At 41.5% G+C, this 144,179-nt stretch overlaps 1 protein-coding gene across 3 annotated transcripts; it reads right to left on the reverse strand.

The window, feature by feature from the left end:
- Positions 1 to 23,537: 23,537 nt before the first annotated feature.
- Positions 23,538 to 82,839, reverse strand: SPIN1 (spindlin 1). Of its 3 annotated transcripts, XM_054986593.1 has the most exons (7): positions 82,627 to 82,839; positions 43,420 to 43,635; positions 42,852 to 42,974; positions 40,513 to 40,561; positions 39,811 to 40,064; positions 34,496 to 34,729; positions 23,538 to 26,954 (listed from the first exon to the last, which is right to left on the reverse strand). In XM_054986593.1, the coding sequence occupies exons 4-7, from the start codon at positions 40,536 to 40,538 to the stop codon at positions 26,755 to 26,757; spliced, it is 714 nt and encodes a 237-aa protein (XP_054842568.1). In that variant the 5' UTR covers positions 40,539 to 40,561; positions 42,852 to 42,974; positions 43,420 to 43,635; positions 82,627 to 82,839; the 3' UTR covers positions 23,538 to 26,754. The 3 variants fall into 3 exon arrangements, with proteins under 3 accessions (XP_054842568.1, XP_054842566.1, XP_054842567.1); XM_054986591.1 differs by lacking the exon at positions 42,852 to 42,974; XM_054986592.1 differs by lacking the exons at positions 42,852 to 42,974; positions 82,627 to 82,839 and adding an exon at positions 44,706 to 45,023.
- Positions 82,840 to 144,179: the final 61,340 nt, after the last annotated feature.

Below are 144,179 nucleotides of genomic sequence, written 5' to 3' on the forward strand. Positions count from 1 at the left end.
CATCAGAGGGGACGTGTGAGGGGCCCAGCCCTGCGGGTCCCTCTCACGCCCCTTCTGAGCAGGCTTCCCCCATGGCAACCACCAGGATGTCCATGGAGATGGAGATGCTCCGGCGGCCCCTCGGCCCCTCTGGGATTGTGAGTCATGTGAGAGAGGATTCGGCGAAGGCAGTGGTCAGTGATTACCTTGCGGAGCCCTGTGAGTTGCTGTCCACCGATCCACTGAGCTACTGGACCAAGAAGGAGGCAGTCTGGCTGGACCGCTCCCTTGAGGCATAGCGACTCCTCTCGTGCCCTCCAACGAGCGTGGAGAGTGAGTGCATCTTTTCCTATGCGGGCGACATTGTCAGCCCACATCGCTCTCGCCTTCTCCCATGGAGAGTTGAGCAGTTGGTCTTCCTGAAGGGCAACTCTTGGCTCTTCGATTTCTCAGGAGTGAACTTCCAGAGTGAATGAGGTGAGCCCTCCTTGTGGCCTGCATCCTCTGAGAGTCTAGGACCTGGGGAATCATGCTCTTCCCTACATTAAACTTTTAGGAGTAGAAAAAAGTCCAGAAGGAGGAGGGTGGAACTCAGTGACCAAGGGAATGCACCCTGCAATTTGCCCCCCCCCCACATGGGAAAAATAACCAAAACTATCACAGACCCTGTGGGCACAAATTTATTCTGATAATTAATAACATGCCCCAGAAATGTCGATTGCCACTGGAGGGAGAGGCAGGTTAGATAGGGACTGGTTAGGTTAGGGACTCAGCAAGAAACTCAGAGTAGCAGCCAAACTAGCTATGCTGCTGTTGTTTAATGTTGTTTCAAGCTGTTAAAATGTTTATGTTGAAGGGGTGGGGGAGGAGTGGGGTTAGTAGGAATGGTGTGGGTGGGCACCAGCTGATGATGAAGGCTACATCCCAACACTGCCTCACAGGTAGTTTCCAGTTCAGCCTTAAGCTGGCGGGGGTGGGTGGGAGGGAACCTCTGCAACCGTGCTCTGGAAATGCCGTTGTGTTGTGCTTGTGGCCAAGTACTGTTCTGCTCTGTGGTGTTTCCCCACTGGCTGAACTGAAAGCCCAGCTACAGGAAATGACAATGGTTCTACTGGACTAAGTTGCAAGGGTGTCCCCCCAGTTCGCTTTGGGTTGGGAGGAATGGATGCTTGCCTTCATGCTGTGCCAAGAAATAAAGTGTTTTTGCAAGAAACTCTGTGTGTTTTTGTGATTCTCTGGTTTGAAGTAAGCTGAGGTACTATTGTGTGGGAGGCTGTTGTGATGTGTCACATTAGTGTGCCTTTAATGATGTAACTAAAAGCTAAAAAATAAAGTTTTTTGAACTTGATTCAATGTGTGTTGTGTGTTATTCTCTGGTGTGAAGGTTAGTTCCCATCATAGGGAACAATGGGGAGGGACTGGCCCGCCCGCTCTGGGGGTGGTGGGGAACTTGGGGGTGCATGCCTGTGGTTCAGGTGTGCTTTCCCAGGGACAAGCTTGCACTCAGAGGAGTGCCCTCCATTATGGCACCCCTGGGCTGTGCACAATTGCCCTGGGAAAGAGAGTTTAAAAGTTCCCATCATAGGAAACAATGGGGGACAGTTGGCCAGCCTGCTCTTGGGGTAGGGGCCAGTATGGGAATGTTGGGGAGGGTGTCTTTGGGTCTGTGTGGGGCTGTGGGGGGTGGATTTAAAAGGGGGACTGTGCCTGTGGCCATAGATGACACATTTCATCTGTTCCTGCTGTGGGAGTGTGGATTTTCCCATAACAGGAACCAATGGAGAGTGGCTGGCCAGTTACTGCAGGGGTGATTAGGTTTTTTTGGGGGGGGGAAGTGTGGTTCTAATGAATTGGTTGGGCTAGCCGAACTGTGGCTGTGGCCATTGGCAGCCCCAATCTATGTGTTTCTGCTGTGTGGAAGTCTTCCCCACAGTAGAAATAAAATTCTGTGGTGGGAGAACCACATTGGGGGGGCATGATATGCCCCCCAAAGTCCAATCTCCTTGGAACTTGGGGGAGGGTGGGAGGAGAGGTAGGAGCAGGTCCCCTGAAAATTGGATGCATTTTGCTTGCAAAATGCCACCCCAAGCCACCTAGAAAGGTCACTTGTTTTTCCTGATAGGGAATAATGGAGAGTGGAGGAGGATGGGGGGACCTTCTAAAGTTCAAATTCTCTGAAATTTGGGGAGTCATTAGAGGAGAGTTAGGAGAAGGTCCCCACCAAGATTGGTTTGCTTTGTAAAGAAAATGCCCCCCCCGGCTCCCGGAAAGCTGGGAGCATGTTCCCCATTGAAAACAATGGCCGAACCTTTATGACGCAAACCCGAATCTTTCTGAATTGGGTATTCCGAAGCGGCTTGCCACTTCAGACTCCCTTTATTCCGGATCTTTTTCCCGATTCGGGTATTCCAAATCAGGAAATCCGAATCGCCCTGGTCCTGTACACCCCTAGTTCCCAGTTCTTTTCACTAGATGGCACTAAAGCACCAGGATTGTTTGGAGGGGCTGCTGCTATTGTGCTGTGTTGGAAGAACAGCCGGATGTGCAAGTGAGCAGAGACAGGTGTGCTGGCAGGCTGGGATGATGAAGCAGCCCAAGAGTTACTGATAGCAATGCCTGCCCTAATTCCTGCAAGGAGAGATAAGTTTGGACCTGCACTGCACCCAGTTTCCTTTTGGCCCTAGGTGCTCTTCATCTGTATCTAAACTCATATGACCTGGAAAAGGCTTATTTAAAGATAAGAAAACTGGGAATCAAGGATGATAGAGCAGTGTGACTGTAAATGAAAGGCAAATAAAAGGGTTTTTTAATTTTTAATTTATTTTTTATTTATATCCCATCACATTCTCCAATAGGGACCCAAGGTGGCTTACATAATTCTCCTCTCCTCCTGTGAGGTAGGTTAGGCCAAGAATGTGTGACTGGCCCAAGGTCACCCAGTGAGCTTTCATGGAAGAGTGGGGATTTGAACCTGGACCTCCCAGATCTTAGTCTAGCACTCTAACCATTACACAAAACTGTCCTTTCAAGAAACGGCAAAACAGCTGACAAGCCTATTGCAAGACCTCTGTTGTAATCTCATGCCCTCTTATTCAGGAGCTAGCCCCACTATACAAGACTTTCTTCTGAGTAAACACATCCAGATTGTGCTGAACAGAAAGGAATGGCAGGAGATGAGCCTAACAAGAAAAGCTGGTGCTCAGAGCTAATATGTTGTGATGGCCCCAAAGGTAGGCCTGACTTCCACAAACTTCCTGAACATTCCTATGCTTTTGTTTCCACAAGGAAAAAGCACTACAAAGCAAACCATCACCATATTGCAAAAAGACACCAGAGTTCGAAGTCACAGACAAAAACAATTTTTAGCATTACAAGAATAACAAAGCTAAATGTGGTCGGGAGTTATTAATCCTTAGAAGTGCAGCTAAAAGTTTCTTGAAAGCAAATATTTCCATTAATGCTGCCTTTATAGGGATAGAGGAGACCCGGAAATACAGTGAGGCAACAGAGCTTTTAAGAGCTAGAATCCACTTTATTTTCTTATCCTCAAAGTTGTCCTCTGGGATTCAGCAAAAGCTTGTGGGTATCTCCTAATATCATCTATTGAAAAGCCACATTTCCTTTATATTTGTAGGTGTATGCCAAAAGCACACTTGATCCAGGTTGACTCAAAAGCATAGGCAATGCTTTTGGTAATCACCCTGATGCTGTGGAACTCCCTTCCCCATGAAGTTCCTCTTATACCTGTCTCCTTTCCTTGATTTTTCCTGGAGGCAGGCTGAAGTTGAGTTATCTCACAAAGCATTTATGATGTGAGGACAATTCACTGCTGATCTTTGGGCTTTTGATGCTTGTAATAGTGTTTTGTATCCCTTCTCCTCTGTTTCTCCCTTTAAGGATTTAAAGGGGTCCTGCTCTGCCTTTGTTATTCCTTGGCTTCATTTCCACTGTGACAAGAAGGCACAAATTAACTCTTGCAGGATAGCAGAGAAGCCCATTTTATTCACTTTGTTTAAAATGGTGGTATCTTTTATTCCTAGTTTTCAGGAATATAAAACTTTACGGTGCTTGCAGCCAACCTTCATACTTTGCTTTGTCTTTTATGGCTCCCTCTACAGATATTTCTTACACATAAATAAGACTACACTTGCCTAAGAAGCCACAGCCACTCGGAGCAGTTTCATTAATGAGTCTTTGCCTATGAATCTTCCTTTCATTCATAACAAGTCCTGAGATTGGACTGGTTCTGCAGCATCCATGAAGCTTCTCAGCAGGAGAGGAGGAGGAGTGGCTCAAGAACTAACAGAGCATAGCGGTGAAGAGAAGGAATTGTGATCCGGATCCATGGTTCACCTCTCTGCCATAAGCTCCCCAGGTGGCCTTGGGCAAGCCCCTTTCTGTCAGCCCCAGGACAACATGGGGCGATTACACATGTGACAGAAATGTCTGTCTGTCTTCCTGATCCAACCATCTCTCAACCCCTCTCTAGCGCTTCTAGTGCTCCTCTCATGTGCATGAGGAACCGGCGGTTCTAAAAGATGAGCAGATTTGCTAAGAATCCTGGGAAGCCCAAATCTTGCCAGGAAACAGACCTCATGAAGAGTTTGGTGACGCCTTAAAGATGAACACATTCATTGTGGCAGAAGCTGCCATGAGCCAGTGCCCACTCACTGGGTTAGTCTTTCAGGCATCGCGCACTGCAGGGCTCCTCCTCTGGAATTGGTCTGGGCCGAGAGAATGCAGCTCCGCAGCCTGCTGCTCTCCCTTGGACTTTGGCAGCCTCCCTCTCACTCCCAAACACAGATGGTCCTTGTAGTACTGAGGAAAAGGCATTCACTATCACAAAGATCTTTATGATATGTCTTCACGGGACTGCGTCCTGGCATCAGGGAAAAGCCTGATTCAGTTCAAGTCCAGCATTAATAGGAGTCAGGGATATATAAGAGTTTAAAATCTTCCTTTATGCAATCATAACCCATGAAGGAGAGAAAGCGCCGCTTATAGAAATATGAAGACTGCCTGGGTTGGATAAGATCAAAACAGTCTTCCCAGAGAAGGCTTCCCCCATGGTTTGTCTTCAGCAGCTTGTGTTCAGAGATACATTGCCTTTGAACATGGAAGCTCCATTCCGGCATCATGGAGAATAGCCAGTGATAGACATGAATTTGACTAATCCTCCTTTAAAGCCAACTAAGGGAGTTTCCAGAAGGAGATATTTGAATGGAGTTTGCTACTTCAAGATGGGGAATATAATTTTGCAATTCTCCTCTGTCTAAAAAAAATAATCTCCAAGTGGAAAATTAGCATAGCCCAGAGAGAGTTAGGCTAGAGTTTCTCCCTGAAACTGAAAACTGAGGGGCCAGTTTTCTGTTTGCAGGGAGTTTTCTCACGGAAGACTACTCAAAAACATAACTGCCTCTTGACGGTCACAGATATGAGCCTAGAAATTTTATCTGACTATTCTGAATCTACCAAGGCCAGCCTCGTCTCCCCTGACTGGCAGCTGCTCTCCACGCAGAGGCCTTTCCCATTACCTGTGACATGATCCTTGTAACTGGAGATGCTGCAAGGGATTGACTCTAAGACCTTCTCAAGATAGGTAGCCATGTTTGTCTGTAGCAGTAGAAAAGAGCAAGCATCCAGTAGTATCTATAAGACTAACAAAATTTGTGGTAGGGTGTGAACTTTTGTGCGTCACAGCTCACCACTTCAGATACCGTATCTGAAGAGGTGAGCTGTGACTCATGAAAGTTTATACCTCAACACAATTTTGTTAGTCTTATAGGTGCTACTGGACTCTTTCTACCACTTTGTCCTGGTTCACATATACAACAGTTAATTCCACAAGCTATGTGAAGATGATGAACAGATGATGCCCCCTTTTCTGTTTTAAATCCACTGTCCATCAACTTTATGGGATGAGTTGGACTCTGAGTTCTAGTGTGATAGGAGGGGGCAAAAAATCTCTCTCCACTTTCTCCACCCCATGCATATTTTTATATACTTTTATCATTTCTCCCCTTAATTATCCTTGATCCAAACTGAAAACCTCACTCTCTCCAGCCTTTCCTTATGGGTATGGCGCTCCAATCCCCTAATCATTTCGGTTGTCAATTTCTGCCCTTCTTCCTGATCTGTGATAACTTTCTGAGTTGGCACTCATCATAACTGTATCCAACAGAACCACTGCAGCCACACTGTGGATTTAAGGTACTGCCGTCGTGGCCGTTTCATTTCCATGCTCTTTCCTCACCATTCCCAGCCCTTTGCCTTAAAAACTGAAACGGCCTCATAGCATCTCTTCCCATTCTCCTTTGGCTCAAATGCCCATCTGTTAGCACTCAGGCCTTGAGCCAAGGGAGCCAATTCCCTCCCTGATGCAGCATCGGCACATTGCTCAGTGCAGAGGGGCTTCTCCAGCCCCAGGAGGAGTTGGAACAAGTTGTACACCTGCCCTTTTTACATAAGGCCTCATGACACAGCCTTGCCGAAGACGTTCCAACATGCTTTTGGCTTTGTTTACCGAGATGCAGTCAGGCTGCTCTCTTGTCAGCATAAGACGTCTGTCCGTCAGAATCTACAGGGCTGCCTGTTTCACCAGATACAGTGAAGAGCTTCAGTGCAGCAGCTGCAGCCAGGAGTCTCAAAAGCTCTGAAGGTGAACAGCATATGTGAGTCTCCTAACTGCCCACTGCAAAAAAGGCCCACCCAAAGGCAACAAGACCATCTTCGGGGTATGATGAACAGGAGAGAGTCTTGCAGCAGCTGCAGCAGATGTCACTAGAGCAATCAGAGCTAGGGTTACCAAACTCAAGGTGGGGTCTGAACTAGTTCTCACAGAATCAATAATAATAATAACCTCGTGCTCAACAAGTCAGTGTAAATATTATCCTCACAACAATCACCTTGTGAGGTGAGTGGGGCTGAGAGATCTCCTAGAAGCTGTGACTGATCCATGGTCCCCCAGCTGGCATCAAGCGGAGGAGTGAAGAATCAAACCCAGTTCTCCAGATTAGAGTCCCGCACTCTTAACCACTACACCAAACTGGCTCTTCGCTGATCTCCAGTCTACAGAGGGCAGTTCCCCTGGAGAAAAGGCAGCTTCAGAGACCAAACTTTTGTTATATCATAAAGTCTAAGAGAAAGGCAAATCCTAGAGTGACATCATATCCTCCTCTCCTCAAATTCCTTCTACATGTAAGCATCCAAGAATTTCTTAAATCAGAGATGGCAATCCTAATCAGCACAGTCTCAGCCGTGTTTAATGCTGGAGCTAAATCATGTCTTGAGGGCCTGACATTGACACCAGTCCACAGAGGATAATGGCATCGATGCTAAGGCAAACTTTGAATCCACTGGGAGGAATGCAAGCCAGGGCTTTTGCCAATGGAAGTGCCACCTGCATCCCTCCCTGGGGACCGTGCTTGGCCTGGCCTCTCTGGGGCAATCTCCCACTTACAGCTGGAACTGGCATCTGCAAGAGATAGTGGGCATGGGCACTTAGGGGAGCGCCCAAGAATGGGATGGAATTTATGCAAGATCTCTGGACCTGATGGATCCCTCACTGCATGCTGAGCTAGAAGGCCCACGGGTCTCATCCAGCAGAGCTTTTCTCGCATCAATGCTGGGAAGAAGCTTTTCCTCAGGCCAACAGCATTAGCAGCCTGGTTCCCTATCTACATAAATTGTGCCCCTCCCCAGGCATGGTGGTCCGTGTTATGTTTCTGACCAGGATGCTGCCACCAGGCCAAATGATCCCGCGCAGATGGTAGAGAGATAAATGATGCCACCTTTTTACTGTAGCTCTTGGGCCATAATTTGTACTAGACGTGTATTAGATGCAGTCTTCCCTTTTTTGTGGGGCTCTGTGGCCAGGGCCAAATGAAGGGGGGCACGGGGGTAGCCGGCCCCTGGCGCCGCCAAAGAGGGGGTGCTGAGCATGGCTGCCAGCCGCCGGGAGCATGCCAGAGCTGGTGCTGAGCACAGGGTTGGGAGACCCTCACCTGCCCCATCTATGGGGCGGCTGGCTTGCTGTGTGTACAGGACCTCCCAGTCCTGTGCTCAGCCACCCGCACAGCAAGCCGGCTGCCTGCGCCACCACCAGCACCGTGGTGCACGTGTGCTGGGGTGGCGGGCTTGCCACATGCGCAGCACAGGGCAGCGGGACAGGCGAACCATGTGGAGGGCCTCCTAGCCCTGCGCTCAGCTGCCTGTGCAGCAGGCTGGCCACCCCAGGGCACACTTGCGCCACTGCTGCCAGCTCCACGGTGCACCGGGCACTTGGGCGGTCGGCTTGCTGTGCACATGGCACGCCTCCTGTCCTTCGTGATGATGTCATGGAAGTGACATCATCATGCAGCACCGGGAGCGTGCACGTGTGGAGGTGGTGCATCATGCAGTGCCATTGGTCCATTGCCATTGCTCCATGCTGCACAAAGGCATAGAGCAGCATGTGCCTGATCCATGGAGGGCTTTTGGAAAACCTCCTTTCCTATCCATTTTGAGGCACACCAAAGTGGATTATGATCTGGATGGAACCAGGTTTCAGAGCTGCTGGACCAGTCGGAAGTTCTGGGTCCATAGCCCCATTGCCAAGGCCTCTTCCCACTTTTCGCCTTGCACAGGAGTGGCCAGTGGGATTAGACCATTTGAAACATTTGCACTGGGCCCTCTCAGAAAATCCTAAACCCAGGGCTTCCATCTCTGTGTGGCCAGAGCCGATTTCCGCCCTTTACTAATGATGTTGGGTATTGCTGCTAAGGCGGAAGGCAGCTGAGATGGGCTAATGCCGGCTGGAATGTCAAAAGAGAAAAGTGCTAAGATAGAGAACCACATCACGTGAATTTAATAGTGTACATAAACACACTCACACTCAGGGGCTGTCTTTCCACTCAGGGGTCTGTCATTCCAGTCCCAGAGCCCTTCTGTCACACTCAGAGGCCGTCATTTCACTCTGGGCCCTCTCATTCCAGTCCCAGAGCCCTTCTAATATACCCAGGGGCCATCATTCCATTCAGAGGCTTCTCATTCCAGAGTGCTTCTGCTATACCCAGGGCCGTCATTCCACTCAGGGGCCTGTCATTCTAGTCCCAGAGCACTTCTGCTACACCCAGGGTCTGTCATTCCCATTAGCGGGCTGTCATTTCGATCCCAGACTCCTTCTGTTACACCCAGGGGCCATCATTCCACTCAGGGGCCTGCCATTCCAGTCCCTGAATAGTCTATCTGGACCCAGGGACATTCCTTCAAAATACACTCCACATTTTCTTTTCAACTTTTTTTGCTGTAATATGTTTCAATGGAGCCCATGCAAGTAAATGGGCATTCCTGGTTCCCATTATTTCCAATGGGCATTCAAGGCTCTCCCATTATTTTCAATGGGCAGTTCTGTCATTCCTTTTAGTACATCCCCTGTACAGACTAGATGTGCACATGTGTATTGAACTGAGCACTCAATAACAAATTGCAGTGAACTACATTGGGTAGCAACAGATGCCAGAAGTGAAATCTACCATTTATTTCACAGGAAAATGAGGGCCAAATTGGACAAAATGATGGGATTTTCCATATAAATAACTAGTGCTAAGGCATCAGTTTATATAAAGGTGGAGACAAGGAGGGTGGTTTAAGTTCCCCTTTCAGTTTTCCTAAAGAACTATGCAGGGCTATTAGCCCTCTTGGGATAAATAGATCCTGAATTTGTATTGCTAGTACTTTTTATCTGGAGAGATCCAATCACATTGAATGGGGGCAATCTGATGCCAGTTGACTGTTGGCATATGGGTGATGCCTATATGGTTCTGCTCAATTAGGAACAGGGTTTCTAATTTCACGGAGAAAATACACACAGGATCTTTAAATAGAGTGGATTTTGCTGCTTTTATCTTGCTCCTCAGCTTATGTTCGTTTCACCATCTTTGAGCAGTTGTAGATAATTATGACAACTGTAATGGAGCAGATTTCCTGAAGATCTTACAGATTTATAACATTTTGAGAATCCAGTAATTGTAACTTCATCACAGAATCCTGTTCTCATCGACTTCCGGTTTGGGATTCATGGAGGTCTAACGCAGCTCCATTTGTGGAGCTGACCGGACTGCCGTTTTAACCGGCCGGAGGGGTGAAAATAGCCCGCGGCCGACTGCTCTCAGGCGGGGAGCAGGCAAAGAACGCTCAAGACCCTAGGGTGAGCTAGATCTCGGACGAGGGGGGGCTCTACTCAACGAGTCTCCCCCCCGATCCTTGAGGTCCCACCTTGCGACGGGTCGGCTATAATCTCTGCGGCAGTTTCGGGGCCAATTCGGCTGGCATAAGACCTACATACCCAAGCTTCGATCGGGGAAGGAAGCTGAGAGGAGAATTTAAGATCGAAACAGCGATTACAACCCGAGAAAGGTGAAGAGAAGGTAAAGATCGCTATCTCTTGAAACGGGACAGATTGACAAAAACAGAGAGGAAAGAAAGTAGATTTTTAAGCTGCAACAGACTAGTGAAAAGGAGGTGAAGACTCGGCAGGAGTTGTATTTTAAAAGAGACTAAGTTTAAAGAAGTTATTACAAAAATCGGACTATTGTTTTGAATACCTGTGGTTTTGGAGCTGTGGGAAAAAGACACCATCGCGAGACCTGCTGTGGGAAGACGGGAGACAGGAAGTGCGTAACAACAATAGAGTGGCTGGAGAGAAGCGGCCCATGCCGAAGGACAGGAAGTAGGGAATTGCCATTTTTGAAAGGGGAAGGGTCGCGGCTTCAGCGGAAGAGGAAGTAGGCCATTTTGGATTACAACAACATAGAGAAACCATAGAGAAAAGACGCCCGACATTTTGGACACTTTAAAATTTAATTTTGGCAAAGATTGGGACATTTGAAAAAAGGAAACCGTTTAATTATACGCCACGGAGCTAAGGAAGAGAGCAGATTCGTGGGAGCGAGCTAAAGCAAGCCCCACGATGTCGAAAAAAGAGTGGCAATCGGCAATAGAAAATCTGGACAAAAAACTTGTAGACATGATGAAAGAACTTAAGGACACGAAATTGGAGCTTATTAAGGAGGTTAAAGAGGTTACACAGACAGTAAAGTCGGAGCTGTCAGAAGTGAAAAAAGGCGTGGAAACGATTAGTAGTGAATTACAAGGAACGCAGCAGAGAGTTAAAACAGTAGAAGACGCAATGGAGAATTTAATAGACACGCAACAAACAGAGATGAGACTGGTGAAGGGGAGGATGTCAGTTGCAGAAACTAAACACATGGAGAAGCAGCTTCGTTTTCGTGGTCTGCCAGAAGTGGAAGGGAAGTCAGCGCAAGAACAGATGACTGAGGTGTTGGCTGAATACCTGGGGAAGGAGGAGGAGGAAGTTGTGGCTATCCTAGATGTGGCGTACCGTGTGAACTCGAGAATTGCTACCCAGAGGAAACTACCAAGGGATGTGATTGTGCAGTTTACAACTAGAAACATGAAAGAGAGGATTGTGACAAAACAATTTCAAGATCCATTGGAGATTGATGGCAAGACGATTATCATAATGAAGGAACTGCCCAGATCAGTGTTATTGGACCGGAAAAAATACAAAGTGCTAATTCAGACTTTGAAGGACATGAATATCAGGTACAGATGGGAGTTACCGGAAGGAGTGTCCTTTGAGTTTGGAGGGGCAAAAAAACGCATCAGATCTGAGCGGGAGATGGAGAGATTTATTAAGGACAATGAAAAAGACTTACCAACAAAACTATGAATATGGAGTGTAAAGTATTATCTTGGAATGTAAATGGACTAAACTCACCGAATAAGAGGAAAAATATTTTTCATTGGCTACTAAAACAAAAATGTGATATTGTTTGTTTGCAGGAGACCCATATTAGAAAACAGGATGTAAAATACTTAAAATCTGGAAAATTGGGCAAAGAATTTGTAGCGGCCTCCAACAAGAAAAAAAGAGGAGTTGTGTTGTACATAAAAGAGGAGCTGCAGCCAAAATTTGTTATGAGAGATGCGGAAGCCAGATTTGTAGCAGTGGAATGTATTTGGAATTTAAAGAGAGTGTTGGTAGTCGGACTTTATGCACCTAACGGTGCAAAAGAAAGCTTCTTTGAGGATTTAAGGAAGCATTTAGATGATCTTGTATACGACCAGATAATTCTTGCTGGAGACTTCAATGGAATGACAGACTTGGAACTAGACAAAAAGACTACAACGGCACAAAAGAAAAGAGGACTATTACCAAAGCTTTTTTTTGAGTTGATTCAACAAGAGACTCTTGAAGATGTATGGAGGAGAGAATATCCTAAAAGCAGACAGTTTACTTTTTATTCTGCAAGGCATTCCACATTATCAAGAATTGATATGATCTGGGCCTCAAAAGACTTAGCATTATGGACTAAGGAGGTAGAAATAATGCCTATGGTAGGCTCAGATCACAACCCAATTATGTGGAAATTTGGAAAAAAGAGAAAAAGGAAAGCATGGAGAATAAATGAGGACTTGTTACAGGAAAGAGAAAATATGGAAATACTGAGAAGAGAGACAAAGTTTTTTATACAATACAACGTGAATAAAGAAGTACCAACCAATAAAGTTTGGGATGCTTACAAGGCGGTTGTAAGGGGCATACTAATGGACTTAAATGGTAGAGCAAGAAAGAAGAAAGAGGAGAAAAGACAAGAGATTGAGGAGAAAATAAAAGCCAAAGAAATACAGCTAAAAAAGAGACCAGGGAAGAAGAAGGTATACCAGGAAATTAAAATACTTCAAGAACAGCTAAAAGCAATGAGCAATAAAGAATTGGAGTGGAACCTTAAAAGACTGAATCAAAAAGCGTTTGAGGGTGCAAATAAACCTGGGAAATATTTGGCATGGCAATTGAAGAAGAAAAAGGAAAAGAAAATAATAAATAAAATTTGCAAAGAAAATAAAACGTACTTGGAGCAGACTACCATTAGTAGAGCCTTTTATAAATTCTATGCTAAGCTGTATAATAAAAAAGAAGTAAACAAAGAGTCAATAGCATCATATTTGGAGAAAACCAAACTTCCAGAAATCTCGGAAGCTTGGAGAAATAAATTGAACAGTGAAGTAACTGATGAGGAAATAAGTAAGGCAATACAATCTGCAAATCTAGGAAAGGCGCCAGGGCCAGATGGACTTACGGCTAAATTTTATAAGACAATGGCCAATGAACTGGCACCACTCCTAAAAGAGGTGATGAATGGAGTTTTTAGGGATCAAAGGATTCCAGATACTTGGAATGAAGCGAATATATCATTGATCCCAAAAGAGGGCCAAGATCTGACTAACGTGAAAAACTACAGACCTATATCACTACTTAACAATGACTATAAAATTTTTGCGAAGATATTGGCAGAGAGATTGATGGGGTGGCTCTCGGAAGTTATAGAGGAGGAACAAGCAGGCTTTTTGCCAGACAGACAAATAAGAGACAACTTAAGGACAGTGATTAATGCTATTGAATATTATGACAAGCGGTGTGACAAAGAGGTTGGCTTCTTCTTTGTAGACGCTGAAAAAGCGTTTGACAATTTAAACTGGGACTTTATGTTTGCCACTATGGAAAAGCTACAACTGGGAGAAAGATTCGTCAAAGCAATTAAGGAAATTTATAGAGACCAGACTGCAGCAATTGTAGTGAATGATGAACTGACCAAGAAATTGAAGATTAGTAAAGGAACAAGACAAGGTTGCCCGTTATCTCCATTGTTGTTCATTTTAGTATTGGAGATTCTGATGATACAAATACGGCAAGATGAGGAAATACGAGGAATAAAAATAAAGGACTATTCATATAAGGTCAGAGCATTTGCAGATGACATAATGTTAATTGTAGAAGACCCACTGGAGAAAATGCCAAAAGTGATAGATAAGATCAAAGAGTTTGGAGATTTGGCAGGTTTCTTCATTAACAAAAAGAAGTCAAAGATATTATGCAAAAACATGACTAAGCAGAAACAACAATCGTTAATGGAAACAACGGATTGTGAAGTAACCAGTAAGGTGAAGTACTTGGGAGTTGAGCTGACTGCAAAAAATATAGATTTGTTCAAGAATAATTATGAAAAATTATGGACAGATAGAGAGAGACTTGATCAAATGGAATAGATTGAATTTGTCATGGTTGGGTAGGATTGCAGCAGTTAAGATGAATGTGTTACCAAGAGTAATGTTCTTGCTACAGACAATACCAATCATCAGAGACTCTAAGCAATTTGAAAAATGGCAGAGGAAAATATCAGATTTTGTTTGGGCAGGCAAGAAGCCTCGAGTGAAAGTAAAAGTTTTACAAGATGCAAAGGAAAGAGGCGGAATGCAACTGCCCAACCTGAGACTTTATCACGATGCAATCTGCCTAGTTTGGTTAAAAGAGTGGATGACATTAAAGAATAAGAAATTATTAGCCCTAGAGGGATATAAAAATTTTTTTCGATGGCACGCATACCTATGGCATGACAAAGTGAAGGTCAACTCGATGTTCCTACATCATTTTGTAAGGAGAAGTTTATATACAATCTGGAAGAAGTATAGAAATTATCTACAAGAAGGAACCCCCTTGTGGGTGGTTCCATATGAGGTGATAGACCCGAGAGCTGTTGATAATGAACAACAATGTTTATCGTACAAAGAAATAACTAAAACTGAAGTATCTAAACTTAGAATAAAGACGCAAGAGGAACTATCACCTAACTATGATTGGTTCCAGTACAGACAGATTAGAGACTTATACAATTCGGATTCTGCAAAAGGGGGCATACGAACAGAGAACTCGGAACTAGAGCAGACCCTTCTTAAAGAAGACAAGAAAAGAATATCTAAGGTATACCAAGTACTGTTGAAATGGTATACTGAGGATGAGATAGTTAAAACACAGATGGTGAAATGGGCTATAAATTTCAATAAAGAAATAACAATGGAGGCATGGGAATACTTGTGGAAAACTACAATGAAGATAATGACATGTACTAACATTAAAGAGAACATTTACAAAATGATTTATCGTTGGTACATGACACCAAAGAAGATTGCGCTAGGGAACTTGAATACTTCTAATAAATGCTGGAAATGTAAGAAACATGAGGGCTCCCTCTACCACATGTGGTGGTCGTGTGAGGTAGCTAGGCAGTACTGGGGGGAAATAATAAGAGAAATGAGTGAAATTTTACAATTTCAAATTAATAAGAACCCAGAACTCCTGCTACTGAACTTGGGAATGGAGGGAATTCCAGCCCAACATAGGACGTTGATATTTTATATGACAGCAGCCGCTAGACTTTTGTATGCGCAAAAATGGAAAGTACAGGAAGTGCCAACTATTGAAGATTGGATCTACAAATTGCTGTACATGGCTGAAATGGATAAGATGACAAGAAAACTGAGAGATCTGGACTCAGGGCAGTTTAACACGGACTGGGAGAAGCTGAAACTATATCTGGAGAAGAAATGGGAGGTGGGAGGAAAACTGTGGCAGTTTGAGAACTACTGAAGTATAATAAAAGTATAAAAGAGAGGGGTGACTTTACCGGGGGAGGAAGAGAAATGTGAATTTATAAGCAGTTAGATTAATTGATTGGTATATACATAGATATGTATAGGTTAACTGATAGAATATTGATAGAGAATAATTAATGATAAGGTTTAAACATGAGGATAGAGTAACTAACAATATTTTCTTTCTTTGATAAGATTTATATGCACCAAACTGAATGCATAGAAGAGTTAAATCGATGGACTATGTGATGAGCTATATAGAATTACCATAAAAAGATGAAATGAGTAATATACAAAGAACAAATCAAATTGTTTGATTTAAATGTGGGAAATCTTTATGGTTTATGATATATAGGTTTATGATATACAGAAATATTCAAAATTGGAAAATGGGATAAATTGTTTATCTAAAGACGTACAGTTTGGGTGTATAATAAGTAAAGGAGTTAAAGATGCACTGCTTAATATAATGGAGAATGTATATCTGTTTTAGACAGAGGAATTTAATAGAAGTAAGGGAAAAGGGACAGAGGGGGGGAAAGCTGTTGGAAGTCAACAAAAGGGGGGGAAAGGGAGGGGGTTAGAAATGAAAAATTTGGGGAAAATTGAATGTAATGTAAAAATAATAATATTCTAACCCAATAAAAAACTTTTCTAAAAAAAAAAAAAAGAATCCTGTTCTCATCAGTCCAGCACAGCCTAAATAATAATGTTGCTAAAAGTTCTGTATCACGAATCAAATATATTGAAGCTACATGTCTGTATACACTTGAAGTCAAACTGCCCCTCCCTGATTAAGGCCACTGGTTGCCCAGAAAACCACTTGAACTCTTTGGGCATTGTTATATTCAACTTTAAAACAGTTTTAATTGCTGAACCCATTTGCAGTTCCCCATTTTAGCATTGTGAGTGCAAGACTCTAAGATGCTACAATGATGCTGTTCTTCAAAAAACTCCAATTCCCAGAATTCTGTGGGAGATGTGATTGCTTAAATTCGATTAAAGTGGGTTTAAATGTGTAGCTATGCCTTTATGAAGAAATTGATCTGCATGTACCAGATCAAGTTCATTCTATCCAATATTCATGTTTTTATAGTGTCTTTCACTCACAAAGGAGGTAATAGAAGGTTTATTGTATTCAGCCATAGGTCATTACAAGTCACAAACAACAAACAAAACAGAAACACAAGCTTGAATAAAATTGATGTGACACGGTCAAAGCATTAAAATTTAAAACTAGATACATAGTCAAAGCATTAAAATTTAAAACTAGATACAGCCATTAAACCATTTCCGGTTGTCAAATTCATATAGGACAATAAAAGTATACACAGTTAAAACAGTAAAAACAATAAAAATCCGCAATGTACAATGTTAATGTTATCCCTTAAGCACAGCATTAGCCTGTATTTTTTTTGCAGCCAGGGCATATAAAGCCATTTTGTGGGATATGTTAGCATCCGAGTCAGCTAATAAAACTGCAATCTTCTCAGGATCTGAGTGGGTACAAAGGTTGGACAACATCTCAGAAAGAAATTTAGTCCTAGGTTGGGCATACAACGGGCAGTTAAGAATATAATGAGGTAAGTCCTCAATTGCGGATGTTCCACAGGGACAGAAGCGCTGGTCCTTAGGTATTTTACTGTAGCGGCCTGCTAAAACTGCAGTTGGCATTGTTTCAAAGCGTAGGCATGTGAAGACTGCTCTAAGATTATAGTTCGCAATACTAACTAGGTAAGATGCTCTAGAATGATTGCACTTGAAGAGTTTAAACCAAGAGGCTGACTGACAGTTCAAGACTGCCTGTCTATCTATCCACTCACAAAGGAAGACAATATGTTGTTTATGCATAAGTAAATTACTAATTAAGGACCCATCTTAACAGGGATTTTAAACTAGAGTTTGAAGTTGGTTTCAAATCCAGTTGGATAGTGTTATCAATGAGGGTGCTGTCTTAACCTTAAGCCTAGATAAGTCTAATTATGGAAATTTACATTTAAGAGGGAACAGATGGGGGAGGGTGGGAAGAAAGCACATGATCCCGTCAGTCATTCTTAATCCCTTAACTATGAGCAAGAGACTGAACTTTTCATGTCCTCCATGATATTCTTTTGTGTTTGAATTTGAAGTTATTCAGGACTGAAACTGAATACTTTTTAATTTAGTTTTTGAACTAACTGTATGCTACCTTTGGAGTCTGTTAGTCTGCACGTTATCTTTGATTACCTGAGTGAAGATGAATCCCTGATACTATGCAGATGTTTAATTAAATATGTGTATGTTTAATAAATGTACTTTTCCACACTGGATGAAGTAAGTGTCATAGAATGCATTGTTGAGAAAATAATCATACAAAATGTCCCCCTGCTCAGATGCAGAAGTCTCTTGCCTGGAAGAACTTTCCTATTCATTCATTGCTAGGTGTAACTCCGTGTGTCTATCCTGTTGTTCCTATGGAGCTGTTCCTTGTGTTGAAATGGGCACACTCCAGACATGCACTGGTGAAAGTTGACTTCTGAATGGTGTTGTCAACCAGACCCCGATTAGTTGTAAGATAACCAACCATATAAGGCAGTTGTTGTATTTATCTTTGAAACATATGGATTTAGGTATTATTGCATTCCATTCAAAATTTGAACATATTTTAAGATATCCATTTAAAACTACTAAGCCTTTTATTAATGATACACAGATAAAAAAATTACTGTATTACAATTACCAAAGCGTTCAAGTAACCATTTGCTAATATGGTCATCTGTGTTGATCTCACAAACATTGAGCTCCATACATTCCCCTGATTTCTGATAGGGCACATACAATTCTCAGCACTTGTCTGGGTGTTGTAGGCCACGGGACTTGCATAACCTTTCATACAAGCCAGTATTTACAACATAATCTGATACATGAAAAATGCAATTGCTTAAACCGATCAAAGAGTAGCTTAAACCTTGATATCTATTGATATTTTAAAAACAGTTTCCTGTGGGACAGGATCCCCAGAGGAGCAGCATTTTGGGGAGCATTGTAGGCTACAGGGCGAAGGGAAGGAAAGGAAGTCACATTCCACGGGAAGAAATCTTTTGATCTGTGGGAACGCTCTGGTGGCTCCAAACCGAGGTTATCAGTCCAAACTCTAATTTCAGTTTAATTTGGGAGATCATCGATATGTTGTATAAGGCAAACGTCTACACAGAGAGGAAGTAATTATCAAATTTAGGTGTAAAATGGCATAATTTTTTTTTATAACAAGCTCCATTTTTATAATATGAAATACAAAGAATTGTTAAAAAGCAAAGACTTTGGAGTCACAAAGAAATCTTTACTATTTTGAATATGCTACGGATCTTGTATTTCATTATCTGAGCACACATGTTATAATCTAGTCATCAGTCCTTAAGGGTGGTGTCTTCTAGTCCTGAAGTATGATCTATAGCCACTAGCGTATGGTTTTCATAGGGATGGTTCTTGTTCTCTGGAATGCGCCTCTGAAAGAAGAGTCAAAAAGCTTTGAGTTTACACAAGGTAAAGGTAAAGGTGTGCAAGCACCAAGTCATTACTGACCCATGGGGGGATGTTGCATCACGACATTTTCTTGGCAGACTTTTTGTTATGGGGTGGTTTGCCATTGCCTTCCCCAGTCATCTACACTTTACCCTCAGAAAACTGGGTACTCATTTTACTGACCTCAGAAAGATGGAAGGCTGAGTCAACCTTGAGCTGGCTATTTGAACCAGGCTTCCACCAGGATCAAACTCAGATCGTGAGCAGAGCTTGGGCTGCAGTACTGCAGCTTACCACTCTGCGCCATGGCTAGTGGAGTTTATACAAAACTGGTCTTATTCAGTTATTGGGTGACAGTTTTTCTGACACCATACTGACCTATTGTTTGTTTTGTGGTTTATTATAGTATTATTATATGGCTGTTATTCATTTGTTTTATAGCTTTGTGACAGTTTTTCAGCGGTTTTGCTATTAGTTTTTGTAAACTGCCTTGAACAAAGAAAAGTGTGGCATATCATTTGACACATTAAAGGGCTTGTTGCTTTGAGTAGCACTATGAAACTTCAGGGTTGCTGTTGCAGGTAATCATATTAACCACATTAGGAAGATTTATGAAGAGATTCACTTTAATTTGGCTTCTAATGAAGACTTCATGGAAAGAGGTTCCATGATTCATTAGTCATTACAGAATTCATTTTTCACTGTTTTTTACAGACTTCCTGATCTTAGTCTTTCCAAGTTACAAAAAAATCCCTTTGGTTATTTTGTTACTTTGTAAAACAGTCTTTCATTTTTATTAATCTTGTGCAGAAGATATTGTAAACATTGTATATTAAGTGATTATTTCAAGTATCTACCTTCCCTTAATGATTATTTCCATTAGTGGTCTGTTTTTCATCTTTTTATGTGTTAGAGTTTACAGGGGACAAACTCCTTTTTTGTGTAGTTTAAATTAAAGCTCAGGTAGGAGTGACACTTCCATAACAGAAAAAAGCCCAGTAGCACCTTTAAGACTAACCAACTCTACTGTAGCATAAGCTTTCGAGAACCACAGTTCTTCATCAGATGCCTCTGACAAAGAGAACTGTGGTTCTCGAAAGCTTATGCTACAGTGAAGTTGGTTAGTCTTAAAGGTGCTACTGGACTCTTTTCTATTTTGCTACTACAGACTAACATGGCTAACCCCTTTGGTTCTACTTCCATAACAGGTAAGCTTGTAGGAAGAACTGTTAAGAAGTTGGAGATAATATTTTGCAGTGTTGCCTTGCTAGACTTAACCAGGAAGCATATAGTTCTCTAGTATTTTTGCATGCTCTTTTACAATGCTAACAGTTTGCAGAGGAAAATATGAAGCAGGTTAATACATTTCAGAGGAGGAGCTGTTTTGTTCATGGCAATCATTACCCTCACCCATTCTGTTTCTTTAAAGGCCTGGGAAGGGCAGGGCAGACTTAGTTCTGTAAGCCTAACTGAGATTTATCATCATTCCACTATTTAAACAGAGTCCCTGATTTTTCTCAAGGGAGCAAATTACCTTTAGATTGAGACTGAGGTAACATTGCTTATTGGAAAGCTGGTAAGCATTGCAGAGCGACCGCCAAATGTTATCTACTAAACACATTAGAAAGGTATTTCCAAGCTCTCAAACATTGCATTTATACTCCTGACTAGAGAAAATTTCTCTTGTGCAGTTTACATTGTTATTTTAAAAGCTGTATGTGGTTTAGGGAGGACAGGAGAGAGTGAGATTGCACTTGTCCAGACACACTAACAGCAAACCATATCGTTCCTACAGATAAGTAATCAAAACTTTCCAAGATTTATTTTTACATATGGCTAAGTGAACCATATATATATAGAACCAAATAGATCTACTAGACCCAAGTCTGCTTCATCAAAATAGTTCATTAAGCCCAGGGCTTGACAAATCTCAGGTTGCCATGGTGCCTAAAGCATTTTGCTGTAGCACCTAGTATTTTTAAACAAAGATTTTAGTGACTGTCAATGAGAAGCATAAAGCTTATTTATCATTTCACATCAGGAGGTTTTTGTTGTATGGCATAGAAATACATGTGTATGACATGACGTTCTTGTCATTGCTTGCATTTATGTTAACTTTGTACCATTCAATGGTGGTGGATGGATTCATTTGTTAACCAGTTGCTTTCTATACCGGCTCCATCTAAATGGAGGAGGGAAAATTAGTAAAGGATGTATGGACTTGCATCCTTGATTTTCTGCTGTTGTGGCAGTCAAAGAAAATTCCACGCCTGTGGCTCTGCATTCCATCATAGTGTTTAATAAGGAACTGGGCAGTTTCTACATGAATTTTGCTCTGTACTAACGAACAAAAGCACAGCATGAAGCATTGCAGATATGCAGTTTTGTTATAATCACGTGAGAAAGTGAATTCAAAATTAAGCCCCTCCTAAATTAAAACCACTTTTGTTGCTATTAAAGATTCTGTATTTAATTGGAAATATTTTTGACCTATTAACTGTTTTTTAAATTATTAACTATGCAAGCTGCTGTGAACCATGCAAAAAGATGGGATGTAAATGTTTTAATAAATAAACATATTTTTAATAATAAGAGCTGTAATCTCAAAGCTTACTTATTCTCTTTGTTGAATATTCTTTTAAGGAAAAACGACTCTTCCAGAGATCTATGCACATTTTTGCAAACATTCACTTAACAGAAAAAAATCCATGAGCATCTTCAAAAGACAAAATATCAGATGGAATAATCTCCATTTTAATTATTTCTTTCTTGTGTGGTTTTGTTCACATCCTTTGTCTGATCATCCCACATTGGCATGTTACAGAAATGTTATCAAAATGTTTTAGGTAAAAAGAAGTCAATGGCAAAAGTGGCTGATAACAAAGTGCATTAAATGATTCTTCTGTGATCCCAGAGTGGGCTTCTTTAAGCAAGAAATCAATGCTAAGCCATAAGAGTAATTTGCTGTTAGCGCCAATGTGCTAAACGTGACACAATTAAGAAGCTATGTACATGCTGTCCTATGCAGGGAAATGTGACGTGAACCATCACATAACCATTGAAGAAATAGAGTAATTTTGGTGCAACAAGAGTTTTAACCAGAGTTCAGTTAATTTCAGGACAACCAAAGCAGCACGCACAGTAAAACTTCACTTTCCATTGAAATGTCACCCTTGGGAGTGCAAAGTGAGAGTCTACGTTGGGAAGGGTAATTGGCAGAAGTGCCTTCTGCAAGCAGAAAACAGCTAGTATCCAAGCCACATACTTGTAATTGTACATTAACCCAGAGCATGCCTATAGTCTGATCCTGAAGCTCTAGTTGTATCACCTTATAAGCCTACATTGACAGTGTCAACTGCAGTCTTAAATTGATCCTTCTGTAATATACCTGTTTGCTCCCAACACTGCCATCATTGAAGAGGCACCCTAGGTAAGCAGTTTAGAATTTTAGTCATGTGACTTTGAAAAAGCTGTAACTGACAACAGGATATTACTGGGTTTTTTTGCACCACGATTTTTATGTATTTGTGGATTGGTTCAAGGTATGGCATGAAGCTGATGGTATGTGGACTGGTTCAAGGTATGGCATGAAGCTACCTTGGCAAATGTAGATCAAATGCCCCCCCCACTCCTTTCTTCCAAACACCATTGCAGAAAGAAATGCCTTCAAGAGGCTAATGTGTAATTAGCCCCAACAGAATTTTCGCCTACTTTACAACTCTTAGTAGCTTAGAAAAGGGTAAGTTTGCCACATTGTCAAAATGTGTCACAGGGAAGCAGTGGCCATAGCCAATCTGAAGGGAAAATTAAGTCCTGGTAGCTTAGTTAAGAGAAAAAGGATCAATGTATTATCTTTGATGACAGGTAAAGAATTAACAGGAAAAGGGTTAATGCTTGTCTCTGTATCTCCAGTCTTTCAGCAAAGGTTGTACAATCTCAATTCCTGCCCCCTCCCTCTTTAGAAAACTAGGATTCAATCACAGTGTCGCTGACATCTATGTTAGGCATTTTCTTGCTAGGAAGTGCCTGATATCAACCATGTTCTCTTAAAAGTAACCTGCCTTGCAAGAAGTCAGTAGCTTTAAAAAGAAAGCAGGGTACCAAAAAAAGTTTTGAACTTCTGATGGATTCACAAAGCGTTATCCAAATTTAATAGTGGCTATACTGGCAAGCTGAACATATAACATCTGGTTTGAATCCAAATGTATACTATTGACAGAGGCTTTGCAAGACTAGTTTTTGAACTACAGGTTAAATGTTTATGCTGGGGATGATGCACTAAAATAACTTTCATGCTGCTTCATTTTACTTTCATTACTTCCTTGGATTGTGCTTTGTGAACAAGTACTATAATTCAATGTTTTTACTACCAGGTTTTAACCAATGTAAGTAGATCTCTTAATCATCATAGTTTGCAAAAATTGCCTAGTAAGCATAGCCACTTATAGAAGCAAAAAATGTAACAATATTAATGGCTCACTGTTAAAAATGAAATTTAAAAATTCCTCTTCAGTTTTTTAAACACATTAACTACGGTTGCCTTAAGAGAATAAGGTTTACAGTCATTAAGTTGCACATAAAGGGTTTATTTTAAATGTTTTAAGGATAGAGTTACATCATAATTATAAAAATTACTTACAGAATTAAGTAACAGATTTAAAGTGTTTATACTTCTAAATGCAGAGAACAGGGAACTGTCTACATTGTTAAAAAATAAAAAAGAAACCAAGCTCTAGAGATGAAGTCATTTACCTAATTTTAAAATGTGAACACGAAGACCTTTGAACTATACACATACCATCCAAATTGCACTAATGATGTAAAATACAAAAAAAGCAGCATTTCCAAGGAACCACAAATGAATGAAGCTGTTTGGGGAGGGAGGGTGTCTCTGAAATGGTAGCAATTAGTGTGTATTTGGAGAAGACTTTATTTTTAAAATGTATCAATTTAAGAAGGCTAAAAGCCAGTGCAAACACTACCCATTACTACAGGGGGAACTCTACTATGAATCTATTTCAACTTATTTTAGAATTTGGCACAAAAAAAGCATAGCATTTAGTTAAACTGATTTTATTTCAATTTTGAACAGAGTACATGGTCCCTTCAAATGCTGCATGACACATACACCTGGAAAGTTACCTCCTGTTGGCACTATGTTTGCCTCACCAGTGCATTTAATCCTACTATCCACCATTAAAAAACAGCACAATAAGCAAATTCACAAAAACACAAAATAAAAAAAAACTAAAAACCTAAACATTTTTAACATGCAACTTTAAATTGTTAGTTACATTGAACATTCTACCTTCTAAGCATGCAAAAAAGGATGGTCTGCATTTAAATTTGTTTTAAAATTTTACAGGGCAGCCTGACATCACGCAAAACACACAATATACAATACTACAGCAGGTAAATTGAAAGGCCAGTAACTTTTATACACAAATCCATAGCTTGTGCCACCACAAGCCCCGTGATAACTTGGAAAATCATGTTGAACCCCTAGAACAAGGAACCAACATTTAGTTACCAGGGTAACAAGCACTGCATGCAGATCTGAAACATGAGCCTAAAACAAAGCCCAAAGCAGATGGGCAAGGAATAGGATTAGTCTCAAGCCTCAAAAAGGGTGGTCTAAGCTATCAAAAAAGCAGACAATATGGACACTTAAAAAACCGTAAAATTTATACAGAATATAGATTACACTCTAAACTGGCAGAATGTGGTGTATCCCAGAGACTTGCAGAAAATCCTCAATTGCAAGCCATTGAATGTAAAATTTTCGGTCTACTTAATCCTCAGCAAATATCTCAAGACATACCTTGGATTCATTGTTTGTGTAGCCCACAATTCATGTGTATGTTTCAATACACTCACTCATTCTTGTGCCACTTGGGCTCATGGAGCCAGGCTCAGTTTTGAGATTTACATGCAGGACTCTAAAGAGTCAATAGAAAACATACAGATCTGCAGGATGAAAAAAAAACCACATACACTGGGTTGCAAATCTGCTCACTTTGTTCAATAACACAAGAAACATTTATGTTTAGGGCTTAAGGACCGCATTGAGAAGCTCTTCATGAAAAAGACAATGTTCTGCCTTTGGTTGCCCATGATGAAATACTGGACAGAATGCAACAGTAGCAATGGATGATAGATTTTAAGATACTGTATTTTGGTGCTGAATATTTGTTACCATTAAAGAGCAAGAGGCACAAGCCTTAAGGCTAAAATATGAAGTCAGGCAAAAAAATGAGGGCTTAAACCACATTGAGTCTTCAATATGTATACCCACACTAGAGGTAATTTGGACCTCCAAAAGCTAATCAGCAACACTCTTCTCACCCTGCCTAAGAAAAATTGTATAGAAACGAGCAGTGGTGTTGGTTTCACAGATGCTTTTGCAAGCAGCTTTTACTACTGCAATGTCATGCCTCGAGGCAATTTGACATCTTTGTTGCTGCTCTGATATCTTTTGACTGATTACATATAAAACTGCCACATCTATCACCTTGCAAAAAGGAAAAAAAATGTGGTTGTGGGTTGCTTATTTACATACACAATCTGGCTGCAGATGACTGAACCATGGAGACTGCCTAGCTAGTGTTGGATAGTACACCATTAGCATGCAGACCTCTAGTGTTTTTTTTTTCAATGAAGTTCACATTAACAGCTTATCTCGAGAAATACAATGTACACCACAAAAGGTAACAACAGGTTTGAGTTGTGGAAGGTGTTGACTGGATTAACCCCAAGAAAAAAAAAGGCCAGATAAAAAGATGCCTTCAACTAAGAGCAGTAGAATGAGAAGGAATGCAGCAGATCAAGTAGAAGGCAACAGGCTGATTTTCCTTCTCTGTAACATAAGATCTCTGTAATGCAAGTGGACTCTACTTTCATAAGATTTGGCTTTACATGTGACAAATTTAAGTCCACATACAGAAATCCAAGTTGCTAGTTTTGATATTGAAACACCCAGTAGCTGCTATATTCTTTAATGTTAACCAGACTGCTATGGCACGAAGCACCTGGGTTCTTCTCAAAGTAACATAAAGCTCTACATTTAGAACTGAAGGCATCCTTGTTGTAAATATTTTGACTGGTTCCTACAATTTGCATTATCTCAAAAACTGCTTTTTTTTTTAAACTATCCATTTTCTCACCAGTTGCTTTAAATGTACGTTATGGTCTACTTTCCTGCAACTAAAATGTATAAAACTCTCAGGTAATAGTAGCTCAACAGTTAAGCTGATCACAGTACACTGATGTTAATTAGGTTAGGCACTCCTTAACACTGCTTAAAAACATATTATAGTCATTGTTGCCCAACCCCCAGAAACAAGGACTGCCAGACAAGAAAATTTAATGTTACATACATGGAAGCAACATAATATCAAGCTACACTTGCATGTGGCAGTTGAACAGTTAAGTGAAAAGCTGAGGGAAAGTTACAGATAAAAAAAATCAAAAATCAGATTAATGATTACATTGCTAGAGCCACTTTTAACACAGCTTGAATCTGCAGCTGCTGTTTTCTCTAACGTCATCCACATACCCCCTTCAGAAGGCTTCCTTCAAGAAAAGGAGTTCCCTTACACAAAACTGCATCATGTTCACATAAGTCTATTAATAAAGTTCACAATGGAATAGTTTTCCTGGCAGAGATTGTGGGCTCGCAAGGACATTTAAGCTTTCAAATAAACTGGAAAGCAGTTAAGTCTTTGTGTCTACAAATATTACACTGAAGTTCCACAAGTTTGGCAAAAGTTTGCATGGTGTTGTCTAGGATGTCTTCACCAAATCATAGACATAAATATGGAAATCATCATCAAATTTGATGAAATAGACAGAAGGTTTGGCTTCAACTTGATGAATGACCATGCCAGTCCTTTTTGAGCCATCTTCTTTGGCATATTCCACTTGTTTCCCCACTAGGCTGTCCACAACTTCACCTGGTTCCCGTTCTGCTGGAGGTGAATCATCTGGAAGAACAAGATTTGGTTAACTTAAAGAAGGATTTCTATAGACAGATTCCCACAGCCTCCTTCAAAAGTTGACCAGTACTCCCTGCTAAATCACAAGTAAGAGTCAATAGTAATACTTCAAAATTCGCAGGATGCAGCTTGTTACAAGTTTATGGAGTTATTCTCCAAAGCTTTGCAATATATATTCACTGAGACACAACAGAACATATTTTGTGTAACATCTTTCTTGGCATGTCGGTCAATGCTGATTACATTTTTGTTCACAACTTTTTTATTACTTGCCTTTTTGGGTTAGAAAAATCCAACTCTGTTAAATTTCCAGCTGATACCACACCTACTTTTCAAGTGCCAGTTCCATTTTGCCATGACACATCCCATAGCACTTCAGGGTGGGAGGATGTCACGGTCTACAGGCGCTGCCACCTCGACCCAGCTGAGGGAAAGAGCCGCACAGCGACCTATAGGCCAGTTTCACACAAGTTACAAAACTGACAATAAGAGAAAGTCTCCCAATTGCCTTAGTGGGCTGCCACCAGTCCCTTTGGCTATCCCTAGGCACAGGCGCAAAGGGACAAAGCTCCAAGCCTGTTAGGTAACTAAACAGAGTAGAAGTCTACCTTGCAAGGTTGGCTTACAAGTAGAGTTCACAAAACAGAGTGTTTTATGGTAGGTGGTTCGTGAGTTCACAAAGTGGGTTCAATGGAATGATTTATAGCTTTGAGACGTCAAAGTCAAGAACCACAACAAAAGTAAAATATAATTATTTATTTTAAGGTGCAAGATTATCTAAATACATGAGACAGAATGTGAGGATAAAAAACAGTGTTGCACTTACCTGTAGCTGTTGTTTGTCTAGGTCTTTGTGTAGGCACACATCGGAACTGTGCACATGCAGGCCAGCTGCCAGGAAAGATTTTAAAGCTCTCAAACAGTAGGGGGCGCTCCCTTGCAGCCACATGCATGTGCGGAAGCTTCCTGTTGAATGCTGTGCTGCTGGGTGGAGCGTCCCTTCTTCCCCCAGTTCCTCCTAGGCCGCAGCAAGCCAGTAGAGAGTCTCACAGCAGGGTAGGAGGGAGGGAATGTGTGCCTGCACGAAAACTGAGACAAACAACAGTTACAGGTAAGTGCAACACTGTTTTCATCGTCGGACTTCAGTGCAGTCCCACATTGGGAGAACAGCAAGCTTCTCACCAATAGGGGAGGGTGTGAGATGATTAGGCGAACAGTGAGTGGAGAACAGCTGTCCCCACTGCTGCATCTCTTCTGGCATTCACATCTACCGAATAATAGCATATAAATGTGTCTGTCAATGACCAGTTTGCTGCTTGGCAGATATCCTGTAGAGGTGTGCCCCATAGGAAGGCTGCTAAAGAGGACTGTGCCCTGATGGAGTGAGCTTTGACCATCACCGGACACGGAACCTTGGCTAAGGAGCAACATCATCTGATGGCTGCAACGATCCAGCTGGAGAAAGATTGTTTGGCCACCTGGAGGCCCTTGCATGAGCCTAAATAACATAAATAGGGACTTGGACCTTCTGAATACTTCGTTCTGTTAATGTAATACAATAAAGCCCTCTTCACATCTAATCTGTGTAATGCGCGTTGTGATTCTGAGGTAGGATTAGGGAAGAGGACTGGTAGAACCACCTTTTGCTGCAAGTGAGATACCACTTTCAGGAGAAATTCTATGCTAGGGTATAGAATCACTTTTTCATCAAAGAACTGAAGGAACGGTGGGTCTATTCATAAGGCCATTAGTTCCCCTACTCGCCTCAGGGATGTTACAGCCACAAGGAGGGCTACTTTCTGTAGACCAAGTTAAGGGGCTCAAATGGAGGTAGCATAAACTGTCCCAGGACTAGTGAGAGGCTCCACTGAGGTAGTGGGGGAGTCCTAGGTGGGAAAGCGTTAAGGACACCCTTCAGAAATTGCTCAGAGGCTTGGTGTGAGAACACTGTTCTGCTGTTCATGGGTTTGTGGAATACCAAAATAGCGGTGAGATGGACCTTGACTACAAGGCCGACAAGTCCTCCTTGAGAAGCAGCACCAGATAATCAAAAATAAGAGGTAGTGGACAGAAGTGGGAATATGCTGTTAGCTATCCAGGTTGAGAAATGGGACCCCTTTTGGCTATATGATGATCTTGTGGGTGCTTTATAAGCGTTCAATAAAATCTGAGTAACCTCCCTGGAAAAGGGAGTAATTAAGGGAGTAGATGAGTTTGAGGATGGTTACGTTGTGGTGAAGGATTGGGACTCTGTGGATAAGATCCGCGGCCTCTTGAAGGGGTATGTGAGAACCCCCTGACATTTGCCATAGGGTTGGGAACCAATCCCTGCACAGCCAGAATGGAGTGATCAGGATACAATGCGTTCTGAACTGTTTGATTCTGCCCCAACACTCTGGGTATTAAAAGGATGGGAGGGAATGTGTAAAAGAGGCCCTTGTCCCAGGGAACCTGGAATGCATCTCCTATGAACTGAGGGTCTGAACCTCCCAGGGAGTAAAAAAAGTCTGGCCTTGGTGTTGTGACACTGCGAATAGATCTATGTCTGGCATCTCCCACTTCTGGAAGATAGGGTGCAGGTAGGTATGGTTGATTGACCACTTGTGGTGAGGCTTGAACACCCTGCTTAGGGTATCTGTTCTGCTGTTTATATCGCCTGCAATGTGGATTGCTTGTAGAAAGACGTTGTATCGTCCAGTGCCACATCTCCGATGCTTCTGAACAGAGAATCAATGAAGCAGTTCCCCCTTGTTTGTTCAAGTAATAGAGGGTGGTTGTGTTTTGTGTTGACCTGAACCTTCTGGCCCTGTAGCAGATCTGCAAAGGAAACAAGGAAGTAATGGATCTCTCTCAGTTCTAGAACATTTATGTGCATGCCCATTTCTGAGTCTGACCATTCATCTTGAGTGGAACGGTCTTCACAATGAGCACCCCAGCCCCTAAGTGAGGCATCAGTGGTGACGGTAATATCTGGTGAGAAGGTATCCAGCTGTGTCCCCCTGAGGATGTTTTCATCATCTATCCACCAATTCAGGGACCTAAGGGTGGACCTAGGGATAATCTTCTCTGTTGGGAGTCCATGAGAGGATCGAAGTGTCTGATGAACCAGTTTTGCAACCGTCTCATGTAGAAACGGGCAAAGGGTGTGACATTAGTGGTAGATGCCATGAGCCCTAGAAGCTTTTGGATTAGTAGGGCCAACTGAAAATGATTCTTTTTAAGCCTGAAAACTATGGCCTGTAGTGGGCAAAAAAGCCCTTCCCACTATGGAGTTTAACCTGGCTCCTATAAATCGATTATTTTGGGTTGGAATTAGACGATTTCTTCCAATTAATAATGAGACCCAAACGAGATATCGTTTGAATGGTCGTGTCAATGTGCTCCTGGAGCTGGGTCTTAGACTGGGCTACCAGAAGCCAATTGTCCAAATCGGGGTAAATTGAGCATCCTTTAGATCTGAGGTAAGCTACTACTGTTGCCATGCACTTTGTGAAAATACCGGGTGCTGAGGACAACCCAAAGGGAAGAACTGCAGATTGGAAGATTTCTCCTTGGAAGGAGAACCTGAAGTATTTCCTGTACAGATGACCATGTGGAAACAAGCATCCTTCAGATCAATTACAGCGAACTAGTTGCCCAGTTCTAGATATCGTAAGACACTAGAGAGAGTTAACATTTTAAACTTCTCAACTTCAATAAACAGATTTTAGTTATGGAAATCCAATATAGGACAGAGTCCATCGTCCTTCTTCTCCACAATCAAGTATTTCATATAGAGTCCCAAAGGGGAATCACGATGTGACACCATTTGGATGGCTCCCCTGGCAAGTAATTCTTGAACAAAAGGGGAGAGTACTTCAACGGAACAGGTTGAAGCATTAGAAGGAAGGGATAACTATGGCAGCTCTGTAAAGTGCAGCCAGTAGCCATACCTGACAATCTTGAGGACCCAGGAGTCTGAAGTAATTGAGGTCCAGACCTCACAGAAAGGGGCTAATCTGTCTCTGAAGATGAGCGGTTGCGCCAGTTGTAAGGTGGTCAGTCAGAAAAGAGGCTTTTGACCCTGATTTGATTTAGGGGATTGGGATTGTTGTTGTCTTGATCAGAGTTTGGGAGATCTTTTTGTCCCCATTTTGGAGTAGCCCTGGTAGCCCCTCTATTGGTAGGACTGGTAAGGATACCTAGATAGCTGTTGGTATTGAGGATGTTGTTGGTAGCAATACTTCTGGGAGTGTTGCTGTTGCTGCTCTTGTTGGGGGGCAATCACCCCCAGAACACAAGTTGTCTGTTGGTTCTTTTTCATTTGCTGCAGGGACTCGTCTGTGCATTCAGAGAATAGAGAGGAGCCCTCAAAAGGGAAATCTTCGATTTTGTTCCATTTCTCCTGTGTCAGGGCAGTGGAATGGAGCCAAGAATGTTGTCTGAGAATGATAGCTGAAGCCATGGATCTGGTGGCACAGTCCGCGGAGTGTTTCCCCGCTGACATCTGCTGCTTTGCTAGCCTGGTAGCCTCGCCTTGGAGCGCTTTGATGAGCACTCTTCTATCCTCAGGCATATCTTGGGCATAGTTGGAGAGGCGATCCCATAAGAACAAATTGTAGAAGCCCATTATGGCTTCATTGTTAGCAATTCTGAACTCCAGCGCTGCAGAGGAGTATATTTTTCTCCCAAATGCATCCACTTTCCCCTGTTCTTTGTCAACTAGGGAAGAGTGGGACCCATAACAGTGCCTAGATTGTATCTCCTCTGTCACTGGAGAGGAGGGGTGTGGATGAGTAAAGAGGAAGGCACAGTCCTTCTGATGCAACTTGTAGCTGTTCTTCCTAGATGTGGCAGGTGAGGAGGCTGGTTTATCTCAAACGCTATGTGCAATGTCCAGAAGATCCTCGACTGCTGGGAAGGCCACAGAAGCAAGGGTATTACTGTATAGTGCTTGGAGAACTTTACTTCTGGGCTTTGGAGTCTTTGACGCAATGTCAAGAACCTTAGCCATCCGTAGCATTTGCTCTGAAAACAAGCGAGAGTCTTCTGTGGGTGAGGGGGACGTAGTATCCTCCATGGCTTCTTCCGGTGACAATCTAAGACTAGTTCCAAGACTGTGTCAGATCAGGAACCCATCTCTTCACCTTCATCGGAACTGGATAGGAAGGACAAGCGGGCTTGGGATCCGTGGGTCAAAGCTAAGGATGTTGTCGGAATGGGGCAGTTGTGGCTCTAGTTAGCTGGTTCAGAGCTGACTGGGTCAGAACTGGCGTCTGAGTAGGAACTGGTATCATATGTGGAGCTGCCTATAGCCAGGACACGAACTCCTGCCAGTTAGGTGCCTGGGTGTAGGAAGAGGCTACTGGCCATGGTGGGGCCATGGACAGAGCACCAGGTATTGCTGGGGTCCAAGTAGCACTGTGCTGACGTATTGGTTTTGAGACAGGAGTGCTTGATAGAACCTGGGGTGCGGTGATCAGAACCAAGCCTGGATCTGGTGAGAAGCTTGGTTGGAATGCTTCAGTTGGGCTAAGGTCCTCCTCTTCAAGTGTTAGCAGCGGAGCATGTGGAAATGAAGGTGTTGGTGGTACTTGGAGAATCTCCTCCACAGTAATGAGACAGGGAGTCGATGAAGCAGAGTGATGGTGGTGCGAAGGTGTTGAGGAGGGGTGTTTTGGATGTTTCATCTTTGTCTTTGCCTTATTTGCTAGTGGCTCCAAGGCTGCGCATTCCATTTGTTCTGGGGAGCGACTCTTTCTCAAATCCAATTTCGATTTTGAGTGCTTCGTTAGGACCAAAGCGCTTGCAGATGGTATCACCTTTGGAGCTGGTGGTCGGTTCCAATGCAGATCCGGGGTGCCCGCTGTCGAGGGGTTCGGTTTGGATTGTGCTTTCAGTTCCTGCTCGGTGGAGGGTGGTGCAGCAAGCCTGCCTTAACCAGTGAGGGACATTTCCCAAAGAGCAGCCTTTAAGTGTGTGGCACAATCATGCCTTGCCTTTGATGTAAAACATTTGCTGTGCTGGCAAGCTCCAACATTATATCCCTCACCTAAGCAGAGATCATGCTTATCTGAATGTGGCATTTTCATGTCACATCAGGAGCATTTCTTGAATAAATCTTTCTGAGACATCGTTCTAAAGGTTGTAAGTCAACAGTAGAATAGTGAGGAAAAACTCAGAGGAAAGAGAGAAAAGAACCTCTCTCAGAGGCAGCAAGAAAGGAACTGAGGGAAGAAGGGACGCTCCACCCAGCAACATGGCATTCAGGAGGACGTTTCTGCACATGCGTGTGGCTGCAAGGGAGCATCCCCTACTGTTTGAGAGCTTTAAAATCTTTCCCAGCAGCTGGCCTGTGCATGCACAGTTCCAATATGGGACTGCACTGAATACCGATGACAAACAATAAATCCTAGAGCATATAAGCACTTACTAATACATACCACAATACTTCAAAAGGAGGCAGAATAAGGTGTTGTCAAAGGTATAGAAACCAGAGTCTCTGTTCAAGAGGCAAACAGCTAGGCAGCACAGTAAATTGAAATGATGGTTGCATGAGCGTCCATCTCGAGCCAGAAGTGAAGCCAGGGGCGAGTTACAGACAAGTCACTAAAACTCACCAAAATCCTGAAAGCTCCATGTTGAGTAGCTACTTTTATGTCATTTGTGACATGTCAAAGTGGCACAGGCCTGTTAGGTGACCAAATGCTGATGTCACCAAAAGGTAGGTTCGTATGTGAGGAAGGAGGAGTGAGCCAAGTCTGTAGTTCTTGGCACACTCACCCAGTCCTGCAGGTGCAAATTGTTTGTTAATTGGTTCAAGGAGAATAGTACATGGAGGCTCACTCGCTAACGAGCTGGATGCGTTATCTTATCTCAAGGCCGCTAGAAGCTGAGACTCTGAAGACAGCTAGTTTCTCAGAAAGGTCTTTAGCAAGAAAAGGGGGGAGTGTGGAGCAAAGGTATTTTCCTAACAAGAGACTTGTTTAACATGAAGCCTCTTGACCAAATTTTAAGAAAGATGGCTTCTGCTTAAGTTAGAAAAAGAGCATTTTCTTCACAGAGGTCATCTGATCCTCGAGAGGTGCACCAAAAAGGGAGAGATGGCAAAAATCTGTTTTCCAATGTTCTATGAATCCAAGTCAATGAATCTGTAGTGCATTAGGTCAGTTGTCCAAATGATTAAACTTGTGCCATAGCAAATTTGTTCAGTTCTACACAACACAAGGCAGCCAGTAACTTAACTACATACTGACTCACACAACATATTTAAATGGCCATTCTAGATTGGAAAACAAACAGGAAAGCTGTTTGTATGCCAAGTTCTGCTTCTGAAACGCAGGAATTTAATATTATGTTCAAATTAGGTTGTTTTAGGGTCCATTCTTTCTGTTCAGTTTCATACACACAAGAAACAAAGTATATGAACACCTAAAGCAGCATTAAAATGGATTCAGATTTGATTATGTTAATGTTAAAATTTCTCTACACGTTCCATTGAAATTCAAGCATTCAAAGAGACTTGATTATATAAACACCAGTCAACTTACTGGAATCAGGCATAATACGGAGGTCACCTTCTTTATAATCATCTAAGAGCTGGTACATGTACAAGACAGGATCTTTCTCGTAGGTAATATAAAACCATGTGTTCATTATAGGTGCTCGGGCCAACACCATTCCCCTCCATTCATCTTTTGAGCCATCTTCTGTCTCAAACATATGTTCCACTGCTTTGCCAATCATTGTGTCTGCCAGGTGGGCATCGCTGATTCGAGACGAAGCTGGGAAAAAGATAATCAATATTTGACCAGAGTTTTGCTAAAAGCTTGTTTTTAGCATCTTAAGAGGATTAAGAACACCATAAAGAATCCAAATTCAAAATTGTAATTCTTTTGGTTTATCGAAATGCACATGTTCACCCATGGTTACATACTCAGTAATTCCCATCATATCCAAGTAAGAAAGTTACTTAAGCAACATGATTTTTAAGGTCAAAGAAACCATTCTAATTAAATATAGAAGAAAATTCTGATGCACTGAAGAAGCCTATATTTTTAACATATTCCTTAACAAGAAGTCACTGATTCCCAAACTTCAATGAATTTCAAAGGATCAGCACTCTTTGAATAATGCTCAACTTATATATTCTTTGTCTTCCTGTGTCAGTCAATATTTTTATTCAATGGTTAGAGAAAACAAATCTTTTTCAGTATAACAGAAACATAGTACTATGGTCTGTTCTTAGGAAAAACCTAAGCAGGTGCATGAAAGCTCTTAGGAGGGCCTAAAGTGATTCTGAAGCTTGACTCCTGTATTTATTAAATTATTCCTGATAACTACTTTAGATTGGATCCTATGACTCCCTTCCACTAAGATGGATTCCACTGCTGCTTTCCACCAAGTCCTCCTCCAAAAGAAAAATATTTCTTTCAAAAAAAGTTTTCTCCATTACAGGAAGCCAGTCTTCTCTCTCATTTTCTCTATCAGAAAAAGTCATTCTCTCTTAGCAGAAATCAGTTACAGAGGATAACTGAATGGAAGGAAGTCAGAGAATCCAAACGTGTAATTTCAGGTTTCTGTAAAACAGCTATGGCTGATGTTTAAGCAAAAAATGGAAGAAGGAAAAATATAGCCACTTAACTGGTTTGTGGGACATGATTATCAAGTTTGTTACTACTTTAACATACCAATCTCCAAATATATAGGCCACAGCTTGGCAAAGTGTTAATCCTGCATCTTACAAAACAATAGTTTGTCAGTGAGAGATTTGGAATTATAAATGTTTCATTAAACTCATTTTGAGACAGCTGCATATCATCAGTTCTTATGTCCATGACTGTGACACTTTTCTCCAAACTTGAATCTTCTTGATATGGCAGCCTACAGGCTAGACTACCTTAAGGCACCACTAAAGACTATTTGGAAACTCCAAATTCAAGATGTAGCAGCTCACTTATTAATGAGAATGAGAAGATAAAACCTGTGGAGGAAAGACTTACGCTAGATCCTAATCTGTTTCAGAGTAACTCAATGTGATAGTTTTAACTTTTAAAGGGAAAAGCTGTTAAAGGGATAAGCTGTTTCTTAGAGAATGTCTTCTCCTGTATATGCAAGCTAAAAATATCAGCTGTGTTAGAAACCAGATTGATGACAAGAAGCAGAGCCTTCTGTTCAGTGGTACCTTCATCATGCAACTCCCTTCCCAAAAGGTCCCGCTAAGCTAACTTGGTAAAAATCCTTTGTTTCTCTGGGCATTTGGAAGGTAGGCCCAATTGCTAGAATATACTAGCATATCTTTCCTGGAACCTGTCCCACAGGGTTTTAAATCTATTTTATTTTTAATTACAACTTAGGTTTTAAATATAGTATATAACTTGCTAGCAGCTGCCTCAAGGGCTCTGTACCATGTTTGCCGAGTATGTTAAAATAAGTTCACAGATTAAACTTGGTATAGTTACATCTCATTCTACTATATAAAAGGCAAGCTGTGTTGGCGATGACTCATCTCTTTTTTTTTTTTGAAAAATTTTTTATTGGGTTAGAATCCATTGTTTTTCCATTACATTCAATTTTCCCCAAATTTTTCATTCCTAACCCCCTCCCTTTCCCCCCCTTTTGTTGACTTCCAACAGCTTTCCCACCCTTTTCCCTTACTTCTGTTAAATTCCTCTATCTAAAACAGATATACATTCTCTATTATATTAAGCAGTACATCCTTAACTACTTTTCTCATTATATACCCAAACTGTAAATCTTTGTTTCCATCTTAGATAAACAATTTATCCCCATTTCCAGTTTCAAATATTTCTATATATCATAAACCATAAAAATCTTATAATTAAATCAAACAATTTGACTTATTCTCCGTATATTCCTCATTCTATCTTTTTATGGTAATTCTATATAACACATCACATAATCAATCAATTTGACTCTTCTATATGTTCAGTTTGGTGCATATAAATCCTATCAAAGAAAGAAAATATTGTTAATTATTCACTCCTTACATTTAAACCTTATCATTAATTATTTTCTATCAATATTCTATCTATTAACCTATATATATCTATTTATATATCAATCTGTTAACTGCTTATTAATTCACATTTATCTTTTCCTCCCTCGGTAAAGTCACCCCCCTCTATTATACTTTTATTTTACTTCAGTAGTTCTCAAACTGCCACAGTTTTCCTCCCACCTCCCATTTCTTCTCCAGATATTGTTTCAGCTTCTCCCAGTCTGTGTTGAACTGCCCTGAGTCCAGATTTCTCAATTTTCTCATCATCTTGTCCATCTCTGCCATATACAGCAATTTGTAGATCCAATCTTCAATAGTTGGCACTTCTTGTACTTTCCATTTTTGCGCATACAAAAGTCTGGCTGCTGCTGTCATATAAAATATCAACGTCCTATGATGAGCTGGAATTCCCTCCATTCCCAAGTTTAGTAGCAGGAGTTCTGGGTTCTTATTTATTTGAAATTGTAAAATTTCACTCATTTCTCTTATTACTTCCCCCCAGTACTGCCTAGCTACCTCACACGACCACCACATATGATAGAGGGAGCCCTCATGCTTCTTACATTTCCAACATTTATTAGAAGTATTCAAATTCCCTAGCGCAATCTTCTTTGGTGTCATGTACCAACGATAAATCATTTTGTAGATGTTCTCTTTAATATTAGTACATGTCGTTATCTTCATTGTAGTTTTCCACAAGTATTCCCATGCCTCCATTGTTATTTCTTTATTAAAGTTTATAGCCCATTTCACCATTTGTGTTTTAACTGTCTCATCCTCGGTATACCATTTCAACAGTACTTGGTATACCTTGGATATTCTTTTCTTATCTTCTTTAAGAAGGGTCTGCTCTAGTTCCGAATTCTCTGTTCGTATACCTCCCTTTACAGAGTCCGAGTTATATAAATCTCTAATCTGTCTGTACTGGAACCAGTCGTAGTTAGGTGATAGTTCCTCTTGTGTCTTTATTCTAAGTTTCGATATTTCAGTTTTAGTTATTTCTTTGTATGTTAAACATTGTTGTTCATTATCAACAGCTCTCGGGTCTATCACCTCATACGGAACCACCCACAAGGGAATTCCTTCTTGTAGATAAATTCTGTACTTCTTCCAGATTGTATATAAACTTCTCCGTACAAAATGATGCAGGAACATCGAGTTGACCTTTACTTTGTCATGCCATAAATATGCGTGCCAACCAAATATTTTTTTATATCCCTCTAGGGCTAGTAATTTCTTGTTCTTTAATGTCATCCATTCTTTCAACCAAACTAGGCAGATTGCATCATGATAAAGTCTCAGATTGGGCAGTTGCATTCCGCCTCTTTCCTTTGCATCTTGTAAAACTTTCACTTTCACTCGAGGCTTCTTGCCTGCCCAAACAAAATCTGATATTTTCCTCTGCCATTTTTCAAATTGTTTAGAGTCTCTGATGATTGGTATTGTCTGTAGCAAAAACATTACTCTTGGTAACACATTCTCACATGACTCATCTCTTATCCTGGTACAGGCGCAGTGAGGGGCCTGTGGGTGTGCCTGCACCAGGCCTCTGAGGAGCTGTGGAGGCGGCAGGATCCTCCCAAGGCCTCGTAGGCTGCCAGCGCAGCCCTCCCAAGGCCCCGCAGCTAGATCCTGCTGTATTGTTTCACACAATGGGCTCTGGTGCTAGTATTTCATACTGCAGATCACTATTCCCAAACAGTTTTCTGATTTCTAGTGAAATAAACCAAACTTGATGCTTGACACAATGCATCCAGCCTTTTTTAAAATTCATTTATATTCCACTTTTCTCCCCAAAGGAGATTCAAAGTGGCTTATAACATTTTCCTCTGTATTTTCTCTTCACAACAACCCTGTGCAGTAGGCTAGGTTGGGAGTATGTGATAAGGTCCAAGGTCACCCAACAAGCTTCCATAGCAGAGTGGGGATTCGAACCTGGGTATTCTAAATCTTTTTTTTTAAAGAATTTTTTATTGGATGGGTTTACAAACATGCATATAGAAATCATTATCATTATTCACCCCATTGCATTTTCCCCATCCTCCCCCCCCTTTTTCTGGTGACTCCCAGCAGTTTTCCATACCCAACTTCATCTAAAAAGTATATCATATAAATTCTTAAAGACTATAATAATAATGTAACATATATCTATATTATACCTATCAAATCTCTTTATAATTATCTTAACAATCTACACTAACTATATTGCTTATCTTAGTTAAAAATATAAAAATTATATAATAATAGGTACATATACTAACTAAAAAAAACCCTACATATATATAACATACTATTCCTTACATACCAATTAACTATATTATCTATATTTCACATATACTCCCTATAACCTTATTACTCATAATTATACTCCCCTGTAAATATACTATACTAACCCAATAAAATACAGTAAAATATACCCCTTTTTAACCTTAAGTAAGTTTCTATCTCCCCTACTTCTCCAAAGACCACAGTTTGCCCTTCATGTCCCACTTTTTCTCCACATATTTCTTAAATTTTTCCCAGCTTAATGTATAGTCCAATTCTTCTTGTTCTTTCAATTTCCTTGTTAATTTGTCCATTTCTGCCATATTCAAGACTTTCAGAATCCAGTCTTCCATAGATGGTATCTCCTGAGTCTTCCACATCTGTGCATAACACATTCTGGCCGCCGTAATCATATAAAACACCGTAACTCTGTCCATTTTATCAAAATCTTCTAGGTTCATACATAATAACAGCAATTCTGGGGTTTTATTTATATTCCTTTGGAAAATATCTGACAGGTATTCTAAATCTTTGTTTGATGCTCTAACACTAAACCACAACCTACATCAAGACACTTACCAACTCTGTCTGGAAGAACTTCGAGTGCCGAAACTCTCTCATCTTTGTGCAGCTCTAGTCCATAGACACAATCAAATCCATCATATTTAATAAGATAGAGGGAAGGATTTACAGGAACCTGATCTAGGACGGTGCCTTTCCACTGTGTCACAGGTCCACTTCCTTCTTTCCAGCCATGCTGTATTCTGCAGCCTACAATATTTCTTCTGGGTTGAGAAATGGGTTTGCTTGGTCCCATGTTGTTTCGATGCTTTCTGTATTTATATATAAAGGCATATACTTAAGCACAGCAATAAACTACTGTAACATATGCTTTACAATGGGACACCTCAAAACTAGAGAGGTTCTCTCATTAAGTTACCTTACACAGTCTATATACATGCTTCTTTCAGGGACATGTCCTCTCCAACAGTTCCAAATATGAAAGATGGGGACCTCCGGGATTCTGCTATGGCCTTCCAGAATGGGCACAGAACCCCTAGGAAGGTAGCAGATCTTGAGTCCTCCCAAAATGTTTCTGTCAACTGGGAACTGTAGCTTGGACCAGGATTTGAGGTGGAATGAAACTCTGCCCTCTGCCTAGAATATATACAAGTCTCTATTAACATGCCCCGATTTAGAATGTGCCTATGTTTATCACTAGTCAGACAGACCTCATATAATAGCTTCAAAGCTGCTTTTAAGAAGTGGGAAGTCACTTACTTGTGGGAGGCTCTCTTCTTCATCATGCTAGCAGATACACCTGCATGCCCTGCAAGAAAGATGTCAATAGTTACTAAGCCACCAAACTTAGATGCATGTAGGTTTGCAATATACATAAATGGCTCAATTTCACTATTCAAAACTAAATTTTGTATTGTTCCTGTGACAAAAATTCTATTTAGGAATACATTTTTGATATACTGGGATCTATAAAGTCAACTGTCCCCAAGATTACCATGGAGCATACCATAGTTATATTCCAGGAACATTTATGTGTTCTAGGCAACTGTGTTACCATCACTGGCCTTTCCGACCCACTACTCTTTCCACCTACCTAATAGCCAGCTATCAGGTAAGTGTCTATCTAAGTGGAGACACCTGTCCTGATAGAGTTCTCTTTCGAATTGCCCAAACAACACCCCGGGAAGGTCAGCTTCAAGGCTAAACTTTCCCTCTGGCAAAACCTATATGCAAAAACCCCTGGTTTCCAGACCAATTGGCCAGAGCTCATAAAACAAAATATCTTCAAAAGCACTCTTTGAAAGATAGATCATAAATCACCACTCTTGGAGAAATGCTCAGTGATCCCCAACCTGGTGCCTGTGGGTACCATGGCATCCACCCCCAACATGCTTCCTGGTACAAACTTTTCTTCTTCAAAACGAAGAACCAAAGCCAGCTTTCCTCCACTCCAATGAAGCAGGAGGTGCTCAAGAAAAGCCCAGGAAGCATTGCCTTTAAACCTGCAGAATTTGGAAACTGTTGTCTCCAGCCCAGGGCAACACTTTGTTTGGAACATATCAATATTTTCAGAGGAGTTAGCCGTGTTAGTCTGTAGTAGCAAAATCAAAAAGAGTCCAGTAGCACCTTTAAGACTAACCAATTTTATTGTAGCATAAGCTTTCGAGAATCAAGTTCTCTTCGTCAGATGCATGATCCGAACTGGTCAAATACAGAAGAGGCGGGGAGAGAGGGGAGAAAGAAGGGGACATATATCCCCTTGTGATATATGTCCCCTTCATTCTCCCCTCTCTCCCCTCCTCTTCTGTATTTGACCAGTTCGGATCATGCATCTGACGAAGAGAACTTGATTCTCGAAAGCTTATGCTACAATAAAATTGGTTAGTCTTAAAGGTGCTACTGGACTTTTTTTGATTTATCAATATTTTGTGATTGACCTCATCCCCATGACAGCTACTGTGGCAGTGACCACTACAATTTTTCAAAATTCCAGAAGTGCTCAGAGGTTCAACAAGATTGGAGACTCTTGGAAATACATTTTAATATCCAGAGAACAGAGCCTACAAGCTTTTATGAATGTAGTAGCAGAAGAGTTAAATAATTCTATCTTTTGGTTTCTTGCCTGGAACTCTCTTATTTGTTGGTATATGTGTCTCCATTTACAATAACAAAAACATCTGTTACATGCTTTTATGAAAACCACTTCTACTTCCCTGGATGCTTAAATAATGTTAGTGATTGAGAAGCAACAGTAAATTTTGGGTAAAGACCCTGTAGCCAGAGGGCTGAATACAATTGACCTGCGCCCAGAGTACATCCTTCAGCATTCCTGTCTTCAGGAATTTGGTGACAATGAAGTACCTCCATGGTAATAACCAGAGGTATAAGATACCCACATGCCAAAAAATAAGACAGCAGAGAACTCCAGTTGTAGAACACTTCAAACTATAGACGGAGGGCTTCATTTTATAATGCCCCTCAAAGTTAAAACTCCCTACAGATAGAAAACTAGCAAAGCAAGCAAAGAGAGGGGATATACCTGCACTGGGTTTTTATATGAAGGAACATTCAGAGCTAGAATCCACCACTTGCGGTCCAAAGTGATAAAGTCTGTTCTGCCATCTCAGAGCATGCAACTTGAAAAATCTTGTGTAAAGGGGAATGGTTAGACTTAGTTCTGTGTTCAGGTCTGTAAGAGGTTCATTAGTTGTCTAATTACTCAACTGGAATAGCCATGTTCTCCTACAATATTTGTAAAAGTTATTAAAGTGAAAATAAGATACTTCCCTGATTTCATTACTTCTGACACCAATTGTTATGCCTAATGCTGTGGGAAGGCCCAACACTCCCACAAAGGTATTGCTGTTAAGATACCTACAATCTATGCAAAGATGCTTTAATAATTGCCACCTAACAATTTTTTTTAAAAGAAATATATATTTTCTCCATACTTTACTGGTGGGAAAGATTCATGTTGAAGGGCCAACCCAAGGTTTCCAAGTAGGAGTCTGTACTGACTCAGAATTCCTGCCTTGACGGATTTAGAACTGAAGACTAGTAACTGAATTAATACACAAGATAGTGAGACATTAACTTACAGAGATAAGGAAAGCCAATTACGTAGAGATGATTTCCAATGTTGCAATACAATTAGTTTGGCAGCAAAAACGACATGATGGATCCACTATGCTTTGAAAGGGCCCATATAATGGGGATACACCCTAACAAATGGAGAGGACTAGGTTAATGCAATGTTCAATCTCACACCAGAGTGTGGTTATATGGAAGGAATTTTAAAATAAGTACAAAAAGTTAACTGGTGATGCAATAAGCCTCAAGTACTTGTCATTTATAAGAGATTTCTTATTAGAAAAAAATTCACACTGGATAACCACATGTCCTGTAATTCACTGTAGTGGCTAATGCAGCAAAGTGGGCTTTATGGACTTAAATGCTATTTCCCATCACTTGGGTTGAAATGGATTTCTCCGTTCTGTGTTTTATGCCTGCTGTAGTTCATCCAGATGTATTTTCATTGGACAGTCAGAAATATGAACATAAAAATTTGAAGTATATATGAAGTAATTTCTAGAATGTCTCTGCCAGCACCATAATGCAGCAAATAGAGATGCAGCCATCGACATTATCCAAGAAGCCATTACCTACCTGCATCAGCTCTGGATCGCTGACCTGGTGCCTTTCCAAATGGGGTCTTCATTCATCTGTATTTAAGTGAGCAGCAAAGCTGCTAAACTAGGGTGAAAATCCAGTTCTAAGGGTATTATGAAGATCCTCAAATCTTGGAATAACGAGGAAACAAACCAAAGACCAAACTGTGATGATCTTTTTCCAAAGATAGGATACTCCTTCAATTATAGTATTCTGCAAGACAAAGAACAATGGTCAACTCTAAAGGGCAACTAATAATCTGGAGAAATATCAGAAAGAAGTTGGAGTCACCATCCCTACCAGCACTACTAAAGAAGTTCATTGCTTCTTCACTTCATTCCAGTTTGACTAAGCAGGAACCATCACCAGCTCTCAAGTAGCTGCCTGAAAGAAGGCAGTATCTTCTGCTTTTCTAGCCAGCCAGGTTAGCAACACTATACTTTCTTCACCTTCCTTAACTGGTTACACCCAACCCTCTTCCAGCCACAGCTTCTTGAAACTGGGTTGGATCATGCAGCGTTATCAGTGACTCTTTGGGCTGATCAAGATAAAGGCATGCCTTAAATAGTCATGGACTTCTAGCTCATTGATCTTTTAACAAAAGTTACACTCAGCCATGTATATGATTTCTTGTGATTGTAGCAGGCAAGTAAATACTATTAGGGAAACTTGGCTTCCATTTTATTAACAATCCCCATTTTATTAATACACAAAATAGTAGACCCTTGTCATCTGTGAATTCATGATTTGAGATTTCAGTTTATCAGTGACTGACCATGTGGTGAGAAAGGCCTCACACGGTGAGACAGTATCTGATTCTGTACCACTGAGAATGAAAAAATGTATTCAGCCAAACTGAGTCCCCAGCTGCTAGGCTCCTCTTCCTCCTCCACTCCCCGCTTCTTGCAGGGTACTCACTGCCACCAGCAGATTCATTCTCAGAGGTCTGACCAGTCTGAACATCTGCATCGGGCCTCCTCTTACACATTTAGCCTCTTTAAAAGATCTTAGTACCAGTTCTGAGGCTCTCGTACTTTCCAAATTACTACAGAGAGAATCTCTCTTATGTAAGCTCTCTAAGAAAGTAGGGCTTAACATTCCTTGTGCTTCATAGTCCTGGTAAGCGTGGACTAAACTGGGCTTGAGAAATCAAATGGGCCATGTTTAAAAGGAAAAGATGTTAAAAGAAAATTAAAAGCACACATTGGAAAACACAATGGACTGAACAAAGGTAAAAGAAATAGGAATACATACATATCCTTTTTCCTTGGTAATATACTTACTTTTTAAAATGTACTAAGAGATAGTTCGGGGTGCCCATTGTCCTCTTTTGGCTAACATCATCTGCATTTCTATGGTACTGAATGGCTTTGCACCAGGGAGGTAACTTATACCAATCTGTTTCACAGCTCTCCTCCTGGTAAACAGCAAAGAGCCTCTTATAGCCTCTGTGCTTTTACAGAGTACAAACTCAGTAATTACCTTGTGGGGCTATAAGCTACTGAACTCCTGAGGAGGAAGCAGGGGTGTACACTGAGAAAATTTCCATTTCAGTTTTGGTTCTGAGTAGAGATGGGCATGAACCGGGAAAGAAACGAACTGCGCAGTTCGTTACATTTCACGAACCACGAACTTTCATGAACCTGCCCCGGTTTGTGAACCAGTTCATTCGGATTGTGAAAACATCACATCCAGGTCAGCAAATTGTCACTTCCAGGCCAGCAAAAGGCCACTTCTGGGTCAGCAGAAGGTCTGAAGCAAGTCCATCCCCTGTTGCCTACAAAACTGATCGATCGGCGCCAGGCTGTCTGTCTGCAGTGACAAATCAAAAAACGAACCAAACGAACAAGCTTAAATTTTGTGGCTGTCAGTCAGAAATGGGCTCTGACGAACCACTGGTTCACAAACAATGAACCACAGTTCATCACAAACTTTGGTTCGTATTTCGGTTTGTGCCCATCTCTAGTTCTGAGGGTTCTGGAATAATTCTGATCTATTACTGGTTTATTCCGGGTAGGCCAGTGTCAGCTGAGAACTGATCCATTTGATTTTTTTTTCATTTTCATGTGTGTCAGCCTGTTGTGTGTGTGTGTTGGCTGTGCATGTGCAAATGCATGCTCTTCTTTTCAAGGTGTGTGTGTGTGTGTGTGTGTGTGGGGAAACAAGGTTATATGGCAGCAGTTTTTTGCATACAACATACTGAGTTTGAGAGTGGGGTTCTATGTTTATAGACCCCAAAAGATGCTTGGAGAAGGTATGCGTTAAGGCGAGTGTCGTGCAGCACAGTGTGTACAACTGCACATAGTTCTTTTCAGGGGAGGGGGAGTTGAGGAAAGAAGCTTGACTTGTGCTCACCCAAAAACTGCATCGTTCAAAACCCTTTGGTCCAATGAGTTTTTCCTCAAGCATGTACAAACTCACACAACAATGGACTCCAAAGGTATTATTCATTATGTTTCTCACTTAAGAGGATTTAGACATTGTATTTAGATTCATATATGATTCAGATGATTGATGATTGAAATAGTGGATGACTGTACAGATATGATTTGGATGATCATATGATGTAGTTATGCTTTATATATGCTTTATATGAAATACATTTTTAAAAAGGAGGCAAGTGTTGGCGGGTGCACACAATGGTGGGAAACCTACTGGCAAAGCACAAGCGTTCTAATGCCAACCAGCACAATGCAGCAAAAAAAAGAAAAGAATGCCTCTTTGTGGTAGTGCCAAAGCCAATAAATTATTACCTTTGAGTCCTGCTGTTTTGTACCATGCATCTGACGAAAAGAACTTGATTCTCGAAAGCTTATGCTACAATAAAATTGGTTAGTCTTAAAGGTGCTACTGGACTCTTTTTGATCATGTTTCCCTGTGCCTTGTAGTTTCATTTCCACAGTGAGAGTGAATCCTCTTTACCCTAGTCTTCTTTGCAGCAATTTAAACCCACCGGTTGCTGGCCTGTTTTTGCACTTTGCATTTGGTGTTGGTTTTACTTCATGGGAAGAGGAGAGAGGATGGCCCTTTTTTCCACCTGTTTTTTTACGAGTAAAAGTGGGAGACTAGACAGGTTGCTGACTACTTTTCTGATTAAAACAGTTAACCCAGAGTTAACTGAAGAAAAAGAGATGAGATGAACTGAACAAGTCCCCTAGATTGGTTCTTCCACATGGAATACTGATCTGGAAGGACTTGGGGGTGCATGCATGTGCAAGTGTGCAACACGTATGCCTGCTACCCCTCGCACATCATTTGACGCTGGGTTAACAGTTTTAATCAGAAAAGCCCCCAAACCCTGAAGGCGTCCTTGGCCAGAAGACATTCCTCCTGTTGCTCCTTGACCCACTATCTTTGCAGGACTTCTTTAGTCACAGTGGTGGCCCTGGCACCATGGCAGCTAAGCAAAGAAAAACAGCAGTAGAAGGCTAGTGAATGGGCATGAACCAGTTCCACGTGGCTGGGACCTCCTTAGCGTAGCTCTCCTTAAGTAATTGCTTTTTCTTTCCAGTTTTTACTCTAATTTGCATAACATCTTTGTGGCAGCTGGGGATCTAGAGGCTGAAGGAGACCCCTCCCTCCCCAATATTCCATGTGAATATTACCAGGCTGGACTTTCCTTGTATTGTGCATATAAGCACACAGAAAGGGATGGTGATGCTAGTGCTGATGGCACCATGCTGTCTGCTGCTCCCCTAGCCTGTACAAAGCAAACTTTGATCTGTACAAGCCACGTGCATCTCCTTCCCCCAAATGAGGTTAATGCTAAAGTCTTAATCTGTCTTTTGCAGCCAACTGGTTGCATGAGAGACTTGCCATTAAGGAAAACAAGATGCTGCCAGATGGACCTCAACTGCCTGACCAGCCTGCCTGGCCTCTGAGCACTAAGTACCAAAACAAAACACACAAACTTTGGAGTGTGTGTGTGTTTGTGTCATTATAGCCTCATTTCCAGGATTTGGTTCAGCGTTCTAGAACTTGTTTTAACAAGCTAAACTACCAAGTTCCATGTTAATTTCAATTTATTTTTTCATTATGCACATCTCTAGGCGGAAGGCCTCCAGCATGTTTTTATTCCCACTGTGCCATCACCACAAGGTTAAATTTGACTGTTTCATCTCCCATGCTATCCTGGGACTGAGTCCCTTATGAATGGTGCTGTACTGAATTTAAACCATCTCTAACTTTGTCTAGCCTAAAATATAAAATATCAGCAATTCATCAGAATTGTTGATCATAAAATACAAGAGAATTTTTACATGAGACCAAAGTATTTCTTTCCATCAGCAGTAAGTACATGAGACAAGAAGCTTCATTAATAAAGAACAAAACATTGGAAAGACCTTACCTGAAGGGTTCTTCTCTTCAGCAGGGTGAAGGCATCCAAATTGGTTAGGTCATGCCTCCTCTTGCTCCAGGCAGGGCTACGTAAATTTTTGCGTATGCCTTCTGGGATTGGGCATGTGCGTCCAGACATAAAACAGCCTAGCTCAGGATGGTTAATTCAACCTTTTATTATAACCATTTCTTTTTTTTAAACCAAGAACAGCAAAAACACAGTGTCATAGTTTTAACCTTATTGTAATATAATATAACTGCAACAATAGCAACACTGAAAAATGGGTGGGAGAATTCCCTCTGATCTGCTTACAGAAGGCTACCAATGCCAGTGTTATTGCTCTGAGCTTCAGCCAATCAACGCTATTCATTCTCTCTGTTTGGGACCATTTCCCTTGAACTACCTTGTCCAGGCAGTGGGCTCTCCAACTTCTCAGGCTGGCATCTGCTGTGACCATGATCTGACTGTTTGGGCAAAGGGAAACTCTCTGTGATAGATTTGACAGAGATGTTCACATATTAGAGAGATCTTTAATGCAGGAATCAGAGTGATGCTTTTGTGTCTCTTCTCCTTTATACCCCTTTGGTAAGGGATCAGAGTCCACTGCAGTGTTCTCCCATGGAATTTGCCCCATGTCACTACTGTAGATATGAGAAGTCCCAAAAGTTGTGTCAGCATCATTACATCTGCTTTCTTTTGACACAGTAAGGTTCTAATTAGTTTTTTATTTTTAATTTTGTTTCCAGTGGCAAGTAGAGTGTTTATATTGGTTCGCTACTAAAGTGTCGATCTTGGTTCCCAGATGTATCAAATTTTGTGATGGAAGCATCTGACTTGAGTGTTCATCAGAAAACCATGGTCTTGGAGAAACTGCAGTACTGTCTGTGTGTGTGAGCTGCACTTCTCCTTTTTTGGTGCCCTTGTAAGAATATCCAGACAGGGATATGTGTGTATTCCTTGCTGTCTTAGGGCTGCCACTAAGGTAACCAGTATTTTTGTAAACACCCTTGGAGATGATGACAGTCCAAAAGGGAGAGTCTTGTACTAATAGTGCTGCTCCATGAAGGCAAAACAAAGGTACTTTCTGGAGCTTGGCTGTATGGGAATGTGTAGGTAGGCTTCCTTGAGGTACAGGGATGTTAGGAAGTCTCCCTGTTGTAATGTCTACAAAATGGACTGCAGGGATTCTGTTCTGAATTTCTGCAGTGACACCCAGAGACTGATGTCCTTTACATTCAAAATAGCTGTCTAGTCTCCCAATTTTTTGAGGACTAAAAAGAGGATAGAATATGCCCCTTGGAAACGACCCATCGATCTGTGGTGTTTTCCCGATAGTTGGTGAAAAGGGTAAGTTGTCCCCTAATTTCAGAGTCATGCTGAAGGTTTTTTGTTTGGAGTACTCAAGTCCTGGTGTTTCGTGTTTGAGAAGTGCCTCCCTTGGAATCTGGACTGGTAAGTAAATTGCCTTCCAGGTCTTGATTCCCTGTTGTCTCTGGGTCTGATCGGTGTCCTGTAGGAACAAAAGGACTGAAAGGATTTTGATTTGTAGTCCTTCTCTTTATTAGAAGAGGTAGATGGCATAGTCTTCTTTTCCTTGGTTTCAACCAGGACCTTGTCAAGTGTTCTTTCCTTGATGAACAGATGCCCAGAATATTTTTCAGAGACTAGGTTAGATTTAGATAGGGTGTCTACCTTCCAGTGTTTCAGCCAGATTCCTTCTTACAACATTTGCTGCTTGGGCTCTGGCACAAAATTGGGTGCTGTCCTGTGATGCATCTGAGGCAAACTAGGCAGCTCTCTTTATTTTCAGCAGAGACCTTTTTAGAGCTAGTGGATCTGGTTCAGGCTGTTGTAGTAAGTCATCTGTCCACATTCCAATTGCATGGGTGAAATTGGACAGGACTGCTGAAGCTCTTACTGCTAACGAAGCCGACTCATGTGATTTTTTTTAGGACAAATTCGTTCTTTTTGTCCACTGGGCCCTTCAATGTATTATCCCCGTCTTTTGACAGCACTGTACTCGAGTGAAGTGCTACTAAAGGAACATCCATTAGGGGGACTTTGAGATTTTCCATGGTCTCATCAGGCAAGGTATAAAACCTCTTTGCAATTGACTGCAGAGTAGCCTCATAGCCAGGAATGGACCATTCTGAACGTATGACTTCATCAAAGTCCTCAGGAAAAGGACAGCTGGACATCTTTTTGGGTAGCTTTTTAAATCCTCTAGTGTCCATGGTGGGCAGGGCAGTTTCTGAAGTCTTTTCTTGGCTGGGAAAATTTAAAGTAGTAACCACATTTTTAAGCAGCCTCTGAAAGTGCTCTGGCTGGAACAGCCTGGCTGAATCGACCTTCATATCTGACTCTGCCCCTGACCACTCTCCCTTCTCTCTACCCAATATCATGATAGCTGAAGGGTTAACTGACACAGAATCCTCCATGTGCCAGAGTCCTGTCTTGGGGAGAGAGAGCTCCCTGTCTGAGCATGTCTGCAATGCTTTGCGGGCTAAGGAGGGGATGGGGTTCTGTCTGTGTCTCATCTGTCCCTCTTAATGTTTTTATTTTACTCCTTAAAATGTATACGTCTGGGCTGCACTCTCTCCGGAATTGATAAGACACAAGAGTCTGAGGACACTGGGGCTGTGTAGAGAGCGGGGCTGCATGCTCAGAGCCTTTTTCTAGTCTCAGTATGTTTTCCTGCTGACAATCTGCCGCCTGCCCCCTGCTCCCTCTTGATCAAGCCCAGTTTTCCTTCCCATTTCAAGGGGAAAGGGATTAATGTTGGGGCCCACAACTTGTGAAGGGTTCATCCAGGCTGACTTCTAAGCCTGCATCATCCACTCCATAGAGGAAGACCAAAAAAGAGTGGGGAAAAATGGCGCGCTCACCATATTCATAGCTCCTGACGTAACCGACATCCCCGGAATAGCAACACAAACAAGGCTCTCCTGACAATAACCACTAAAGATACAAGGGAAAACCAATCAGGAGTACAGAGTATAACCATACAATAAATAATATTTACTCTTAAAGTGACTAACAGTCGAAACACACAAGATGAAATACCTAGGTTCAACTCGTGTTCTCTTGGTTTGTTGGGAAGTGTAGGCGTCCTTGCAGCTTAAAGTTTAGCATTTACATTGCAGCAGGGAGAAGCGCAGGTGTCCTAGCAGCTTAAAGTTTAGGATTTACAGAACAGCAGAGAGGGATGTGCGAGGGTCCTTGCAGCTTAAAAGTCTCCCGGTGCAGCCAGGGGTCGCTCTGCAGGGCCAGGCCGGGTGAGGGGAAGGGAAAATGCCGTGATGCACCTTGAAAGTAGGAGGAAAGGCGCCCCATGCCTGAATTCCCTCCTCGCTGCTCTGTAAATGCTAAACTTTAAGCTGCAAGGACGCCTGCACTGTAAATGCTAAACTTTAAGCTGCAAGGATGCCTACACTTCCTGGCAAACCTTTAGGTAAGAGAACACGAGTTGAATCTAGGTATTTTGTCTCGTGTGTTCTGACTCTAAGTGCTAATACAAAGTGCTCTATAGAAATATGAATACAATAATATAACTTCATAGAAAAAAATACATATATAAATTCATAAATACATACATTCATATACAAATACAGTGTCTACCGGCCGGTTGCCCAACATATGGGTACAGCATGGGGCTATGTAGTGCCCATTCATTTGCTGACCCATGTATGGGTTGCAGTACATTATCTGTCTGCTTCCCTCCCCCTGTATGTTGATGGGCAGGAATCTGGAATTGACCCCATCTTGGGACAGTTATGATCTGTTCCTTGATTTTATGATGAACTGTTGTTTTATGAATTGTTTTAATATTTGTATTGTATTTTTATAAGTGCTGTACCTCACCCTGAGCCCGCTTGTGGGAAGGGCGAGTTAGAAATGTAATAAATAACAACAACAACTACTACTCTAGGATACATGAAAGTCCGTCCCCTGAATGGCCATCTGAGCTTGCCAGAAGGGGAAGAAACTTGCTGGGAAAGTCCCAATTCTGGGGTCTTGGCTCACCAGGAGAGTTTCGAGGGGGGCTACATCTGAGCCATCATCTGAGGCACTGACTCACCACTCACGAGGCTGTTAACAGTTGGTGTGAAGGCATTTCGGCATGGTCCGGTGACCTCGTGTTGCAAAGAAGCTGACTCTCCTTGCCTCAACCATTGCTGAGAGTAAGGTAAATTTAATCAAAGAGAGATCAGAGGCCTCTGAAATGCCTGATCAGTCAGCTTGTATGGCAGTGGAGCCAGCGTTTCTCATTTGCCCATCCCCTTTGCCTGAGGCCTCTGACAGGGAGGTTTTTTCCTTCCCACAGTCTCTCTTTCCCATATACCCAGGGCCCTGGGTCTTTGGGGAGGGATTACTTTCCATCATTGTTGGTCTGTGTAGTTGGGTTTTCCCATGTTTTTCTCAAGATAGTTAGAGCTAAGCTCTAGCATCCTCCTGGAGCACCAGAGCTATTCAAACTGGAGGGAAGCATGTGCACAATCCCAGAAGGCATACACAAAACTTTACATAGCCCTGCCTGGAGCAAGAGGAAGCGTGACCTAACCAGCTTGGATGCCTTCCCCCACTGACGGAGAAGTTAGTTTTCCATGTTTGTAAGCTTTCAAAAGATTACCTCATATCAGAATCCTCTCTAAAAATTCCTGTCCCTCTTTAATTGTGCTCACATTCTTGGACAATTAACTCTCTTATGGACATCAAACACCCTACAAGATTATCTACGTGCATATATTCTCAGATAAATGCACTGAAGTATTATACTTAAACATATTTTTGCTAGTTTTAGCTTATCAAAATTATTACAAATCCTGCATACTTGTAAGCTAGTAAATCATATCTTTGAACTGTATCTTCTGTTCTATTCTTGGCCAGGCCACTCTCACTATTTTTCCAGACACTCCCTGCACCCGGACCTAACACGCAATTACATATCTCTTCCATCTCTTAATATGAATTAAGACTGTTTCTGTTCTACTTCAAGGCTACACTCTGAGACCTCTTTATTCAGCATTTACTAGTTATTCTCCCATGCTTGTCTGCAGAACTGCCCTGTATAATTTTATCAGGCAGGACCAGAGACTGCTTTCCCAATAATCTTTTCTAGATCAATGACAGTAACCAAGATTTGGAAGCTTTACTTTTTTCCTTCAAAAACGCAGGCCTATTAAGTGGGAACTCTACTTAACTTTCAGGTAATGGTGACTGGACAGAAGGAAAAAAAGGATTAGTAACTTTCTATTTGTTACCTGCATAGTAAGAAAATGGGATAGACAAAAGGATGGAGATTTGGCCCACCATTCTCTGACTTCTCAATATAGCTCAAATACAAATGCAGTTGCTAGCACCTACTACAGGAATTTTAGCACTTATTCCATATTAAGTCACAACTAGGGTTACCAGGCAGTGCTTGACAACTGATGAGAAGGTTGTGTGTGAGTGTGTGTGTGTGAGGGAGGGGTGTATGCATGCAGCATCCCAGGAGAAAAATTAAAAAGAAAAATAAGGTCTTGTCTACTTACAGGAAGTTCTTATTATAGAGTTTTGGTGATTCTTAGAGCTATCTAGAAATTATAGTAAGAACTTCTTGCTTTTTCAGAAAGCATTTCCTAGAGCTACTTCCAGGCAGTTTTAGGAACTTCCAGAATTCTACAGTATAAACTTCCTGTCAGGAGCTAAGGCCTTCCACCCCCTCCCCTTCCTGCTGCCACAAGCCACAGTGGTGAGCAATGAGACCTGAGGGCAGGGGATCCCTCAGGTAGCCTTATTCACAGGAAATGCAAGACATTAAATCTGGAACCTGATTAAGACTTTTACATATGCTGTTTAAATGCTAGAATATTGAGAAAAATAAAAATTAATATTGTAACATATGGCAGTTAATATATAACATGCCTACAGTAGCTTGAAGATTCTTCAAAAGAAGTTATACACACACAAACCAGACAGATGCTTGATGTAAACTTTGCCTTTAGAAGCAAGAACTTTAGCACCCTCTTGTGGCAGATTCTATAGCTATCCAGCAGAACCTCCAATAAAACCCTTCCTAACTACTTTTCCTTGCTGGAGCTTTCCTAAACATTGCTCCTCTTGGTTCCTCATCCACCTTCAGACTCTGTTAGTCTCCATATGGCTGTGAAGAAAGGGACAGAGAATGTGGGAAGGCATTTGTACACACTGTATTGTGAACTCATTTTTTAACATACATTTTCTTAAAATTTTTAGGAGGTACACCTAAGTCTTCCAAGAGTTTTAAGTAACTCCACAGCCACAATTGAGTGATACCCCATATGACAGTGTCAGTAAACAATAACATTCAGACTCCTAACGAAGTCAGCCAGTTTTTTTACAAGTTCTTGATACAGATTTGTTAGAGTTTGCAGTGCTGCACCAGGACCATTGGAAGGGAGCCACAATGAATGCTGAAACAGGCAAATGAGTTTGTGAATCATCCATCTGAATTCTTGCCTTTTTTAATTATGAACATTGTCCTGGGGCTACATTTACAATACAAGCAGGAGTGTCTGCTATCTCTGCCAGTCACCACAGTGGAACATCTACCTTTTATGGCAGCTCCTTTAGGAGCTGGAAGTAGGGTGGCCAGGTCCCTGGGGGTCAAAGTCAGGAGATGTGGGGGCATACTAAGGAGTTGTGTGTGGAGTACTATCCTTGCTCACAAGTAAAGCACATGCTCTAGAGCACCCGATGTTGGAAGTACTGGGTCATGCTGGGGGCCGATATTCACTCAACTGGCCCCCAGCCCAACCCATTATGTTTCACATCGCATCAGGAATGATGTCATTTCTGGCACAACGGGGGTCCTCCGGAGCATATGGGAACACACTTTGCCACAGCATGCCCACGTTTCTTCCCCCCACCAGCCAGGTGAGAGGAGGCAGGGGGCAGAGGCTGCGGACAGGGGATCTCCTGCCCTTACTGGGGGACTGGCAAGTCTAGCTGGAAGTCCTAGCCACATGCCTAAGCTTTCTCCCAGGGCTGCCTCACATTAAATAAAACTGAAATCCCAAGCATGTTTAACAATAAACAACAACAAAATAAAGTACTATTTGAACAGAAATGGTTCCATACAGTCACAACAGACTATTTAGACAGAACACGCTACCCAAAAATCTATTCATTAACAACTGGCATAGATCACAACACTGTTTCAGAGGAACATTTTGATGTTCCTGCTAACAGCTCTATTTGCGATTGTATATTCAAGAAACACAGATCTTTTAAATCCTGAAGTCATGAAAGTCGCAAGTGGAATGGGTTGGGCACTGTTTATTCTCTTCCATCTATTGAACACAAAATTCCAGTATACTCTTTGTTTCCAATACTAGTGGTTTTACTGGAATTTTATAAGCTGTTGTAGAATAGGACATAATTTGTTAAATATTCAGATACAGATCTCTGCAACTAACAAAAAAAGTAACTTTACTACAGGCAAAATTGTAGTCAGGTCAATAGAAAAGATACACCAAGCTCAAAAGTTTTGGTTTGTATAAGGTTTGCAGAGCTTGCAGCCCACCTAGTCAAATTCTCTGTCTCAGTACCAAAAAGAACTAAATAGGGTTTTGACAGACCTCCAATAATCAGTATCTCTAAAAAAATCTGGAACTATGGACATCTAACGAACCTGTAGACTATGCTGTGGCAAAACCTCAAGGCTCTTGCAAACGGTAAGAAATGAGCAAATTCCAAAAGACACTTAATAAATATATTCTAATATGAGAGATACAACTGAAAAATAATCTTAGGCCAACTCAAGCCCTGGCCTGCAGAAGAGTCATCTATCCTTCTAGCAGCCAAAGCCACCAACAGCACCTTTATATTCCTCACTAGATCTGTATTCCAATGCTCTAGGAACAGAACCCTAATTTCAATTAAATTGTAGATGAACTCTTCTCTTCTTATGGTCTTTTTTTAAAAAAGAAAATCACATTTCAGATCTTCTTAAACCAATCCGTTAATGATGGTTGATGTCTCAGTCTCCATGAAGCTGCAATATACGTTTTTGCCATCATCGTGAGGCATGTAGCCATGTCATAATTTCTGACTGAATTTAAGAAACCTAGTACTACCACTTTGGGATTATATGACATTTCTTATGTGTGACAGCCTCTAATTAAAACCATTTTTTCCACAAAAGAACATAATTAAGGTGTAGTTCCTGATATATGAATCAGAGATGCGTTTTTAGGTTGACAGTGCCAACAATTTGCTTTATCTGAATTATATGTTTTAGCTTTCAAGGAGTTAAATACCATCTCATTTGATTTTTTTTAAAATGCACATATAGACATTTGAGATTTTATTTTCCTAAAACCAATTACATTTTTATTACAAAACAGAATACCAAACATCTTTTCCATTCTAGTTTTAATTCATCTTGAGTCAACAGATTTCAATAAATCTTGATCCAGACTGTGATTTACCTCTACCCAACACTCAAATTGCTTCTTCCAAACCAATAAACCTTTAATCTTCATTGAATTAAGTTGTTTACTTGAAAATACTAAAGATATTCTTCACTTACCTCAGCCTTTACTACTTTGGACAGTAGCCCCATACAGATAACCCCGCCCCCATGTATTGACAACATGCAAGGAGGAAGAATGGGCATGAGCATGATGGCCCAGCCTTTGCACAATCACCAGCTTGTGAGTTCAGCACCTACTCATGGAGGAAGTGTCTGTACATACAGTCCCACCCTATGATCAGCAATGCTGCTCTCTGAATCTTGCTTATCAAGAGGGGAGCATGTATGAGCAGACATTTCCTCCATGCATTCACACTGTGATCACATGGAGGTGAAGAAGGAAGGACCAGCAAGGCTGTTGCCCATTCTCCCTCCCTGCATGATCAGTCAACACATGGCGGCGGGGGGGGGGGGGGGAATAGTTTGTTAAGGGCTATAGTTACATTATGTCCTAGCCATTCCCTCATGTGACATGAATAGTTACCACTCCTCAAGCAAATCTCCAAGTAGATATGCCACAGAGAATTCCTGACTGTAAATATAAGAAACGGAATTGTTTGAGGGTGGCCAAGGACTGAGAGTCACAGGTCAAATGTGTTGGGTGTGGGATACGATACAAGGGCATAGAGAGTTGTGAAGACCATTTGTTCTGGACCCAGGAGCAGACAGGAAGCTAGTGTACAGATATGAGGTATATCACATGGTCAGAAGCTGTGAGATTGAGTGACAAAAAGTGAAGGCCTTGTGCCTGGCAGTGTGCACTTCAGGTTTCTGATTTGGGTTTTTAACTTGAACTGGGCCCGATTTGGAAAGATTCAGGATTTCTGAATTGAAGCCAGCATGCTTGCCACGATTCGGAAATCCTGAAACAAAGCTTCGGAAACAAAGCTTTCCGAAGCAATTTGGGTCACTTTGGAAAGCTTCATGGGCTCGTGGTTAAGTTTAAAGGGCCCTTTCGCAAGCGGCAGGCCCTTTAAGCTTCAGCTGGCAGGCAAGGGAAAATTTCCCCCACCTCCCAGCTGAAGTTTAAAGGGCCCTGCTGCTTGCAAGCAGCAGGAAAGGGCCCTTTAAACTGTCCCATTCCCTACCTAACCCCCCCCCACTCCCCACTTACCTGGCACCGGGGAGGAGGCAGCCCTCCCGCCTCTCCACTGGCTGCACGGTCCTCTCTGCTGGATAGCCTGTGGGGTGGCCCTCTCTGCCGGACAGCCAGCCTCGCCAGCCGTGGCAAAGGCCTTCTACCCATGTGGCCACTGGCTGCTCGAGCAGGTTGAGATGGCGGGGTGGCCTTCTCTGGCCAGAGCGGCAGCGGCACCAGCGTTCCATCCGTCAGGTAAGTGGAGTGGGGGGATGGGGTTTAAGGGTGGGGGTGGGCCTCTCCCCTCCCCCGTTACTTCAGAATGCTCCGAATCTTTCCGGAGCATACCAAAGCGACTCAGAAACCTAAATCTGAAGCAGCATACCGCTTTGGATTTCAGAGTTTTCCAGATCTTTTTCCTGCTTCCGGTAAACTCGAAGTGGGAAATCCGAATCTTTTTCGTGTGCACACCCCTACTTTGCCGTTTCTAGCGTCCCTTCTCCACTGGCAGACCTCCTGAGGACACCTGGTTTTTGGCCACTGTGTGACACAGAGTGTTGGACTGGATGGGCCATTGGCCTGATCCGATGTGGCTTCTCTTATGTTCTTAATATGCAAAGAGGAAACAAGTAGGGAAGGACGAAACCCTGGGGGATTTGAGAGGAGGAATGCAGAGGAAAAGCTTCTTTCTGCAGAAATGCTGACTGAGCAATTGGACAAGAGAATCAGCCAAGACACAGAAGCAAGGATGTAAATGGAGTCAAGCAAGACTGGTATCAAAGATAGTAGAAATGTCAAGAAGGATGCACAGTAGATCTTTGGATTTGGCAATGATTTTGATGAGGGGAATTTTTAGCATACATAAGATGCAAGCTGGACTGTAGTGTATCAAGAGGAATTAAATGAGACAAAGTCAAGAGAATGGGAGTAAGCAACACGCTAGGAGTCTGGAGGCAAAGGGCAGAAGAGAAACTGGATGGAAGTTAGGGAGGAAGGATGGGTCAAGTAATGACTGGGAATAAGATGAACACTCATGTCTGAATAGAGGAGAGTGATAAATTGGATCAGAGTAGTAGGCTTTTGACATTGCCACCTGATTTTTAAATTAGTTTCTAATAATTTTAAATTGCATATTGTTTTATCATCATGGTAACCCACACTGAGTCTGGTTTTGGAGAAAGTAAACTGAATAGATTTCAACCAGCAGCTAGGATAAGAGTGGGGAAGACAGCAATGAGAATGCAGGAAGGGCAGACTAAAGCAGACATGTAGAAGGGTTAGACATGGACAACAGGTTAGTCAACTCATTAAGCAATACAGCAGACATTGGAAAGGGCTGGAATTATAGGCAGAAGGAAAGCTGGAAGAGAAGGAAAATATTAGAGAGGCAAATCTTGAGTGAAATGCTTTATGGTAACATTTTAAATTACTGCTTAACTGCACTTTATCACAAAATGTTTTCTAGTAACTATGGAAGATAAAATTAGACTTCCTGTATTCAAAATGACTTCTGTCAGAATAATCAATATAAAGGCTTGCATAAGAGAAGTCAGACTTCTATTTAGCTTCCCAACATGATTATTGCCTACTGGCAAAAGGTATGCCTTGACAATGATTCCAAGTGCACCACAGTTGTAATACAAAGAAAATAATACTGGAGAAAAACCCCTTTCTATCTTTTTGTTTTATTCACCTACAGCCTTCAGTAACTGAGAGGATACTTATATAGCTCAAGATGGGTAGCCGTGTTAGTATGTCTGTAGTAGTGGAAAAGAGCAGGAGTCCAGTAACACCTATAAGACTAACAAACTTTGCGGTAGGGTATGAGCTTTTGTGAGCCTCAGCTCACTTCGTCAGATACATATTAATGTATACTTATATAGACAGTTGTAACAGCATTGCATGAGTCCAATTTCTTACCCACCCAGGCAAAGACAAACTTAAATTTCATTGAAGCTATCTTTGATTCCAAAATTATCGTATTTGTATGTTTTCAAAGAAAAGTTACCTAATATTAAAGTCATCTCTAGTATAATCTGACTGCCCCACTATTTTAGGTGCACTCTTAATAAACATATTTTCAACCCTTCATCAGCTTGCAAAATTTCTGATATACTTAAATAACATATACCACTTCAGATGGCATTCACTCACATTACTACTTTTAATTGTAACAGAAACACATCAATTTTATAACAACTAAATGTTCTACAAACATACAATACTGATAAATTGTGTCTCTAATTATTCTTCTCTTTTGACCTTGAGTGATATGCTCATTATTCTTTTGGTATTCCTTCGAGTTTTCAAATTAAAATATAAAGAGATATAGATGTATAGGTGTGTGTGTGTTTGTGAGTGTGTTGTGTGTGTGTATATGTATGTATATGTATATTCCAAAGCACTTATATCTCATTTGCTAAGCATTTGATTGCTGATAATCTTTAGATTTGTGACAGTACAGTGCAGATGTACAACCGTCAAATCTTCTTTCCAGCCTCAGATTCTTCTACCTTTGCAGCATGTAAAACAGCTATGTTTGAAAAAACCCCAAAGCCACCAAGTAGAAGTGACAGAAAACTTGCATCAATTGGTGAAAATCTTCAGTTCTCTGAAGTCCAGAGACATAAAAATGAAAGTTCAGAATTGGATGGTAATGATTTTTTATACACTTCATGGGAAACTTGGTATGACAGTACTTAAAAATAGATTGCTTAAATGCAATGTGCTTGCCTAACTTTGTCCACAATTACTATTACATGAAACAAGAAATCAATGCTGTAACAAAGATGAATTCAATATCCAGATGTAGTCATCATACCTTAAAGTAGAGACAACTTAGTGGCTTTCGTATTGAAAAGGGGAAATGGTTCTTTTTCCTCTAAGGGATATGGAGGCAATAAGCACAGAAATGGTAAAGGAAAATAGATTTTATTAAGTAGCTGAAGTAGTCTATAGAAGAAAATCACATCTACACAAGAATCAATGCAAGAAAGTAATATGCTTACATTCCTTCAGCTGCAGGAAATCTCTGGAAAATGACAATGGATGGATCTCCTGGAACTGGCAAGCTACACAGCACTGTTCCGCAGATTCAGTTTGCGCTGAGATTCCAGTCTCAGGACTACTCCTGAGCCTTTACATACCGTCTTAAGTTCACTAATTCCACAGGTGCTTGTAAAAATAATTACTGACTTAGACAGGAGTGATGATTCTCATACTCTCCGAAGGCCAACTGATTAGAAGTGGTACGTAGCAAGCACCCAATGAAGGTAACAGTGCTATGTTCCCACTACCCCTTTCACCAGGTGTATCTTATCAAACACATACTCCCTAGTTCAGTACATCAACCAGAGATATGAGCAAAGCAAAGATAAAGAGTTTGGGTCTGCAAGGATTCAGGTCTGCAAGGAAACTCAGTTACTCTAGGGGAAAATGTGGCATACTCCCTCACTCCTCAAGTTGACAATGGTCTTCCACAGATGGCACTACATTTTTCTGTTGGAGGACAACTGCTTAGGCTAGAGGAAGCCTACTTGGAGGATGGTTGTGCCCATCACAGTACGAAACAGATCTGAAAGGTGCCTTTCTACCAGTGTAATGGCCCTTTTACTAAACAAAGTGACTGCTGTTGGGTAGGGATGGAAGGAGATTTTCTGCTGATTCCATATAATGAGCTTCGCTGTGCTTGCAGTACTTCGGAATCCTGCAATTGTGCAGACACTATGTTATAAACGCAACTTTTAAGTTGTTAAAATAGAAAAGAATTTAGAAGAGAAAGTAGGACTGCACATATTTCAGTTCCCAGAATTTCTGAGTTGTATCCTATCACCTCACTCAGCTATGAATTCTGCATTCCATCCCTCTTCACAGGGGCAGAAAGACCATTACACTAAAAATGTCAGCATGCCACCAACCATCCTCTTTGCTGCTTGCCTCCCTTATAGTAAAAGCAAAGGAATGGCCTTACTTAATTTACTACTGTCCTGGCCTTGCAAGCTGTCAGCTCTCTCCTTAATTCTACTGTTCTCTCCCTGTTGTCCTTCTAGACTTCAACCAAGGGAAGTTATTGATTGATCTGTGTAGTTACTGTTTCCTGGCTCTTAGGATCAAGCTAGACATGACAGCATCCACGAGTCCAACCTGTGAATGCTTCCACCATTTTAAAGGGATTTGCAGTCTGCAGTCTGAGGCGCTCTTGTTCTGCTCCTCCCCACTCACTTGAAGCACTTGAAAAGGCACGATGGAGGACAACAATGATGACAAGAGTGCTTCAGCCCAATGGATGGCAGGCCTGATCAACATTGAGCCCTTGCAATATTTTAAATCCCCTTAAAATGGTAGTGGCTTCCACAGGTTAGACTTGTGGATGCTGTTATGTATAGTTCCAGAGGAATTAGCCATGTTAGCCTGTAGTTGCAAAATACTACAGTCCAGTAGCACCTTTAAGACTAACCAACTTTATTGCAGCATAAGCTTTCGAGAACCTCAGTTCTCTTTAGCTGATGCAAGACAAGGAGAACTGTGGTTCTCGAAAGCTTATGCTACAATAAAGTTGGTTAGTCTTAAAGGTGCTATTGGACTCTTTACTGTTATGTATACTTTGGACCTTAGACATGGCCTGAAGAGGGATAGAGTGAGTGAAAGAATTGAGCTAGAGGCTGTGATGTTATTTTGATGGTACTGCTGAAGATAAGAGACACTTGAGTTTATCTACAATCTTACGTAGGCTTCTGTAGTGGAGTGCATATTAAGAAAAATGATCCATGACAATCCAGATATATCTATTTTTTACTTTTTTACCTTTTAAAGGAGTACTTTACTTAGAATATTGTAAAGGGAGGATTTTTTTTGCTTTGTTCTTCTGCTGTCAAGAATTTGTATGTGTGTCCTTCCACTATATAGTTTCCCTCCAGATGTAGTACACAAAGGCTGAATCCTAAGCACAGTTACTAGAAGTAAGCCCCACAGATCTCAACTTGACTTACTTCTGAGTCAACAACATATGTAGGATTGTACAACAACAACACCCCCCCCCCCCCCGGTCAATACACACACCACTGGACTGTCTATGACAGGCTTAAAATACCTTCTGGTACCTGGAGCCCGATATCCCCTCTGGGCACAAGCAGCTGGCAGAAGAAAAAAAGCCAGCTCTTGCATGCTTGCTGAGGTACAGTACAGTTGATGAGTCAACTGGCTCTATCAAGAGCTGTCTGATAAATCAGCTCTCAACCTGGAAAGCGCTGGCAGCTCCAGCCCCATCTCTTAACTCAGAACTTTCAGTATTCAAAAAGTGGAAGAGATCCAAAGATCAAAGATCCTTCCCATGCTAATTTCACTCCAGCACCCTTTACAGCAGCATGGTTCAGAAAGTTATGGTGAAGAGGGGGAAGGGGACAAAATCATCCTTTCCTGAGGTCTGGAATCTAGGCAGCAGCAGCTGGTTTAGCCATGTCCCATATGTAGCAAAAGCCCAGTGCTGTAGCCCTGCTTAAAAGGGCAGAATAGAAAATAGAAACTGTCCACGATGGAGGAAAAGAGAGGAGAAAAAATGTATTTGATTCAGACAGGGGAGACTTGGGTTTAAACTTCTTTCCCATGAAGCTTACTGGGTAACTGTGAGCCAGATACACTCAAGTATGAATCCTTTCAGACATGCTATAAGAATAACATGGAGAAAGAAAGAAAACTGTATGCCATCATGAGCTACCTGGAGAAAAGGTGGGCTACAAATGCACTAATAAATAATAAAGACCAATCAAAACAACATCACAGAGGGAATAAAAGTCCTTTTTAAAGGGATCTGTATATTCCTGATGTTAGGAAGACATTTCATCAGTTATCAGATGGAGGATCTAATATTTAGAATTTTTTGTTGTTAGGATGACTCAATAGCACTTTCCATCAGTAGCATGGCAAGGCAGCAACCAGACACCAAAACCACGAAAGTCAGTCAGCATGCATTCTACACAGGATGTTGATAAAGACACTTTAGGATCAAGACCTGAGAGACCCTCTCCCTTTCTATTAGCATTTTAATAGCCAGCTTGATGAAGAATCCTGAAGAGCTTGAAAAGTTGCCTACTATGCTTTGATATTTTGGTTGGTATTAATAATACTAACTAAAAAGTATTCCATGTGGCTTTTTTGAATGATTAAAAAAAAATTCTCTCACGCACACACTGAAATATGAACTCATGTGCTTCTTTTGTTTCTATTCAAGGCCTTGTATGTCTGAGGCCCTTTAATGTAATACAGTAGGTGGCAACAGTTAAGCTACACTAGTGGCCCAAACTGTGGAAACCTTTTGGAAAAAGTGCATTTTTGAGGTTTGATGGTTCATAACACCACTTTTATTTGGAGGAATACCATAAAATTATATATCAATGGAAAGATAATTTAATCAAGAATGTAATGCAACAAAGTTTGTTCAATTATCTGTATTCTATCAAATGTTATAGCCAAATAACCAGGAAAAGGAAGCACAACTTGCTTAAGTTGATATGAAGTAGCTTTCCTTCATTTGAATGTAGCCAATGAGCATGAGTATTTAGAGAGCCAATCAGGTTTCATCTTGTTTTGGCAATGAGCCAATCAGGTCACAGTAGGATCCAGCTATTGATGTCATGTATTGGAGCCGAGAGGAGGTCATTTGTCAGTGTGTTATGTGATTGCTATCAAGTTGGTTGGTTGGTTTTGTGTTCTTTCATTTAGTGAGCTTGTAAAACGTAATAAAATTAAAGAAATGGCACAAAGTTGACTGGTCACCCAGAAAGCGATGTAAAATAGTACTATTAAGTGAACAAGGCTACAGTTATGAAGAAATTAGAAGAAAAATTGTTGGAAACTTAACCAAAGGTGGCATTTCTAAATTTTTGAAGAGGTATAAGGCAACTCAGCCACTACAAAACCAGACTGGTAAAGGTAGGAAAAGGCACACTCAAGCAAGGGATGATAGCAAGAATTGAGAGACTAAGCCTAAGTGACAGAAGAAAATCATCGGGGTGTATACAGAACGAAATGGCGCAATTTAATGTGAAGTTGAGCGCAAGGACTGTTCGGCGCAGACTGGAGGAATTTGGTCTTAATGCTAGAATTCCACAACCCCCCCCCCCGTTGTTATCTCTCAAACAAAGGTTGAAAAGATTAAACTGGGCTAAAACCCATGTTAACTGGACAGTGGAACAATGGGACAGTGTTATTTGGAGTGATGAGGCCAAAATCTCCCTGTTTGGTAGTGATGGCATAAAATACATGAGAAGAAGAATCGGAGAAGATTTGCATCCTAATTGCATTACACCTACCATGAAACACCCAGTTAGTGTTATGATATAGGGTTGTATGACATCAAAAGGTGTGGGCAGAATTTGCATGATAAATGGCAATATAAATGCCCCAAAATACATAAATGAAATTCTTGAGCCCAAACTGAAGCCTTCCACATGTGATCTTTTCCAAGATAAAGAAGCATTTATATTTCGACAAGATTCAGCTCCATGTCATGTTACTGCTGTGTGCAAAAAGTGGTTTCAAGATAATCATATTCCACTGTTCGAATGGCCTGGGAATAGCCCAGACCTTAACCCCATTGAAAATCTATGGAGCCGACTAAAGAAACTGGTTAGTGAGAAGAAACCCAGCAATAAACCACAATTAATAGAAGCAATAACTCAATCGTGGTTTCACATTATAACAGCTGCAGAACTAAAAAACTTGGTTCACTCCATGGGAAGGCATTGTAAAGCCGTAATTAAAGCAAAAGGTTACCCAACTAAGTACTAACTGACACGATGAGAATTGTTGTATAACTCATTTTTTCTACGTTTCAATTTTCTTCTTTATAACTACTGTTCTAAAAATTTTTCCTTCATAACAGTTATTGCATTACACTCTTGATTGAGTTACCTTTCCATTGATATATAATTTTATGGTATTACTCCAAAAAAAAGTGGTGTTATGAGCTATCAAACCTCAAAAATACACTTTTTCCAAAAGGTTTCCACAATTTTGGCCACTAGTGTATGGTCCAACCCCCCCCCCCACACACACAAAAATGAGCTTAATTTTTAAAACCAGATCTCCTGATCTATACTGTAAATATTCACAGGCTCATAATGTTGCTCAGATTTTAAGAGATGATTAAGGCATGAATGTCGATTCATTCCAGCTTTTATCAATTTCTCTGCTCTCTCTCCTCCACTGACTTAAGTTTAGATTGCAAGCTTACTGGAGCAGAAGTCTAAGCTTTTCTGCTGCCCATTACTCTGCAAAGCACCATGTACATTTATCGTGCTGTAATCAAAAGCTCATCTGCCTGTGACACGGCAGTCTTTTAAAAACAAATATAAAAGCAGGGCAAGTACTTAATGGGTATTATTTTAATAAAAATAAAAAATAGTTATAGAAGACAATTTAGAGCCATCAATCTTTTTGCGCTCACATACAAGAAGGATGGAGTATGTGAGATTTAGGCAAGTGCCAACAAACCTAGTCTATCCCTAAGTCTGCTTACTTTCATCCTGGAATGAGTCTTAATGGACAGGTGGATGGAGAATCATGTATGACAACACAAAAGCCTACTGAATCAAGGTAAAAGATTCTTAAATCCATTTAGATGTTATCTGTTAGTGATTGCTGAGCTGATCTTAATGATGCAAAGGACAAGGATAGGGGCAAAAATCAGTTTGCTCTGGCTTTCCAACATCTGTTGCCTTCCCCTTTGCCCTACCAGACCCGCACAAGGTTTATTTATTTATAATCCACCTTTCTTGGTGAGACTAAAAACAGATTACACACTGTAGGTCAATATAATCAATGGCTGGGACACTCAAACAATAAAGAATTCAGTAACGGAAAGATTGCACTAATTTGAAAAAAAGCAAAAATCTGATAGGTTGAAAATAATGAAAACAAAAACATAAGTTGACATGATATATTATATTATATGACACAGAACTATCCAGTAGGTGCATATTTACAACAGACAGTACATAGTTCTATAGACTACAGTTCCTATCCTGTTCCAGCAGATCTGAGATTCAAAAAAAATTTACTGATGCGCCTCAGTCCAACTTTATCTCAATTTGCTATGCCCAGCAAGGGGGTGGGGGTGAGGAATCGTTAGCTTTGTTTAAGCTAAGATCACCATGGCACTAGCCACTAACATGAAATACATGTATTTTAAAAAGCTTTAGATGAGAGACCTCCCTTGAGGCCCACTGGAGCTCAAGAATTGTTTTGAGGTGCTTGAGATGGTGACGGAGACGAGAGTGGAAAGAGAACCACAAAGAACTGGAGAAGGGAGTGAAGAGGGCATGGGGCCACATGGAAGTGGAAGAAAAAGGGAAGTGGTGGTTGTCAGGGACTCTTTGCTCAGGGGTATGGAACGTCATGTGTGCAGGCCAGATCCCCTACTCCGAGAGATATGTTGCTTGCTGGGGGCCAGAATTCAGTATATTACAGATTGACTGCCGAAACTGATCAGACCGAGATTGACTGCTGAAACTGATCAGACCGACTGATCAGTACCCGTTTGTGCTGGTTCATGTGGGAACGAATGACATGGCCGCAAATAACTTCGCAAGAATTAAAGAGGACCATGAAGCTCTTGGAAGGCAGTTGAAGACATTGGGGGCACAGGTGGTATTCTCTTCTATCCTTCCTGTCAGAGGAAGAGGAATGCAAATGGAGCAGACCATACTCGAGGTCAAACGTTGGCTGAGGTGGTGGTGCTGGCAGGAGCACTTTGAGTTCTGGGACCATGGGATAAGTTTGCTCAGAGAAGGCCTTCTGGCACATGATGGGCTTCACCTCTCAAGGTCAGGGAAGAAAACATCTGGAAAGAACCTGGAGAGCTTCATCAGGAGAACTTTAAACTGATGCCGCAAGGGGAAGGGGATGATAAACATGGGCATTTCAATGAAGAAGTAATAACAGTGTGGGCCCATCTGCGTAGGATAGATTAAACAAATGTATAAGGCTACAAGTGCCTGTATACCAATGCCCGAAGTATGGATAAGAAGGAAGAACTTGAGCTTCTCTTGCAAACAGAGGGCTACGATATAGTAGGAATTACTGAGACGTGGTGGAATGATTCCCATGACTAGAATGTGGTAATGGATGGGTATGAGTTGTTCAAGAAAAACTAGAAGGGTAGAAGAGGAAGCAGAGTGACATTGTATGTGAGGAGAGGGCTTATTGTCAGGAAGTTCTGGAGAATGTGGTTGACAGCCCAGTGGAAAGTAAACAGGTTGAAATAAGGGGAGGAAGGACAAAGGGTATTGTTGTTGGAGTCTGCCACAGACCGCCTGACCAGGGGGAGGAAATGGATGCTGCCCTTCTTGAACAGATTGGTAGAGTATCCAGACATCAGAAACGTATAATTATGGGTGACTTCAACTTCCTCAATGTGTGCTGAAAGATACATTCAACAAAATGACAAGAATCACGCAACTTCCTGACCTGGCTAGCCGATAACTTCCTTTTCCAAATGGTGGAGGAAGCTACAAGGGGCTCGGCCGTACTAGACTTAATATTAACCAACAGGGAAGAATTGGTAGATGGGGTGAAGGTGGTGGGGACCTTGGGGGGGGGAGTGACCATGTCCTCCTTCAATTCCAGTTGCTGTGTGGGGACAAGGAAGTTCGTAGCCAGACTCATAGGTTAAATTTTTGTAGGGCCGACTTCATTGAACTCAGAATCATTTTGCAGGAGAGTGTGCTGGAAGGGAAAGGAGCGAGTGAAGGGTGGGGTCTTCTCAAACATGAGCTTTTGCAAGCTCAAGCCCTCACTATCCCAGCAAGACGGAAACATGGTAATGGCTCCAAGAAACCGATGTGGATGCACAGAGAGCTCCAGAATAAGCTAAGGGAGAAAAAGGAAATGTTCAGGAAATGCAGAGAAGGACAGACCTCTAAAGAGGAGTATATGAGGGTTATTAGGTACTGCAGATCAGCCATCAGAGAGGCCAAAGCTCAGTACGAGCTGGGTCTGGCCAGGAGGGCTCGCTACAACAAGAAAAACTTCTACAGATATGTGAGAAGCAAACGCAAGGTAAAAGAGGCAATTGGACCACTGTTGGGAGTAGATGGAGAAACTCTGATGCAGGACAGAGAAAAAGCAGACAGGCTTAATGACTTTTTTGCCTCTGTTTTCTCCCCCAAGAACCTAAGCCTATCCAGAGTTGGTAGAAGACATGACAGGACACCTGGGTGGCTAGTTGACATTGATAGAGAGGTTGTGGAGAGGCACCTGGCTGCACTGGACGAATACAAATCCCCTGGGTTGGATGGTGTGCACCCAAGTGTGCTCAAAGAACTTTCTAGAGAACTTGCAGAGCCTCTGTTCATTATCTTTAAGGCCTCCTGGAGGGCTGAGGATGTGCCACAAGATTGGAGAAGAGTGAAATCCCAATCCTTAAGAAAGGGAAGAAGGATGACCCGGGAAACTACAGGCCTGTCAGTCTGACTTCTGTTGCTGGAAAGATATTAGAGTGGTTTTAAAATGATCGATCTGTAAGCATCTGAAGGACCACTTAGTGATCTGGGGAAGTCAACATGGTTTTGTCCCCAACAGATCTTGTCAGACTGACCTGGTTTCCTTCTTTGATCGAGTGATGAGCTTACTGGATCGTGGGAACTCTGTCAATGTGATTTACCTGGATTTCAGCAAAGCTTCTGATAAGGTTCCCCATGACATTCTAATGGGTAAACTGGAAGACTGTGGACTGGACTATAGGACAGTTTGGTGAATAGGGAACTGGTTAGAGGACCGCACCCAAAGAGCGGTGGTCAATGGTGTTTCATCAGATTGGAAAGAGGTGTCCAGTGGGGTGCTACAGGGCTCGGTTTTGGGCCTGGTACTTTTCAATTTTTTATCAGTGATCTGGATGAAGGGGTAAATGGGCTACTCATTAAATCTGCTGATGATACCAAATTGGGAGGAGTGGGAAACACCCAAGAAGAGTTAAAATTCAACAAGACCTGAATACTCTGGAGAAGTGGGCTGTTGTGAACAGGATGCAATTCAACATAGGTAAGTGTGCAGTATTACATCTGGGTCACAAAAATAGGAAGCACAAATACTGGATGAGGAATACACTTCTGAGTAGTAGTATATGCGAAAGAGATGTTGGGGTAAGAGTGGACTGTAAACTAAATATGAGCAGTCAGTGTGATGTGGTGGCAAAAAAGGCAAACTCAGTCTTGGGTTGTATCAAAAGGGCCACTGCATCGAAATCGCAGGAGGTCATACTCCTGGTCAGGCTGCACCTGGAGTACTGTGTGCAGTTCTGGAGGCTTCACTTCATAAAGGATGTGGACAAAATCAAGAGGGTACAGAAGACAGCAACAAGGATGATCAGGGGTCTGGAGACTGAGCCCTACGAGGAAAGGCTGAAGGTCTTGGGAATGTTCCGTTTGGAGAGGAGGAGATTAAGAGGGGACATGATTGTTCTCTTTAAATATTTGAAAGGCTGTCATTTGGAGAGGGGAAGGAGCTGTTCCAGCTGGCAGCAGAGGATAGGACCCGAAGCAACGCGCTTTAATTACATGCAGAAAAAAGAGCACTTTTAATAATTATCTAGAGAAGGTGTAAATCTGACATGATACAAATATTTGTTTTGGAGAAAATTGGAACAATCTAAACAAATATAGTTTGTTTTTCCTTTATTGTTTTTTTTCTGCATTATGTATATTTTATTTATTTGATTTTTGGCCCACCCTCCCCGCAAGCGGGCTCAGGATGGGTTACAGCAATATAAATAGTACAAAACTGAAACAAATACATTAAAACCAGAAACAATTATACAAATACATTCAGGATCTCAGGTGGCAGCCCCCTCCACTTTTCCCAACCATGATATAAGCAAAGGGGAGGAGGAGGTGCAAGTTGATATAATCACTGTGACTTGGCATGTAAGAGGGCAGATGGCTGTGTAGCCCCCTTTGCAGGGGACCAGTAGGGAGGCATTTCTAAAGAACCTAAGACTGGCCTCAACCATATGCCTGGCGGAACATCTGTCTTACAGGCCCACTGAAGGGATTTGTTACTCGTTTGTTGATTAGTGGGTTTTGTTTGTTTTATTAGTATGAGTGTAATTGTAATGATTTAGGTTTGTTTTCAAATGATTTCATAATCCTGACTAGAATGTAAAAATCTGTAGTGCCCTGCCTTATGTTGTCTCACAAGATGTTCACCAGGGATAGTCATTTGTTCCGGAACAGCAAGGAACATTATTTTCATAACGTTACCCCCACTTTACATCCTAGGTCTCAAAGCAGCTTTACAATTCTTTAAATTCAATAAAGTAAAATACAATATATAACAGATAATTATATAGTAACAATGGCAATAAATACAGCAACTCTATCCTACAGCTGCACACTAAAACCCACTGCCAGGCAATGATCAAGACCTTTCCCCAGTCAAGCAAATGTTCTTCTAAAAACTATCCATATAAAGGTCAGAAGAGTGTCCAATATATTTCCCCAATCAAGGAAAATACATAAGGAAGACTACCTAGTAGTCTGTCAACCTTGTATTCAACTGCCAAATCTTGGAGCAGGGTCCACTTCGAAGGTTACATCAGGGACAATAGTTCCTTCAGATACTCACAGTTTAGTGCAAAACAGTTTTAAAGGCCAAAACCAGCACTTTGAGTAGGAAAGCAATAGACAACTAGTACAGGTTCTTGATCTTTTATAACTAGCTCCATTTAAAAGCTGAACCTCTGAACTGTGGAACAGTTGTTTCCCAACATTTTAATAAAGGCATCAACTGTAAATGCAGTACTAATCTGACATTTATGTTATTTGGACATGTGATGGACTGCATTTGAAAGCAGGTTTTTTAAATGCAGCAATCAGACAACTGGGTGGGAAAGAGTTAACTCTTGCTTGGAATAGAGAGCTTGAGTGACAGGCTGCTCCCTCCTCTGATTGGTCAGTTAGAACCCTGCTGAAGTTAAGGCAAAGATCAGACCTACCACCTATGTTCTTGACCCATGTCCTTTCTGTTTGATAAAGCTACCAGAGGTGGACTGGCTGAGTAAGTAGGGGAGTGCTAAAAGCTTCCTTAGGAGCCTTATATTGGTCCTTATATTGGACAACTTCCAGCTCATCTCCAACTTTCCATTCTTGGGCAAGGTGCTAGAGTAAGTGGTTGCTTCTCAATCTGGCCTCAGGTCTGGATTTGAAACAGAGAGCTTTGGTTACCTTAACTGATGACCTCTACCGAGAACTAGACAGGTGAAATGTGGTCCTGCTAGTTTTTCTGCCTCTCTCAGTGGCCTTTGGTACAGTCAACCACATTATCCCACTGAGCAGCCTCTTAGCACTATTAACTAAGGGCCACTGTGTTAAAGTGGTATACTGGGGGATTCCTGCTGTGCCCCTTGGACACTGGCCTGTGGGATTCCACAGAGTTCAATCTTACCCCCATGCTATTTAATGTTTACTTAATGCTGCTGGGAGAGATCATCAGGCGGTTTGAGCTATGGTGTCACCAGTATGTAGGTGATACCCAGCTTTTCAACCTAATTCCAAGAATGTTACTGATGTTCTGACTTGATGCTTAGAGTCAGTAATGGATTGAATAAGGGTGAACAAGTTGGAACAATCCTGACAAGAAAGAGGTTCTTTGGGTTACTAGAAAGATTGACCAGCAATGTGAGATCTCTCCTGTCTCGGATGGAATGACATTCACCTTGAAAAGTCAGGTTTGCAGCTTAGGAGTCCTGCTTGACACAGTCACTTTAGAAAAATCACTTTAGTACTACTTTAGAAAGTTGTGGTGGCTTGAAGTGTGTTTGCTGTCATGACCCACTCTGACTCAGAGAAAGAGCTCAAGGGGCCAAGGCCAAAGGATCAGTGAGGACCTTACACTGAAGGCACCCACTGACCATGTTTACAGCAGCACCAGAGGGCACCCCACCAGAGCCTGCAAGCGAAACTTTGTCACCAGCCCCTGAGAAAACCAGCAGGCTTCTGCTGGACAGGACATGAACCTGGGTCCACAGCCCCTCAGGACCTGCTCCCACTCGATGAACAGCAGCCATGAAAGGAATGGGCTGAGGTAGTGCAAAGGAGACAAAGTGCTAGACTGGCTGTGCGCAATCCCAGCCTAGATCCAGGGCAGTGCTCTGAGAGTAACACCTCTTTGCAGGATCTTGGACAAAGTACAGCACAGTCTCAAGCTTCAACACCTGCCAGCAAGTACAGCTGAGCCTAATTAATTCCCTGCCTATTTAGGCTGAGGCTTCCGCCAACTGCCTTGCTGGCCAACCAATTCACATGACACAAGCCCAGCTCCTCACTGCCAGCTCCAGTGGACCCTTGCAGTCTCACCAGCCAAGCCCGAGGCTCTGCTTGTGGGACTAGACCCTGTTTTCATTCAAAGCGCAGGGCATTTGCCCAGTTTTGGCTGGTGTGTCAGCTGCACTAGTTCCTGGTTCAGTCAGATGAGTCACAGTAATCCTTGCTTTAATTACATTTAGACTGGTCTCCGGCTATACTCTCTACTTGGGAGCTAACCTTGAAGAGTATTCAGAAACTGCACCTAATGCAGAAAAGTGTGGCTAGACTGCCAGTCAGGACCAGCTATCAGGAACATGTGACCCCGATACAACAATTACACTGGCTACTATCCACTCCAGAGCACAATTCAAAGTGTCAGTTTTGTCCTTTAAAGCCCTACATGACTTGGGACTGGGCTATCTGAAGGACCATATTCTCTCATGTTGCTTCCTGGGAGTTAACTGTCCTGACTGTCCCATCAACTAAAGATGGTTGTTTGGCGGTTACATGAGAACCTTTTTGATAATAGTCTGATAATAATGGAATAACCTCTCCTGTCAATGTTTGACCTTTTTAACCTCACTGTCAATTTTAGGAGTTAGCTGAAGACTGTGTTATTTAGGACTGCATTTAATTAACTTAAGTTTTCTTTAGTTACTGGCAGTCTTAAACTGTTTTTCAATTCTGTTTTATTAGTGTACTGTTATTATTTTATTTATTTTGTATGCCACCTTGAGTTCGTGCAAGTTGGAAATGCAGCAAACAAATAAATATCAACTTGAAATGTAAATCATTACTGGGGGAGGGTCCTCCTCTCACTGGCAGCCTTCAAACCAAGACTGGTCAGCCATCTTGTCAGAAATGATCTAGCTCTGGATTTTCTGTATGAGTGTGGGTGGGTGGGTGGGGGGTAGACTAGATGGCCTATACGCTCCCTTCTAAGCCTAGAATTCATCGTCAGCTTCTATTCTGGAAAAATCAACTTCCTGACTTGATTTTATGGTAGCCAAAATGCAATATGCGCTGTCAATCACTACACATCAATAAATATCTTGAAGAATTTTCATGAGTTTGGAAAACTAAGAACCTCTTGACAGACAGCTAGAAACTTTGTTTAATTTCTTCGCAAATGTAGTTGTGTACCATCTCCCCCAATTTATCATTACGATGATTCGGAAGCCATCCATATACTCCCAAACTCATTTAGTATCCAATCCATGCGACAGGATCTGCTATGCTGAAACATGGTACTTAAAAGATGCTACAACAACCAAAAATTCAAGTGATGCCATTCCTCAACTTCATTCTGTTAGGTTCAAAGTTGGCATAATGAAACAAAATGCAAGAAAGTGATTTGGCTAGGTGCACGTAACACCAGCATGCCAAGTTTTTCATCACCTTCCATGTACTCTGGATGGGACAATCTATTTAGGTCTCGCCAACCCAATTACTCCCCCCACATACACTGGGTGAGAGTGAAGGGCTTTACTTAAAGTAAATGCCACCAAAATCAATGAGACATTACTAAGATTCCCATTAGAGCACTGAGTTGGTGGAAATGATCAGGTATTAATCATAAATTGGTATACTATCTAAAGCAGCTTGGTATGACGCATCTCCACTGATTCAAACCAAGGTAAGGATTTCCTGTATCCCAGGCTCTAGAAAGTCAGGCATGTTCCATCTTGGGCTGGGATAAGCACATATCACCTTATTCCCCCACTTGCTGATGCAGCACAGTGGTTAAGTGGTTGAGTTGCGAATCAGTACTCTGCTGGCCTGAATTCCACTACTGCTATAAGCTCTGCAGGTGCCTTTGGGTAAGTCACTTCTCTCAGCCCCAGCTTCCCAACTGTACTGTGCGAATAACAACGCTGACTTTGTTCATGACTCTGAGCGGGGCACTAATCTGTCTAGAAGAGTGGTATATAGGTGCAATTATTATTATTACCAGTACCATTGGAACTGGGTGCAAGGATTTGTTCAGTTTCTCTCATCTGTAAGGTCATGTACACAGTGAAAGGTGCAATAACTATGTCTCTCCAATAAGGTTATTTTCCAATGTGAACTAATATGGAAGAGGAAGATTGTATAGAACAGAAAAACTTTTGCCTCCCTGTTAAATTTATTGAGAACAAGGTATGCATAACAGACAGAGACTGGTCAGACTAGTAAGAACACCCCAAAACAGTCATTCTGCTCAGTGGACATACACAAGAAGCACATCTACCACTTCTGGGATTGTATTCCGTAATCTCAGTCATACTGTATACAAAAATACACAGAGTTCTTACCCAAAGCTCGCCTGTAGTAATAGATCGTGAAGATTTCACAAAGGAACAAACGCAGCAGCAGTAGCCCCCCTACTCTCAGCTGTGGGCTATTATATGTCTCAAAACTCCAACTTTCCTCTCATCTTTCTACGTCACTTATGTCCTTCGTTTCCTTGGTTACCAGGTGGAATGCATCTCAGCTCTTTTGTTGTGTGTTACACTTTGCCTAGGACAGATAAGCAGCCAAAAGGCCCCTCGTCTCCCCCTCAGCATCTCCAGGCCTCTCCCAGGCTGTATACAATAACTGTATCTTTTCCTGGGACAAAACTTTCTCAGGCCATCTGACCTTGCCTGAGTGATAAGTTCTCCTATGTGCCTGCATTCTGACTTGCCAGCTACCTAATATGGAGGAGGTTTAACAATTAGCTTTAAGAGGGGAAAAAAATAAAAGATGGCTGCAGTTCAACTTCTATGAGCAGGTCTTAAATTGGAAAAGAGCCAGAGTTGCCGCTAACAACACAAATCTTGACGGGTAGCCATGTTAGTTTGTCTGTAGCAGTGGAAAAGAGAAATAGTCCAGTAACATCTGTAAGATTTAACAAAATTAGTGATAGGGTATGAACTTTCGTGAGCTGCAGCTCACTTCTTCAGATACCAATCTGAATCTGAAGAAGTGAGCTGTGGCTTGCAAAAACTCATACCCTACCACTAATTTTGTTAGTCTTATAGGTGCTACTGGACTCTTGCTCTGTTCCACTAACACAAATCTTCTAACTGTATATTCAGTCCTGAAAAGCAGAAGTATGAGAGTTTATCATCTCTCAGTAAGGGAGCACTGTTTTCCAAAATACTATGATTACCATAAAATACACTTGGATCACTAGGCTTTCAACTTGAATTGGCTCCACTTTTTAGTTTCAAGGTAGTATTTCAAATACCCAGTTATCAACTGAACACAGTTGTCAAATCAAACCATCAGAATAAGATTAGGATATAACAAACTTTACAAATTCTTTGAAGCACGTTAGTGACAATACCGCACTGAAGAAAATGGACAAAGAACAACATAATTTACAGAAACCGACAAGTTATGACGAAGCAAGAGACTGTGATAGATTAAAAAAAATCTTAATAACCAAGACAATATAGAGTCTTCTTATACATGGGCTCGACAATCCTAGGCACCAGGCCCCACTGTGCTTATTATTTTTAGTAATGGTTTTATTTTAGTGTCTCTTGGCAATCTTCTATTTGTCCAAAGTACAAATGGTTATTTATCATTCCACACCAGAACATGTTTTGTTGTATGCTTATTTTGCTGTATGGCATGCTTATGCTCTGTTTCAACATTTCTTCAACTCTGTATTGGATTCTTGCTAATGCTGTATCTTTGTAAACTTGTATTTATTTACTTTATGGAAATGTCCTTGATATTAATTGTACTCATCTCACACTATGTAATCTGCCTTGAGTCTCATTGAGAAAGGACTATAAATGACAAATGAAAAAATAAACTAAAAATGCATGAGCATGCAGTTCTTGTTACTGCTTGTTTATATGTTATACCTTCTATGGTTGTGGATGAATCCTTTATCAGTTGCTTTCTGTACCAGCTCCAATACTCAATTAAACAATGGTTTTAAAAACAATAATGAAATTATGAGAACTTGAGGACAGGGTAAATTAGGGTTAGAGGCAAGCTTTTTGTTGTAATGAAGACAAACAGTATTACTCCTGTATTTATTTATGCTTGTGGCACTGCTTGTGTCACATGAAACTGTGAAGGGACTAGGATTAAGCTTTGTGATAGCAATAATTAGAAAAATTTGGTCATTAAAATACGAAACCCTGAAAGCTACAAAATGAGCTTGGCTGTTAAACTTTAGGGGCAGTTCCTTAAGCCAAAATATTTTTTGTCAGGGCCTGCCTTATATAAATGTTTTAATAGAATTTCATAACATAGAATTTACATCTAGAAAACAAAGAAGAGGTTTGTCATTGCAGAATTTCAAATGCTGTGTTTTCAGTTGTTCACATTGAGGGAGACATGATCATACAGATTCCATTGGACAGGCAACTGGACATCAGCTTCTATTCCTCTTATTTACTGGCAAAAACAATTAACTTCAAGGTACAAGTTAATCAACTTACACTATTAAAAGGTAAAAGGGTTTCACTTTAGCTTAATCTGTGTTTAGTTCCAAATGTGGCTGACCTTAACATGCCTAAATACCACCCCTCTTTGGATTACAGTGTTAGTTGCAGGCGTAAACCTTATCTGTATATCCTCAGTATCAGTGAAATTTCTAGCACCCTGACAAATTTTAATGCAGCTCCTTTAATATGATTCATCCCATCTTCCACCTTCAGGCTTATTTCTAATATCAAAGCTGTAATAATTGTCAAGTATAAATACTTCCAACCCCTCAAAATGGCTGGCCGCTTGTCCAGGGAAGCACTACTCAGACTGTATCAAGGAATAAACTAAGTACTCCAATACAGTAGGCTGTAGTGTAAGCCATTACACTGCACATTCACGTAAAGAGAAATGAGGAAAGAAAACACTAGCACTAATCAAAAGGATGTAAACAGACTCCTGACCAGTGCGAAGCCTCCAAATATTGGCTAATCATGATGCCATACACAATTCTAGAAGTTTTACAAGTTGGTAGCAATAGTCCAGAGCACTGACCCAAAGTGCTTATCAGACAGAAGAATCACCACCAAAAACATATAATGCTAACTTCTTCAAAAGAATGGATAACTACGGTTATAATACTAGGCACATGTAACTTGGTACAATGTGACTTAAGTAGAGATAAGACCGTTTGGGGGCAGGGGAGGAAAAAATCAGACAAAAATGAGTTTTGTCTTTTCCCAAGGCCTTTTCTTCAGTTTTTCTAAAAGAAAATTTTGGAAGTTTGAGGGAGTACTGAAAAAACTCCTATGAAATATTTTCTCTTTTAGAATTTCTTTCTTGTCATAATAAACATCTACTGGGAATGTCAATGGCAAGATTGGTGGATTTGCTGTTTCTGCATTGAGAACCAGTTTGGTATAGTGGTTAAGAGTGGCAGGACTCTAACCTGGAAAACCGGGTCTGATTCCCCACTCCACTGCCTGAAGCCAGTTGGGTGACCCTGAGTCAGTCACAACTCTCTCGGAGCTCTCTCAGCTCCACCCACTTCACAGGGTGATTGTCCCGAGGATAATAACAACACACTTTGTAAACCGCTCTGAGTGTGGCATTAAGTTGTCCAGAAAGGCTGGAACTGACCCCATCTTGGGACAGTTATTATCTGTTTGTTGATTTTATGATGAACTGTTGTTTTATGAATTGTTTTTAATATTTGTATTGTATTTTTATAGCTGCTGTACCTTGCCCTGAGCCCGCTTGCGGGAAGGGTGGGTTAGAAATGTAATAAATAATAATAATAATAATATAAATCAAATATTATTATTATACTTAGTTAAATGCTTTTAAAGACAAGGTGGGCATGAGGAAAACATATACAACTCATACATCCAAGGTGCATTTCTACACCTAGAAAGTGTGAAAGAGCAGAGAAACTGTTTCAATTTGAGAAAACATTAAGTTTTCCAAAGAGCTGCATGAAGATAAAATTGAAGGCTCAGAATAAGAAGTTTCAGAAGTTTATTCTAATTAGAGAATTGAGGAGCTGATACTTTTAACTGTGACTAATTTTATGCATAATTAAAGCTCTATAATGTGCATGCTAATACTACACTACTGGTCTGATGCTTTAATTTTATAAAGTTTAACTACATATCAGATATGCTATTAGTTTTATTGTGTGTGACCCTTTTTCTGACCAAATAATATAGTTTAGGGTATTTATCACAAAGCTTGTCTTTTCTGTTTAGCTCCTACCTTTCTACTTTTCAGGTAGCAAAAATTAAGATACATGCGCTAAGGTAGCACAGCGTGCATCAGCCTGCAGTTTTCTCTCAAGTGTTGGGCATAATTATAATTTTGATTGTAGAAAACTAAGGCATTTATAACTAATTCCATAAACATGTCAAATATTGCAATTTTATATGCGATGTAGATTATAAAGTATGCACTTTATGTTGATAAAACAGTAAAAAACGTTTAAGTTTAATGGGACAGTAAGTATTGCATATAATGCAATTTCCCACAAAATTTCTAGTTTTTTTCCATGAAAAATGGAGCAAAAAATTCCCCCTTGTGGCTTCAAATTTTTTGTGCTCAGGATCAGATTAATACTTCAATCTAAGAGGTGCACATAGGACTGGGGTCTAACATGCTCATTCACAAAACAGTCCAATAGGCAAACTTTTTGCTTGAAAGAAATTAATTGGCCTTGGTAATTAAGACTGCCTTCCCCACAACGGACAAGCATAGAACTCAAACCCACATCTAACTGTCCCACACTAAGGACACCCTTGGGCCATGCACATATGGGACCTACTAGTTTCTGGGTAATCAAAGGTCAAACACACATCAGGTTGATGTTTGAATGCCTTCCTTGCCCTCCCAACCAAGGTTCCATTCCCACCATTTCAAGAAGAGGAACAGTTTGTGCCAGTGGAAACAAAAGAGGTTGTCATTAAACATTTTCCCCACCTGACCCATCCATATACTTCCAATGAACCATACATTGGCACCCGCTTGCCTACAATTTTAATTTATTTTAACCTGTAATCCATTCATCTTCTCCCAAAGGGGTTTACTAATAATTGAGAGTTGCTGAAGCATAGTGGTTAAGTGGCTGGGTAGCAAATCAGCATTCTGCTAGTTCAACTCCCACTACTGCCATAAACTCTCTAGGTGGCCCTGGGTAAGCCACTCCTCTCAGGCCCAGCTCCACAGCTGTATTGTGGAGGTAATAACCACTGTTCACTACCCTGAGTGCGGTACTAATCTGTCCAGAAGGGCAGTATATAAGCAGACTGCTACAACTATTTTTTTTAAAAAAATTCAAGTTAAAAGCTAACAGTTTCCTCAAGAGTCAACATTACACAAGCAACAACACAAGCAACATGCTGAACATATCCCTTCAATGCTTGTTGAAAAAGCTGAATAGCCCATTTCTAAATTGAAAGTGACAAAGATAGGCAAACCACTTTCAGGACAATGGTGGTGCCATCACAGAGTTCATCATATTTTGGTGGGCTCGCAGATTTGGAAAGAAAAACAAATAGTAGGGATTCTGTTGTTCTCAACAAGTGGTTGATACTACTGTTAAAAGAACACCAAGGAAAGAACACAGCGGCCAACAAACCAGAAGCTTCATACTGTAGCCACTAGCCTTTAAGCCCCTTTCATGTTGGACCCACTGGTGTGTAGAGCCTGATCTGTCTAACATTTTAGCAGACCAAGCGTGACTTTATTTCACTAACTTTTATCTTGCATGTATACCTAAAAACTAACATCCATATTAACACATTACATGATACTGACTAAAAATTATTCCTATCCTAGAATTAAGGTGATTTTTTTTTTTACAATCAAGAATTTAAGAAATGAGTTCTAAATTGTAAAAATAGTAAAAACTTACTTCATGGATAATTAAATTGCAAAAATACAAGACAGTATGTATACGCTGCGATAAAAGATTAACATGTAGACTGATTTTACACATTAGCAATATCCTCCAAATAAAATCTGTAAGAGTACAAAAACAAACCAGTTTGCTTTTTAGCCATTGTAAGCACTCACAGGCAGCAGAGAATCAGAGAGAAACTCCTACACTCTATCATCCTTTAAAGATAGTTGCCGTTTATCTTCAAGGTCATTTTACAACAGAAAAATGTGCAACAAAAAGAAAAGATACCTCTGTCAACTAAGGATTTGTATTTGTGTAGCTTAAAACTGTTTTCTAAAGTTTTGGTAGAAGCCTGAAGGGGGTGCTGATAGTTAACAAAGAACTTGGGGGTAAAAGTCTGTATAGGGTGTGACTTATACTATGCATAGTCTTTTTTTTGCTACCAAACTCGGGTTTACCAAAGAATCTCAAATGCGTGCATTCTTTAAATTAAAAATAATAAAAAAGAGCCTTTCATTGCATACAAATAGTACAGCCATGATCAGATCTCTATTAATTTAAGAAACCAAACTGTATGATAATTAAATATTTTTTGAACTTCATTTCTCAAAGCACATCATTTTAAGATACTAGCATTGCACTGGAGAGGTGAAACAGGCTGGAAAACTGCATAGTTTTGCCACCCTGTTCAGAGCTAACACACTGTCTAGTATCAGGTAATGAGCCACATCCCAAAATAAAAGAAATGGCCCTGAGCATTCTGCTCGGGTAATACCTATTTAATCATCGCCAACATTTTGGTGCATCAGCCTCCCTTCCCCCATGACTAGGAAGATAGATACGCACATTCCAGTCAAGTCTCTCAGTAGAGGTCGCCCTACTTGCCACCCCCTCCCCCTCAACAAGGCCTCACTAAGCTTCCAGAATCTTTTGGACTTTCAGTTCATTGTAATATCAAAAAGAGTCCAGTAGCACCTTTAAGACTAACCAATTTTATTGTAGCATAAGCTTTCGAGAATCAAGTTCTCTTCGTCAGATGCTACCACAGACTAACACGGCTAAGTTCATTGTAATGTACGTAACAAATCAAAAGGAGACACCTTCAGAGCAAAAAGCTGTACTCTTGGTTTTATACCCCCCCCCCCACGCACACAGCCTTTTCTCCCTTTGGGGAGGGAGGGAGAAAAGAAAAATAAAGCAGAAAGAGAGTAGAAGATGAAAGATTAAAAAACAGAGACAAAATGAGCTTGAGGGAGGATGAGGGACAGCGTCAGCCATGTTTTGCTTGTGTGATGTGTGGGTACAGTATTTACAAACCTGCAGCTGCAGCAGCTCTTGAAGTCTGAGGGAAGAGAAAGGAGGGAGGATGGTGGGGGAGGGGAAGAGGGAGGGGGAAGGAATGAGACAAGGAGGAAGGGAGAGAAGCAGGAGAAAGGAGGGAGGAGAGACAAGCAGCAACAGCAGACAAAGGAACCCAGCAAAGCCTGACACGCGCGCGCGCGCGCACCCGCGCACACACACACAACAGCTGCAAGAGGAACTATGTTGTGTGTATGCTACTTTCGTCCATGTAGTAATTGGGGAGGGAGAAGCACAATCTCTCACACATCACTATCAACAATCCCCCTCCCAATTCTTAAGTAGCGCTGAGGTAAATCTTCAATTCCAGTGAATATTGGGAGGTGAAGGGAGCAGAGGGGGAGAAGAACTGGGGATGCGGGCACCCTTGCAGGGGCCCCAACTTGACACACAATAGCGGGAAGGATCCAGAACGTTCAGGCGCAATGGTTTTTCGGGTGGGGGGGCTGAGAATGGGCTGAGGAAGAATGGACAGAGCCTGGCGCCTCCCTCTCGTCCCCTCCCCCAGAGGAGGAGCAGTCAGAGGCGGGCAGGGTCTGCCCCACTCCCCCTCCAGGTTACGGAGGGTTCCCCTCTGGCCTCTCGCCCTCCCCCCTTCTGGCAACAGCTTCCGGGGGGGGGAAGAAGAGAAAGACGGGGGGAGGAGCAGCGCTGGGCCGCTGCGAATGAATAATAAATAACGCCAGCCCCAGGGGAGGGAGGGAGAAGGGAGCGGCGGCGGCGCCGGCTCCCCCACAGCGACTCCCTCCGGTTGTGGCCGGTACTGACAGGCCAGGCCAAGGGCGGCGCGGCAGCTCCCCCTCCCCTCCCTCCCCGCTCCCGCTCTCTCACCTGCTGCCCGAGCCTCCTTCTTGGCCGCCACCTCCTCCACCCGGGCGGGCGTGAGGTGCCCGGAGGGGGGGCGGCGTCTGCGGGGGTGCCAGTGCTGCAGAGGCTTCGCCACCCCCGCTGGCCCGGCCAGGCCGCTCAGCTCGTCGGCGGCGGCGGCAGTTGCTGCGGCTCCCCTTGTCTCGCTTGGCCCCCTCCTTCTCCGCCGCTGCTTAGCCCTCCTCTCCCCTGCCACATTGAGAGCCTCCCTTCGCCTGCGCGGGCGCCGCTGCCAGAAGAGAGGCCTCCGCGCCTTCCTGCCAAATAGTGAGCCGCTCCAAACACGCGGCCCCGCCTTCCTCCCTTCTGCAGCGCGCAGGCGCACTGCGCCCGTTGAACTGCGACAGGAGAGCGGCGCCTCTGCTTCCCTCCCGGCCGTCCTCAGGCGCATGCGCGGCTTGTGCCGAGCTCACTAACTCTGGGTAAAGGAGACGTAACTTCGGTCCTCACCCTCACAGTGGAACAGATGCGAGGAAAGACGTCTCTAGTGTGGGGTTGCCCTGTTTTTTGTAGCTGTAGGATACTCTATTCCGACTCCCGGGATAAAAAAACTAACAAGAAAAAAATTCAAAATGCATTCTCTTTTGTTATCACTCTTTGTTTTGCTGGAAAAGAAAGTTAACAAGACCCGTAAGTTACCTTCCTAGACTCACTTCTGCTCCCCATCCTTGGTTTTTCCTATGGGAAAGGTGGATGTCTTTTTAAACTAGCACAAATAATCCAAAGTATTACTAATTATTATTCGTGTTGGGTATGCAAAGTATTATCCATGTACTCCCAATTATAGACATGCACTGCAGTTTTCAACCATGACATTTCACATGCATATACAAGACTCATATAGCTATGTGTGAAATCATCACACTTTACATGGTACAGATTTTATGCTATTTCATTCCCCAAAGTACTCTCCACTTTTAAAATATTTAAGGGAGTGATCTTTGCAAGTACATTTCCAGGGTATGAGCTTAAACTTTTGCAAGTAAGGCATCATAAAAGGTTTGAGGCTTAATGCTTCATTTACTCTTTGTGAAAGTTCAGAGGTTGAGCTAAAATCTTCTTGCCTAGCTGCACCAAAGATTGCAGATCATCAAATCCTTCTAGTCTGCGGCCAATTATGCAATGGTGTGAGATAGAACAGAACAACAATGACAAAACCCTTTCCTGTGGCACCCTATTATTCAGTGTCTAGTTACCAGGCTGAATAGCCCAGTTTAGTCAAAGCTCATCAGGACTTGGGACCTCAGCAGGGTTGGCCTGATCAGTAGCTGGATCAGAGACCATGAAGGAAGATGAGTTGCTATGCAAATGAAGGTGATAGAAACATTGTACAGGCTTTAGCAGATATGGAAGAGGGGTATTCAGGTATCTATATATCTAATATTAGTCTAAATTTGTTCACACAAGCAGTGAAGGTGTTAGAGGCTAGACTTGTGAGATCTGATTTTAAGTACAGCTGCTTGGCACTGTATATAGCTATAGTTGCATTATATGTTGCATGTATGTAATTAACTTTCAGTGACATGATTTTGCAGTCATCTCCTGTAGCAGGGGGCTGCAACATGTGGCTCAGGGTGGAACCAAATGTGTCACTTTACAAAAGAAACCCAAATCTTTAAATTAAAATATATTGGAGAGTCGGGTTGGATGCTGTAATTCTATTTGAATTGTATCATTGAAATTTTTTTTGTAATCCACCTTGAGTGTCAATGAGAAAGAGGAGATAGATAGATAGATAGATAGATAGATAGATAGATAGATAGATAGATAGATAGATAGATAGATAGATAGATAGATAGATAGATAGATAGATAGATAAAACAACTAATCTCTTGGCTTGAATGCCCCATGATTGGGGTTACAGTTAGTTGTTTGTGACTTGAGGGCACATTCTTGCTTTCTTAGTAATCCTCCATGAGGAAGAAGGGGGGGCAGTCAGAGAAACTTAAAAGGAAAACCAGTGTTGGGAGGATTTGGAGAGGGCCTTCTGAACTAAAGAAAAGTTCAGCAGTTTTTTAATGATAGTTTGTGACACAGAGAGGGATTGGATCCACCCAACTTTTCTGCTAGTGAAGAAGAAAGGACTCTGCTTGGGATCACAGGTTGCAAAGGGATAGCTGTATTAATCTGTTGCATTAAAATAAAACAAAAATCTAGTAGCACCTTGAAGACTAAGAACATTTAATATGAGCTTTTGTGTGTCCCTTAATCAGATATGTATGTGATGAAGAACCCATACGAGAAGAGGGATTTTTAAGGGGCAGATGGGAGCGGCAAAGAAGTCAAGGTTTGGTGTTAATTGCACGATGAGCCTTTCAAGTATAAATTTCAATGTAACAGGGAAAGGGAGGAGTTCACAGGGCCTGCATTGAAAAAAGCCATGCATTATGGGTAATTCTCCTCCTTTAGTAAGGAGGATAATTGGGTGAGATTGAGAGAAAAGCTGGCTGGATCCAATGTATGGGAACAAGATCTATTGATGTGAGAGCAGTTGGCTGAAGCGCGAAAAGAAGATGCAGATTTTGTGTCAGCAGATGTGATTTGGAATAGTGGATCTGCTGCCTTGTAAGAGTGCCTTTGTATCTCCCTCTGATCTCCAGACAAAAGAGATCAGTTCCCCGGGGGAAATGGCTGTTTTAGAAGGCAGACTCTATGGTAAACTTCCTTCAACATCAGGGTTCCCAAGTGCCTGCTGGAAACTCTTAACTCCTAGGGTTTGCCCCCTTGCCTGCTGATCCACCAGCAATTGGTGGGAGATGTCAAGCCCCCTGGAGGTTGCCCACCACTGGCAGGCACCTCAGGAACACACGCAGCATGCAAGCTCCCAAGGGGGGGTGGGGTGCGAAAATGTTACTTCCGGAAGTGATATTGTCACGCCAGCTGTGGGAGTGCTCCCGCGCTTCGTTTGGGGCCGATTTCTGATAAGATTTCTGATAAGATTTCAAATAAGACAAAAGTATAGAAGACTCACATTCCTTTTAAAAAACATACCGTTGTACTTTAAATTTTCCTTTTGTTTTTTTCCCCTAACACTTCCTGCTGGTTTCTAAAATATTCTAGAACTTGATGATACTTTCTGAAACATTCTAGAACTGTTGCTCAAAGTTAAGTTGGTTATTTTTTCAAGCAGTAAATGGCCTGGCTTAGAGGATACGTTTCATTCACCTGACAGGAATCAATCTAGATGTGCAGATTCTGACCTTGGTTATTGAACACAGGGTTGCACTGTCTGGAAAAGGTGCTAGTAGGGTTTGAGGGATTTAGCAAATAGTACCTGTACAAATTTGTGAATATCTGACAAGCTTTGGCTGAAAGTCTTACAACACTCTCCATAGTTCCTCCCTGTTCAGCTTATCACTAATGCAACTATTTACTATCATAGGTGCTGCAGGACCAAATGTACACCTTCCTCACTGTTTGGAGACCCATTGGATAAGGGGAAGCTGGCTTGGTAATAGCAGGGGGCAGAAGGTGTGAACAAATCTTGTAGCTGTTACATCAATGAGCAATATTGCTAAGGGATACTGGCTACAGGGAAAGTCTTTCTACTTTTTCATAGTCCGTAGACTATCTTTGGAAAGTTTAGTTTGATATAGCAAGCAGTTTGAAAGGGAGATTGCACTATCATGGCCTGTGGGAAAGGGAGATAATTTTCAGAATTCATCAACTTTTAAATAACTCTCCATTTTAACTCAAAATGCTCCACTCATGCCTGGCTGGCCATGGGTGTTCGCCTGGGCAGCCCCGCCCTTGCCGGCACCAGCGGCATCTGTTGCTGCAGTGCCACAGGGCTTGGGAGTGCTGCTGCCCCACTGCATAGCTCACCTGGTTGGCGGCATTTTCCTCCTGCTGCTGCACTGCCACTGGTCTTAGCTGGGCTTCGGAGTGCTGCTGTGCGGTTGCGCAACTCAGCTGGCCTGTAGTATCCTCCTGCTTCTCGGCTGCCCCTAGGAGCAGCCTCCTCGTCGCCCCTCCAGTGGGTAAGGGGGATGGGTCCATGGGGAGCGTGGGGGGGGGCTGTGCTGGGCTCTAGTCTCAGCTGGCTGTAAGCAGGGGTCAAGGCCAAGTCCAGGGCAGCTGCAGGTAGCTCCGGACAGTGGGCTGTTTAGAAGCCTGCACAACATATCAAAGCTCTGGCCCCCTTTTAGTCCTTGCACTGTTCTTCTCAGGTGAGAAGGAGTCCAGTGAAAACTATGAGAGTTTTATTACTAAATTTAGACATTTATTTGTTTGAGTTCTGTCTTTAAAAAAAACCCAATGAACTCAACATCTGAGAGCTACTGGATTGGATTAAATTTAGTCCAATCTGCTGATTCTGTTCTAAACAGTACCTGATGCACACATAAGAATGTGCATGTTTATGTACTTGTTGAGGGGGAAAAAACCCCTAACTTCCTCATAGTTAAGACTGAATAAAATATGACATACTTTTTGCATATTATTATGCTGTAAATCTCAGAAATGAGAGATTGTCAGTCTTCAGCATCAAATGTAGACAGTCCTTTCTCTTATTGGCCACTGTCACCATACAAACTATAAAAGTCACTGTTCCCTTTTTCAATTTATAGGGATACTTACCCTTTCCTAGTAATAATTTTTATTTGTAAGCAAATCCATACACATATTAATCCAGTCATTCAACTAGCAGAGGAATTTGTGATCCACAACAGTCTTTCCAAATGTTACTGAGGAAAAATAAAAATATGGGCAGATGCTGGACTTCTTATATCTGGGTGGCAAGAACAAAAAACACAAGAACTTCTTGACTTTTCTTATAGTCATTAAAGCTAATTTACACCTTGTCCCCATGTTAAACTCCTTCCAACGTTATGAGGAGTTCTATATAAATCAAAAGCTGACTTCCTGTTTAGTGATATTTTATTGGTTCTAATAAAAAATATTACATGACTTGGTGGGGGGGGGAATGCTTCTTCCTGAAGACTCTTCAGATCTCTCTCTAACATTTGCAAAGCTAGGTGTGTATGGATCTCTTGCAGAATTTTCAGGCCTACAGACTTCTGGTGATGTTATGAAATCTCTCCATATGACTGGGAGGATGTGTGACAAGTTGTGTAAGGTGCAGGGGGAGGAATTTCACCAAGTAAAAGCTGTTTTGCACCAGGACAAGAAAGTGTGTAGAGAAAACTCAGAAGGCTAAATATCACAATTCCACTCTTGGTTTCAAGATATTTTAATACAGTTGTAGAGCAAAAGCAGTGAGCATGGAAATATCAGCCACCTGTGGATAAGTAGGCAATAACATGTCAAATCATATTCAATATAAGGTGATGCAGAATGGAGCAAAAAGCCCTCAGTTTAACTATATGCTGGTGGGATCTGAAGCAGCAGTGATTAAGAAGGAAAGAGGTTCTTGGAGTTGTGGTGGACAGATCAGTGAACATCTCAGTGTGCAGAGCACCAGTAATAAAAGAGGCATACTCTATACTAGGTACTATTAGGGATTGTTTAAGGTATCTTGATATCTTTTGACTCCTCAGTTGGAACCTTCACAGGTTCAAAAGCAGACAATTAGCTGAGATACCTTTGCTGATAAAATAACCTGAATATGTTCTGACCTGGATTCCAGCTTTAATATAGGAAAGGCAGAAGTAACAGTCCATTTCTGAATCATTTTGACCCAGTTACAGAAATGGGTATTGACAAAAATTCTAGCATCTGTGAAAGGCACTGCTTGTACTCTAGATCCTTGCCGATCCTAACTCAAGGGACCTTCCCTCAGTCTCTCAAACAGACCGTCATCTGCCCACTATTTAAAAAAACATCCGTAGACAAAATGATATAGCCAATTTTCGCCCAGTCTATAATCTGCCCTTTCTGGGCAAAGTGAGAGAGCAGTAGCTGACCAACTCCAGGACTTCTTGGGGGCAACTCTTGTGCCTTAGACCCTTTTCAATCTGGTTTTAGGGCAGGCTATGGGACAGAGACAACTCTGGTGGTTCTAATTGATGATCTGTGCCTGAATGTATACAAAGGTTTCATTGTTGTTCATCTTGGATCTGTGTAGCTTTTGATACAGTAGATCCCCTTGAGAAAGTTGGAGGCAGAAGTAGGCATCGGGATGTGCCTTGGACTGATTTAAATCATTCTTCAGGGGATGGACTTAAATGGCTGCTGTTGGAGACCAACTATCCTCAGTGTGGGAATTATCTTGTGGGGTTCCACAAGGTGCAATCTTATCCCCCATGTTATTCAACCTCTATGTAAAGCCTTTAGGAGAACTCATTTCTAGCTATGGAATTTGATATCATCAATATGCAGATGATACTCAGCTCTGTATCTCATTATCCAAATCTCCTGGTAGTGCAGCAGAGATACTAAGATGCTGCTTGACAGCTGTTGTCAATTGACTAAAACCAAACAAATTAATCCCCGACAAGATGGAAGCAATGCTGGTTGGTAAAACAGAGATCTTGAAGGACATTGTGCTTCCAACTTTTGATGGGGTTCAGTTGACCCAAGCTAACTCAGTTAAGAGCCTAGAAGTTATATTAGAACCAGCACTACTGCTAGAGAAGCAAGTAAATGCAGCAGCAAAAAAAGGCCTTCTCTCAACTAAAGCCAAGTCTGCACTGGTCTATTTTGCTGGGTCAGTTCCCATACTGCAGCATTTTTTTCCTAATTGCCTGCACCAGATTTGCCACCATGAGTAGTCACTCTGGCCACTGAGGCTTTTCCACAGCTTATACCACAACCTTTTAAAAAATCCACTTTGCAGTCTGTTGTTTCCTCATGCATGCTTTTAATTTATTGATGGGCAATAGAGTCAAGATAGACAATAGGAAGTTCTGCTTCATTCAATGAGTAATTAAATTGTGGAATTCTTTGCTAGTGGTGGCCATTAGTATAGATGAAGATTATTAGACAGATTAATGGAGGAGGGATCCATCAATGGTTACTAACACAGTTACTAAAGCGACCCTCCATTTCCAGAAAAATTGATCCATGATACATCATGTGGTGATAACTTAAGATAGTAGTTACATGTGTCCTAAGCAGTCGCATCAATTACCACATGAATAGGACAACTTAACATATGAATTTTCCTTAATGATTTCTCAATGTGGCTTTCTTGTTAAGCAGAGTATTTCAAGGAAAATAGAGATATATTCCCCCTTTTGTTTCAATGCACTTATCTTATATGTTTGTTAATTTCTTGTTTCTTTATTCAAAACTGATGATCTGTGACAGTTTTCATAGTCACCAAAGTGAGTTAACATAACAAACATCAATTGAAAAGCCTATTAAAAACCAGGAAAGCTCTAACTATTTAAAAGCTCTGTCTCCCTCACAGAATGTTTACTTCTAAGAAAGCATGGAAAGGACTACAACCCAAAGTCAGGGCCATTAACTGAAATAATCTAGATAACCTCAAATAGCCATCTGTTTCCCTGATTTCTAGAGGTCCAGAGCATACACATGGAAGCTGTGTGAATCTGTTGTAATAAACTTCAAAGCCTCTCCAAGAATCTTAAAGACTAGCAAATGTCTAGCAAACTTTCATGGTAACCTCAAAGATTATTATGGAGAGTGCAAGGGGAAATGAAATCAGTTGTGATGAACTTACAAAGCAAGATGAAACAGCATACATAAACACATTAAGAGGGACAATGACTTGCTATGCTACAGCAATATTGATATAAAGTCAGTGTGGTGTAGTGGTTAAAGTTTTGAACTAGGATCTGGGAGGCCCAGGTTCAAATCTCCACTCTGCCAACAAATCTAATTGTGTGACCTTAGGTCAGGCACATATTCTCAGTCTAACCTAACTCACAGGGTTGTTGTGAGGAAAAAATGGAAGAAGAGAAGAACAATGTAAGTGCCTTGGGTCCCCATCAGGGAGAAAGGAAGGGTATAAAAGAAGTACATTTTTACAATCCCAATTCCTATGGATTCCAACAGTACGTCCTAAACAGAGTTACCCCCTTTAAAGTCCATTTTATTTATTTATCTATTTACTTCACCGAAACTTCATCTTTCTCCCCCAAAGGGACCAAAAGTGGCTTAGAGTATTCTCCACTGCTCCCTTTTATCCTCACAACAACCTTGTGAGGTAGGTTAGGCTGCAGGTGTGTAATGGTCACAAGGTCACCATGACAGCAAGCTTTCATGACAGAGTACAGATTTGAACTAGGGCTTCCAGATCATAGTCTGACACACTAGCCACTATACTAACCAAACTACCCTTTACAATGAACTTAAAATAGTGTGACTACTAAGTATAGCATTGCAAACCTGATATTATCAGTACCTTTTATGATTGTATCTAGATTTATCTTTTTGATCAACTGGAATAATCATTGATTATAATCAATGAATAATCATTGATTGAATAATCATTGATTGAAGTTGTTATTTTCTTTCAGATTGCCATTATTTTTTGTTTTTGTTAGGTGAACGTAGGAGCGTAGTTTTGAGCCACTGCTATAAAACTATGATAAATAAACTGTGATGGATTCCAATTCAGCATCTTCACCCTGAATTCTCCCCAGTGAAACTTTGTTATTCGTATCATAACCACATCAACTCTTTTGTCTTTAGGGAAGTGTGATTTCTGCTTTTACATTCAATGGATATTCTGAGTGTAAAGGGAAGTGTGGGTTAAAGGTTTCTATTGGATTTGTATTTTGGTATTGTCAGGGAGGGACCCCATTCCTTTTTTTTTTTAAGAATTTTTTATTGGATGGGTTTACAAACATACATATAAAAATCATTATCATTATTCACCCCATTGCATTTTCCCTATCCTTCCCCCCCCCCTTTTCTGGTGACTCCTAGCAGTTTTCCATACCCAACTTAATGTAAAAAGTATATCATATAAGTTCTTAAGGTCCATAATAATAATGTAATAATGTAATATATATCCATATTATACCTATCAAATCTCTTTAATTATATTAACAATCTACACTAACTATATTGCTTATCTTAGTTAAAAATATAAAAATTATATAAGTAATAATAGGTACATATAGAATGAACCTTCTTGCTGTTTACATTTCCCACATTTATCAGACATCTGGCTATTACCATTGGCCAACTTCTTCGGTGTTAAATACCATCTATACAACATTTTGTATACATTTTCACGCACAGAGGTACATGCTGAAATCTTAACTACATTTTTCCATACCTTTTCCCAAGCTTCCGTTGAAATTTCCTTATTACAGTTTATTGCCCATTTGACCATCTGAACTTTAACAACTTCCTCCTCTGTAAACCATTTCAGTAATATCTTATATATTTTAGAAATTATTTTCTTCCCCCCCTGAAGCAAACATATGGTACCCCATTCCTGATGCCTTTGTGCTCTTTTATGATGTCGTTATCATCATTTTTCTTCATGGTTGTCCACTTGCATTTTCAGGCAAGGACACAGTATCCCAAGGAGTGTCAGTTTATTTAGAAATGCCTGGGTTATACAGCAAGTCTGGAGATTGAAACTTTTTTGTATTTAACAGAAAAATGGCACATGTTTTGCTTCAGGGTGTTTGAAGGAGAGCTTCAGTAGCTGATAATATGAAGGGTACTGCAGTAGTGATTTCCAGATAGGCTTTATTTTCAAAACTATGTTTTGAGTTACATTTTCAGATTTTTTTCACTTGTTATATTTTAGACATATTGCAGGTCTATTCAAGTAGTTGTTTTAATTTCTTTGGTTGTCTGGATTATATTTTTCTGGTCTTTTGTAACCTATTGCTTTATGTAGTACAATAGGTTTAGCCCAATATAAGGTATTGTGGTTTTTTAGTGTACTGTCTGTTTACTGTGAATGGGACTTTTAGTATGGTTTGGCTTAAAGTAGAACTTGGTAGATAGGAGTTTGACAAAATAATGTAAATGTTTTGTAATGATTATGGATGTTTCTTCAATGGGAGCTACTTCTCAAAAGATGGTCTCTTGATAGCTGTTTTTCTCTTTACAAAGATCCATGAAGGTAAAGAAAAATACCACTCTGAAACTCTTTTGGTGCCACAAAGTCTCCTCTTTCACTTTGTCCAAAACTAGTGGTTACTGGCCAATTCCAGAGATTTAGGTTTTGATCCTGTTCATGTTAACTGACTTGCAATCTACAGACAGGCCCAGTTAGGGTTGCCAGGCCCCCTCAACCTCCGGGCGGGGGATAGGGACCTGGCATTTACCTTGGGGGAGAGGGGTGTGTGCGCACCCCCACAAGCATGATGACATCACTTCAGAAGTGATGTCATCACTAGACATGGGCACAAACAGGAAAAAAACACCAAACGTGGTGTTCGCTGCCATCCACGAACAACAAACAACAAACATGACCTGTTCATGAACATGTTCGTTGTTCGTAGGGGCCAGCAGGTGCTCCTCCAACCATCAAGATCCCTATCACACCACTCCCAGAAACCGTACCTGAGCTGGCAGCAGGAAATGTACCAATAATAAATAATAGCTTGGCCCCAGATCCTGGCAGCAGCCCTCGAACCTGAAGGGGTAGATCCCTACCACACCACTCCCAGAAACCTTACTTGAGCAGGAAGCAGGAAAGATACCAGTATTAATAATAGCTTGGCCCAGAACCTGGCAGCAGCCCTGGAACTTGAAGAGGTAGATCCCTATCCCACCATATACAAAGAAAATTCAAGCTCCAATGCACTCTCCCTGTCTCTCTGTCTCAAAATGCCAACAGCAACTGTCTCCCTCACTGTCTGCAAAACCAGAGCTGGGAGTCCCCCTCCCCTCTGCTCTTTGCTTCCTTGTAACAAATTTAGAGCTCCACACTTGAAAGGAAGACCTGCCTATCAAGCTAATTTGGGCTTAGATTGGGGTTTCCAGGGCAACAGCAGTTCGGACAGAGTTCAGACAGTCCCTTCCTCAGGTTGTCAAGGGAATTGATTTCAGGTGCCAGACTGTCTGGCTTGACAAACAGCAACGAACAGCAAGGAATGAGGCTTGCAATGACCACCTGTTCGTTTAGAATGGGGCCTCAGGAACAGCTTGTTTGCGAACAGCTGATTGAGCTGTTTGTGGCTCCCCCCCCCTCTAGTCATCACGCAGCCGCTGGGAGCATGTCCAGGCTCTGCAGGGGCTCAAAACAGGCCTGATCTGCTCCGTAGTGCCTCAAAATGGGTCCAATCTGTGGCAGAATGGGTCCGTTTTGGGGCTCTGCAGAGTGCAGGAGCGCTCCTGCACGCTGCAGTGCCCCAAAATGAGCCCGTTTTGCCACGGATTGGGCCCATTTTTAAGTGCTGTGGAGTGCAGGAGCACTCCCATGCTCCGTAGCGGCCCCGATCTGGGCCAAAACGGGCCCGATCCCGGTGGCTGCTGCGTACAGGAGTGCACAGCGATGTGGGAGATCCTGCAGGGAAGGTGCACACCCCCCACCGGTTAGATAAGTGGGGGTGGGGTGAGGGAGTGGGGGCGGGGGATCCCCCACCCCCACCAGGGGTCTGGGATCCCTAGGCCCAGTTCTTGGGTATCCTAATAATGATAGATAGAAGCATTCTGGAAATGTTTCCTCTCATCATCCTGACTTCTTAAAAATTATGTTGTTTTTTGTTTGTAAGCCACCTCAAGCAGCTCTCTGTACAGGTGGTACATAAATATTCTAAAGAAAAATCAAAGCTTGCAATTTTGTATTTGCACGTCCTATCCCTCTGCGCTGCAACACTGTGCGGATCTTGGCCGCTTCCACATGCTCCATTTGGGGGGGGGGTTCCCTGTCCCAAAGGCGTGTCTTCCCAATCCACTTCAGGAACTCACCTTCCACATGCAACATCCTCATGTATGTTTTGTGGGTTTGTCGCAAAAAAAAAAAGGTCCCAAAACAGAAAATGTGTTCTTTATCTGTGCCTTATCACAAATGAAGTTGGCACATTCCCGTCCAACTTTCCTTTTTTTTTTTTTAGTGTATGTGGGATTGCGCTATACCATTGTCCCATCTTTCAGCTTCTGTAGAAACGACATGTGTAGTACAGCATTCTGTACCATTGATTTCCTACTCAAAGTTTTAAATGCAAAAGTGTTTCATAAATATATGAACAATAGTGTAGCACGATCTCACGATTCCACATCCTACTATATAAAAGGCAAACCATGTACCTGACCACTCACTCCTTATCCCCATGCAGGCATAGTACACAGGGATAAGATGCGAGTTGGGGACAAAATGGTTTGCCTCCCTATTGCCTCCTCTGGGCTTCCAGAGGCTCAGCATGGCAGCAAGGCCCTCCCAAGGTCACGCAGCTACTGGGGGAACAGGGCTCTCCGCTGCCTCCACAGGTCCTTGGTAGGCCCACGCACAAGCCAAGTGATGGCCAAGGGGACAGAGGAAGAGGGACCCCCGATCTCTTCCCCAATCCCCCCTCAACTGATGCCACTGGGGGAGGCACGGGGGGGGGGAGTGCTGCTAGGGCCCGTTGTAATTGACAGTGATCCAATGTTATAGTGTTTCATTGTTCCTTAATTTTTCACGATTTTCTTGTTGGGTTAAGTGATCCAATGTAGCAAGCAATGCAGTATGATTCCCTTTGTACACATAGATATCATAATAGTGCAAGGACCATTTTAAAAAGTAAAAAAGGGGGGATTATACGATTCTGCATGAAGTAGACGCTTGTATGTGTATGGGGTAGGAGGGGTAATGGTGAGAGGAAGGGTTGGAGATTTGTGGGAGGGCTCTTCTGAAGTGAAAAAAAGCATCCATATGCATTGTTACGGTAGATAATTGCACAGAAAAACGGGCATAAAAATAAAGACGAAACAAAACAAGTCTCACAAAAAACACTTAAAAACTGGGATCATTACGATCTACTTACATATGGGAAATGATGACGTATGTAATGAGTGAGATAACCCACCAAAGTTCTGTTAGTAGGCTATCCCATTACGAACGTGTTGAAATGGCCCTTGTTTATTTGCCCCAGAAAACTGGCAAATGGTCTTCAGGCTATTGAAGTTGCATGCGCAAAGTTACTAAGGCGCCAGGTTTGCCATTCTTGAGCTTCTGTCTAAAATGAAAGGGGTAGATGAGCCACATTTTCTTTGTGACATGGAGAAGAATAAAAGTCTATGAGAGAGCTACTGCACTTGGACAGCTTTTATGTGTTTTATAATTATCTAAAGCACAATTGTTCCAAATGTTGTATGGTGTTAGATTTCCAAGTGCTTGTATAGGGTAATGGCTAACTGCATGAGCTGAGAAATCCACAGTCAGAATTGCACCTGAACCACAAGAAAGTCAGTCAGCATGAATGTAAAACAAAAGTCCTGTGGCACTTTAAAAACTTTTATTTCAGTATGAGCTTTTGTGAGTTACTGCTCACTTCTTCAGATGTGGAAATCAAACTTAGAATCCTTCTTATGGGGTAGGTTGGGCAGGGTGGGGATTAAGATCAAGAATGAATTATTTAATGAGTCTTTCAAGTGCAGATTCATTATGTACAGGTGGTACATAATGAATCTGGAAAAAGAAAACATAGGAATGATTCTCAGGTTGATTTCCATACATATCTGAAGAAGTCAGCACTGACTCACAAAAGCTCATCCTGAAATAAATGTGATAGTCTTTAAAGGTGCCGCTGAGTGTCTGCTTTATTTTGCAGCAACAGACTAACACATCTACTCCTTTGCAAACTGCATGAAATATCCGTTTTTATACAGAAGTAGACTCTGATTTTTGTAGCCCTTTCACCTAATGGGTCTACTCGGAAAACTGTTTTTTATTGTTAATTTGTTTTGATTATAATCAAAATGTATTACATGTTTTTTTGTTTTTGGATTCTACAGAGGCTAGGAATCAATGGGCTTAGACTGGAGTTACTGTGTACAGAATTATACTGTAAATCTCTCTGCCTATCTGCTGCAATCTTGTTGGAATAGAGAAGGCTAACAATGCCCAGGATGGAATGCATGCCCTAGCACATATTCTCAGATATATTTATATTTGTATATCAAACAGTTAGGAAGGAGAGTAATTTAGTTTGATATTTAGAAACCATGTATGAATGACTTCTTGCATTGTTGTTTCTAAGTGAGAAATAATACAAATTAAAGTAGTTTGTAATTTGTTTGTATGTTTTGTATGCTTGTAGATTGAAATACTTTTTTTTTAAAAAGGAGGTGTGCTCAAAACTTTAATGCAAGTTGTTGTTTTGGCTCATGAAGTAGATTTTTGGCTCACAACACTGCACAGCTTAGAGGGAACATTGACAACTCATCAGTTGCAAATATAAGCACGGTGGTGGGCATCTATTTTCTCCTTGCCATCTGTAATGATTTTAAGTGTGTGTGTGTGTGTGTGTGTGTCTTTAAATACCTGGTATGGTACAGATGAAGAATGGGAGTGAAAGAGAGGGATGAGTGAGTGAGATGATTGGTTGATGAATGAGACTGTGGGCGGAGTGAACTGCTGTCTTTAGTTACTGAGCAGAGAGAGAAGAAGCTTTTCGGTTTAGATAGGCAAGATGTGTGCAGCCTGAGGCTGTGTCTGCATTTCTGAGAGAAATATTGATTCTGGTTTAGACAGGCAAACTGTGTGTGCACCTGAGAGAAAGTCTATGTACATTTGAGTGAGTGATTGATCTTTCTGAAGCAGGCAAACTGTATGTGCGCTTGGGAGAGAAAGTTTATGTATATCTGTGTGACAATCTATGCAAGGAAACTTGAAGAACTGAGAACTATCTTTGAAACCATCAAGCTTAAGTAATAGTATGAAACTGATATGCTTCTTGTAAAAATAAAAGTTTATTTTGTTTTCTTTTCCATCCCAAGAGTATATGTTATTCCTGTATCCCATGCCTTTCCTCAGGACCACATAGTCCCACGAAGGAGCCTGATATTTGGGCATGTTGTTAAAGGGGAAATTTAAATTAACCATTTTGGAATATAATTCCTGGTGGCAGCAATCTACCCAGAGGGTGTAAGAAGAGGGTTAAAGGCAAAATCTAACTGAAAAATAAAGGTAACACCATCCATGACCAACCCCAATGCTGCCTCTATTATTAAACTGAACAGATAACAACCTTGTAGTTTTCAGTTAGTATAATGAGAGTATAACACACATACATCTGTGAGAGGGATAATAAAATTATAACGTTCATTTCAGGAAAGGGGAGGTGTATTTATTTATTTTATGTATGTAATTTATAGTCCACCTTTTCTCACTGAGATTCAAGGTGGATTGCCCAGTGTAATTCATATGATCAACAGCTGAGACATTTAATAAACAATACAATAGGTTATCGATTGTAAGAATATGAAAACAAACAGAAATCTGATAAAGAGCTGAAACAATGTTGAAACAAAACATAAGCAATTTGACATGACATAATAAATGACAGTGATAGGCAGTGCACAGCAGTATAGTCTACAAACCCTATTCCTTTCTCAAAGCATCTCTTTGAGCTGTTCCCTTACAGCACAATCTTATTACCTGTGTAAGAAAGCCCTCCTGATTAATTTGGTTTTGGACAGTTTGCTGAAAGCCAGGAGAGCAGGCACTTTCCTGCCCTTTCAGACAGACTATTCCATAAAATGGAGGACTCTACAGAAAATGTGTGTATACAGGTAGCTGTCGATTTTGCTGATTTGCAGGATGGTACCTGCAGAAGGCCCTGTTCAGATGAGCGAAGCTGCCATTGAGTAGCATAGAGAGAAAGGCACTCCCATAGATATGAGGGGCCAAGGCCATGAAGTAATAGCCAAAACTTTGAATTAAACCTGGTAACTGATGAGTAGCCAATGGACCCCATATTTGACTGGGTTGACAGTCTCCTCCAGGTTACAAGAAAATCAATAAAAACTATTAATCTGGCTGGGAATTGGGTGCCACAATGCTGATATCTACACCAAGCCCTGTCAAGCTGCGTTAGGATGCTTTGTCATGCACCCATTCCAAGGAGAGGAATGTGGAGGTATTTTTAACTGTGGAAAATATAGAATTAGCTAGCATATTTTAAGTTTCTTTTGTCTAGTGTTCTGCCTCTAGTTATCCATCTTCTTATTGCTTGTCATTCATCTGTTTGTTTGGATTTATGCTTAGTTCTTAAGGATCTGTCCTTCGAATAGTCTCGAGTGAGACTTGACTGCTTTAGGAACTGACCCACTCAGGCTACATGTTCCCACTCCCTGGTGCAGAAGAGACAGAGCTGGCTGAGTTACAAAAGAGAGCACAGCGGTGGGGGAGGGGGAGATGACTTTACCTCTCTCACACACACATACAAATGCACCTTGAACTTCCTGGGGTCCAGCAGCGCTGGTGGGGAGGGGGGACAGAAATAGGAGGGAGTTCTTGCTTTTGGCGGGGGAAATTATCTGAAATCCAGTGCCAAGGGGAAAAGGTTTTCTGCAAAAGGACCATAAGCCAGGCTTGGTCAGCCTGAAGTCAAAAGGTGAGAGAGTCCAGAGGGTGGTTTATGACAGTGGCATCAACTCCTGTGGGTAAGGAAATAAAATGTGTTTTGTATGCTCATACGTATTGGATATTGCTAGAATAAAATACTTTTGTACTTAATCAACCAGTTCAGTTCATAAATCCAGCAAGCATGGTGTGTGTGTGGTTGGCGTTGATCTCCCTGCAATCCTGAAAAGGGACAGGGGCATAAGAACATAAGAACATAAGCAAAGCCATGTTGGATCAGGCCAGTGGCCCATCCAGTCCAACATTCTGTCACACACAGTGGCTAGAAATCCAGTGCCATCTAAAGGACTGTCAGTGAGGCCAGGACACCAGAAGCCCTCCCACTGCCTTCCTTCCAGCACCAAGACAACAGAGCACCACCTCCCCACAAAGAGAATACCATCTATCTCCTGTGGCTAATAGCCACTGATGGACCTCTGCTCCATATATTTGTCCAGTCCCCTCTTGAAGCTGGCAATGCTTGTAGCTGCCACCACCTCCTGTGGCAACGAATTCCATGTGTTTATCACCCTTTGTGTAAAGTAGTATTTTCTTCTATCTGTTCTAACCCGACTGCTCAATAATTTCATAGAGTGCCCACGAGTTCTTGTATTGTGAGAAAGGGAGAAAAACACATCTTTCTCGACCTTCTCTAACCCGTGCATTATCTTGTAAACCTCTATCATGTCTCCCCTCAGTCGTCTTTTCTCCAGGCTAAAGAGCCCCAAGCGCCTCAATCTTTCCTCATAGGGAAAGTGTTCCAACCCTTTAATCATTTTAGTTGCCCTTCTCTGTACTTTTTCCAGTGCTATGATATCTTTTTTAAGGTGTGGCGACCAGAACTGTACACAGTACTCCAAATGAGGCCTCACCATCGATTTATACAGAGGCATTATGATACCGGCTGATTTGTTTTCAATCCCTTTCCTAATAACCCCTAGCATAGCATTAGCTTTTTTTATGGCAGTCGCACACTGTGCTGACGTTTTTAGTGAGTTATCTATCATGACTCCAAGATCTCTCTCTTGGTCAGTCTCCGCCAGTTCAGACCCCATCAACTTGTATTTATATTTTGGATTTTTGGTTCCAATGTGCATTACTTTGCACTTGGCTACATTGAACCTCATTTGCCACATGGATGCCCACTCTTCTAGCCTTGACAGATCCCTTTGGAGTGCCTCACAATCCTCTCTGGCTTTCACCACCCTGAACAATTTCGTGTCATCTGCAAATTTAGCCACTTCACTGCTTAATCCCAATTCCAAATCATTAATAAACAAGTTAAAAAGCATTGGACCCAATACCGACCCCTGTGGCACCCCACTGCTCACCACCCTCCACTGTGAGAAGTGCCCGTTTATGCTCACTCTCTGTTTCCTATTAATTAGCCAGTTTTCGATCCACAAGAGGACTTGGCCCTTTATCCCATAGCTACTGAGCTTACTTAGGAGCCTTTGATGAGGAACTTTGTCAAAAGCTTTCTGGAAGTCAAGATAAACAATATCTATCGGGTCTCCCTTGTCCACTTGTTTGTTCACTCCCTCAAAGAACTCTAACAGATTGGTGAGACAAGATCTTCCCTTACAGAACCCATGCTGAGTTTTCCTCATCAGCTTTTGGTCATCAATGTGCCCACTAATTTTATTTTTGATAATAGTTTCCACCAACTTACCCGGTATTGACGTCAGGCTGACTGGCCTGTAATTTCCCGGATCTCCCCTGGAACCTTTTTTAAAGATGGGGACAACATTAGCTACCTTCCAGTCCTCAGGAACAGATGCAGAGTTTAATGACAGATTACATATTTTTGTGAGGAGATCTACAAGTTCACACTTGAGTTCTTTCAGAACTCTTGGATGTATGCCATCTGGGCCCGGTGATTTATCAGTTTTTAAATTATCTAGCAGTCGCATAACCTCCTCTCTCGTCACCTCAATGTGACTCAGGTCTTTCAAAACCCCTCCCAAAGTCAGTGCTTCCGGAGTGGGCATGCACTTCTTATCTTCCACAGTGAAGACAGAAGCAAAGAACGCATTCAGCTTCTCGGCCATTTCCCTATCACCCTTTAGTAATCCTTTTACGCCTTGGTCATCCAAGGGCCCCACGGCCTCCCTAGCTGGTTTCCTACTTCTAATATATTTAAAGAATTGTTTATTGTTTTTCTTTATGTTCTTTGCAATATGCTCCTCATATTCCCTTTTTGCCTGTCTGATCACAGACTTGCACTTTTTTTGCCACAGCTTATGCTCCTTTTTATCAACCTCACTCCGACTAGTTTTCCACTGCCTAAAAGAATCCTTTTTACCTTTTACAGCTTCTATTACATTGCTTGTTAACCATGCTGGCCTTTTCCTAAACCTATTTGTGCCTTTCCTAACCAGCGGTATATATTTAATTTGAGCTTCCAGGATTGTAGTTTTAAATAGTCTCCAAGATTCCCCAAGTGTTTTGACCTTTTTTACTTTCCCTTTCAGTTTCTTCTTCACGTACCCCCTCATCTCAGAAAAGTTACCCCTTTTGAAGTTAAACATGGCTGTGTTGGTCTTATTTGGCAATTTCCTATTTATATATATGTTGTACTCAATAACATTATGGTCACTGTTCCCAAGTGGTGCAATCACATTTACATCTCTCACCAGGTCTTCAGCATTACTGAGGACCAAATCCAGGATCACCTCTCCCCTAGTAGGTTCGGTAACCATCTGTTCCATAGCACAGTCATTGAGACAGTCTAGAAACTCACTTTCTCTCCCCCGATTCGAACACCCATTGGCCCAGTCAATGTGTGGGTAGTTAAAATCACCCATTACAACACAGTTTTTTTGTTTAGCAGCCAACTTTAATCCTGTCATCATTTTATAATCCTCCTCTATTTTCTGATCTGGAGGGCGATAACAAACTCCCACAGTTAAGTTTCCATTTGGGCCCGTAATTTCAACCCATAGCATTTCCAGAAGCGAATCTAATTCAGTTACCTTTTCAATCTTACTGGAATGTATACCTTCTCTGACATATAGAGCCACCCCACCACCAACCCTTCCCTCCCTATCCTTCCGATATAATTTATATCCAGGAATCACCGTGTCCCACTGATTTTCCTCATCCCACCAAGTTTCTGATATGCCCACAGTGTCTATGGATTCGCCCAACACTAAACATTCCAGCTCCCCAATTTTACCTCGGACACTTCTAGCATTTGTATATAAACACCTGTAACTTCCCCGGCACACTTTGCCTCGAGACGTAGTTAGGTCATCTGCACTGTTTGTCTCCATCTCAGTTGACAACTCTAATCTATCTCCCTGTAGAAGTGTTATACCTAGCCCTTCATCTCTCTGAGATGAACCATCCTGAACCAGAGACACTTTATCTCTTGTCGGCTTTCCCCTAGCATTTAGTTTAAAAACTGCTCTGCCACCTTTTTGATTTTAAGTGCCAGCAGCCGGGTTCCTTCTCGGGACAAGTGGAGACCGTCTCTCTTGTACAGCTCCCGCTTGTCCCAAAAAGAATCCCAGTGTCTAACAAACTTGAACCCTTCCTCCCTACACCATCGTCTCATCCACGCATTGAGACTCCTGATCTGCGTTTGTCTCTCTGGCCCTGCGCGTGGGACAGGTAGCACTTCTGAGAAGGCTACCTTGGAGGTCCTGGCCTTGAGTCTCCTGCCTAACAACCTAAATTTTTGTTCCAAGACCTCACGACTGCATTTCCCAACATCGTTGGTTCCAACATGGACCACGACCGCTGACTCTTCCCCAGCACTATCTACCAGCCTATCTATAACACGCGTAATGTCCGCTACCTTCGCACCAGGCAGGCAAGTCACCATACGGTCAGAGCGCGGTTGTGCCACCCAGCTATCTACTTGTCTAAGGATCGAATCACCAACTACCAAGAGCCTCCCTCCCGCCCCACCCAGGGATGGTTCCTTGATGCGAAAGGAAACCTGCTCACCAACTGAAGAAGAGGTCCCTTCTGAGGGCATGTTCCCCTTATCCTCAATACGGTGCCCTGATTCCACAAGATCCTCATTCTCCTTGACAACAAGAACGCTGCCATTTTTAGAGTGGGACACATCTGTCCTGTCCCTGAGAATCTTGTCCTCGTGCCTATCTAACTGTCTCCGCTTCTCCAGGTCAGCCACCTTGGCCTCAAGGGTACGTACTCGTTCCCTGAGAACCAGGAGCTCCTTGCAGCGAGCACACATCCAGGACTTCTGACCAGAAGGCAGATAGTCATACATGTGACACTCAGTGCAATACACTGGAAAGCCCCCAACCCCCTGCTGGCATTCTGACTTCATTATTCTGTTTTAGGAATAACACACTAAGAGGAAAGAAAACGGCTATGATCCCCCAGCTAAGAGCCACAGGCCAAGAGCCCTTTAACTCTCGCCCTTCGGCTCGCGCCAAAGGCTCGCGCCCCAGCCCAGCAGTTGCCTTTTCAATGCAAAAGGTCACTTCCTGCTAAGCACAGGAGGTGAGCACAAAGGGGTGTGTGGCTTGTACTCCAGCAACCCCCAGCAGCCTTACAAACACACTCACCCTCAAACACAATCAAGCCCAAACACACTCAGCCTCAAAACATTGTGCCCAACTCAGCAGGGTGGACTATAATGTAATGGGCTGGCCATTCCTTCTAGTTGCCCCCACTAAGTCTGGGCAATAGCTGCAGCTGAGAGAGTAGAAGGTGCCTGAGCTTGCAGCTAGACTGCATTGCCTTCACCATGGGTGGGTGAGTGTTTGCTTGAAACCACTGCAACAACATTGTACAACCAGCAGAAAGAAAGAAGGGAGGAAAACAACCCTCACTATGAGAAATAAACACAAAAAGTGGAAGAGACAAAGATGAGAAGGAAGAGGTGCATGGAGGATTTACACTCCCCTAGGCTTAGCCAAACAAAGCCACTCCATCCTCCTAGCACCTGTCACATATGTAATACCTGTGTCCCAAATGGAATCCATTGTATACAGGCTTGTGTATTCTTTGGTCATCTTCAACTGGATTACCCTATCAGAGCCTCAATTCTGCAACAGCTTGCATATGATAATTTAGGTTACCGATCACAGTTCATTCCAATAGGATAAATATTAGCAAGTGGGGCTGGATGAGACCTTAACCCCTTCCTTCTTATTTCTGTGGATAGACTGGGACTCAGCAGACTGTGGTGGTAGAATGTAGGAAGGCAAGGTAGGCCCGTTCCTCCTACATGCACACATGAGTGCATTGCATGCTCCTTCTCCCTGTGGCCTAAGGGTATTTTACTTAATTCTGTTGGCACAAGCTCTCACTCACTGTGGCGGAACAGCCCCACTGATCTGCAGGCACTCAGCCTCCAAAGGGAAATGCATTTCTGCACATACATTAAACCTTGCGTAAACTCGCAGCTCACCCTCATTCATATATGTTGAGAAGTGAGTTTCATTGGTTCTCATAGGGCTTTATTACCAAGTCAGCAGTCCTACCTAACCTGTGTATATTTATTCACAAGAATGCCCCATAAGTTTAATAGGACCGTTTCCAAGTAAGTGTGCAGAGATCATGCTGTTAGGAATAAAATGTTAACCTTGTGACAAAATTTCATCAATGAGAAAAATATATGCCTTGATTTAGATTAGCCAGTAGCTCATGAAACAGCTCATAAGACCAGAGCTTCAGCTGATGGGATGTTGACATATCAGAGTAAAATATATGATAGAATGCCAAAAGAACCATGTGATAAGGTGTGTTCTATCCAAACAATTCAAAGATTATAGATTAATTAATTTTATGAATGCTCATGTTGCCTTTCTAATGTACTGCACAATATCATGACTGCAGTTATACATATATCAGTTATTAACGTGCATGACTATATAATGCATCTCTATCTCTGCTACGCAGCATAGGGTCTTTCCCGCCTCCTGATTGCTTCCATATGCTCACCTTTCACTCCATCTCCTTCAGACCTACTAAAAAACTTCCTCCCATCTTCATCTATATTTCTTAATTTATGTCATAATGTTACCTTTCTCCACAATGTGGGCCTAGAGCAGCTTACATCATTCTCTTTGCTTCCATATTATCCACAAAAAACCCCTGACAGATAGTTAGGCTGAGAGTGTGTTACTTTATCAAAGTCATCCACTGAGCTTCCACAGCAGAGTAGTGATTTGAACTTGCATCTCCCAGATCCTACTCTGAAACTCTAACCACTAAACTAGACTATGTAGGCTTGGGTGGGGGAGGCAGGGGCTATTGTTGAACAGTAGCAAGCAGCCGGGTCTGCGTAAGCCATGCAAGTTATGTGGTATCAGGTTACCCCATGGTGGCTTCTGGCCTGGTCTCAACGAATCCTCCCTCAAAGGCTAAAATAGTCCTGGACAGGGACCTGCCCCTCCCCTGCTTTTTCCTGACAGAAATCAAGCTTGGAATACTGGCTAAACTGTTATGGTTGCCTAGCAACAGCCACTGAGGGCAGCTGGTTAAAGCTACAGGTATCTCTGTTATCATTTGGGTTTTTTAAACCCCCAATGTATTATTATTATTATTATTTTGATTTCAGAAATTTCTGCAAAGCTGTGGTATTTTTCAGGTGTGTAGGAATATCTGTCTTGTCTGTTCATGGCTTCAATCTCTGGATTTAAGTATCCTCAGATCAGGGCCAGTTGGCTAGTATAAGACAAGTAGTGACCTGCAACAAAATGTTGTGGATTGTGTTATGGTGATGCTGGAGGGGGGAGTCACATAGGTGTGGCGACACCAAGAGGGTGCTGGTCCCGGTGGGGTGGTTGTGTTGACAGTGTGTGTGTGTGGGGGGGGAACGTGGGGAGGCAGAATCCCATTAATCTTGTTTTTGCTCTCTCCCCTTCTGCTCACAATTCCTTGTTTCCATTCCCCCCACTCACCCTTCCCATTTACACTCCCCCGCTATTTCCTGTTACTTTGCCCTCCCTCAGACAATTTTCCCTGTTACCCTTTCTTCCCACTGAGGGATACTATAAACCCCGGGGGGTGGGGATTGCAAGACTGGAAGGGGGACCCAATCCAGCTTCCTCACATGCATTCGGGAGAATATGAAGACATTACTTCTGGTTGAAAACCAGAAGCTACAGGGTCTCAGCAACTCCAAAATCAGCCCTGAACATAGCATTTTTGCTTCCCCCTGCTAGGGGGCAAATAGTGGGATCAGGGGATCCCTACTACCACTGGCATCCCTTTTCCCTTACTCTGTAAGTTATTGTCCTGGGTGGCCGCATGGTTTTAGTGTGAGAAGCATGGGGAAGGGGCTCCTTGTGTCTGTTGCTAGGCTCTGCATGGCTCCCAGCTGTGGCAACTCCTTAGGCAGCTGGGCACCCTGCCCCAGTTTCATTCCTTCAGTGGCAGAGGTAGTGGCAGCTCCACGATAGGCCTCCCCACTTCAATGCCGCAGCAGCAGCAGCAGCAGCACCGCTGGCAGATTTGCTTCCTCAGCTGTGGAAACCGGAGGTAGATGTTCTGCACTTATGAAGACAGCACTATTGGTTTTGTGTATAGGGGGGAAGGTTTGAACCCCCATGTATTTCAGGCAGTTTTCAGATTTTTCTGCAACCCTTGGGAGTTCTCCAAGGTTGCAGAAGCATCTGCTTAGTAGCCAAGTGACCACAATCCACACGTTTAAGTATCTGCAGATTGGGGCCACTTGGCAATTAGTATATAAGATGGTATAAAAGCTGAGAAGGAAAATGGAGTGCCTAGGCTTGGACAAACTTGCAGTGCAACACTAAACAGAGTCACACTCTTCTAAGACTTTTGGACTAAGAAGGGTGTAACTCTGCTTAGGATTGCACTGTTAGTCAATTATCCTGAATTCTCAACCCGGCTATCAGGAAATAGCTAGCTGTTCATCATTTTAACTGTTATAATACTGAAACTGCTGCCATGTATGACTTGCCCGCCATTGCTATCATGTGTGACTTGCCTGGCGTTGCCACCATATGTGAGTTTCCCTGCGCTGCTACCATGTGCGAGTTGTCCACAGTTGCCACTATGTGCAACTTGCCTGCCATTGCCACCAGGTATGAGTTTCCCGTCACTGTCACTATTGGCAGCTTGTCCACAATTGCTACCATATGTGACTTGCCCGCCATTGCTACTATGTGTGATTTGCCCGCCGTTGCCACCATGTGGCCAACTCACACCTGGTGGCAGCAGTGGGCAAATCACACATGGTGGCAGTTTCAGTATTATAAAAGTTAAAAATGATTGCTTTCTTTAAAGTCTAATGAAACATTGCATATGGTTTTCAAAATGTGGTTGGTTATATGAGAGTGACACAAATTTTTAGTGGACAGGGCTATCTAGTTCATAAAAAATAACACTTGGTTCCAAATGAACATTGTTACAAATAATAAGGGCAGTTCAAAAATTGCTGACAGTGAGATGTGTGCTGAAGAGTGTTGGTGAGAGAATATCAATGTCAATCTAAGCAGAGTAACACTCATCTGAGCCCATTGACTGCAATTGTCTTAGAAGCATGCAACTTAGCTAGGATGGCATTATAAGTAAGGATAGTAAGAATAAAGCCTCATCACATGTTTCAAACAATGTCTGGAAGTATTAAGTAGCTCAAGATTCTGCTGTACAAAAGGCAGAGAGCAATTGATTTGATAAAAATCTAGGTTTTCTAAGTTTCACAGATGTTTTCAGAATTTTGTAATGTTTAAAGCAGTATGTGCTCTGCTGTATTTCTCTTCTGGCTGAAGTGGATATCGCATTTTAAGCAGACAAAAAGTAAAATAGGATGACGTGCTGACACCACAGACTAACCAAATGTCCCTCCACTGCAGCACAGTGACGATTCCACAGGGACCTGCACAAATCTGTAACTGCAGACGTATCCTAATATTCATCCGAGGTACATCTACTCTTGCTGTAGCAAGCCTGACCCCAGTTTTATACCACAGCAGGTGAGGAAGGAGGCTGGCAAAGGGTCCGGTAAAGGAACATGTATAGCAGCATCTTCCTTTGCTTTGGAACTTTAAAAATCATAGGATGGATCTCTGAGTTGCAATCAGCTGCCTTAGCTGGGTCTAGAGAGGAGGCATCCAAATTTTCTACATTTTACAGAGTAAAATTAGGCAAATTATTTGCTTTTAGCCCCTCCAGTATCAGTAATATGGAGGTTACATTACTGGTGTAATTTTCAGGACTGTATGGATGACTGTGTTAATGTACATGATGCATTTAGAACAGTTAAGGAATTGTGCTGTCTGTGTTAGTTTGTATACCAATCGTCATTTATAATGACACAATTGCCACTATTCAACATGATTATCAGGAGCAGAAGGGGGGGGCTCAGTAGGTTGCAGTGGGGGGAGACAGGAAAGTTCCATTCTGCCAGCTCTACCCTGCTCATGGGATGTTAGATACAAGCTAATTATTATTATTATTAAATCTATGAAGTTATTAGAATCAAATGTATATTACCGACTTCATAAAAACCTGGCACTAATTATGCAGACTTTACCCTTGAATTCAACATGTGCAGAACTGGAATGTGTAATTTTAAAGTCTCATATTGCATCTTTCCTAAATTAACTCAGTTTGAATTAGTTTAGGTTTTGTAGGGGAGGACAGGGGTTACGTAACCAAAAACAATTTCTTCCCATGAATGAGTTTTCTTGTTGAACAGTGAGAAGTTCTTCCATGATTCATAATACTGGTATTTTGTTTTAAAGCATTTTAAGTCAACACCTCCAATGTTTGCAGCTTGCATCACCACAAGAAAATATCAAGTTCTTTTTTCCCCCTTGTAGTTTTGAGAAAATTGTGGGGGGGGAGGGGGGAGAGTGAAGGAAGTTGTGTCTGATGAGGAACAGCTGAGAGTTTACGGCCATCTTATACAAATATTTCTTACCCAGAAACAATAAGGGAGTGTAGATCTTTTTCTATTAAGCATAATAATACTAAGTTATTACAGCTGTAACAGTTAAAAATATACCATTTGTACCCTGCTCATTCTCATAATACAACACCACTGACGTCAACAAATGGATACATCTGAACAGTTTCTGAGAAATGGCAGAAGACAGCCTATTCCAATACTAAACCTTTTAAGTTAAAGATTTACAGCGAAATCCTAAGCAGAGTTATTAGGCAGAGTTATTAGTTATTAAGCAGAGTTATCAGCTTAGGATTTCACTGTGAGGGGATGAAATTCTATCCTGTGGATAAAGATAGCATAAAGGCGGACTTCCGGTTTGGGATTCATGGAGGTCTAACGCAGCTCCATTTGCGGAGCTGACCGGACTGCCGTTTTAACCGGCCGGAGGGGTGAAAATAACCCGCGGCCGACTGCTCTCAGGCGGGGAGCAGGCAAAGAACGCTCAAGACCCTAGGGTGAGCTAGATCTCGGACGAGGGGGGGCTCTACTCAAGGAGTCTCCCCCCCGATCCTTGAGGTCCCACCTTGCGACGGGTCGGCTATAATCTCTGCGGCAGTTTTGGGGCCAATTCGGCTGGCATAAGACCTACATACCCAAGCTTCGATCGGGGAGGGAAGTCGAGAGGAGAATTTAAGATCGAAACAGCGATTACAACCCGAGAAAGTGGAAGAGAAGGTAAAGATCGCTATCTCTTGAAACGGGACAGATTGATAAAAACAGAGAGGAAAGAAAGTAGATTTTTAAACTGCAACAGACTAGTGAAAAGGAGGTGAAGACTCGGCAGGAGTTGTATTTTAAAAGAGACTAAATTTAAAGAAGTTATTGCAAGAATCGGACTATTGTTTTGAATACCTGTGGTTTTGGAGCTGTGGGAAAAAGACACCATCGCGAGACCTGCTGTGGGAAGACGGGAGACAGGAAGTGCGTAACAACAATAGAGTGGCTGGAGGGAAGCGGCCCTTGCCGACGGACAGGAAGTAGGGAATCGCCATTTTTGAAAGGGGAAGGGTCGCGGCTTCAGCGGAAGAGGAAGTAGGCCATCTTGGATTACAATAACATAGAGAAACCATAGAGAAAAGACGCCCGACATTTTGGATACAAAAAAATTAATTTTGGCAAAGATTGGGACATTTGAAAAAAAGGAAAACGTTTAAATATACGCCACGGAGCTAAGGAAGAGAGCAGATTCGTGGGAGCGAGCTAAAGCAAGCCCCACGATGTCGAAAAAAGAGTGGCAATCGGCAATAGAAAATTTGGACAAAAAACTTATAGACATGATGAAAGAACTTAAGGACACGAAATTGGAGCTTATTAAAGAGGTCAAAGAAGTTACACAGACAGTAAAGTCGGAGCTGTCAGAAGTGAAAAAAGGCGTGGAAACGATTAGTAGTGAATTACAAGGAACGCAGCAGAGAGTTAAAACAGTAGAAGACGCGATGGAGAATTTAATAGACACGCAACAAACAGAGATGAGACTGGTGAAGGGGAGGATGTCAGTTGCAGAAACTAAACACATGGAGAAGCAGCTTCGTTTTCGTGGTCTGCCAGAGGTGGAAGGGAAGTCAACGCAAGAACAGATGACTGAGGTGTTGGCTGATTACCTGGGGAAGGAGGAGGAGGAAATTGTGGCTATCCTAGATGTGGCGTACCGTGTGAACTCGAGAATTGCAACCCAGAGGAAACTGCCAAGGGATGTGATTGTGCAGTTTACAACTAGAAACATGAAAGAGAGGATTGTGACAAAACAATTTCAAGATCCATTGGAGATTGATGGCAAGACGATTATCATAATGAAGGAACTGCCCAGATCAGTGTTACTGGACAGGAAAAAATATAGAGTGCTAATTCAGACTTTGAAGGACATGAATATTAGATACAGATGGGAGTTACCGGAAGGAGTGTCCTTTGAGTTTGGAGGGGCAAAAAAACGCATCAGATCTGAGCGGGAGATGGAGAGATTTATCAAGGACAATGAAAAAGACTTACCAACAAAACCATGAATATGGAGTGTAAAGTATTATCTTGGAATGTAAATGGACTAAACTCACCGAATAAGAGGAAAAATATTTTTCATTGGCTACTAAAACAAAAATGTGATATTGTTTGTTTGCAGGAGACCCATATTAGAAAACAGGATGTAAAATATTTAAAATCTGGAAAATTGGGCAAAGAATTTGTAGCGGCCTCAAACACGAAAAAAAGAGGAGTGGTGTTGTACATAAAAGAGGAGCTGCAGCCAAAATTTGTTATGAGAGATGTTGAAGCTAGATTTGTAGCAGTGGAATGTAATTGGAATTTAAAGAGAGTGTTGGTAGTCGGACTTTATGCACCTAACGGTGCAAAGGAAAGCTTCTTTGAGGATTTAAGGAAGCATTTAGACGATCTTGCATATGACCAGATAATTCTTGCTGGAGACTTCAATGGAGTGACAGATTTGGAACTAGACAAAAAGACTATAACAGCACAAAAGAAAAGAGGACTATTGCCAAAGCTTTTTTTTGAGTTGATTCAACAAGAGACTCTCGAAGACGTATGGAGGAGAGAATATCCTAAAACCAAACAGTTTACTTTTTATTCTGCAAGGCATCTTACATTATCAAGAATTGATATGATCTGGGCCTCAAAGGACTTAGCGTTATGGACTAAGGAGGTAGAAATAATGCCGATGGTAGGCTCAGATCACAATCCAATTATGTGGAAATTTGGAAAAAGGAGAAAAAGGAAAGCCTGGAGAATAAATGAGGACTTGTTACAGGAAAGTGAGAATATGGAAATATTGAGAAGAGAGACAAAGTTTTTTATACAATACAACGTGAATAAAGAAGTACCAACCAGTAAAGTTTGGGACGCGTACAAGGCGGTTGTAAGGGGCATACTAATGGACTTAAATGGCAGAGCAAGGAAAAAGAAAGAGGAGAAAAGACAAGAGATTGAGGAGAAAATAAAGGCCAAAGAAGCACAGTTAAAAAAGAGACCAGGGAAAAAGAAAATACATCAGGAAATCAAAATTCTTCAAGAACAGTTAACAGCAATGAGTAATAAAGAATTGGAGTGGAACCTTAAAAGACTGAATCAAAAAGCTTTTGAGGGTGCTAATAAACCTGGGAAATATTTGGCATGGCAATTGAAGAAGAAAAGGGAAAAGAAAATAATAAATAAAATCTGTGAAGAAAATAAAACGTACCTGGAGCAGACTACCATTAGTAGAGCCTTTTATAAATTCTATGCTAAGCTGTATAATAAAAAAGAAGTAACCAAAGAATCAATAGCATCATATTTGGAGAAAACCAAACTTCCAGAGATCTCGGAAGCTTGGAGAAATAAGTTGAACAGTGAAGTAACTGATGAGGAAATAAGTAAGGCAATACAATCCGCAAATCTAGGAAAGGCGCCAGGGCCAGATGGACTTACGGCTAAATTTTATAAGACAATGGCCAACGAACTGGCACCATTCCTAAAAGAGGTGATGAACGGAGTTTTCAGGGATCAAAGAATTCCAGACACTTGGAGCGAAGCGAATATATCATTGATCCCAAAAGAGGGCCAAGATCTGACTAACGTGAAAAATTACAGGCCTATATCATTACTTAACAATGATTATAAAATTTTTGCGAAGATATTGGCGGAGAGACTGAAGGGGTGGCTCTCGGAAGTCATAGAGGAAGAACAAGCAGGCTTTTTGCCGGACAGACAAATAAGAGACAATTTAAGGACAGTGATCAATGCTATTGAATACTATGACAAGCGTTGTGATAAAGAGGTTGGTTTCTTCTTTGTAGACGCTGAAAAAGCGTTTGACAATTTAAACTGGGATTTTTTGTTTGCCACTATGGAAAAGCTACAACTGGGAGAAAGATTCATCAGAGCAATTAAAGAAATTTATAGAGACCAGACTGCAGCAATTGTAGTGAATGATGAACTGACCAAGAAATTGACGATTAGTAAAGGAACAAGACAAGGTTGCCCGTTATCTCCATTGTTGTTCATTTTAGTATTGGAGATTCTGATGATACAAATACGACAAGATGAGGAAATACGAGGAATAAAAATAAAGGACTATTCATACAAGGTTAGAGCATTTGCAGATGACATAATGTTAATTGTAGAAGATCCATTGGAGAACATGCCAAAAGTGATAGATAAGATCAAGGAGTTTGGTGACTTGGCAGGTTTCTTCATTAACAAAAAGAAGTCAAAGATATTATGCAAAAACATGACTAAGCAGAAACAACAATTGTTAATGGAAATAACGGACTGTGAAGTAACTAGTAAGGTGAAATATTTGGGAGTTGAGCTGACTGCAAAAAATATAGATTTGTTCAAGAACAATTATGAAAAGTTATGGACTCAGATAGAGAGAGACTTGATCAAATGGAATAGACTGAATTTGTCATGGTTGGGCAGGATTGCAGCAGTTAAGATGAATGTGTTACCAAGAGTAATGTTTTTGCTACAGACAATACCAATCATCAGAGACTCTAAACAATTTGAAAAATGGCAGAGGAAAATATCAGATTTTGTTTGGGCAGGCAAGAAGCCTCGAGTGAAAGTAAAAGTTCTACAAGATGCAAAGGAAAGAGGCGGAATGCAACTGCCCAACCTGAGACTTTATCATGATGCAATCTGCCTAGTTTGGTTAAAAGAGTGGATGACATTAAAGAATAAGAAACTATTAGCCCTAGAGGGATATAAAAAATTTTTTGGATGGCACGCATACCTATGGCATGACAAAGTAAAGGTCAACTCGATGTTCCTGCATCATTTTGTAAGGAGAAGTTTATATATAATCTGGAAGAAGTACAGAATTTACCTACAAGAAGGAACCCCCTGGTGGGTGGTTCCATACGAGGTGATAGATCCGAGAGCTGTTGATAATGAACAACAATGTTTAACGTACAAAGAAATAACCAAAACTGAAGCATCTAAACTTAGAATAAAGACGCAAGAGGAACTATCACCTAACTATGATTGGTTCCAGTACAGACAGATTAGAGACTTATACAATTCGGACTCTGCAAAAGGGGGCATACGAACAGAGGACTCGGAACTAGAGCAGACCCTTCTTAAAGAAGACAAGAAAAGAATATCCAAGGTATACCAAGTACTGTTGAAATGGTATACCGAGGATGAGATAGTTAAAACACAAATGGTGAAATGGGCTATAAACTTTAATAAAGAAATAACAATGGAGGCATGGGAATACTTGTGGAAAACTACAATGAAGACAACGACATGTATTAATATTAAAGAGAACATTTTCAAAATGATTTATCGTTGGTACATGACACCAAAGAAGATTGCGCTAGGGAACTTGAACACTTCTAATAAATGCTGGAAATGTAGGAAGCATGAGGGCTCCCTCTATCATATGTGGTGGTCGTGTGAGGTAGCTAGGCAGTTCTGGGGGGAAATAATAAGAGAAATGAGTGAAATTTTACAGTTTCAAATAAATAAGAACCCAGAACTCCTGCTGCTAAACTTGGGAATGGAGGGAATTCCAGCCCATCATAGGACGTTGATATTTTATATGACTGCAGCAGCTAGACTTTTGTATGCGCAGAAATGGAAAGTACAAGAAGTGCCAACTATTGAAGATTGGATCTACAAATTGCTGTATATGGCTGAAATGGATAAGATGACAAGAAAACTGAGAGATCTGGACTCAGGGCAGTTTAACACAGACTGGGAGAAGCTGAAACAATATCTGGAGAAGAAGTGGGAGGTGGGAGGAAAACTGTGGCAGTTTGAGAACTACTGAAGTACAATAAAAGTATAAAAGAGAGGGGTGACTTTACCGGGGGAGGAAGAGAAATGTGAATTTATAAGCAGTTAGATTAATTAATTGATTGAGATATATAGAGATATGTAAAGGTTAATTGATAGAATATTGATAGAGAATAATTAACGGTTTAAGCATGAGGATTGAGTAATTAACAATATTTTTTTTTTTTACTTGATAAGACTTATATGCACCAAACTGAATGTATAGAAGAGTTAAAACGACTGACTATGTGATGAGTTATATAGAAATACTATAAAAAGAAGAAATGATTAATATATAGAGAACAAATCAAATTGTTTGATTTAAATGTGGGAAATTTTTATGGTTTATGATATATAGAAATACTCAAAACTGGAAAATGGGATAAATTGTTTATCTAAAGAAGTATAGTTTGGATGTATAATAAGTAAAAGAGTTAAAGATGTACTGCTTAATATAATGGAGAATATATATTTGTTTTAGACAGAGGAAGTTAATAGAAGTAAGGGAAAAGGGACAGAGGGTGGGAAAGCTGTTGGAAGTCAACAAAAGGGGGGGAAAGGGAGGGGGTTAGAAACGAAAAATTAGGGGAAAATTGAATGTAATGTAATGTAAAAATATTAATGTTCTAACCCAATAAAAATTAAAAAAAAAAAAAAGATAGCATAAAGGCTATGTAGTGTTTAAGAGCAAATAGGAGGAGTAAGTGGGTATCACTTGAGGAATATGGAGAAATAAAAAGGGGGAAAATATAATGGACAGGCCTTTTTGTTTTCTTTCAAAGAGCAAAAAGATTTCCCAAAAGTTATCAGTCAGCTGGGTCTTATGATTGAGTGCTCCACAGAACCCCATAGAATCAAGCTGAAGAGTTCGTGTTAGCCACAGGGACACATCTAGAATCCTTTTTTCTGCTGTTCGAACCCAACTAACTTCAGCAACAGCTATCCTAAATACTAAACCTGTGCTTGCTTCTTGTCTTTAGTGCAGCCTTGGTCTGGTATGAGAAAGAAGGCATCTGACAGAGATGTTTATTTATTGACTATCCTGACTTTTTTAAAGACAGGGATACTCAAAGAAAGGGATTATATTAATTTTTTTTTTCTTATTCAGGACTTTTATGACTCACTTTTCAACAGTGAATGATTTCAAGCATGGTACATAAAAGTAGAGCTCAACAATACAAATCACTGAAGTAAACTTTACATAAGACATTAACACTACAACAGTAGTCATCAGACCATAAACAAGTTCATTAATGGCAGAAGTCCTGAATGAACAAACGGGCCTTTAAAACCCTCTTCAGAGCATCAAGTCCCTGATCCCATAAGGCAACGGAGGAAGTTGGATTCAAAGTTTTATTGTCTGATGGAGACTAAATGATACTTTATTGGTACAAGAGGAAGTAAAAAAATGTTAGAAAGAATTGATGCATTATTTCAAGTTGAACAGCACAACTGATGTTAATTCAACAACAATATGGGAAGCTAGTAAAGCTTATATTAGAAGAACTTTATTGGCAATAGCTGCATTACAGAAAAAAGAAAAGCAGGGAACTATAAAGAATAAATTGAATAAATTGAATAAAGAATAAATTGAAGATATTGGAACAAGACCACTGTTAATGAAAAAATGGAAGGAAATAAAGGAATTAAAAATGGATTTATCGGAAGTAGAAGAAATGTAAAAAACAAGCATCTAAAACAAAGGCAGTTTAAAGCTGTGAATAAAGCTGGAAGATATTTGGCATATTGTTTATGAAAAGAGACAAACAAAAGACGAATACCTGGAATCAGGACAGGAAACCAAATACTTTATGCAGGACAGGAAATGATGGAGCAAGCAAAAAATTTTTCTCAACTCTTTATAAGCCAGATTTAATAAATGAAGTAGAGGTGGAGAAAAATCTATCTGAGGTACCAATTAAAGAATCTACAATGGAACATAGAAGAATTTTGAATGAACCAATAACAATACAAGAGATCAACTCTGCCATTAAAAAATTAAAAATGGGTAAAGCATATGGACCAGATAGATTGATGGCAAAATACTACAAGTGTTTTGAAGGCATATTAGCCAATGGCCATACTATTATAAAATGTAATGAATGAGATACAAGACAGAAAGAATATACCACCAAAGTGGCAAGAAGTGAATATAACTCTAATATATAAAGAAGGGAATGATCCACTATTACCGCAATCATACAAGCCAATCTCCCTACTGAATGTGAATTACAAAATTCGTACAACGATAACGGCAGAGAGACTAAGAAAATGTATTCCAGATTTAACACATGAAGATCAAATAGGATTTGTCCCAAAGAGATATATGTGATAATATCAGATATCTACTTGATGCAATTGAATATTCAAGGAGGAAAGGAGAAAAATGGCATTTATGTTTTTGGAAGCAGAGAAAGCCTTTGATAATGTGTCATGGAAATTTTTGGTGGAAGTATTACAAAATATGAACTGTGGGGCTGGATTTCTGAATTGGATGCAAAGTATTTATATTGATCAGCAAGCTAAAATTTTATTAATGGCTCCCTAACAAAGAAAATAGAAATAGCAAAAAGAATTCAACAGGGGTGGTCAATATCTCCATTATTGTTTATTCTTGTATTGGAAGTACTGGCTGTGAAAATCAGGCAAGACACTAGAATTGCTGGAATAAAAGAAGGCAAAGAAGAATATAAAATGTAACAAAACCAAATGTTTCCCTGAAATATGTAATAGAACAGATATTAAGATTTGTACTATATTCTGGATATAAACTGAATAAAAAGAAGACTAAAATAAAGTTATTGACAACCAGAGAGGAACAAGAGGAGACAGAAAAAACATCAGATTCTGTTCTTATCAGAAAACCAGTTAAATATCTGAATAAATTTAACAAGAAAAAAATTTTGGAGGCCACTTTCAGGTGTGCAAGATGCTGAAACAGGCAAGTGGAAACATCCATGTTATTTTTTATGTGCAATCTTGTAAAATTGCATTAGAAATCAAGTGCTTTGGTTCTTTCAGTAGCTTTCTGAAGTTTTGCATTATAATGAAAGACAAAATTCAATCATTCTGTGTTGACAAGCAGGGAGCCTGCAATAGCTTGTGGGAATCACTTCATTTCCCCCTAAATCCCCATCCTGACACTGTTTTGCTCCTTCTGCCAGCGCCTATATCCTCTCCACTTTCCTTGCTTTCTTCCCTCTTTCTGCCTCATCGGTTAACCTTTCTGCCCACCCACCCACGCAATGGGGACCAAAAGCTGTTTATATCTTTCTCCTCTCCTCCATTTTTTCCTCATAACACCCCTGTGAGGTACATTAGGCTGCGAAAGAGTGACTGGCCCAAGCTTATGCAGCAAGCTTCTGTGACAGCATGAAGTTTTGAATCTGGGTCATCCAGATCCTAGTCTGATACTCCAACCACTGCACCATACTGGCTCTCAACCTCCCCTCGTTTTCCTCCTTCCCTCTCCCTAGGAGCCTCTCCCATGGGAAAAGTCTGGCCAAGTTACAAATGTTGTGCGGTAGCATGTCGCTCAGGTGAGTTATGTGGAGGCTATCCAGTGGACACTTATCACATCGGAGGGAATTGTGCAAACTGCATGGTAGCTAGTTTTCCAGTGGTTGGTGATAAGCCTGGCTCAGTGAGGGGAGGGTTAGAGGTAGAGTATCTGTTTGGCATGCAGAAAGTCCCAGATTTAATACCCTGGCATCTCTAGTTAAAAGGCCCAGGTGGTAGATGAAGTGAAAGGCATTTGCCTGAGATGCTGGAGAGCCACTACCTGCCTGACTTTGATGGACAAATGATCTGATTCATTATAAGGCAGCTTCATCTGTGTCTTCCTTCCAGGGCAGGAGCAGAAGAATGGGGAATTGGGTAACCAAACTAGCCGTGGAAAGGGCTGTGCCTCTCCTTCCACCTTTTACTGAAAAAAACAAGGCTTGAAGGCTGGTGATATTGTTATGGTAGCCTAACAACTTGCATAATAGCCTCTGAGATCTTGGAGGGCATTCATTTCTTAAAGGTACAGGGGCTGCTTCTATTATTTATAGGAGGTTAACTCCCAATATACTTTCCCCCAATTTTTTCTGCAAACCTGGGCTTTTCTTAGATTTGTAGAAAAATCTTGCCTGTTCATGTTGCCAGTCTCTGGATGTAAGTATCCATACATGGGTTCATGCTGAGAATTAGATACATTGATGTACTTACAAAAATTCAATGCAAAGGGAAACAACTTCTTGTTTCAAAAATTATTTACTATCTATAGTGTGTCCATGTCCATTAATATTGCATCAGCTCATCAGAACTCTCTTAACACTATAGAATTATATTTCAAAGGAGAGTTCATACATTTTTTCAAGAATAGCACATCTAAACATCACAGACATACATTTAATATGGAACTGGTATTCAAAGGACTAAGGAAGCTATGGGGTTGTATTTATTATTATTATTATTATTATTTAATGTATAGCCCACCCTCCCCACAAGTGTGCTCAGGGCAGGTTGCAACAGTATAATAATACAAAAATAAAACATTTAGATTCATTAAAATACATTAAAATCACAATCATCGATGTATACACTCAAACCTCAGATGGCAGCCACCTCCACTCTTCTTAATGTAGCATAAACAAGGGGGAGAGGAGGTACAACAGGTGTTATCACTGTGATTTCTCATATGAGGGGGCAGATGGTTATGTAGCCCGCCCCCAGCAGGAGACCAGTCGGGAGGCATTCCCAAAGAAACCTTAGGCTGGCCTCAGCCATATGCCTGGTGAAACATCTCTGTCTTACAGGCCTGCTGAAAAGATATACGGTCTTGGTGGGCCCGGATATCCTTCGACAGAGAGTTCCACCAGGTTGGGGCCAGGACTGAAAAGGCCCTGGTCCTGTCCGAGGCCAGCCAAGCCTCCCTGGGGCCAGAGATCACCAGTAGATGTTTTCCTGCTGATCTAAGTATTCTCTGGGGTTCAGATGGGGAGAGATAATCCCTCAGGTATGCTGGTCCCAGTCCACTTAGAGCTTTATAGATTAAAACCAAGACCTTGAACCTGATCTGGAACTCCACAGGAAGCCAGTGCAGCTGCTGCAAAGTCAGAGTAACGTGTGCCCTATATGGTATACTCATCAGGACATATGCAGCAGCATTCTGGACCTGCTGTAATTTCTGGGTCAGACCTAAGGGAAGCCCTGCGTAGAATGAGTTACAGTAATCTAGTCTGGAGGCGACTGTTGTGTGGATAACTGTAGCTAGGTCATGGGTTGACAGATAGGGTGCAAGCTGCCTAGCCTGCCAAATATGAAAAATGCAGACTGGGCAACTGCCATGACCTGGCCCTCCACTGATAGGAAAGAGTCCAGCATCACGCTGAGACTCCTGACCATTGGAATGGGCACAAGTGGTGCCCCATCAAAGGTTGGGAGCTATATTCCCAAGTCCAATGGCTCACAGCCCAAGTACAGGACCTCTGTCTTCACAGAGTTCAGCTTCAGCCAGCTTTGCTTCACCCATCCATACATGGCCTCTAAAGCTCTCACCAGGAGATCTGGGGCAGAGTCAAGCCATCCATCCATCTACAGATATAACTGGGTGTCATCCGCATATTGGTGACAATCCAGTCCGAAACTCCTTACCAAGTGGGCAAGGGGGTGCATATAAAGATTGAACAACAAGGGGGAGAGTATCGCCCCTTGCAGGACGCTGCACACCAATGATTGGTGTGCAGATACCCTCTCCCCGAGCACCACCCTCTGTCCCCAAGCGTGGAGAAAAGAGACAAGCCACTGCAAGACAGTCCCTCAAATCCCCACATCAGCGAGGCAGTAGGTCAACAGGTCATAGTCAACAGTGTTGAATGCTGCTGAAAGATCTAGCAAAACCAGCAGCACCAACCCACCTTGATCCAGGTGTTTACAAAGTTCGTCTGTCAGGGTGACCACCACTATCCTGTGGCCTGGGTGGAAGCTGGACTGGAATGTGTCCAGGATGGAGGAAGATCTAACGTTTTGTGTTTCACTGTATAACATTCTTGTTTCAAAATATTAATACAAGATCTTGGAACACATTTAGGTTGAACTCCAGAAGACTGTGGCTTTGAAGAGGCAAACATTAGTATTCATATGACATGCTTTTTCTACAGATGATTATGTGAAGCCTATGTACTTGCAATCTCTTGAATTGTGACATTTACTTGGAAAACAATCCCATTGAACTCAGTCAGCAAAAACTTTGTAGCAACTTGAAGATAAATAAAATTATTGTGGAATAAGCTCTGGTGAGCCACCCTTCGCTTCTTCAGATACATGAAATTAGGTGGTGGAAATATATCCCTTGGTACAAACAGAAGAAGTGTAAGTGACTGGTGTGAGAAGTGTGTGTGAGATGAGGTATTGAGCTCCTTCTAGTTCATCCACACTGTCTTGGGCTGTTTTTCAAACTGACTGAAATTTTTCAAACTGGTCTGAATCTGTGAGTGATATCTAGTCATGTTCTCCATTTACTTGGTGCTCTGGGACATCTCTGAGAAATTGTGCCACATTTTTTAATGAATCTGGCTTTGATACAACCCACAGCTTCCCCATTATGCTGAAAAATGATATTTTCTGAATGATGAGGGAACTATGGATTGCGCTGAAGCCAGATTAGGTTTGCCACACACCCCTTTTGTGGTGGGGGAACCATTTGGAGGTGATTTTTAATGATTGAGCTTCAGCATGACCAACATCTCCTCTGTTGTGCTGGAGAATGACATCCTTTTCCAGTGCAATGGAGGAGCTGTGAGTTGCACTGAAGCCAGATTAATTAAAAATCACATCCAAACAGGTGAATTTTAATGACTCTGGCTTTAGCGAGACCCTCATGCTGGAAAATGATGTTATTTTCTGGCGTGATGGTGGAGCTGCAGGTTGCACTGAAGCCGGATTCATTAAAAATTGCCTGTTTTGAGGCAATTTTTAATGAATTGGGCTTCAGTGGTATCCACAGCTCCTCCATCATCTCTAGACTACAGAGATAAGTCCTCTAGGAAGAAATGGCAGCTTCGTCCCTGATGGGTATCTTCTCCAAGCACTGCTTCCAAATCTCCAGGAATTTCCCAAGCCAGAGCTCTATCAGGTTTCCTGCTGAGGAGAGGGGGACCACCATCTTTAAACATTCTTAAGAGGCATTGTAAGGCCATCTTATTTACAAGGGTTTCAGTGGGGTTTAAACTGCAGGCGTTTGGGGGAGGTTATGGGGGCGGTAAATGTGGTTTTACTGGATTTTACATCCTTTAAATTTTTGTAATGGAAGCATGGGAATGATGGAGTGTAAATATGTCAATAAATAAATGTGAGATAAGCAGACTCGAAATGCAAGGGTTAAGACAGCATAAGCATTTGAAAACAAGTAAGGAGTTATGCCCCTGAGGACAAGAGGCAGCTGGATCTATTATCTTTAAGTAGGTGAAAGAAGCCACTTAACCTAGGCCCTGGGGTATTATCAAGCTCCTTGTAGGAATGCCAACTTTTATACTGGTCCCTCTAGCTCCCCCTTTAATATCAGTTTGATCTGCAAGCAATTATCAAGTGCTGTTATTTAATTTCCTTCTATGAAAAGCTTCAGCTGCCCATTTCCACACATTAAGCCTCTATTAAAGGGGCAGGACTTTCTATACTGACAATTGGCAGCCTACGTTCCTTGGGTATCCCATAAGGCTCTTTGAAACTTTGCCACATTACACTTCAATAATTGTCAGCCTCCAGAAGACACAAATGGAATGCTCACCTACTTACAATTAGATCCACCACTAAAATGGTGTAACTTGCCATTGAAATCGCTTAGTGTTTCTGAGGTAAGGTTGGATCAAGTCGTTATTCCTCACACAGGGGAGGTGAGGCAAGCAGGCATCAAAAGTTGTACTGTTAATAAACCTTGCCGGGCATGCACTTAAGAAAGTGTAATACTTCTAACATTTCATTTCTTTTATTTTACAAAATTTATTCCCTGCTTTTCTGTTTTCAAAAGGTCCACTAGACAGCTAACATTAAAAGCATACATAATATAATAACTTGTTTAAAACCATTAAAACCCACAAAAACACATCATTAAAACAATTAAAAGCAGATAAAAAATACGCATACAACAACATAAACACAACAATTAAAACATTGGTCAAAAAAGAGGGATCACCAAAGAAATGCCAAACAAAACAAAAAACCTTCACCCAGTGGCAGAAGATGGCAAGAGAAGAGGACTTATGAGTCTCCCTGAGGAGAGAGAGAGTTTTGGTGCTACAAAAGAGAAGGCACACTCCCAAGTTGCCACATTGCCTAATTAGGCCACTTGCCTAATTTCAGAAGGGGCGGAGGGCACCTGAAGCAGGGCCTCAGAAGATGACAGTAGTGATTGGGTAGGTTAATGGAGTAGGTAATCCTTCAGTTATGTGGGTTCCAAACCATATAAGGCTTTAAAGGTCATAAATAATTTTTATTTTATTCATAGAATTAAAAGCCCAATAAAAAGACAGAAAGCAAAAATAAAATAAAAAGAAAATTTAAAAAGCTTACAAGAAGAAAAAGAGAAAACAGAACTTAGATATAAAAGAAAACAATAATACATATTTCATTTCCATTCTTCTCTACAACACTTACCTTATTTTGACAAACATCATACTTAAGATTTAATCTCTCCTAAATTTTCTTTTCCACTACTGCCTCCCTTCTATTTATTTTTTCCCAGATCTATCTTCTTAAAAATCAAAGCCACAAATCATCAAATCATTTTTCCTTCTTTCACACAGAAAGTCAATAAGGGGATTTCAGTTAACCAAAAAAATAGACAATGTTTTATCTCTGATCAAAGCTATAAGAGCCAAGCTACAAGTGATGCCTGAGACGAGTTGGACATGTGTCAGTTTCCCTCAAGTTTCGATGGGAAGTGTAGGCATTACTTGTTAGCTGCCCCGCTGGCAGCGCAAGCTTGCTTGGCATCTGCCTTGCCCTGCACCCTCTCCCAGAGCCATGCAGTGTCGGGCCGTGGCCCGGATGGCACACAAGCTTGCCCAGCGTCTGCCTTGCCCTGATGGGCTGAGAGGACCAGGGAGTGCTGCTGGGGCCGTGGCTGCCTGCACTCCTTCAGTGGCTACCTCCAAAGTGCGGTGGCAGGACGGGGGCTGGCCGGCAGCATGAAGTCACTCGGTGTTTGCCTCGCCCTGCTGGGCCAAGAAGAGCCGGGAGCGCTGCTGGGGCCGTGGCTGCCCATGCTCCCTTGACGGCCACCTCCAAGGTGCGGTGGTGGGACAGAGCTGAGGCAGCTGCTGAGGGTGCGTGGGCAGCCCCAGCCCCAGCAGCAGCCTGATAAGGCGAGGTGGCCACCTTGCCCTCCCAGGCCAAGAGGAGCTGTGAACACTGTCAGGGCTGGGGCTGCCTGTTCCAATTGGTCCACATTAGAGCCAAGCTCTAATGTGTTAGAGCCAAGATGCAAGTCAGACAGGATGCCTACACTTCCTATCAAAACTTGAGGGAAACTGACACATGACCAACTTGTGTCAGGCGTCACTTGTAGCTTGGCTCTAAGTTTAGCCACCTCCGCTAACTCCCATCATTTTCATAATCCAGTCTTCAGTGGAAGGCAATTCTGTGCTTTTCCATTTTTGCTCATACAAAATCCTAGCTGCTGTGGTCATATATAGAAATAAAACTCCATGCTGATTTTCCAGCTGTTTGTCCATTAATCCCAACAAAAAGGCTTCTTGCTGAACCTATATTGTAGTCTTTAAGATTTTTTGTATTATCATATGGATTTGAATCCAAAATTTTCTAGCCTTACAGCAAGTCCACTAGGGATCATAGATTGTTCCTTCTTGTTTCTCACCTTTCCAACATTTATTTGACATACCTTTACTCATTTTAGCTAATTTGTCAGGGGACATATACCACTGAATACATCATTTTATAAAAATTTTCTTTAACACTCGAAGTAAATTTAAGCCCCTTTATCCACATATTTTCTTACTGATTGATCATTATTTTATACCCAAAACTTTTAGCTCATTTTACCATACAATCTTTCACAGAGTCTTCTTCTGTTTCAAATTTCAGTAACAGCTTATACATTTTCGAAATAACATGTTCATCATTTGAACAAAGCTCTTTTTCAAACTCAAACTTAGCATGTTCAAAGTCCCATAATTTTTTTTTCTAATTTGAATCTTTCTGAAAGTTGAGCATAGGAAAACCATTGACATTTATAACCTTTAGCTGTTAAATCCTCCCTTGTCTTCAATTTGCAGTCTCCCTGTGAGAATTCTAGTAAATCTCCATAAGTCAACTATCCCCGTTTGAAGATCATCTCTCTTCTGTAAAACGCTGCCTGTGTTGAAATCCAAAGTGGTATCTTCTGTGTTAGTTTCAATTTATATTTGTTCCAGATTCTCAAAATGGCTCTCCTGATATAGTGATTTTTAAAGTCTGCATTGACCTTTACTTTGTCATACCACAAATAGGCATGCCATCCAAATCTCAGGTCATGACCTTCCAGTGTCAGGAGTCTCTCATTTCTCAAAAGCATCCATTCCTCCATCCATATTAGACTTGCAGATGCATAATACACTTTCAAGTCTGGTAAACCAAGTCCACCTCTCTCCTTCACATCCTGTAAAATTTTATATTTAACCCTTGGTTTTTCCCCTTGCCATATGAATGTTGAAATATCCTTTTGCCGCTGCTTAAATGGTACATCTGAAGTTAACACAGGTGTTGTCTGAAAGAAGAATAACATTCTAGGTAAAATGTTCATCTTAACAACTGATAATCCTCCCCAACAAGGACAACTTTACTCCATCCCATCTTAACATATCTTTTTCAATTTCGTTCCATGTCTTAACATAATTATTTTGAAATAGCATACAATTCATTCCCATCAGCATGGTACCTAAGTATTTTACCCTTTTTCCAACCTTAAAACCTGTTATTTTAATCAATTCTTCCTGATTTTAATGTCCATGTTTTTTGTCAACATTTTTGTTTTCTGTTCATTTATTTTAAAGCCCGCCGGAGTACCAAACTCTCATTTGAGAGATCCTAAGGGAACAATCCTGGTATACATTGGTGGAGATCCCAGTTATCTCCTCTTGCTGCGTCTTCTTGAATGCTAATTCCCCAAATCACAAGGAAACCCCTCTTTTGGGTAACACACTTCTTCGTGGCAATGAAATGAGGAATCTTTGTGTTGGTATCATTCTAATCAGAAAGCTACAAATGATTTTGCAGTACTTGAAGAGTTAAAGAATAAAAGTGGGAAAGAACTCTGTTTTAGAGAATCAGATGCTAGATTGTCTTGTGTAAACACCAATGTATCATTAGAGTAAAATAAAACAGTGTGACAATGGACATGGTTTTCTTTGATTATTATAAAGGTATCTGAGAATGTGCAGGATTTGGGCTCATTGAGCTACAATCTGTTTCTATAGAACAATATCCTACTATTCAAGAATCAAACTAGGTTTTTTTCCCATTGCCATGGCAGCCACTATCTCCCACCTTGTTCTCCCTTTTTTAGTATATTTATTTCTAATGCATTTTCTCTTTCCAGTACATTAAAAGCTCCTGGAAGATCATTCAGCTTCTTATACTATTTTTCTGCCACATTTACGAATGCAGAAACAAAAATAATTTATATTCCAAAACCCCCATAGAGACTTTTTATAATAAGTCCGGAAGGAAACAAATGCAGCTTTCCATCATTTTCAGCTTGCTTAAGTCTGTGGCTTTACCTCCTTGGGTATAAAACCACAGTTCAAACCCTCTGGACACACAGCACTCAGGGACAGCATAAAATGGGAAGTTCTCAGAAGCCAAGGGGTAGTGATGAGCATGTTTGGTGAAAGGAGGAAGCACATGTTTTGAAGCCCTTGAAGATTTCTTTGACTATACTGTATAGCCATACATTCCTTGATTTTTCCTTTATGCACTTGAGGGAATTCCTTCTCCTTAAAGCCTTGCTTTGTGTGCCCAGATTTACAGAACTTGTATCTGCTTGGAAATGGGACAGAGTCTTTTCTGCTGTGGCTCAGCTCATCCAAAGTGGAGTCCCATACCAGAGATAGAAGACTTCTTTATTTGAAAGAACTTTTACTAGGCATAGAAGACTTTAATTGGACTCTTAAGTTTTAATATGTTTTGGGGTTTACATTTTTCTGTATCTGTATTCTTGTTTTTCTATTATGCTAGGCATATCCCACTTCCCCTAATGATGAGAAGTTCCAGGATCATTGAAATTGGGTCCAGATGTCTTTGGAGGAAGAGACATTGTGTTTTTGTACTGTTGTTTCATTCACAAATATACAAATAAATGGAGGCAAAATGGAACTCTCCATCAAACCTCCAAATAGATATCCTACACCCGAAAGTCCTTCACCTTCAGCCAACTCACAGCTCAACTTATCCTTTTCTCTGATTCTTTTCGTACTCTCACCTTGCTCCTGATCTTTTCAGAAGTGAAAGCTCATTTATTTCACCTGTTGTTGCTTGTTTCATCACGTGTCTCTGCATTAGGGTTGGATAATTGTGTGAAAAAGCTTACCTCATTGTAACACAACACTTGTGTTGCTTAATTGTTTAACTGCCACAGCAACCAAGTGCCAATATTCTACCTGAGAAAGCAGCATGCCATCCCTACCAGCCAGAGCGAAGTGGGCAGTGGATGGGTCACTTGCCTGGCAACAAATATCCCATGGGGGTACCCCTCTCTAATTCCATTTGTTGGTTCCTTGTTTGCTCAGTTCAGAGCGAGGAGGGCCTTGTTTGCTCAGTTCAGAGCGAGGAGGGCTTTGCTCCCACCCAGCTCCAAGACCTGACAGCAGGAGGGTGCTCTCCCCCACAGAGGCAGCCATGGACCAGGTGTTAGAGCCTGTTTAACCTGAGTACAGCCATGTTTAATTCTGTAGCATTTAGTCTTCTTTCCCTCTAGGCCCCAACACCTGCAAGGAGCCGAGTCCATGGGAAAGGAAGCTGTCTTATCTGCCTGCTCGACCTTGGCCAGCTCCACGTTCCTCTGAGAAGCTTTGCTGTGTGAACTCAGGGGGGAGGCTGGGCTTGGGGAGTGTGAAATGTAACCAGTTTCGTTTTATGATTCATTCCTATCAACACTTTGGTCGGCCAGGATCTCTAATCCTGGATTATGTACATCTGGACTTGAATGCTGTCTTTCACAATAAACCTTTTGAAATCAAAAGACCTTGTCTTCTTGCAGAAGGGAGTGAGGCAGACTACCAGGTCTGTAATGACATAGCCTGACACCAGGCACCACAAAGCCCATGTGGGCTCACCCCTGCCTGCATTCTGCCATAGCCGGGGAGGTGAAGCATTGGTGGCAAGGGGTGGTAGCACAGGGTGGCCACCTGGAGGTAAGCCCCCATCCCTGAAGTGCAAGAAGCCATGGAGGCTGCCCTGCAGGTGAGTCGCACACATACCTGGTTGCCAAGCCTGCCAGAGGGAGGGCGCCCATCCCAGTGAGACAGCCCTGGGCCCACACACCATGAGGCTGCCCCCCTTCCGCACACAGCTGCCACCAGGAAAATGAAGCTGCAACAGTGAGGGGTAGAGTGCAGGGAGGCTGCCGTGAGGTGCAGCAGATGCTGCATCAAGGCCAGGGAATCCAGGGAAGTCTCTCAGCAGACAAGCCTAGTGCCCCCGCTGCTGCTGAGCCCACCCATACAGCCAAGAAAGAAAAAGAGCGGGGGGCACTTCTCCTCCTCTCTCAACTTCCACAACTGTAGCATATACAAGTTCTGGCTAAAACCATCTCTTTCTGAGAGAATTAAGGAATTATATTCTTAGCCACTATAGCTAAAATCTGTTGTGAAATCTTGTGGGGTCTCCTCAAGGCACAAGTGCTGACCTTAAAAATCTATTTTGCATTTTTTGCTCTGAGTGAGCCTAACTGCTGTGATTGTAAGCAGAGTGATCTCTAATTACACTGTATAGCACAGATGACTTGGATTTCAAGTAATCCAGAAACCTTTAGATTACATGTGTATAGGTAGAATGTAGGTGCTGATCAGATATTCTAGCATTCAAGAAAAAGTCTCCAGAGACCAACATCCATTTCACTTGGGCAAACCCTGCTATAGTGTGGGGATGGCCACTGAGGGTATCGAATGCTGTGTGTATATCAAAAAAGCATCCAGCACAGCCCAGGCCAAATGCAGAGGGTAAAAGGTCTCTGTCTCCCAAATTGCCTGTGTGTAAAAGGTCTCTGTCTTCCAAATTGTTTTTTTTAGAAGTGCGAGCACACACATAGCCCTTACTTTCTTCTGTGTGTGTGTGTGTGTGTGTGTGTGTGAGAGAGAGAGAGAGAGAGAGAGTGGGGGGAGATAGAAATCTCCAATATCAAAAGGGAAATCATTCAACCTCATCAGGAAACCTTTTCCTAACAATCAACTTCCATAAACGCAACATCATCTGACCTCTCTAAACTATTAGCCTAACAAAAACGTTTTAACTAGCAGCAATAGCAATGCTGTAAATAGTAGTTAAACCAAGTAGTCATTCTACCCTTCTAAGCTCATTAACTTCAGTGGTTTAGAAGGGTTTTTCTTTGGTTTAGGATGCTACTGAAATACTTTTTCTTTTAAAAATTATTTTAATAAGTCACACTATTGATGGATTTTTGTTTTTTCAAATGGAAAATGACTAATTTAAAACAGTAAAAGGTGGATTTAAAATATGTGTAGAAATAATAATTTAAGCAATTCTAAAAATTCATTTGGTTACAATATCACTTTGTGGTATTTTTTAAAAACTGAAAATTGAAATGTTCTTGAAGAAAATGAGAACTCATTAGAGCAACAGCTCCATGGCTCTATTATTCCCTGTACAGCCAATACAGATCTTTGAGATGTAAAGCAGAAGACAAGCATGTGCTTCAGTTCTGAGTACACAAAAATCTTTCTTTTGCCCCTCATCCCTCAATCAATTTCTACATTTTGTGAGCCCTTCCAGTTGAAAACAAACTAGGAACATTATATTGAAAGGAAACTGGAAACCAGCCTAGACCTGTTAGGCTTTCTGAATTAGAGAAATTCTCCATCCTATGCTCCGGAATTTGATCATCTAATGCTTTTTTTACAGTCTGTTCATAATCTTAATTACTCCTGGTACATTTTCATTGCTGTGCTGCTCACTTGCTTTCTCCATTCAGGGAATCCCATTAAGATACCTTTTGTTCCTTTCCCCACTATATCAAGGCTTGCCTCCCCTCTTGTTGTAAATGAGATGAACAGGAGAGCATTCTCTTGATCTGCCTTAGTGATCAAAGAACTTCTAGGAATTGTGTGAACATTGAGAGTACTTATCCAAAGAATATCCACAAAAGATAATGGTACAGAGTGAGAACTGCAAGGCTACTGGTATGAATGTTTTTAACATTAAAAAACAAGTCTTCAAGATATGAGAAATCCACAGATATTTCAGAAATTTGCTCAATGCCCTAAGGAAGAATGGGGGGAAAGACTTCTAATCATATAATTGCCCTGCTTTAAATACTCAGCAGTAATGTTCCATTTCGTAATTATGTGCTGTACACCTGTGAGAAGCTGCACTTGCAGCCCAATCTCCTTAGATGAATGAACTGCTATTCAGATGCGATTCAGCCGTTCCCACAAAAGTAATTTTGTATGAAAGTAATAAGCCTTAATAATATTACTTTCAAGCTGTAGGTAAAAAACGAAAACAACACCATCCCCGTATCAAATTAGGACCAATGACAACAAACAGGAGCTGCCATCTCAGCCTTACAAAACAATGTGCAAACATTACCTCTGACAACACCACTCCTAAGACTGGCAAGGGGAACCTTTTTGCACTGAGATTGCTTGCAAGTGGCTCACGAATTTCACAATGAATGAACATGAATGGATTCAGTACATAATACATATATTTCTTTATTTGGTTGAAACAGTTATACCCTGCCTTTCTATACTTGCTATCCCCCCCACTCACCTACTGCCCCCCAGCCCCACTGGAGAAATGCATGCATGCCATTTTCCAGTGCATCAGGGGAGTTGTGGGTCACACTGAAGTCCCCCCCCCGCCCCCACATGATGATTGGTCTCCTTGGGTTCCCTTGCCCCTCCTTGGTTCCTTGGGAGTGTTCAGCCTGTCCATTGCACACTGCAATCCTCTCAGTTGATGTGGCAGTCTTGAGAAGTGTCTCTCCGATCAGCACCTACATTCTGTCTAAACACATGTAATCTAAAGGTTTCTGGATGACTTGAAACCTCAGTCATCTCTGCTACACATTGTAATTAGAGATCACTCTATTTACGGTCATAGCAATTAGGACCACCCAGAGCAAAAAGTGAAAAATGGATTTTCAAGGCTCAGCACTTGTGCCTTGAGGAGATCCTACTGCTCCTAGTTGCACTGGGATGATGGCACATGCAGGTTGTGCACATGTGGAAGGTAAGTACCCTGCTGGCCTGCTGCCCCCCATAACTGCCCCCTGCACCCCCATAAATTTCTCCACACCAAAGTGGGATTCAAGATGGTCAACAGCATAGGTTAAAGTGATGCTACAGTAAAACCACAATCACGGTACTTAAGAAACAAGATAAAGACTAAGGGTCAAGATGGAATCACTCATTACCCTTCCTTCCAAATGCTGGAACAGTCTTCAGGCTGGTTCAGAACTAAACACATTGATCATGATCAGTGCTGTATCTTTTCCTTCTCTCATGCCAATGATCTAGCAATTTTGATAGTGAAGCCCTCCTGTAGCACCTAGAAAATTAAACTCACCAACAGAATGGCGTTTCTCCACAGACCTGTAATAGACCCCCTCTTTCATTCCCCCTACTTTGAGACAGATTTTCCTGCCAAAATTCAGTTTGTCTGCTTTTGCCCCAAGAAGCATGTTAATCTTTGTGGTTTGAAAGCCTGTTTGTCCCACCCTGACAGTAACACATAATTTTGGCTTTTTAGTCCAGCCCAGGAACTTGAGGGGGAGAAGCAGGAGCCCTCTTCCTTTTGGTTGGAAATGGCACTGAAGACTGTATAATGTTCAAAAGGAAATAATTTTATTTAACAGGCAGGGACTGAAAGTGCTGAGGTAAAATTTTGTTGATAGTTCAGAATACACTTTGAGTAACAATAGTTTCCTTGAAGCTTAATTTCTTATATTCTTTGTTCTTAGCAGTGAGCGGTGTTTTATTTAATACTTTAGTAACAGCAATGTTTCTTCATAGGGTTTTCTATGACAACTCAGGTTTCCTGGAGTTAGTTTAAAACTATTTTCCCTTCACAACAGACCCGGGGTCCTCCTCAGAGCCAAACTAGCAGGAATTAATCTTCTTCTCCTAAGAAGATATAATCCTTCCTCTTTTGGCTTGAAAAGGATTTAACCTACTACACAATCACTGTTGCCAAAACACACTCCCAGTTCTATGGTGTCTGTGTTAAGTGGGCTTCAATTTCTGCTGTAGAAAAGAGCAAGAGTCCTGGAGCACCTATATGACTAACAAAATTTGTAGTAGAGAATGAGCTTTCATGAGTCACAGCTCATTTATTCATAACATGGCTACCCATCTTGATCTTTCAGCTTCTGCTGACACTTATACTAAGAATTCTTAAATAGAATTCTTCATGTCAGTGATGTTACAGTTAAGGCAAAATTTTTCCCTTCCCTCACTCCAGAGGGGAATCTCTGTCTGACCTTCCCTGTCAGAATCACTCATAAACTCTCTCTGAACAATCCTGTCAGAAACCAGCAGCCCTTCAGCAGGGTTCTAACTGACCAATCAGAGAGGAGAGAGCAGCCTATCACTCAAACTCTCCACTCGATTACCTTCTTTGGAAATTTTCAAACAGAGGCTAGATGGCCATCTGACAGCAATGCTGATTCTTGGGATCAGTGATATATTCGCTTCACTCCAAGTTTCTGGAATCCTTTGATCCCTTAAAACCCCATTCATCACCTCTTTTAGGAATGGTGCCAGTTCATTAGCCATTGTCTTATAGAATTTAGCCGTAAGTCCATCTGGCCCTGGCGCCTTTCCTAGATTTGCAGATTGTATTGCCTTACTTATTTCCTCGTCAGTTACTTCACTATTCAACTTATTTCTCCAAGCTTCCGAGATTTCTGGAAGTTTGGTTTTCTCCAAATATGACGCTATTGATTCTTTGTTTACTTCTTTTTTATTATACAGCTTAGCGTAAAATTTATAAAAGGCTCTACTAATGGTAGCCTGCTCCAAATACGTTTTGTTATCTTCGCAAATTTTATCTATTATCTTCTTTTCCCTTTTCTTCTTCAATTGCCATGCCAGGTACTTCCCAGGTTTATTAGCACCCTCAAACGCTTTTTGATTCAGTCTTTTGAGATTCCACTCCAATTCTTTATTGCTCATTGCTGTTAGCTGTTCTTGAAGTATTTTAATTTCCTGGTATACCTTCTTTTTCCCTGGTCTCTTTTTTAGCTGTATTTCTTTGGCTTTTATTTTCTCCTCAATATCAGTGCTTAGTTCTCGTTGCCCCTTCTTACATGCCCAGGGTAATGTCAATCACCACTTTTAGGTCAGGAAGCAATTTTACCCAGGCCAATTTTCACCAGGGATCCTGACGGTGTTTTGTCAATTTCTGGGCATGGAGCAGGGGTCATTGGGGGTGTGGGGAGGGGAAGTAATTGTGAATTTCCTTCATTGTGCAGGTGGTTAGACTAGATGACCGTGAAGATTCCTTCCAACCCTATGATTCTATGATTCAAAAAAGAGTTAACTCTTTCCCTCCCAGATCTCTGATGGATGCACTTAGGAAACCTGCTTTCAAATGCAGTCCATCACAGACCTCTGCTATAATCAAATGGTCAACTTCAAGTCAGGATTCAAGAAGGAGGCTCTGGGAGGAGGTAGTGAAGCACTCCAGATAAGATGGAATGGTAGGTTTATATAGGTATATTTTTTGATATATATGTATGATACACAGATCTGAGGCACATCTTGAATGAGACCCTTGTTCCTGATGACCACTAACCAACTCCTTATTGCTAAGTTTGATTTCTGTGTGCTGCATGATGCTTTTTAAAGGCTCTGCAGAAGAAATCAGAGATCTGAGATTTTGTCCTCAGTGCAAAATGAGCAGAATAAATTTTTTTAAAAGCTTGTTGTCAGAAGCCCCTGCAAATGAGAAGAGGCTGCCTAAAATTCCAAATGCACTGTATTTGGCCACAAAAGTTCAGAATACTCCCCAAGGTTTGTAGACTGTCTTTGTGGGCAGGGGCATGTGGCGGCTGTTATGAAGCACAGCACTAATGAGTTGACAGGAACTACAGCTGTGTGTCCTGCAAGTCAGGATATCTCTGGTTCAAATTTCACTGCAGCAATGAACTCACTGGGTGGCCTTAGAAGTAGTAGACCTGCTGGAGTACAAAAAGAAGGTATGCAGTAGAGCAAGGGTACAAATCCTGGTTCCTATTCAAAAGCCAGTATCCACTGATAAGAGAAGCAAGTGTATGAAGTAGCAGAAAAAGGAGCCTGACTCACCAGTGCCTGGAAGAAATTCTTTGTGGCAGTAAAGATAAATGTTTTGTTCCTGGATGGATTCCAGCTTTCTGCCTTTTAGAATTACTATTCAGTAATTTGGAAGAAAGAGATCAGCGTCACAGTCCTATCAGTGATCCCCTGAGGGCACAAAGTAGTGACAGAAGGAGAGTTTTTATGCAGAGAAAAGTGGTTTAAAAAGTTACATAGTGCTGATGAACAGGCATGTCTATTTCCACAACTTTTTGCTAAGTTTAAATACATTCCAGTGGAAAGAATCTAGCTACACATGACGTTTATATTAAGGATATTTTTTAGTTGATGCAGCAAAGTTGCATAGTCAGGAAAGTGTGGAATCATGTGACTCTTCAAACCAGTATACTGCAACAGATAAAACTTAATTTCATTGACACTGATTCATATTTGCTTGCCCTTCTATAGTACCAGAAGAAACAAAGAACTCTAACCTCAAACAACAGCACTATTCCCTATCACAAGTGGTCAGCTAATCCAGCTGCATGTGAGTGAAAGTATGGGTGTGCCCTTCATGTGCTTGCACCAGAGAGCTCTATACAATGTGTCTTGCTTCTTGTGAGATCAGGAGCAGAGAGAGAAGAACAAATGGGCACAGGAAGAGGAGGAGGAGTCAGACAGAAAATTTTGCCTAAGACGAAGAAAGGCATCAGACAAATACACCATCTGCTTCTAATATAAAGGGGAAAATAGACCCCTCTCCAGTGTCCAAGCCTCTGTTTCAAAAGTTTAGAGGTACCTTATTTTGTGTTTTGTTTAACCTTCACAAAACCTCCTAACAAGATCATATTAGTGCTGCTGTTCAGCTGGGAATTCACTTCAATGTTTATATTTGTTAGTGCCCTGAAAGCCAGTATCTTGTAGAAATGTTTAAACAGCAGCTTTACAGAATTTGTCAAAGTGACTTGAGATGGTAGATGCCCATCCAGACAATGTTATATCACAGTGCAAAAAGCTACCATCTGACAGAGTTTGATGTATGTTCAGAATGGCCCACTGAATGACACAAGATCAGACAGACTGGGACTATTGCAATAAAACAAGTCAGAACATGCATACATACATATATTTTAAAAAACTTTGCAGTTAGGAATGGCTGCCCCATTTATCTCATTGCTTTTAACTTAATAGCTACTCACTTCAACTAACACTGGTTTTAGAAGGTGTGAATAACCAAGAAAAGCAATAGTTGTTTTTCTTTATTGTCAACATATATATACAGCCTACAAATACAAATGAAAACAGACAGAATCGTTGATCATGATAATTCAGATATTTCCCCCCATTATACAGTTCTTTGTAATTTTTTTATTTACAATATTTATATGCTTGCCTTTCTCTTCAGAACTTATTTATAAAGTGATTTCAAGTCTGAAACCCTTTGCACATTTCTGAAATTAGCAAGAGTCCAGTAGCATCTATAAGACTAACAAAATTCGTAGTAGGGTATGAGCTTTCGTGAGCCACAGCTCACGTCTTCATATCCAGCGAGAATGTGAGTCTATCTGTCCTTACATCTCGGAGAGTGGCTTGATTATAGAAGCCAAATGATAATAGCTGGTGAATGACAAAGGCAAGCGTGATTGAATAGGGTGGCATATGCAGAGGGGTAGTGGATGTAGAGAAATCAGTGTTAGTAATGAGACAGGAAGCTTATGTCTCAATTCAGTCCAAGTAGCAGTTATCCTGCCAATCCCTCCTCTTCATCAGAGATCAGGAGGAACAGCTCTTCCTCCTCTTCCAGCCAGGAGACAAGGTCAGGTTTTGCAATTAGAGGTCCCAGAGAGGACACTTCCCCAAAATTCTCCAGCATGACTTCCTTGTACAGAGCTCTCTGGGCCAGGCTCAGCAGGGTCCACTCCCCCTGAGTAAAATGCACAGCCACCTCTTCATAGGACACCTCACCCTGAGCTGGCTGCATGGCAGCTCTTTTTCTTTCATCATGCAGAGGAGATGGTGAAGAAGGCATCAAGGGTGTCTTTTGCCTGCCCTCCTGGTCCTGGACTCAGCCTCTGGGGAAACCTCATTTGTGGTGGGCCAGGCAATGATTTCCCCCTCTTTTCCCCCACTGGAGTGGAGTGAAGTGTGCTGTGACTTACGAAAGCTCATACCCTACCACAAACTTTGTTAGTCTTATAGGTGGTACAGGACTCTTGCTCTTTTCTACTGCTACAGACAGACTAACATGGCTACCCATCTTGATCTATCTTCTGAAACCAGTTATCAGTGTGTGCTCTTTGAAGCTACCATGCACATTTAAAACAGTTGGGGTATTATGATTCTTCCAATTTTTTACTTAGTTCATCAGTTTTATAAGAAATTCAAGATCATACAATTCCTCTGGAGGATGTGCTAAAACACTGTACTATTTTATACTGTAATCATTTGTACCATGATATATCATTTGTAAGAAAAATTATCTTAAACCAGTAACTGTGGATCTTTGAACAAAGTGCTACAAATTAGGAATGAAACTGCCCATCATATCTCCAATGGCCATGTGGAATCATCAGCCTCCTCTAGCGGCATGCACATCTGCACTCCGCTGGGGGAGGCACTTGTCATTAGAAGCAGGCCGTATCAGCATGCCCCTCCTAACTTCCTCCAGAGGAATAGCCTCTTGCTCAAAATAGATATCAGTGTCTGGGTGTGGTGAGTGACATGCTGCAAAGTTTTTTTAAAGAGTTCTTTTATTGTTAATTAGCAAATTTAAAAAAATAGTAAGAAAATGCTTGAATAGCTTTTTAAAAAACGCTTTGAAAACATACTTAAAAACATTACTCTTCCCAATAAATGAACCGTGTGGAGGGGTACACAGATGTTATATTTGCTGTTTACGTAAGCTCAAAAGGCCTCTTACACTGACTACGTCTGACCAAGCACCTTCCCTATTGTTTGAAATCCATCAAAATAAAGTTATGCCCCACTCACCCACGTTTCCCAGAAATGTTTTCAGCCTTAACCCTGACACTCCACAGCTGGTGTACAGATATTTTATTAAGGTAAGGAATGAAATAGGCTTTGGGGAAATTCTGTAGTGAAAATCACCCAGTCTAATGCTAGGCCCAGCCCAGTGAAAGTGATCAGGTCTTGTGGATTGTCAAGAGTCAATCTTGAAGAACAGGTAAGAGTGCCCACACCAGTCCTGCAAGCTAACGAAGTTTATTGAATACAAAGAAGACAGGACAATGGCCAACATCAATGCATTCACTCATGCGACATCCAGTTCTGCCCAAATGGGCACACACCAGAGCCTAAGCACTTGTCCTGACAGTTTTACTTTAGGATCCCACATTCATACTGACACTTAACACAACACACAAATCTTACCAAGAAGGTGGCTAGGTACTGAGATGATTAATGCTGAGATAGGATAGGAACACCCCTCCACCTCGCTCATGACCATCCATCCCCAAAAGACTTTTTCTACCACCACCCCTTCTTGAACTGTGCAATAGATTAAATAAACTTGATTTTTGTCTTTTCTGCCCTGATCATTGGTTCATATCATACAGAAGATGGGCAGATCCACCTTCCCTAGGCAGTCCTGAGGCATGTCCTTCTGCCAGAATGTCTCCCTATATCTCAAGCTTAGGGGTCAGCCTGTTCTGATTTGTCTTTCACCCTCATTGGCACTGTCTGGCACTGAAGATGGAGCATATTGAAACTTACGTACTGTCTGTGTTATTTTACTTAAGCATGTCTATGGCCTCAAAGCTAGATATCTATATCAAGCTAAAGGACAGTGTGTCTAAAATATTGAAGCAAACCTTTGACACAGAAAGAATACAGCAAATCATAAATAGGACAAAAGCATTGAAAACAGCTCTTCCCTATCTCAGTGCTTTGACTCAGCTAATATAAAGACAGACACACAGAGAGAGAGAGAACGAAGATGGTTGCTGTTCTGCTGTATCAGCAGGCCTCAAGATGGCCCAGGTTTATATACAGGACCTGGTACCTTTCCTCCCAATTCTGGACGCTGATCACAGCCACTCCAGCAATCAGGCAGGAGAGACGCATTCCCTTTTGTGAGTCTGAAAGCTCTTCCTTTCTTAAAGGCCAGGCTTTCCAATATCAGGGTTTGTTTCTGGGGTGTACCCATGCCCAAGTCATGAATTCCAGACTTAGCTTACATAAAAGAGAAGTTTATTAGTTAAGGAGTGTTTGCAGAAAGCATGAAGCACAGGCAACAAGCATTAAAATAAGAAAACTTTACCACTGATAGATAATAAAACTGCCTATCTAAAACTTGAAAGCTAGCTATCTAAGCTTCTCTGTAAGGCATCCATTGTTGCATATCTCACCCATCCTTTACAAAGCGAGCCCTCTTCCATGTCTAGTTGGTTCAGCATAAGGGCATGCTGAGGTGATAAATAGCATGCAGCTTTCAGTTTCTCTCTGGCATACTTGTATCATGGTCAAAGCTTGATCAAAGAAAGCTAATTTGGGAACTGGGTGAGCTGAGGAGCCATATTTTTCTGGACAGAGTGAATCACCTGGCAACTCAAGAATCAATAAAGGCTAAGCTGTTAATTAGCATTTCAGCTGTGTGCAAAACTAAGGAGTCAACACAGAGCTCTCTGAGAACAGTTTCTCCAAGGTTGAATCTCTGGGGAACTTAGAGACTGCTCCACAGGTGTTTCTAATCAGCTCTGTAACCACATATCTGAGCTAGGCCACAACCTGACAATACTTACAGTTCTGAGCCTAAGTTCAGCCATTTTCTTCCAAAGACCTAGTCTCAGGTTAGCAATTTCCTTACAGGTTGTCTCTAATATTAATAGTTAATAGACTAATTCATTTTGTGTCACTATGGTGTGTATTATTGGGTTCCTTTTTTCCTCCAGGCTGCTGGAGTGGCCCACCAGACAGGCAAGTCTATGTGTTTAGTGCACAGCGGGAAGCCTTACTGTCTGGGTGGGTGAGGTGGGGAACTGGATCCTTTCCCTAGAAGAGATCTGATGCCTAAGAACATGTCAGTCAATCTCTTTGTTAAGGAATTACATATTGCTGTCATTGTGTTATGCTGTTTTGTTTCTTAGTGCACTATTCAGATACAATACCAATAATAAGGAACTGCCTTAAAAATTTAAATAGTTGTTTTTAATGCTCTCTTTTCTTGCAATACAGTAGCAACTAGAAAACAGCACATCCATTGGGGGGGCGGAATTGTAACACTGTAACAATTACTGTATATTTTTTAGTAGAAGGTGTCCTTATGTGAACAGAGTCTCTGGAGCAGCGGTATGCTGCCAGCCTGTTTCTGTAGCATGCCTGCCCCATCAGACTCACCATCACCTTTCTCCTGGAGCATGACATCTTCTTTTGCATCTCTACTGCCATTTGTTGAAAATGTGCAGGGATACTGTTGTAAGAGCTCTGGGAATCCAGGGTAATTTCATGAGCATAGAGTGGATGCTGAAAACAGCCTCAAGAGACAATCTGTTCCTCTGTTCCTCTACCTACTGAAAACAGCCTCAAGAGACAATCTGTTCCTCTGTTCCTCTACCTACTCACAGTAGTGCCCACTCTATTGCAGATTCACAGTAGCCAATGTGTTCTGTTATCCTGGTGAAATCTACACTGCTAATTAGCACAGCAACCAGCGACAAAACACAACAAATGAAGACACCAACGTGATTGCTGCTGTGGAGTTGCTGGGCTGGCTGGATTTCCATGAGGTAGAATCTTTCAAGTCACAGTGGACATTCATGGAAACAAGCTTAGGTTTGCACACTATGCAAATCAGGACAGATGTTGCCTTGGCTGCTCACAGAAGCCCAACATCATTAGACCCAGTTGTGTAAAAACATCTCCTCTGAAACGGAAAGAAAAACAAACTGGGAAAACCCAGGACACTCTGTTGTTTCAGGTGTTGGTGCTGTTTCTGTGGGGGTATCTGATTATATGGATGCTATCCTCAGATCTTATGACTTGCAGCACCCCTAATTACTTACAAGACACAACTGATTTCCTGAGAAATCTATAGTCCACGGACAGCCTCCCAGCAAACACCATCTTAGCAACTATGGATGTTGAATCTCTACATACCAATATCCAACATCCACATAAAGATAGACTGCAGGACATTAGGAACACTATCCCAGATACTACCACAGCTACTGAAATTTATTTATTTGTCCTCACCCACATTTTGAGACAGAAGGGGTCATCTCTCTAAAGTTTAAAACAGAAGGGCTCATTCGTACATTAGGAAAGAGTGAACATGCAAAGGGAGAGATTAGGGTCTCCTTTGCTGGTTGGTCCTCACCCTATGTGTATTCAATACCACTTGAGAACAGAGTCAAATATGCAAATTTTGTACAGCCAGTCAGGAAGCGAGTGTTTGACAGGGTTCTCAACAAGCAAAGACTATGAATGTACACTATATACACAAGATGTAACAATATTAGCCACTTGTATTAAATTCCTTTCACCAAAGCATCTTTTAGACCTTCTCTTAAACATAACTCACTCCCACTCAATAGACAGCTTTGGTCTAACAGATAGAATAGGAGTGAATTGTTTGAGAGAAGGTCTAAGAGATGCTTTGGTGAAGAGAAGTTAAGCGGCTAAGGCTTTGAAGAAAAAAGTTCTGAAATGGGTAATTTCAGTGCCCCCCCCAGTCACCACTACAGTGAAGCAGCTCAGATTTTTGTTCGAGCATCTGGAGGCTTATCTTGAAGTTACAACAGTGAAGTTGTTTGAGCATCCTCACAGAGGCTTTATTCCCCTTTGAAGGCTCATCCTGAGCTGCGGACTTTGGTTGTTTTAAATAGAATTGGAGATACATGTATGTGAATGAATTTTTCCTTGGAACTGGGGACTTTGGAATTCACTGAACATTTCTGAATAAGATTTCTTCCCCTTTTCAGATTTTTTTCTGTGGAATTACTCTTGAGATAATCTTTGAATAGTTTGTTTACAATGATATTGTATATTTGTATTTATGGTATTATTATTATATATGAATGAATTATGTACAGTGGATTTTTTTTGAAATCTTTACTTAGCTTTCTCACATTTTGTAAACATGAGAAACATAGCTTTCTCATATTTCATTTCCATGAGTCTCTCTTTGATCAAGATGTAGCAATTGCAACTCAATCACACGGCCAACTTTCAATCAACTTCATGGAGGATAGGTCTATGAGTGGCTTTTAGCCATGATGGCTCTATGTTAAGAGACAGAATTCTTTTGAATACCAGTGATTATGGGGTGACAACAGGGTATGTGTTTCTCTTTGTCCTTGCTGCAAAGCATCAGGTTTGTCACTGTAAAAAACAAAATGTCTTGTTCCTAAGTTATTGGTCCAGAGGAGTTAGCCGTGTTAGTCTGTAGTAGCAAAATCGAAAAGAATCCAGTAGCACCTTTAAGACTAACCAACTTTACTGTAGCATAAGCTTTCGAGAATCACAGTTCTCTTCGTCAGATGCATCTGACGAAGAAAACTGTGATTCTCGAAAGCTTATGCTACAGTAAAGTTGGTTAGTCTTAAAGGTGCTACCGGACTCTTTTCGATAAATTATTGGGTTTCTGTGAGAACTTGTAACACAATTGTACAAACAATAACAAATAACACTGTGGGGGAAAGAGGAAACAGCCTCTCAGTTGCACCATCTGGGATTTGCATCTTTTAAGAATGACATCTGATAGAATGATCTAACCAAATAAATGGGAGGTTACTGAATTACTAAAACAGAATACATGCTAAGCTTTATAACCATGGCTTCATGAGAATACTTAGAAAAATGGAGATGGTTTGGCAGCTGAAGAAGATGGAGGCACAGCCTCTGAATTATAGGCTGGAGATTATTGTAATTTTGGGAGAACTCCAGACCCCACCTTGAGATAGGTAACCCTATTTGAACTGTCATTTTTGACAGAAATATAAGCTTTGAGGCCTGTTTCAGAGCATAGCTGCACCTACTAAACAATAAAAATGTCTCATAATAAATGTCTACTTAGCAGACATTTTGAGATTTCCCAGGAATTGAACAGCAGGATGCTCACCAAAGTTGAATAGAGGACTATTTGATTGGGGTCTAAGCGCCATAGCAACCACTTTTCATGCTAGTTGGAATTTGGTATTCATATATATCCAAAGAAAGTACTTTAAGCTATATTGCTTTAAGATCTCATTGCAGAATATTGATGAGATGCCATACGAAATTCCTGGGGATTTCATTCTGTTGATTTCAGGAAAAATAACCTAGGAATCTTGGACTCCTGCAGAATGATATACTTGGACTGAAAGGCCCTGGAAAAACCTCATGTTATAATGCTTCATGTTAATGTAACCCCAGTTTCTCCTGTCAATCTTGAATAGAGTTGCCAAGTTCCTTTACCTTCAGGATGGGGGAGGGGGGGAGGACCTGGCAATTACATCATGCTTCCCAGAGTCTTCATTTCTGTGTTCACTCCTGGCGCTTGAACAATGATATCACTTCCAGGAAGTGGTCAAGGGCTTGCTCCCACCTTTTGTGACGAGCAAATTCAGCCTGTTTAGGGCCAAAATTGGCCCTGACAAAGAGTGGGAGCACACCTGTGGCTGGCGTAACAATGTCGCTTTAGAAAGTGACATCATTGCACCCCTACAAGAAGCACATCCAGTGTACGCTTTCCTAGGTTGCCTGCTGGTGGCAAGCAATTGCCAGGGACGGGGGTTGCCACCAATCACCAGACAAACCTCTAGGAGATTGAGCAATGACATCATTTCCAGGAAGTGAAGTCATCATGTGTGACAACTTCACTTCAGAAAGTGACATTGTTGCACTGGGAGCGCAACCAGTGTGCGCTCTCCCAGGTTGCCTGTCAGTGGCAAGTGATCACCAGGGGGTAGGTGGTGGTGGTTGCCACCTTTCGCTAGTCACCAGGCAAACCCCCATGAGATTGCTTGCCAATGGTGGGCAACTGGGAAGCCTAATCCCAAATGAGAGAAGAAATTATGGGATCTAGGTTGATTATTCAAACAGGATGTGTGAAAAAGATTAATTAGTTGTTTACTACTTCTTTTAACCAAGAGGGGAAATTATCAGTGAGCAAAATAGGGCTAAATCCAACAGACAGCCAAAGCCATAGTTAGAGTCGCCAGTCCCCCGGTGGGGGATTTCTCACCCCAGCTTCAGTTTTCCACTGCCACTTTGAACAGCAGTGAGAAGTTTTTTAAATAGTCATTGGGTATATGGTGTGCTGTAATTTCTGGCCAAAATCTGGCAGTGACATCACACTTTTCTAGGAATTGCTAGAAATTTTATAGAATTTTACTCTATGGTATTATCATAGAGATTCCCAGAGATGACGGACTGAAGGTTTTCCCTGGAAGTGATGTCAGTTCTTTCTAGGAATAGCTCTGTTTTTACCATAGAGTTTCTGGCAATTGCTAGAGATGTATGATGTCACTTCCAGGTTTTGCCCATAAGTGATGTTACACTGTTGCTGATGGCCACCTCTATCTACCTGCCGCCCACAGTCTCCTGCTAGTTGCCTTGCCAGACCTGGCAACCCTACCCATAGGGTTACACGAAGAGTTACATTAACTATTCACTTCACATAAAGATAAAATGATGTTTCAGCTAACTTTGTTAGAGACAAAACTAAAGGATTTCAACTATAACTACAGAACAACTACATATTATATATAATCAGGTGGGGCCTGGAAATCTCCTAGAATTATGACTGATCTTCAAATTACAGATATTTACCCTGCAGAAAATGTCTGCTTTGGAGTGTGAACTTTGTGGCCCAGGATCCTACAGAGGGCCTTTTTGCACTCTCGCTTCTGATCTTTTCAGAAGTGAAACACCCTTCTTTGTCCCATTTTTGTTTGATACGTTATGCACTTTCATCCCTGTGTTGGATTTCTCTCCAATGTTAATTGTCTGCACAGTTGCCCCCGCTTTGGAAGAACAG

This window comes from Eublepharis macularius, chromosome 8, assembly GCF_028583425.1.
Source record: "Eublepharis macularius isolate TG4126 chromosome 8, MPM_Emac_v1.0, whole genome shotgun sequence".
Lineage (NCBI taxonomy): Eukaryota > Metazoa > Chordata > Lepidosauria > Squamata > Eublepharidae > Eublepharis > Eublepharis macularius.

Excerpts from the sequence above, each read along its gene's own strand:
- SPIN1 (XM_054986591.1), bottom strand. The coding sequence starts at position 43,471 with ATGAAGACCCCATTTGGAAAGGCACCAGGTCAGCGATCCAGAGCTGAT. Across the intron at positions 40,562-43,419 it reads GCGATCCAGAGCTGATGCAG|GGCATGCAGGTGTATCTGCT; the intron begins GTAGGTAATGGC and ends TCTTTCTTGCAG. Across the intron at positions 40,065-40,512 it reads AAGAAGAGAGCCTCCCACAA|AAAGCATCGAAACAACATGG; the intron begins GTAAGTGACTTC and ends ATATAAATACAG.